Source organism: Talpa europaea, assembly GCF_964194135.1.
Source record: "Talpa europaea genome assembly, chromosome: 12".
NCBI lineage: Eukaryota > Metazoa > Chordata > Mammalia > Eulipotyphla > Talpidae > Talpa > Talpa europaea.
In genome coordinates, this window is record NC_140079.1 from 39,785,148 (window position 1) to 39,904,391 (window position 119,244).

The following is a 119,244-nucleotide window of genomic DNA, read 5'->3' on the forward strand; positions in this document are numbered from 1 at the left end:
CCGCTCTGGCTCTGGTGAATTCTCTCACCCTCCCGCGCTTCTGACTGTACCCAGTGCTTGTATGTATGTATGTATCAATCAATCAATCAATCAATAAATCTTTAAAAAAAAAATGGGCAGAAGAGCTAAAAAGAAACTTCTCCAAAGAGGAAATGCAAATGGCCAACAGGCATATGAAAAAATGTTCAACATCACTTGTAATCAGAGAAATGCAAATCAAATCTACAATGAGATACCATCTTACACCAGTGAGAATGGCACATATTAAAAAAACTAGCAACAACAAATGTTGGCGAGGGTGTGGAGCAAAAGGAACTCTCCTACACTGCTGGTGGAAGTGCAAACTGGTCCAACCACTATGGACAGCTGTGTGGAGATAGTTCAACCTACTAAAGATAGAGCTTCCATATGATCCAGCAATTCCACTCCTACGTATTTACTCAAAGGACACAGAAGCATTAATTCCAAAGAGCACCTGCACCCCTGTATTTATAGCAGCACTATTTACAATAGCTAAGCTTTGGAAACAACCCAAAGGCCCCAAAACAGATGACTGGATCAAGAAGATGTGGTGCAGGGGCCTCCCCGGTGTCGCAGCGGTTGAGCGCTGGGTTGCGAAGCTGCCTGAAGCCTCCGCAGCGCCGGTTCGATCCCCGGCTGCTCCCCGGCCACCAGAGGCGGGTCCCACATGGCGTGCAGACCTCTCCTGCCGCCCGCTGCTCCCCTCAGCAGTGTACTTCGGTCCTTCTGCCTGCTCTGCTCCCCGCTCTGGCTCTGGTGAATTCTCTCACCCTCCTGCGCTTCTGACTGTACCCAGTGCTTGTATAAATAAATAAATAAATAAATAAATCTTTAAAAAAAAAAAAAAAGGATGCCTAATGATGACAATAGAATCTTCGGAAGGAAAGCAGACTATATTGTGGGGTGTGTGTGTGTGTGTGTGTGAGAGAGAGAGAGAGATTCAAGTTAATAGTTTTCAAAACCAGTACTTTTTTAAATTTAAATTTTATTTTTATATTCCCCATACAATTACAACCCCCTTATTTTGACTCCAATCCCTCCTTTCCCTGCCTCCTACCCCCCATAGAGTGTCTCTGGTTCATAGTTGTTTGTTGATTTTGATATTTTCTTTCTTACAGTTATTCTTTTTCCTGGTCCCTTATTTAAGTTTTCTAGATTCCTGCTATGAGTGAGACCATCCAGTATTTTTCTTTTTCTTTCTGGCTTATTTCGCTGAACATGATCCCTTCCAGCTCCATCCATGTTGCTGCAAATTGCATGTGTTTATCTTTTTTGAATGCTGAGTAATATTCCATGGTGTATATGTACCACATCTTCTTGATCCAGTCATCTATTTTTGGGCATTTGGGTTGTTTCCAAAGCTTAGCTATTGTAAACAGTGCTGCTATAGGGGTGCAGGTGCTCTTTGGAATGGATGTTTCTGTGTCCTTTGGGTAAATACCTAGGAGTGGAATTGCTGGATCATATGGAAGCTCTATGTTTTGTAGTTCAAGAAATCTCCACACAGCTCTCCATAGTAGTTGGACCAGTTTGCACTCCCACCAGCAGTGCAGAAGAGTTCCTTTTGCTCCACACCCTCGCCAACATTTGTTGTTGCTAGTTTTTTTAATATGTGCCATTCTCACTGGTGTAAGATGGTATCTTATTGCAGATTTGATTTGCATTTCTCTGATTACAAGTGATGTTGAACATTTTTTCATATGCCTGTTGGCCATTTGCATTTCCTCTTTGGAGAAGTTTCTTTTTAGCTCTTCTGCCCATTTTTGGACTTGATTATTTTCTTTGTTGTTGTTGAGTCTCATCAGCTCTTTGTAGATTTTTGTTATCAGTCCTTTATCGTTAGTGTTGGGTGCAAAAATGTTCTCCCAGTCGGTGGGGTTTCTCTTTGTTTTGGTTATTGTCTCTTTTGCTGTGCAGAAGCTCTTTAATTTGATATAGTCCCAGCTGTTTATCTTTGCCTTCACTATCACTGCTTTGGGTGATGTGTCTGTAAAGATGTCTTTGATATGCAAATCACGTAGTGTTTCGCCTATATTTCCTTTTATGTATTTTATGGTTTCAGCTCTTATGTCTAGCTCTTTAATCCATTTTGAGTTGGTTTTTGTGTATGGTGTGAGGTAGTGGTCAAGCTTCATTCTTTTGCATGTAACGACCCAGTTTTCCCAGCACCCAAAATCAGTACTTTTTATTTTTTTTTTAAGATTAATTTTTATTTATTTATACAAGCACTGGGTACAGTCAGAAGCGCGGGAGGGTGAGAGAATTCACCAGAGCCAGAGCAGGGAGCAGAGCTGGCAGAAGGACCGAAGTACACTGCTGAGGGGAGCAGCGGGTGGCAGGAGAGGTCTGCGTGGGACCCGCCTCTGGTGGCCGGGGAGCAGCCGGGGATCGAACCGGCGCCGCAGAGGCCGCGGGCAGCTTCGCAACCCAGTGCTCAACCGCTGCGCCAGCGGGGAGGCCCAAAATCAGTACTTTTTAAATGGAAAAAACTTGTTCAAAAACCTGTCACAAAATTTTGAGACCCATTAAAACAACACATTTTTTTCTTTTAAAAAAATTTTTTACATTGCTGTTCATGTTTTTTATTTATCCCTCAGGTGTAGTTCCCGTAAATATCCCACCACCACATCACTTATGAAACATCACCGTGGTCCCTTGTGCTCTTCACTCCCCTGTTTTGATCCCTTTTTCTCCCCTGCTTTATATCTCAGATCTGTAGTTGCCTACAAGTTTTGTCTTTTTTTTTTTTTTGACCCTATGTTTGGTTTCCCTATATTCCTCCTATGAGCAGTATCATTCAATCTTTTTCTTTTTCCTTTTGACTTCTTTTTAAAAAAGATTTATCTATTTATGCATATAAGAACTGGGGTGTAGGCCAGAGATGTGGGGGGTGAGAGGATTCACCAGAGTCAGAGTGGGGAGGAGAACAGATGGATCTACTGAAATACACTGCTGAGAGGAGCAGTGGGCAAGTCAGGAGGGGTCTGCTGAGCCATGTGGGTTAGCTCCCTGGTTGGGGTTCGAACTGAGGTTGCAGTGGCTGCCAATAGCTTCATAGTGCTGAGACTTAACCCCTTGCACTACCAAGTGGGTCCCTTCTGACTTATTTTACTGGGCATAATCCCTTCCAGCTCTATCCATGTTGCTGCAAATGGCATGAGTTTATCTTTTTTGATTGCTGAGTAGTACCCCATTGTGTATATGTACCACATCTTCTTGATCCAGTCATCTGTTTTGGGCATTTAGATTGTTTCCATGTCTTAGCTATTATAAATAGTGCTTCAGTAAACATAGTGTAGGTTTCCTTTCAAATTAATATTTTTGTGTTCTTTGGGTAGATTCCTAGGAGTGGAATTGCTGGGTCATATGGTAGTGCCATTTTTAGTAATTTGAGACTCTTCCACATGACTTTCCATAGTAGTTGAACTAGTTTGCACTCTCATCAGCAATGTAAAAGGGTTCATTTTTCTCTACATCCTTGCCAGCATTTGTTGTTGTTAGTTTTTTCAATGTGGGCCATTCTTACTGGTGTGACGTAATATCTCATTGTGATTTTGATTTGCATTTCCCTGATTATAAGTGATGTAGAGCATTTTTTCATGTGCCTGTTGGACATCTGAATTTCCTCTTTGGAGAAGTGTCTTTTTAGCTTTTTTACTGGATTCTTTATTTTGTTTTTGTTGAGTTGTGCGAGTTTTATATAGATCTTTGATATAAGACCCTTATCAGGTGTGTATAATGCAAATATTTTCTCCCAATCTGTGGGTTATCTCTTTGTCTTGGTTACTGTCTCCTTTGCTATACAGAAGTTTTTCAGTTTGATGTAATCCTAGCTGTTTATCTTTTCCTTCATCTTCTTTGCTTTGGGGGATGAGTCTTTAACGGTGTCTCTGAGATGTATGTCATGGAGTGTTTTGCCTGTGTTTTCTTCTATATATTGTATGGTTTCAGGTCTTACCTTCAGGTCATCCATTTTGAGTTGGTCTTTGTGCATGGTGAGAGGTAGTGGTCCAGTTTCATTTTTTTGCATGTAGTGGTCTAGTTTTCCCAGCACCATTTATTGAAAAGAAAATACTATCCTTGTTCCGGTGCATATTCTCATTAAAATAAAGCTAAATAAAAAGACTTACCAAGAACAAGGCATCCTTGATAAGAATAATAGCTGATCTCTCTTCAGAAAACTTGAAGACTAAAAGCAGTTGGATGACATATTCAGAGACTGCAAGAAACACCTGCCAGCTAAGAATTCTATACCCAGAAAGTTCTTACACAAACTAAGAAGAAATTATGACACTCCCAGATAAACAAATATCAAGATAATTAATCATGAGCAGACACATAAGGCCTACTAGAAATACTAAAGGGAATCCTTCAGATTCCAACGAAAGAACAAACTGATTCCGTAATTTCAGGTTTTCAGGCCTAGTCTCCCAGCCAGGACCAGATCCCAGGCTGCAGTGGTAGCGCTGATACCAGCCACTGGACCACTGCGGGTTGGAGTCTCACGAAGCCGTAAAAAGGATTTGCAGATGTTTTAGATTAAATAAACAGAAAGAGACAAATTTCGTTAAGAAAGTAAAGTTTATTTAAAGGAAGAAAGTAAGGACTCCCAAGTATGCTGTACTTGGGAGGGACAAGGAAGCCATTGTGGGCTCATGTCTATGGGTACTTAAACCTTTGTTTCCCTCTATTTTAAAATCTCCTCATTTTATTTTGTGATGGGCTCTTTCTCCTAGTGGCCATACTTGTCTGGGCAGATGTGCCCATTTTCTCAGCTCTTAGAGTTTTACCTCCCCTGTCCAAGGTCTTATTCTTTTAAGTTTTACTGTCTTTGTTTAGTCCTCCTGGACTTCTTTTACCTCATCTCTGGTGTCTATTTTGGTTAGCACTTCTTAGAATTTATTGTCCTTATCTCAGAAGCCTGTATAACTCTCCTGAAGTTCCTGCCTATACTGTCCCTGAAGCTGTCTACTTAACCCTAACTTGTCTTGGAATTCAAAATGACATCACCTTGAATACACATGAAGAAATAAAAAGCACTGCAAAAGATAACTACATATATAAGTTAAGACAGTGCAGTAAGTCCTCACAACATCAATAATAGACTGTTAGAAATTGTGACTTTGAGTGAAGTAACAGATAACAAAAACAGGTCCATGAATAACATTGTTTTTTCAGCTTTAGCCAAGATCGTTTTTTTCTCATCAATGTTACAATAAAATGACATTGAACAAAAGAAGTTTCCTCAGGGAACTGCAGTATAAATATAATTTTTATTAAAACTTTTCTGCTCCTACCTCATTTAAAAGATAACTGCCTAAGGCAAAACTATATATATCTTGTTGATAGACTTATATTAAGATGTAATTCGCATGACAATAACAGCACAAAGGAAGGTGTAGAGACAGTTATACAGGAACAAAGTCTTAGTATGCTCCTAAAATTAATATAATATTAATCCAAACTAGGTTTCACAAGGTTTAGATGTATTGTAACCTCCAGGACAATCACTAAGAAAATAACTTTAAAATATTGTCGGGACCTCCCTGATGGTGCAAGGAGTTAAAAGCACAGCAATGTGAAGCAATCCACAGCCTCTGCAGGATGAGTTCGATCCCAGGTCAGCCAGGGAGCAACCCACATGGCACAGCAGACCTCTCCTGATTTACCCGCTGCTCCCCTCAGCAGTGTACTTCAGTTAATCTGCCTGTTCTGTTCCCCACTCTGTCTCTGGTGAATCCTCTCACTCTCTACATCTCTGGCCTGTACCCCAGCTCTTGTATTCATAAATAAATAAATTTTTAAAAATAAATAAAATAGGGCCTCCCCTGGTGGCGCAGTGGTTGAGCGCTGGGATGCAAGGCTGCCCGCAGCCTCTGCAGCGCCGGTTCGATCCCAGGCCACCGGAGAGGGTCCCACATGGCGTGCAGATCTCTCCTGCCACCTGCTGTTCCCCTCAGCAGTGTACTTTGATCCTTCTGCCTGTTCTGCTCTCCGCTCTGGCACTGGTGAATTCTCTCACCCTCCTGTGCTTCTGACTGTACCCAGTGCATGTATCAGTAAATAGATAGATAGATAGATAGATAGATAGATAGATAGATAGATAGATAGATAGATAGATAAAATATTGTCAAAGAAACAAGACAGTTAGTTCTCCCTAGTGGCGCAGAGGGTTAAGCACAGCACTACGAAGCCTCTGCAGCACGAGTTCTTCCATGCATAAATAAATAAATCTTAAAAAAAAAACACACTGGGATTTAAAAAAATTTTCTATTCCTCTGGGCCCCTAAGTTTTCCTTATGTGCTTCCCTCCAGTTGATTTTTAATATGTAGTAGTAACTTTCTGTAGATCACCACAAGATGAGTCATGGATTCATCTCATCGGTCTGATTTTTTTTTTTAAGATTGATTTATTTACGCATACAAGAACTGGGGTATAAGCCAGAGGTGCAGGGGAAGCAGCGGGTGGGACAGGAGATGTCTGCTGTGCCATGTGTGTTGCTCCCTAACCGAGTGGGGATGGAATTTGCGCTGTAGAAGCTGGTGATAGCTTGATAGCCCTGTCTTTAATCCCTGCACCACCAGGGAGGCCCTGATTGTATTTTAAAAATCGGCATATTTTTCCATTGTACTAATGTAAACTTTTGAATGTGTTAGCAAAGTGTACCACACTGTCTTCACCAAAGGTGTTGCAGCAGTGGGATTCTAGAAAATCATCCCCCAAGTTGTCCATTTAAGAAGCTCCCAGGGGTCTCCTTACAGGTGAGTGGACAGGGTTAAGAAAACGAGGAGGCTATTCCCCTAGGCCTGATAGGGGTAGCAAAGCAAGAGCCAAGGAGGAGGGGCCATTTGTCCACAGACATGGTCATGGAGAGATCATTATGGGCAGAAGAAAATAGGGAGTGAGAAAGAAATAGTACAAACTTTCCTCCTGCCCCACTCTCCTGCTGGTGCTTCCTACTGTCCTAACCTAACAGGAAGTGAGGGGGCAGGGGATTCTGGGAAACAGTCTACAGAACTCAGGTGCAGGCAGGAGGGTAGAGACAAGAAGCAAAAGGAGAAGAGCTGGCAAGCACCATGAAAATCCTTCACCTTCTACCTACCGCTGAGATCAACCATGTTGACTGTCAAATTGGTTCCAACTTGACCCTGAGGAATCTTCAGCCATCTTTAAAACCCTGCCTTCACCTTTCTGGAACAGGATGCTACCCCCCTGTTTGATTTGATTTGGGTATGGAGGTCTCTCGAGTTGGTTCAGTGCTTCTTTCTTCTCCCATTTTAGCTGTTGGGAACCTTCACCACCTTGCTGCTGTTTGTCAAGTTAAGATGACAGATCTCTGGAGGACAAACACCTAAGCCCACCTGGCTGCTGAGGACATGGTCTTGTTTTGATTTCTCTGTGGCATTCACTGATTTGGGGAGGGAGATTTATTGATAATAAAAGATTCAGAAACCCCTATCATACTGACTGTTTTTTCTTCCTTTTTTATTTTAATTTCCATATCAGCTGGTGATGATTTTAGTTCTAAGGACCTAAATGGAATGACCCAGTCTTTGCTGTCATGCCACTGTTTGTTTTGTAAATTATTTTGTGAAAAAAATCTAAAATGTTTACACTCACCAAGAGTTTGACATATTATTTTATGATCCCTTTTTTCCCTTTGATGAAGGACTTCAAAAGTAATCACAATGTCGTTCTTCCCCCCATTTACCTCATTTTACACATCTAAAAATGTACACATTTGGGGGGCCTCCCTGGTGGCGCAAGGGACTCAACCTATGAGGCAGTCTGCAGCCACTGCAACACGCGTTCGATCCCCCCAGCCAGCCAGGGAGCAACCCACGTGGCACAGCAGACCTCTCCTGGCTTGCCCACTGCTCCCCTCAGCAGTGTATTTCAGTCAGTCTGCCTGTTCTGTTCTCACCTCTGTCTCTGGTGAATCCTCTCACCATCCACACCTGTGGCCTGTATCACAGTTCTTGTATGCATAAATAAATAAATCTTTAAAAAAATAAAAATGTACATATTTGTGTCCCTAACCCTAATGCCATTAGCACACCTGACTCACTGTGTATCTCCCCCTCCTTCTCCCAACCCCATGCACATATTGAAACCCCCATGGTGATGGACTCAGGACAGGCGGCCTTCGAGAGGTGATCAGGTTATAGGGTGGAGCTCTCATGAGTGGAATTAATATCTTAAAAAAGACAGACCCCAGAGAGTTCCCTCATCCCTTCTGCCATATGAGGATGTGGCAAATAGATGGCCATCTATGAACCAGGAAATGGTTGTCACTGGACACTGAATCTACTGATGCCTTGATCTTGGACTTTCCAACCTCCAGAGCTGTGAGAAATAAATGTTTATAAACTCCCCAGCCTATGACATTCAGTTACAGCAACCTGAACAACCTGAGCCAACACATAAGGCAATTAATAGATATTTCCTTGGCATCACCCAATACCCAGGCCATCACTGAATTTTTCCTATTGGCTCAAAAATGCTTATGTTTCATTTCTTTGTTTTTTTTTAAAGCTATAATTGGCTCATAATATCATATTAGTTTCAGATGTACAGCACACTGCTTCAATATTTGCACATACTGCAAAATGGTCATTATAGTGAGTACAGTTAATATTTGTCAGCATACATAGATACAAAAGTTTTGTGTGTGTGTCATGAGAACTTTTTTTAAAGATTTATTTTTTTATGTGTACGAGAACTGGGGTACTAGCCAGAGGTGCAGGGGGTTAAAGGATTCACCAGAGACAGTGTGGGGAACAGAATAGGTGGGTTTACTGAAATACACTGCTGAGAGACGCAGCGGGCAAGTCAGGGGAGGTCTGCTGCGCCATGTGGGTAGCTCCATGGCTGGGGGTTGAACTCATGTTGCAGTGGCTGCAGACTGCTTCACAGTGCTGAAGCTTAACCCTTTGCGCCACCAGAGAGGCCCCAATGAGAATTTTTAAAATCTACTCTCTCAGCAGCTTTCAAATATGCAACATAGCATTATTAATGATAGTCTCCATGCATCCCCAGGCCTTACTCACTTTTACACCACCTTCTGGATTTGCTTTTTGCTTTTCTATGGTAACTCTACCTTGTTCCTCTCTCCCCTATATTTCCTGTAACTCACTCTTCTCAGCCCTGCCTGTGGAGAAGTGTTAACAAAATAACCTAAATCTGGATCCCATCTCTCCATCTTCTGATTGAATTGTACTGGTCTGTGTCCAGGGCATGGATACTTTTTACACACATCCAGGTGATTCTAACTGATGGTTATGTCTGAGAATCAGTAAACCAAGGACTTGATCAATGACCACTCCTGCCTGAATCAATTCTTTTGTTGATGATTGCGGAAACAGTGCCTCGTCAATTCTTCCTCTTTCTTTGCAGGGGAGGTTGGGGGACGGCTTCTTGAAGAGGAGAAAATGGGCATATCATATTTGCTGTCACTGCAATCATCTCCCACTTTTTTTAAAAAAAAAGATTTATTTATGCATACAAGAACTGGGTTACAGGTCAGAAGTGGGGGGGGGGGTGAGAGGATTCACCGAAGACAGAGTGGGGAACAGAACAGGCAGATCGACTAAATACATGCTGAGGGGAGCAGCAGCTGAGTCAGGAGAGGTCTCCTGAGCCACGTGGGTAGCTGCCTGGGCAGAGATCAAACTCACGCCACAGTGGCTGCGGACAGCTTCATAGGTTGTGTCCTAAACCCTTACACCACAGGGAGACCACATCTCCCACTTTTGACAAGAACACCCTAGGTTTTCTTTGAAACCAGCCCACCTCTAAGATTTCCATCAATTAAGGAGGGGAGGCCATGTAATCCCTGCTGGTCAATCAAAATGTTTTGTGTATCTAATGGTGGTTGTTTTAGGCATGCAAGTGGGACCCAAACTGAGAGGCTAGGTTTGGGAACTTATAATATACGACCAGGAGAGAGGAGCTTTTACCAAAGATTGTCTGGTTCAGAAGAAGCCACCTCAAAGAGGAAGGTTGAGAATACTGGGGCAGTATGTAATACCTGGATATAACACAGTCTAGCACTCTGCAGTTAGTGCATTCATTCAACAAACATCTGTGGAGCTCCTGCTGAACTGTTTTTATATAAAACACTTCTGACACCAAATGTGGGGGGTTTTCTCCACACCAACTAATTCTCTGCAGGCACTAAACAAGTGTCCTACAATTCTACTCTGACGCATCCCAGATTTTGCAACAGACACCACAGGTTTAAGGGCTCAATCCCACAATAATGTCTGCATTTCAGATGTTTGTTGGAAATACTGGGTTCCCAAGTGACCCACACTTATGTATGACTGAGCTACAAAGTCGGGGGACCCTATACCCCCCCTTTCAGGTTTGATAATTATTGATAACTCAAAAAAAGCAATAGTACAGAACAGGTTAGCATGGCTCTTTGTGCAAGGATGACATGAATTTCATGAATCCTATCATTTAAAAAGAAAGGCTACAACTCAGGAACAGCCAGTGGAAGAAATGCACAGGGCAAAGCATGAGGAAGGGCACAGAGCTTCCATGCCGTCTCATGCCCTCCAGCACCTTTATGTGCTCACCAACTGAACACTTAACCCTGTTGTTCAGGAGTTTTTTACAAGAGGTTTTCATAGGTAGATATGCTTAATAAAACCACTGACCACTGGTGATTAACTCAATCTCTAGCCCCTCTTCCTAAATGTGGAGAATGGATGGGACAGAAAGTTCCAATCATGTAATCCAGCCTTGGTCTTTCTGGTTCCCATTTTAAAACTATCCAGAAGGGGCCTCCCCGGTGGCGCAGCGGTTGAGCGCTGGGTTGCGAAGCTGCCCGCAGCCTCTGCAGCGCCGGTTCGATTCCCGGCTGCTCCCTGGCCACCATAGGAGGGTCCCACATGGCGCGCAGACCTCTCCTGCCGCCCGCTGCTCCCCTCAGCAGTGTACTTCGGTCCTTCTGCCTGCTCTGCTCCCCGCTCTGGCTCTGGTGAATTCTCTCACCCTCCCGCGCTTCTGACTGTACCCAGTGCATGTATAAACGAAACAAATGAACAAACAAACAAATAAATAAAAACATGCCTCTATAAAAGAAAAAAAAAATAAAAAAAAAAATAAAACTATCCAGAAATCCCCACCCACAAGTCCTCTTTAGCATGCAAAAGACACATCACTAGGATGACCCAAGGGTTTTAGGAGCTGTGTGCCAGAAACCAAAGACCAAATATTTCGTTTCTGTTATGTCACAGAGAGGACCCTGGGTAAGTTAATTTAAAAAAAAAATTTTAAATCCCTGCATTTGAGATATTCATTATGCATTACTTAATGACATTTAGATCAATGACAGAACACAGATACAATGGTTGTCTCCATGGACAATGCCATCGCACTTAGGGGAGTACACACAATTCATTCCTCAGTGTTGCCCTGCCATGACTGTTTAGTGAAAGGGACACTTATTTAAGTTATATCAATAAATATAAATAGTATTTTAGATTCTAGGGGCCGTGGGGAGCATAGGAAAAGCGACATCAGAAATACTGAGGGGTTGTGGCACTAAACGGGGGTCAATGAGGTGAGATTGCTTTGAAAGAGGAGGTGAGGGAAGTCATATTACCTAGGTTGAGAGCCTTGCAGGCTGAGGGAATAGCCAGTGCAAAAGCCCTCAGGCAGGGGTCTAGCATACCTAAATAGAGTCAAGGAGGCCAATGTGACTGGAGCAGGGAAAGTGGGAAGAGTTGAGGGTAGGGAGGTGACAGGTCGGAGTGAGCAGGTAAAGACTTTGGATTTTACCCCAGGTAAAGTGGGAACCATGGAAGGTTTGAACAATGGAGGGATTTGAGTCAACTCAAGTGCTCACAGGTATCCTCTGGATGCTGAGGGTAAGTCAGACCTCACTAGGATTAATTGGGGAATTTTCCAGAAGCAAGACAGTGACTATGTGGCTTGGTTTGAGGCAGCCCCAGAGCAGAGCTTCCATGGCCTGATCCAGGTTCTGCTGCATGGCCCTCAATCAACCATCTATTTGGCTGTGAATCAGCCCATCTCTTCCTGAAAACATTTCACTAATGGAAATAAGTCACCACATTTGGGCATAATGGCTTTAATTTAATTTTCCTTGTGGAGAAAAGTGCATGTTTTTCTAAATGGACATCAAAGAATCACTTACACAGAACCACACCCAGGATACAAATGACCAGGTCAAAAGCTCTCACCATAGTGTTTCAGGATCATCAGGGAGAAGTCAGCCAGTGGAACTAGTGCTTGACACTGAGAACAAGCTTTACCCCATATTTTTTTAATGAGGAGAGAAAGACACAAGAAAATTATGCCTGGAGAAGCCAAAAGAAGAAAGAAAAAAAAGCAGAACACTTAACCAGACATGGTAAATCACTGAAACTGCCTTTAGAAAGACAAATTGCTAAAAGTGAATGGTAAGAAGGGATGGCACTGGTGCAGAACCACCTCAAGGGCTGCTACAGCCTTAGTCTCCGGGGAGGTGGGAAGTCACACAGCCTTTGGTTTAATTGTTGTTTGTAAACTTAACAAACTTCTATCTCCACAGTGATCTTTGAAGACATCAGTTTCAGCTTCCTAAAGCCCATCAGGAGTCAAACATTGCCCCCAAACATCATAAAATAAAAACTTGTACTATTTTTACAACAAAAAAAGTTAACCTACTTTATTCCCAGAGGCAGTTGTCTCAGTTGCTACTTGAAGCCAAACTGTTAAAAAATCATGTGTAAACAGGAAGCTTAGGCCAAGTCAGGTACACGAAGCAGCCAAAGCTGTATTTTATCATATAGGTGGTGCCAAGTCAGTTTGTCCCTCATATAACGACCCTGTTCCACCACATCTTCCTGGCAGCAGCTTAAGTAAAATGCACTAGACATTAGACTCCCGGTAGACTGTGGTGCATACACTTTTTAGCTGCTTTAATTTCACTTTTATATTAAAACTAGAATACTTGACTTCCACCTGAAACATTCAGATACTCACTTTATGTTTTCAGCAACTTACTCACTTCACAGTGAGAAATCTAATTTGTTGGCATACAAAGATATCCTCACTTTCAAGCTCTACGGATAGCTAGCCCTTGGTATGAGGCGAATAGGATCTTTTAGGAAGAAATTTAATCTAGAGTAATATTAAACTTAAACTTGAACCTAACCTGAGAAGGAAGAGGTTTAAGGCTACAGTGTTGGTCAACTGGCACTTCTGTTGGTGTTCTGAGGCAGATGGTGTTATGCCATCAGTTTTGACTTTGTGGGGCTGCTGAGCCAGGGAAAAGGGGACAAAGGAGTGTCTGCAATGTAGATCCCCAAGTTGCACATAACTTCCCAGCAGGAGCCTCAGAAGCTGGAGATTTTAGCCTCATGAGTTCCCCAGCTGTGCTGTGCCCCAACCAGGGGGACTTAGCCCAGCCCATCCCTTCATCAAGCTGCCAATCCCAACCTGTGGCTGCTGATGTGCAAGAAATAGCAGTTATACAATTCTGCTTCCTCATCCCTCTGGTCCAAGCACAAAGCATTCCTTTGAGTGACACCTACCTTAGCAGAAAATGTCACATCACTGGGGCTCACTGATGACATGACTTAGGAAACAAACCAGGTGTTCAAGGGTCCTCAAGCGGGAGGAGCCAAGTCCTCACTTTGGAAAGTCTCCAGCAAGGGCAGATTCTAAACATTGCTCAATTTCCTTTTCTAGCAGGATATAAGATGTGGAAAGGCATTGCTTAAAGCACTACCAGTCAAAAAGCCCCAAACACTTCCAGCCAACAGGGGTGTGGGGGTAGGAAGGGAACCTGGCCGGGAGGCTCATGGCTCTGAGGTTAACTACTGGTAAAAAGCCCCATGCAGGAATGCCAGCGGTTGAGAGATTCTCTGCTCCATCTGACACAGCCTATTGGTAGTTCCAGAATTCAATTTTGGATCAGAGATTCAGTGGATAAGCCAGAACAGTGAAAAGGGTGATGGATGATGGGTGATGTAGAATTCTGGGTAAGCTCGGAAGGCACTTTTTGGGGTCCCTGAAAGCAAGGCGGAGGGGGGCTGACTCCCTATCCCATTACAATGGGAAAAGCTGCTGTAATACTGTTTTCACAGGCGGAGGATCTGCAGGCCAGAAGGGAGGAGTCTACAGAGGCCAAATCACCTCCCACCTCAGCACACTGAGGTCTTAAAAGAGGTTCACAGACAGGCTTGGGGAACAGATTGGGGGACCTGAGAAAGAGGAGCTGCCTTCCATATCTCCAGAGATTAATTCTGAGAACCCACACTACATGAGGGAGAAAACAAACCATCTTGCCTGTGAACATCAAGCAAGGTCCAACACATACCCAACAACAGAATGGCCCTGGACAATGGTCCTAATGCAGAAGGCACTGGATACCCTCCACCAGGCAGGGGTGACCATGCCGCCCACACCACTGCCATGAAAACCCCTGAAAAGCAGCAAGTTCAGGCATGTCAATGTCCCCAGTCCCTGCCTTCACTGTGGAGTCCCCAGGGCCTCAGGCCTATGACAGGGACTGTTGGTGGCCATGGTGAGGGAACAGGCCATGCAGGAGTAAGGGGCAGCTGATGGGAGGCAAGGGCGGCAGTGCCCTGAGTTTAGAAACAGCCCTTGTGCTCATGGCTCCATCACAGCCCCTGCTGAGGCCGTAGGGAGTGGGTGGGGGTTAGGGACCATTTCTAGCAGCTGCAGCCACTTGGCTGGGGGGGTGGAGTGTCCCCCAGGGCTGGGCCTTTCCCATTGCTGCCCAAGCTGGAGCTGGGTTCCAAGGATTCATTCATCTTCTCACAGATGATGTCCACCAGGCGCTCGAAGACCTGTTTCACGTTGATGTTTTCCTTGGCACTGGCCTCAAAGAACTCGAAACCTGAAAGGACACAAGAAGGGACACCCATAAGATAGCCCCCACCACAGACAGAGCCTGGGCTGTGGTGCCACCCAAACCTGAGTCTCAAGCCTGGTCCTGGATTGAGTACTTTGGTCTTTCCAACCTCAGCTTGCTCATCTGTGCAGTGGGAACAATAATATTGATGATGATAAAGAGCTGCAGAAGCAGCCTGGTATGGCTACTGTTAAAAATCTCTAGTTAACAAGGCAGTGGCTGCAAGACTCCAGGTACTAGCATCTATGGGGTGTCCTGGTGTCCAGCAAGCACTGGGGTGCCCGTGGATGACTGGTTTTTGTCCAATTGGTGCTGCACAGAGAGGGCAAGTCACTCATCTAAATTCACACAAGTAACTGGTGGCACAGCTGGGATTCAAACCCAGCTGCCTGGCTGAAATAATCATTCCGTGAATAATCCAGCTATACCACCTTGGGCCTCAGGAGGGAGGACAGGTTGGTTGATACCTCAGGATGGGGGACACAAAGTGGCTTTGAATATTCTCAGGCCATCATAATTTGTATGTCATTTTTCACATTTCCAAAGTGGTGCAAAGACTTTGGGGATCTGCCCGAGGCCCCTCGGCTACAAAATGTGGCCCAATGACATGAAAGTAAGAGGGTAGATGATAGTACTTTCTATTCCTCTGAAAGGTTGGTTCAGGCTCTACCTGCAGGTAACTGTCCCTGAATTGCCCCTAATGGGTCCTCACCTGTAACCCCCACTAAAGTGGGTGAGAAATCCAGATAAACATCTACCATATTACCCATAGCACAGCATAAACAGGGCTCTATGCCAGCACTTGTCAGACTGTAAAATGTTATAATATAAAAATATAAATAGTTAAATAGTAGTGTGTGTAGTTATCTATTTACTATCCATCCCGACTACTAGAATCCCAGGATTTCTGTCCGCCTTGTTGTAGGGTAAATGGTTTTCAGGCTTTTCTGCCCTCTGACCATTAGGTTTGCCCTGCCAGATGGGGCACCTGCAGTTGTTACATCGTTGCAAACTGTCTTGTTTACTTCTGTGGGCCATGGGAGGAGTACTGAGGCAGCCATCAAGAGAAGCAGAAGAGAAGCAGCAGCAGGAGAACCAGGAGCAGGAGAGGCAGGAGAGAGAAGCCCAGAGTGAAGACTTGGGGGGGGGGGGAAGCTAGGAGGCCTGCAGGCCTCCTGGCCCCCTGGCACCCCTGCCTGCCGTGTACCTGGTTGCTGCAATGCATGAGAAAGCCACCGAGGGCTCCAAGACTCTCCTTTACCTGGTCTGCTCGGATCATAGGAAACCTGCTCAGTGGCCCATCCTACCCCTACACTTGTCCACTACTTCTCCAGTCTGGTGCTTGGCAAAGAGATGGTGCTCAGTTACTATTTGCTTATAATTCAATGAATGAATGACAGAGGCAAAGCCTGAATTAGATCTACTATAAGCCGTCATCATCAATGTCACTATATTGTCTTCTGGGGAAAGTCTGGCATACCTTCTCTGGTGGTTTTTTTTTTACTTTTTTTCCTGATTATAAATATTCACTGGAAATTTACTGCAGAAGCTAGATACTACATCCTGAAAAATATCAAGACAGATAAGAAATATATGTAATCTTATCACCCAAAAATAATTATTACTGGTTTTTGATATTTAGCTTTCCAGTGTTTTTAAAATAAATACACAATGGTTAGGGTTGGATTTTAAGGAGTATGTGTGTGCGTCTGGTCTTTTTCCTATAAAATTGGGATCAAATTTTATCTTCTACTTTGTACTCCAATATTTTAAATTTAATGACCTAGTAGGAGCCCCCTCACTCCCAGTTACTAGATGTTCCCTGCAAGAAGGTATGGGCAAGAATCCCAGTCCAGGGCTGGGTCATGGCTGATTTCACCAGTTCAAGGCAAATTGATGGCCCAGGGTCTGACCATATGAGCTGACTCCACAGCATACCAGGCTGGATTCCCAGAAACCAAAGGGGACAGAGGAGCAGGTTACATGACACCACAAGGGAACAAAGAGCCAAACTTAAATGGAAGACAGTCCATAGAACAAAGACCTAGTTTCTCCAAAAAGTCAATGGCAACGGAAACAAAAAAGACAGAGGACCATTTTAGCATAGAGTCCTTGAACTTTCTCTTTAAAGGGCCAGATATAAATATTTTTGGCTTTGAGAGCCACATGGTACTGAGAGTTTCACAAGCATCAACAATAGTGCACAGGAATAAAAAAAAAAAACCACATACAAAAAAACCAATAGCTCATAGTCATGTTCACCCTTATATGCAACCCACACACAGCTCTGTTATTACTGCCTCATACATTAGAACTCATTTATTTACTCCTCGTGACAACTCAATGAAGTAGAGCTGTTATCATCTCTGTTGCACAAACAAGGAAGTGCAGGCACAGAGAGCTGAAGTCACTGGTAGTACAAGATCACGAAGCTATCGAGAAATAATGCTGAGTTAATGTTCAACCAGGGCCAGAATTAGCTTATTTAATCTTTCTAACAGCTCTATGCAGTAAACACAGTTTTCAACTCTGTTTTCTAGATGGAGAATTGGAAGCACAGAGAGGAGGGGCGATGTGATTGAGGTCCCACAGCTGATGGGTTGCAGACTGGGATTCTAACTCCAAGTCTGGGTCCTTAACGTGCCCTCTCCCAGCAGTGATTATGCCATCTCCCAAAATGAAAGTCCTGGGATAGCCTAGAATACTAGAATACTCCAGGATAAGATTATCATGTAGCTTTAATTTTGAAAATATCATCCTTTTGCTTGACTCCAAAAAGGTAAACTGAAAATCCCCCTCCCATATCTGGTGCCCTAGCTTCCTAGTTCTCAGACACATATAGGTCATATGTGTCTGCTACCAGATTTCTGTTATCTTTCCACATTTTCTTTAGGCAAACATAACTCTTTATTCTTTTCTTGTCCTTTTTATACACTAACGCAGGGGTGAACAAACTCTAAGCTGTAGACCAAATCTGGCCCATTGCTTGCTTTTGTAAATAAGTTTATGGACAAATGGCCACACTCATTCATTAGTTTATTGTCTTTAGCTACTTTCAGGCAGAGTTGAGTGGTTGCAACTGAGACTCTATGGCTGAAAATTCTTATCTGGTCTTTTAAGAAACTGTTTGCTGAGCCCTGGACTAAAGGAAGAAGTAATAACCATTACTCTGCAGTTTACTTTTACCACATTAGTATATATCCCATAGATCTTGCCATAGTGAAACATGAAGAACAGCCTGATCCATTTTTATGGCTGTGTAGTATTCTACTGTATAAATATACAGTCATATGCCACTTAATGATGGGGATATTCTGCGAAACGAATCATTAAGTGATTTCATGTTGTGCAAACATCATAAAATGGTATAAATGGTATACCCTGTTACACCTAAGCTACGTGGTATGGCTTGTCAGGGATACCATCTTCTATGTGGTCCATCACTGACCAAAATGTTATTAAGCAAAGCATAACTGTATACTTTATGTTTAGCTGTTTCCCTCACTGTGAGGTTGTCTAGGTTTTCCTCCTACTAACACTGCTTCAGTTTGATAAATAAACCATTTCCCACTTGGGTGTGGATTCTGTAGAATAAACTTCCAGAAATGGTTTTGCTGAGTCTGGGTTTACAGGGTAGTGAGGGGATCAGGATTTAACTGTGGGTGAATCTCCTGAAATTAACTGGAGAAGGTGGCATGTTTGTGGATATTTTTCTGGGCAGATCCTCAGAGGGCAAATTGTTGGTGACTGCTATTGGACCAAGAACCTGAGGGTAGGGATAAGAGTTAGGTGTGGGAGGCCCAGGGCCCATGTCCCAGGCTTTGTACTAACCAAGGTCATCAGCAAGCCTCCGGCCATCCTCAGCAGCCACAACACGCTCGTCTTCCAGGTCACACTTGTTCCCCACAAGGATGACCTGGGCATTATCCCAGGAATAAGTCTTGATCTGTGTGGCCCTGTGGAATTTGAGAGCAAATAGAACTGGAATTAGGGATGGGGGTGGGAAGGGCAAAAGTGAGGGTGTCAGTGGTCAACAAGCACTCACCAGTCCTGCACAGCAGCAAAAGACTCCTGGTTTGCGACATCATACATCAGCAGGAAGCCCATGGCACCACGGTAGTAGGCTGTGGTGATCGTACGGTAGCGCTCCTGGCCCGCAGTGTCCTGGGCAAACAGTGGAGTCAGGTGGCTGGAAGTCACTCTGTTCACTACCCCACCCCTGGAGAGCCTTTTTTGAGGGAGCACTGCTCTGTGCTTAGTCCCAGTTTGATGGGTGAGACATGCACCTGTCAATATAATGTCCAGTCAAGGCAGGAGACATGGGCCTGTCCTCAAAACCTCTAGACTCATGGCAGAAACACAGGCCAGCCCACATAATTGTAGTCTAATTAGACCATCATAGGGGCTGCCTGCACAGCTTCTGGTCTTAAGGGACAAACCTGGCTTGTCCACATAGTCTCCTGGATGAGGGGAGAGACATGGCTCTGGCCTTAAAGGGTTCCCAGTCTGAGGGAATCTGTGGCCTCTGAGAGACTTATAAGCCCCTTTGTTGTTTTTTTTTTTTTTTTTTAAGATTTATTTATATAAGCACTGGGTACAGTCAGAAGCGCGGGAGGGTGAGAGAATTCACCAGAGCCAGAGCGGGAGTAGAGCAGGCAGAAGGACCGAGGTACACTGCTGAGGGGAGCAGCGGGCGGCAGGAGAGGTCTGTGCGCCATGTGGGACCCTCCTCTGGTGGCCGGGAGCAGCCGGGGATCGAAACGGCGCTGCAGAGGCTGCGGGCAGCTTCGCAACCCAGCGCTCAACCGCTGCGCCACTGGGGAGGCCCTTATAAGTCCCTTTGACCTCACCTCTAAAGAACCAACTTAGTGACCACAAACAAGAGCCACCTGAGCCAGAGAGTGCCCTATTACAGGCACCCTAGTGTGGTGCTCATTACCATGGTGATTGTTAACAGCAGACACCAGCTCTGACTGGCAGGCAGGCTCATTCATGGCCCCTAGGGTTTCCTGAGATGGTAGCCAAACCTCTTCCTCAATGGTTGCCAGGACTTCTTACCCACTATCTCCCTTTCAGACTCCACAGGACAGGGCACATCCCCCCATCTGATGATCACATAGGTAATGATCTTCATCACATAGATAATGCTCCCCTACTCATCATACCTACCCCACACCCCCTCCCTAACTCTGGGGGGGGGCTCATTTCACAGCCCTGTCCCCTCATATAACATCACAGGAGGAACTCCAGCCCCTCCCAAACAAAGACCCAAGGACATCTGCTGGCCCACCCAGATCTGCAGTTTGATCCTCTTGTCATGCCTGTAGACCGTCTTGACCTTGAAATCGATGCCCACGGTACTGACAAAGGCAGGTGTGAAGGAGTCGTCGGCATAGCGGAACAAGAAAGATGTCTTGCCCACACTGCTGTTGCCGATGAGGAGCAGCTTGAACATATAGTCAAAGTTCTGGTCTGCAGCATCCCGAGGGCTGGTGGGGGGGTCTCCTGCTGATGCCATCTTGGCAGGGAGCCTCCTGGGGGTAAGGGGAAGCCTAAAATCCTCAGATGGGGAGGACTGGGGTCCTGCAGGGAAATCAAACACCAGAGTAAGGGCTCCAGTGCACATGTCAGGCCTGGGTTCAAGTCCTGGACCCTGAACACATCACTGTTTCTCTCTGGGCTTCAGTATCCTCCTCTGGAAAATGGGGATTTTGACCAAATGTAAGGGCCCAGGTTGGGGGGACACTTGGGGTACCTCCTCTGGCCAGTGAGGAAACAGATCTTTAAGAAGGTATAGGTGTGGACTTTGCCCCAGGCTGAGCAGCTGGCATGGCCCAGGTATGAACTGGGGGGAGGGAGGCCTTGCCACCTGGGGACCCCCCACTTATAGCCTGGTGTTCACTTTAACAGGTATCAGCCACTGGAGGGCCACCTCTTTGCTGACCTCCACAGGGAGAGGAGTTTCGGGGGGATACAGCCTAGGTTAAAAGGCCAGGTACCCAAATAGGTACCTTCCAACTTCTGTTTGTCAAAGGGGCTGGGCAGTCTCCCTAGGGCAGGGCTGACTCACCTCAGCCCCAGCCCACATTGGCTTGGTGAGAGTGACAATCCCCAAGTCTAAGGAAACCACCCCAGTCACATAATAATCAAGACACCCAGACCATCACCCCTCTCCAGACCTAGTACTTCCTTTTCTGCCAGTCTGTCTTCATAGTTGGGCTGCTTCATCTTGGTCCAGGGCATCCCCCAGCCCTTATTCCCTCCCTATGCCTCAGTCTCCCCAGCGGCTCCCTGAGCTGCACAGGGAGGCTCCAGAAGGCCTGGGTGAGTAGGGGGAACACTGGCAGGAGAATCCCAGGCATAACTATTTCAAAACGGCCTGTGGGGCTTTTTTCCATTTTAAAAAGAACCCAAGTGGCCCCCCTTTCCTGCCCTGCCCGCAGGGCCCCACCCCATGTTCCGGGAGAACTAGTTTGAGGAGGGCAAGAGAAGAGACAGGAAATCTTTCCCCATGCTGGGCCTGGCCTCCAGGCTGGAACCCTCACTTCCCCTCCCCCGCACACCTGTCGGTCAGTCTCACCTCTTTCTGATCACCTGCCCACCCTCCCTCACTCCTGACAGGTGAGGGTCCCTGGAGGGTTTGGCCCTGATTCCCTTCACTGGATGTGGGGCAACCCAGCCGGTGCGAGGCAGCTCAAGCGCTCCCTCCCATCACCATATGGTCCCAGCCTAAGTGCCCAGCTGGGCTCTCCGCTCCGCCCGCGCCCGGTTAACGCTCCCCGAAGAGCCCAGCTGGGTGGGGGCGAGGGAAGAGGCTTCCCACGCCGCCCGCCTTTGTTCCCCAGGTCCCTGGGCCCTTTCCTATCCCCCCTGTACCCCCAGACCTATTAAGAAGCAAAGGTGCAGGGCTCCCTAACGGGAGGGAGTGTCACCTCTCGTGGGGGGCGATGCCCGCGGGCGTTCTGCCTTCGAACTCGCTGCGCCTTGGTCTTGGCCGCGACCCCGACCCCGCGCCGCCGCCGCAGCCACCCGGATCCCGCGCCGGCTCCGCCCAGGCAGGGGAGGAGGGACCGCTCCCCGCGGGGGCCGGGCGGGGCAGAGTGGGGGCGGGGCTTGAGGAAAGCTGAGGGGTGGGGGTGGGGTTGGGCGCAGACCGAGCCTGCAGGGGTCTAGCGTCTGCCTGACAACAATAAGCTTTTCCTTTTCCCCAAGTATACGTAGAGCTTCTGCTATGTGCACAGCGGACTCTGGAGCTGGGTTCGAATCCCAGCTCAACCTCTTTCCAGCTCTGTGACTTTGGGCCTGTCACTTACCCTCTCTAGGTCTGTTTCATAAAGTGAGCAGTAAGTCCCCACCTCAGAGTTTTGTGAAGCTTGTGACCTGAGTTAGTGTTTGCAAAGTGCAGTGCATGACTCCTGTGAAATACTTTTACGGGCCCCTAGAATTAAACTTCCGCTTTATGAATAAGGAAACAGAAGCTCAGAGAGCAGCAACCCCTTGTCTGGAGCCACATAGTAAGGACATTTGGCTTCCAGCACCACCTGAGAGACTGCAGTTGTAACAGTTCATGCTTTGCTGTTCAAATCCCAGCAATTCCATCTGTCCACTTCAAAGCTGACCCTCTATTGCTTCTGGGGAACAACAGTAGCCGCCTCCAGGGACTGCCTTAAGGGCATGATGACATGAACCGGTCAGAAAGGGCCCGCATATGCTCAGTAACAACCAGTCCCAAAGCTTCCAGGGTACACCAGACTTGCTTCTCCCCCTGGTCATTGTGGTGAAAGCAGCAGGTGGCAAATCATGCACTGGTTCATATATTTCCCTCTGGAAGTGACTCAGGCTACCTCTGCTCATATTGCAGTGGTCAAAAGCAAGGCACAGTCATTCCTCCCCCTCCAGTGTCAATGGAGCGGGAAATAGGATTATTCACTAGGGATCAGAACTAGCTTTTGTTATAATAAAAAATGGCATGTCCAGTGGTGTGGTGGTTCATGCCCTGCCTGGCATACAGCATGGGCACAATTATAGTAAGAGCTTAGGGGCTACCATAGCTGATGCTCCAAATCATGCCGTATGAATGAGGAAAGCATCAGCTCAATCCTTGCCCACTCCTCCCCCTGTTTTTGGAGAAAAACAATAGCAGCCATTTCGAAAAAAAAAGTGTTTATTGACATTTGGGCTGCCAGAAAGGCAGTGGGAGCTAGAGGCTCCTGAGGCCCAGGGCAAGGCCTGTGAGACAGAACCCATTGCTCAGGAGGCAGCCCAAGTTGCAAAGGGAGGATAGGCCATGGTAGTGGAAGAAGGTCTGGCGGAGAGCACTGTACTTGGGGTCCTGCCCCCGCAGCTGGCGGTAGGGGTCAGGGCCCTGGTGACTGCCCGGCACTTCCTGGCCCAGGCCCCGCTCCTTCTCCACCATTTGCAGGGCCCACATGGCAGCTGTGGTTCGATGTCCCAGATAGCGGGCATTGATGGTGGCCAGTGTGAGGTTCAGGAGCAGCAAGCACAGCTGGCAGGGGCAGTGGGAAGACAAGATTATCAGAGCATGAGAGCCAGAAGGGGCCCCAGGAAAGGTCTTTCTGCATCCTCATTTCCCAGAAAGCAAAGGGGGACAGTAATGGGTTAAAGACAGGCCTTCCCCTTCCCCAAACCCAGACTAGGGGTCCGAACTTGCAGCCCCTAAGGAAAGTCTTTATCACCCATCTCCTCTGTCCCGCAAAAACCTTTATCCTCCTGTCCTTAGATGCCCATTCTGGAAGTCTCCATAACACAGTCTTGTCTCCTCCCCCCTTCTGCTTCCCCTTACTGAAGTTATCTAAGAATGTATTTTTTTCTTCCTCAAATTAGGACAGAGCACCATGACTATCCCCTCACTCCCTCAAAACAGCAAGCCTGTCTCCTCTGTGGCCCTAGCCCAGTCCCCAGAAGCTAACACTGGGCCCACAGGGAGTAAATAAAAAGTCCTTGGAGTTCCAGTTACCCATTATCCTCTCCTGTCTCTGTGGGATTATTCTTAAAACACCTTGTAGGCCTTACCTGCCCAAATCTGAGGAACAGAATGGGGACATGGGGAGGGCAGGATAGAGAAATACGAGACATACAAATGGTTTCTTGCCTTGTGGCTCAATGTGTGGATGGGGGTAGGAGACTAAATTCCCAGTCAGGCTGGTTTTTAAACAATGAGCTGGGGTCAATGCTCCAGTCCAGCTGAGTCACCACAGCTTGGAGGCAGGCCCAGCAAGGAGGAGCAGGAGCAGCAGCCAGCAGACACACACTGGGGGACAGAGTTGCTAAGGACAGTTGTGCAGCCTGCGCACTGCTCAAGGGTATTTAAAGCCCAGTTTCGTATCCACCAGGAAGAGCGGAACTTTTTAATTCTCACAAAGATATAGCCATAGGTGCTCAGTGGGGTTCTAGGAATAAGTCTCCAGAGGGTGGTGGGGCCTAAGTCGGCATACCTGGCTGGCTTCCCAGTATGTGAGTTGAGCCCAGGAATGCTGTGAAGCCAAAATGCAGAGGTTGACGAAGGCACAGCCCATGGAGATGTGAAAGTAGAAAGGGAAGAGTTTGCTCTGCACAAGACCAAAAGTATGTCTGGGAAGCCCTCGGAAAAGCAGGAAGCCTGTGGGATGCAGGAAGCCACGTACCTGTTAGACTCTTCTGAGTCCGCACTCATTCCTGTCCCCACCCGATACCGAGCACATCCAGGCCGAAGATCCCTACCTGAGGCGAAGGTCACCCACATTTGCATGCCCCAGGCCCCTGACAACACCAGTAGATGGACCACTTTTGTCAGGTTCCCCAGGTTCCCACCGTCCTCCATCTTGCAGGTCTGGGAAGGAGGCACCATGCATCAGAGCTTTACCTCTACCTGGAGGCGGTCAGACTCAGTGTGTCTGCTCAAGGCCTGGGTCATGGCCAATCCAGCAGAGAGCCAGGGAAAGCAAACCAGAAATGGAGGTGGGGGAGAACAAGAGCAGTCCTGTGGCAATCCCAACTCCATTACTGCAAACATCGGCCCTCAAGATCTCAAGGCCTCTGGACCCCAATGTCTATGTGACTTCTGCAACCCCTAAATTTGACTCAGCAGCTCAAACTTGCACGCAGCCCTTAAGTCTTCAAAGATCATCCCAGGAAGCCAGTTCTAACTACAACGACCCCTGCTCTCAAAATTCCATTGTGAAGATTCCCCAAAAGCCTTCAGACACCACCTATGCTTGGGAAACCCCAAATCTCATCCGGAGGATATCGACACCACCACTAGGAACTCCGACCTCAACTCGCAGCTCCCAGGAATCCAGGACCAGAGGCGCTAGGGCCGAATCTCTGGGGCCAGGCGGGCAGGGCTCAGTACTCACTCCAGCGTCCCCGGTGGCCGGTGGCCCTCTTCAGCCACCTCCCCTAGTAGAACCAAGAGCTCGTCCCGCCTCTAGCTAAAGCTGAAGCCAATCAGATCGTAGATCTGGGGCCTCCTCGTCGGCCCTCTTAGATCTTTACTAACTGATTCGCAGAAACCGTCCTGAAATCCCGCCCCCTCGCCAGACTTTTATCCAATTATACCGTGACTCTAGAGACCTGCGGAAGGGGGAAGGAGCCAATGAGGCCTCCGGGGGGCGGGGCTAAAATAATAGCCACACCCCTCTCTGTGACTCTACCTTTAGGCTCCGCGCGTTTTAATGCGATGGTATCCCCACGGGATCAAATTTCAGCGTCACAGCTGGGGACTGGCTTCGCGGTCCCTGATGGGAGAGCATGAACAGGTGGTATGTGGTAGGTGGGTGCGGAAAGGGGTCGGAAGCCTGGCGGATACAGGATTCACGGCCCGAGGGGCGGGGCTCATGATGATGGCCCCGCCCCCTTCCCCAAGACTTCTCCCGTGTTGAGCAGTGGGATTAACAGCGATGGGGTAAAGGATGGGGACTAGGCCTGGGATTTGTCTGCATTTGGCACTCAGCAATACCTCTTCCCTTCTCCCCTCCAAGCCTCTCTGTGCTCTTTTGTTCCCCAAGTCCCAAGATCTTTGCCTGACGTTCAAAGACAAACACACTGTGTTTGTGCCACTACTGTGTCAGGCTCTGGCATGAATATCTTAACCACAGCAACCCAGTAAGATGGAGAGTATGTCATTACATTTTTATAATTGGGGACAATGAAACATGGACAGACTCAGTAGCACTTCCAGAATCACACAACTGGGAAGGGATAAAGCCAGGATTTGAACCCCGGCCATACAACTGGAGGGTCTCCTTAATCATCATACTGTTCTGCTTCTGGAAGTGAGGGCCTCAATGAAGTGATGATTCTTGAAGGGATAGTCTAGAACATTTCAGACAGAAGAATAACTCCTTTATCACAGGGTGGGTGTGAGAAATCCAATGAATTCTTAAGGTGGTGACAGCCTTCAGTGAGATGCTCAGAAAATAAGAGCTTACAAAAGGATTGAGGGAGATTTTTTTAAGATTTATTTTTCTGCATACAAGAACTAGGGTGTAAGTTAGAGGTGCAGGGGGCAGGGTGAGTGGGTTCACCAGAGAGTAGTGAGCTGAACAGGCAGGTGTACTGAAATACACTGCTGAGGGAGCAGAGGGCGAGACAGGAGAAGTCTGCTGCACGATGTGGGGTAGCTCCCTGGCTGGCCAAGGGATCGAACTTATGCTGCAGTGGCTGGCAGTAGCTTGATAGCACTGTCTTTAACCCCTGCACCACCAGGAAGGCCCTGAGGGAGATTTTTATAGGGGAAATTCTAAGTAGGGTTTTGAAGAGTGCATAGGAGTCCAGGAAGACTGAGACAGGGGAAGGACACCTGGCAGAGAGCCTAGCAAGGGCAGAAGAGAAAGGCCTGGAAGGTTTGAGGAACTGGCTGAGTGTGACTCAAGGCAAGGTATCCTTCACCCGAAGTTTTATCTGACCTAAGCTTCTCCATGTATATACTAGCCCCAACTACACTGGAACAGGGAGGGGGGTGTGAAGGTGAGACCCATAGCTGAGTTCTTTCTTATTGTTGGTCTCACCTAGCACAGGCCTGAGCCCCAATTCAGCTAACAATTATTGAATAGATGTGCCCTGTCTCTCCTGCTCATGTTCTATGGCTCCCATTTACCTGGAAGCCTGGTCCCAACTCCCCTGTTTTACTTTCAATACCTTACTTAAGCTGTCCTGCTAACCTCCTGCTGCTTCCTCTTCAACCCTGCCTCTAGCACAGAGCATGTGGTTCTTCACCTCTAAACTTTTGCATATGCTGTTTTCTGCCAGAAATTCCCTTCCTATAGGGTTCAGTATCAGTATCAAGATCTTTTTTTTTAAGGCTCTTCTGAGGGCTTACTACCTCCTGTGGGGCTTTGGGGGTCCTTCTCTCTGCCCTGCCCAACTTGTAGGGCTGAGATCGTCTTCCGTGCAACCTCTAGCAGCTTCTGCTCCTACCATAACTTAGAGACTCTATGTTTAAGGCTGAGGCCTCTGTGGGTTGTCAGGGAGGGTCTGGGAGTGTCGGGACAAGGGGACTGGTCTCAGAGCAGTCTTTTGTCCCCTATACTTGAAGCGATCCTCTTCTGGCTGGCCTACCCCAGGACCCTGACAACTCTGTGCCCTGCCTCTGCTCATCTCCATCACCTTCCAACTTGTGTTTGCCTGATAACGGGAAGTGTGACAAGTACTGGGGGTCGTCAATGGGCAACCCTGGGACTGGGGAGCCAAGAGGGGCTAGAGTGCTCCTGGCTGGCCCTCAAGAAGCCATCACCTCCCCAGCCTCTTCCTCAGACAAGATCTTGGACTATACAATTCACTGGTCCCGAGGCCCTGAGCCAGAGATGTTGGCACCAGCTACTTCTGAGAACAAAGTGCTGACTGTAGACTGGAGGCCAGGGAAGGGCTCAGGGTCTGGGTCACATGGGTCTCCCTCGTTCCCCAACGTAGAGTCACAGGAATGCTGTAATGACCAGGAGCTTCTGAAGAGGATTCACAGCATTACTAAGGTCACCCCCACCAGGGAAACCCCTTCCTGCCTCATCACAATCTACCACTGTGGGGCTTAGGGTGGGGGCAGTGGGGGTAGGATGGTTCTCCTCAAGAACCTTCACACCATGTGTCCTCAACACCTAGGACAATGTCCAGTGCAGTCAGGAGGCCTGTACTAAAAATGTCTTAAATGAAAGGGCGAAGAAGGAAGGAATGGAATGGATGTACAATTGTGTGTCTTGGGGGGGGGGTGTCTTATGTGTGATAGTCTCTGAGTGACTGCCTGCATGTCTGCCTGTGGTAGTAGTTATACATCTGACAGGTGTATGAGTGGAAGCCCTTGGGCTTACAACTTAGCATGCATAGTTGTGTCTGAGGTTGTATGTCTGTGTGACTGCTTGTGTTTCAACAACCAAGTGAGGTTGTGCATCAGGTCTTATTAGTGCCCACTCCAGACACCTCAATGTAATTTGTCCTGAAGGAGGAAGGCCATTGCCTGAGCCCAAGACAGAGATAGGGTTCACAGCCCTGTGCTCTTGAGCAGCCCACAGACCTGCAATGTAGGGAACCAGTCACAGTGTACCCCAAGAATGTGCAGGCCAGGGCAGGATATGAACATGCACCTGCAGGTAGCTTTGCCTGCACCTGGGGTTTGGGACACCAAGAATTCAGCAGACCCAACTAATGTCCAACCCCTCAGACTGGGTTGGGGTAAGTAGGAGGGTAGCCCAAGGATGGATTTCCACTGCCTTCTTGTCCCCTCCCCAGAAACCCTTGGAGATCAACTCTTCCAAAGTCAAAGGTGAGACCCCTCCTTCCCAATAAGACTGAACTGAACCTGCCAGTTTCTGCCTCTACCCTCTGCCCCAGCCTCAACCCACCCACAACTGCTGCCCACTCATCCCTGCCCTAGCCTTACCTGAATTTAGCCTCTGACCTTGCCTTCCATCCCTGCCTCTACCTCAATCCCTGCCTCTAGTCTGGGGATTCTGCCTCTTGCGCCTGCCTTTACCCTGCCCCTGAGCTTCTGCTGACTTCTGCCCTGACCTTGATGTTACTCTGCCCTCCCCCCAGCCTCTGCTAATCCTCTGCTCATAGCTAATAAGTCCACTATGGTGATTCCTGACTCCCAGAAACACCTGCGATGTGAACTGGAGTCAGTCAAGAGCCAGCTACAGGCCCAGACCAAAGTGAGCAGCCTCAGTCCTAACTCCAGCAACTTCTGCCCTGGTCCACCATCTTTTCTCCCACCTAGGTCTGACCTTTGACCTTTTCCCCCAGGCTTTTGAGTTCCTCAACCATTCAGTGACCATGTTGGAGAAGGAGAGCTGCCTGCAACAAATCAAGCTCCAACAGCTTGAAGGTGAGGTCTGGCAAGGTCAAGTAAAGGCTGGACACCAGCCCTGTTGGAGTCAGCTAAGGCCATGGTGAGAGGAGGTAAGTGAGTCTGGGTTCAGGGTGTGGTCCAAGTTCAGTCATGGTTCTACTGTTTCGGCAGAGGTGCTGGGCCCCACAAGCCACCAGACAGAGAAGGAAGGACACAAGTGGGGCATGGAGCAGGGACACCAGGAACTATATGGGGCTCTGGCACAAGGCCTTCAGGGGCTGCAAAAGACCCTGCGGGACAGTGAGGAGGTGCAGCGGGCCCGCACCACCCGCTGCCTGCAGCTGCTGGCCCAGGAGATCCGGGACAGGTGGGCATGCCTGAGGGCTTTGGTAGGGAGGGGAGGCCAAGGAAAGGAAATCAGAAGCATAATGAAAGGTACTGGGAAGAAGCCTAGGTAAGAGGGACTAAGAGGTCAGAGAAGACTTAGGAAACAAAAGGAGAGGATAGGGGAGAGACAGCTGGCTGGTAGGGGGAAGGAGGGTATGTGTGGGAGATTAGGAGGCCAGAAGGCAGGGAAGACAGGAAACTGGAGGTGGCATGGGAAGGGAGGCCAGGGGATCTGGAAGCCGAGGGGTGGTATGGGAAGCTAGAGGGAGGGGAAGAGGCTAGAAGGTGGGGGAACGGGTGGTTGAACACATTAGTACATGTGAAGTTGGGGAGGCTTGGGGAGGCAGGTGGGCAGAGGGGGTCAGGGTCTAGGCAGGGAGGAGTGGTTTAGGCTCTACTTTCCCTCAGCAAGAAGTTCCTTTGGGAGGAGCTGGAGCTGGTGCGGGAAGAGGTCACCTTCATCTATCAGAAGCTCCGTGAGTACCTGCAGCCCACAGCCAAGAGGGTGGTTGTTCTGCAGCCTGGGCCCCCCTGAGTGCCCTCCCCCCACAGAGGCCCAGGAGGAGGAGATCACAGAAAACCTGATGAACATCCAGAAGATGCAGAAAACCCAGGTGAAGTGCCGAAAGGTGAGCAGAGAGATCGGGGACCTTGCAGAGAGGTAGGGGGATCTCTGCCAGCCTTCACCACTGGTCTGGAGTCAGAAGGCCTGGGTTCAAGATTCAGCTCTGTCACTTATTTCGTTATGTCACTTGTGTCATGGTGGCAAGTCATGTCCCCTCTCTAGGCCTGCATTTCCCCATCTGTGTAATAGGCATAATGGCACAGTCTTACCTGAAGGGGTAGCCATGATAACTGAGTGCTAAGCATTTTGAAGGCAGCCTGGCATGTACTAAGTCCTGTAGAATGGTCGTCTTTCACCATCATCGTTGTAATTACTATTGTTGTTCTCTCATCTCACTCCCTTTGCCCCAGGTCCTGACCAAGATGAAGCAGCACGGGTATGACACATCCAACCGGCCAGAGACTGAGGAAATGCCATCAGGAGGCACTGGCTCCTGGAAGGATGACCTCCAGAAGGAACTGAGTGACATATGGTGATGCCCAGCTCACTCTCTAACCTCTGACTCCTGACCTTATCTCCCTGCCCCCACCATCACATCAAGCAGTGGCCACCAGGACCTGGAGCCCCCATGAATCTAGTCCTCCTTCTCCTCTCAGAACTCACCTCTGCCCCTGACCTCACCAAGTTCCCTGCCCCAGGCCTGAGTAGTGCAGAGTCTCCCAGGGCCCCCAGCTCCCCATCTCCCCACAGGTCTGCTGTGCATGTGCTTCAGAACTCATTTGATGGCCTTACCATGCCTTCAGGGGGCCACCACAGGACCATGAACCTCAGGGGTAAGGGGAACTGAACATTGCTCTGGGGTGGGGGGGGGGTCATTCTTAAGCTTCTCACATGGAAGCCAATATTTGGGGGCTATATTTATCAGGGCTTATTCTGGGGTCACATTAAGTAATGTTCATTAAGGAGTCCTTGACATTTCATTCACTCAGAATTCACTGGCATCTTTCTTAAGGCATAAGATTCAAGGATCATTCTCATCACACTTTCTGATCATGTTGGGTCCCATTAAAGGGATATGATTGAGGACCACTAAGTTATAATATCAAGGAACACCGGGCTCCTAATCAGAGGTCACTAAAGGGTCACATTCAGGATTCATGCATAAAGGGCCAGAAGGTTTCTCTCCCTCCCGCAGGCTACAAGGGGCACCGGTGCTTGAGCCCTCCACTCCCATCCTGGGACTCAGACTCAGACTCAGACCAGGACCCTTCCCAGGCATCATTCAGCAAGAACCGCTCCTTCCCACTTGGTGTGGATATTCCCCTGCCCCATCTAAACCTTCCCCTCCTGGCCTGCCCTGGAATCCCACCCTATGAACCCTCCCATCTCCCAAACTAGGCGTCTTCCCCCTGACCTCTGACCCTGAGTTTCCCTGGACCCAGGCCAGGCCCTGACGGCCCCCTCTCTTTCCACAGCCTGAGCAGCAGGGACTGCTCTCCCCGAAGAGCCCTCCAGAGAAAAAATAAACTAGCCAAGACCCTCCTTCACCTGTAGACTGTTGCTTCTGCGGCTGCGTGCGCATGGAAATGCACCCTCCCCCGACCAATCTACTTCTCTGTGTTAGGGTGGCTGAAGAGACTCCAGGGGCTGTTTGGGATGGGTGGGCTAAAGGTCAGGGGACATTGTGAGACAGACAGACTCACGGGAAGTCTGCAGATTCGAGTGGTCAGAGAGGTTCTTCAGCACTGGTGGCCAGCCTTCTTTTCTGGGGAGCCGCGGCGATCTGGCCTGCTGCTTCTACTACCCAAAAGGGAACCCGGGAGATTGTGACCCTGGACCACGCTCTGGGACCCAGCACTTCTGTTTCCTTAAGCACCCCCTCTCGCAGGTTCTTGCGCTGAAGCCCCAGCTTCCATTCCCTCCCGAATCTGTTCTAAGACGCTCCACCCCTAGGAGCAACCGAGGCCCCGCCCTACTGTTTTATGCAAATAAGGGCCCTGAGGCCCCGCCCCTCGCCCAGAGTCTCGAGGAGTCTGCGCGAGGCTGCCGAGCCGGGTCCACAGCGTCTCCATTCCTGCGTCCGCCGCGGGGCCCAGCAGTCCGTCTGTCCGTCTCGCCGCGCCAGGGTCGTCTAGGCGGATCGGGGACTCAGGCGGCGGCATCCTCGACTCGGTGAGGGGAGGGGTTTGGGACGTCCCCTGCGCTCCCGCCCGCGGGCTTCGGACCATCAGTCTGTCTGTCCCGCCGGTTCGGTTCCAGCAGGTCGAGTCCCCTGCGGGTCCAACGGCAGGAGGGGGAGGGGAGGCGACTAGCTGGGGCTTCCGAACCGGGCTGGGGGAAGGGAGTGTGGAGAGGGAACCCCAGGCTTGAGAAGCCAAGCGGCGGTGGTGAGGGTGACTGCGATTGTGTGTTTGTCGTTATTAAGTGTCAGTGTGTGGTTGTGTAACTATCATTCTGTGTGGCTTGTATGGTTTGGGGGGGTGTCAATATGGTGTGTGTGTGTGTGTGACTGTGTCTGCCATGGCTGTCACTGTGTAGCTGTCCTACTGATCAGTCTGACGGTGTGTGTGGTGGCTGTTGTTGTAACTGCTATCACTGTGATAGTGTGACTGTCTTGGTGGTTGTGTGCATATGACTGTCGCTGCTATTGTGTGTTCTTTCTGATGGTGTGTGAGGAGCTGTTTTGTGTCCCAGTGTGTGGCCATGATTGTGACCCTGTTTTGTGTGGCTCTGTGTGTGAGTTTGTGTCATGGGCCATGTATTTGTCCTTGCAGAACCATGTGGCTGTGGTTGTGAATGGCACCGTGTCTCTCCTATGACTGTTAATGTGGATAAGAGACTGCTAATGTGTGTGACTGTCACAGAGTATCTTGTAATTGGGGATGTGATGTTGTGACCAGTTCTGTGACCCCCACTGTGTTCGCTCTTTTAGATGTGATTCTTAGATGTGATTCTTGATTCTTTTAGATGTGATTCTTTTAGATGTGATTCTTGGCAGCCCTGAGTCTACATCCCTGATAATGGTGGGGAAAGGGCTTGTGTGGGGCTGTGAGGTGTGTGGAGGTCCTCCAATGTGTTGCTGTGACTGTGCGTGTGTCACAGGAATTGTCTGATCTGTGTGGGTGTTTGTGGCAGGCCATGTGGTACTGTACTCTGTGTGTGTGTGTATGTGTGCAGTTATGTATGGTGGGTGTTGGGCACCTGTCTGAATGAACAACCCTATAATCTTTCATCACAAGACTGGCACTCAGCTCAATCCCAACAGGCACTCAGTCCTTGTTGGTGGATGGACAAATGCTCTGCCATGGTGTGTGGGTATGTGTGTGGTGGTTGGGGTGGAGGCTCTGGCTGTGTTGTATATTCTGGGGGTGCCAGAGTGGGTGATTGTGTCTCTGGAAAGTGAGGGAGCAATGGAAGCTGGGCATGTGGGATCTCTGGCAACTCTTACTCCATGTCACACCACAGCACAGAGCAAGTTATGTGGATGGGGCACTGGACCCAAAGTGCCTTTCCTCATCTCCCCAGGCCTCAATTTCCACTCCTGTGCCATGGGGGTGACCATGCCTGCCCTGCTGGCCACTAGGAGCAGCTGTGAGTCTGTGGGCCTGGCAGCCACCTGTGGGAAACCATAGGGCCCTTCCACAGGTGAGGTGAGGCTGGAAGATTAGGTCAAACAGGTGTGACTGTGTTGGCCTCTGTAGTACTGGGGACTGAAGTTTAATTGGGAGAAGGGAGGGATATGTAAGAGTGGGGTTAATAACCCCCTCCTGATACTGGGAGGCAGACTGGCTAGGAGGAGGAGGGGGAAGGAGGGAGAGAAGGAGAGGCAGCTGGGAGAAAAGGAGGGTTTGGCTAGGAGCCCACACCAGTCAGGCAGCGCCCAAAGGGACTGGAGAGAGAGGGCCCTATGGGCCATGGGAGAAAAAGATGAGGGAAAGGGCCTGACTAGGGTTGGTGACAAAGAGCATGAGGTCTCCTCTATGAGACATGTTGGGAAAGAGGATGGGATTCCCTAAAAAATGATGGAATTGAGGACCCTTTTAAATGCCATGGGGGAGGAGTCCCCATTAAGATGAAGTCTCTTCTAAGGTGTGAGGTCAGGGAATCCTGCTCAGTAAGGAAAGGCCCTCCTAAAAGGCATGAGACTGGAATCTCCTAATAGAGGGGAAACCTCTATAGAATCTCTGGGTTCCCTTTTAGCACCTGAGGTGAAAGGGTTGTGTCAGGGAAGGCCCTTTTTCTAATGAGTGAAATCAGAGACCAATTGGGGGCAGGATTTGAATTTGCAGAGGTGTGGCCAAAAGACTCAGGGGGCAGATCCAAGGCTTCCAAACCTTAGTCTGTGGGGCCAAGGGTAGGGTCAGAGAACTTAATTCCTGCTGGTGACCTCTCCCAGGCCCCACCCTGGCGGCCCTACTCGCTCCCCACCTCTGCAGGCCTGTCCTTCACCATGGCAGGAGGGAGACCTCAGCTGAAGAGGAGCTTCTCCATTATTCCCTGTTTTGTCTTTGTGGAGGTGAGGAGCCCTGTAACTCCCCAGACCCTCGGCTGGGAGGGAGTGCACCTGTCATCTTGTCTCCCATCTCCTTGCCAGGTCCCCACCTGTACCCATTTTTCCATCTCCCTGACTCCTGCCCTGCCACACATCTCCCTGATCTCTCACTTCACATCTCTCTGGGAAGTGAAAGTGTGGTTCCCTTCCTATTAATGTGCTTAGGCGCTTGGACTCAGAAGTGGCATTCCCTGCGAGCCAGTCCCCTTACTGCAGGACTCTGGGCACCTCGCATACCTCCCAGCCTCTGTTTCCTCATCTGTCAAATGGGTGTAATTAGAGTGCCTCTCACGTAGGCCTGTTATGAAGGTAAAATGTATTAATTTGTAGAAGGAATTTGTTAGGACCCCACCTAAAGTAGGGGTTATACTTCTCATAGCTGCAGGTACTTCCACCAGTAATATTATCCCTCCCTGTTGGCCTGTCCCTCCACCAGCCACTGTCTGTCTCTCACTGATCCAATCCCTGGTCCTGTCCTCACTCCCTGTCCCCAGTCCTTTCTTTTTCTCTGGATTCTATTTGATTCCCTTCTCCTTCTTTGTCTCTCCTCTGGCTCCTCTCTTCTTGTTTCTATCTCCATCTCTTTTCTCCATGTCTTTTTGTTTCTCCCAGGTCCTGACCCTTCTTCACCCCTCCTCCACTTCCCTCTGTCTCTCTCACTCTTTATCCCCCTCAGTCTTGATCTCTCTCTATGCGTCACTCTCCTTTCCTCTGTCTAGCTCCATCTCTGTGTCTCTGTCTCCCAGCTAGGGACTGACCCTCTCTCTTCTCTCTATATGTCTCTCTTCCCACCCTGCCTGGGTGGCAGTCAGTGCTACTGGGAGTTGTGGTCCTCCTTGCTTACCGCCTGGAGTTCACAGACACCTTCCCTGTGCACACCCAAGGATTCTTCTGCTATGACAGCACCTATGCCAAGCCCTACCCAGGACCTGAGGCTGCCAGCCGAGCACCCCCTGCACTCATCTATGCCCTAGTCACTGCTGGACCCACCCTCACGGTGAGACGGGAGGGAGCCTTGGTCAGAAGGTGGGAGGTCCTCCCAGAAGGCAGAAGGGCTGAGGAGGTGGGCAGAGGGCTGGGCTAGAAGGCCAGGAAGACCCTGCCTTGGTCTTGCCCTCAGATTCTGCTGGCCGAGCTGGCGCGTGCCTTTTTCCCTGCACCACCCTCAGCCATCCCCACTATCCGGGAGAGCACTATCGTGTCTGGGGCCTGCTGCCGCTTCAGCCCCCCACTCCGGAGGCTAGTTCGCTTCCTAGGTGAGTGATGCTGCCCCAGGGGTCAGCTTTGCAAAGGGATATGGGCCAGGCTCAACCCTGATAAACATTCCAGGGGGAGGAGGGCCGTGAACTGTCATGATGGTGATTTCAGAGGGCAAAGAAGGTTATGGGCTCAGGCTCAAGGAGATTAAGGACATGGGTGGGGCCTGAACCAACCATGATGGCAAATACAAGAGGAGGACACAAAAATGCCTTTAGGAGAGGTTAAAGAAAAAAAGGGGACATAGGCTCAAGCCAAACACCAAGGGAACCTAGGACAGAGAGATGAGATCCTGGCCATAACTGATGGCCATAGGGCAAGGAAGGGTGCAGTGGTCATGTGTCATGGTCCCCATGAAACTAGAGTGGATATCCAGCTTCAGCCGATTAGTGACCCAGGGGAAAGTGATCAACTCAGGAATCTCAAGTCCAGGACAGGTAGAGAAAGGCTCTGAAGTACCATCAGAGTTACCCTAGGAGGCCCTGGGCATGGTCTTAATCTTGATATCATGCTGGTGAGGGGTCTCAGCCTAGCTAGAAAGAGTTCTGAGGATGGTCCACTCCTGACATAGTGATAATCCCAGGGGACAGAGGCCAGCTGTATGGAGTGTCCCAGGAGCAAGAAGCACAAAAGTACCGTCACAGTGGTCCCAAGGGAGCAGGACCTTGATGGAACTGTTATGGGGCACAGCATTTTGGGTGAGTTGAGGTATGAATCAATGGCAGTCACAGGAAATGGAGAATAGGGACCCAGATGAGCCATAGGAGACTCACAAGAGGAGAGCGACATGGGGCATGAGAACTCTGGGCATCAACTTCCTCTCCCATCCGCCTGGCAGGGGTCTACTCCTTTGGCCTCTTCACCACGACCATCTTCGCCAATGCGGGGCAGGTGGTGACCGGCAACCCCACGCCGCACTTCCTGTCCGTGTGCCGCCCCAACTACACAGCGCTGGGCTGCCTGCCGCCCTCACCTGACCGGCTGGGTCCTGACCACTTCGTCACTGACCAGGGTGCCTGCGCTGGCAGCCCCAGCCTGGTGGCCGCTGCGCGCCGCGCCTTCCCCTGCAAGGATGCGGCCCTTTGTGCCTACGCAGTTACCTACACAGCGGTGAGCCCCGTTGTGGGAGTGCAGTAGTGGGGGGCTGCCAGCTGGCTGCAGGTCACCTAGGTGGCTGCTACCTCCAGTTCCCACCCTGGTGAGGCCACGCCCAGCGCTGCGACACCTCCCTTAGGGAGGAGTCTAACTGCGGAGGCACTGACCTCTTCCCTATATTTGGGTCGCACCCCTCAGAGTCTCTGTCTATTGCTGTTTCTAACTGCGCGCCTTGGTATTTGACCCCATGCCTTCTGACCCAGTAATGCCAAGCTCTCAAGAGACTGTTGCCTCTGCCCTGTGGATGCATGCTGTTGTCACTGGATACCTGACTTTCTCCCTTGGAGCCTAGGCCTGCTTGCCCCAGGTCCTGGATATTGGCTGGGAGATGGCCCCACAGCCTTTCAACTCTGCCCCCTGCGGCCTTGCCCCATTGTTGATTTTGTTGCCTGCTTTAGCCATGTTGTTTTGACTCCTTTTTCTAGCTTCTTGGGCTAGCTTCTAACCCTGTCTGTGGTCCCCTAGTGTTTGAACTCCTCCATCTCCTGGAGCTCCTCAACTTTCTTCTTGGGCCTACACTCCATACCCTCTGCTTCTGTGGCCTGGCCTTAACAGAGCAGGCATCTGTCCCCATTTGAGACTGCTCCCCAGAGATATGGGCCCAGACCCTGTCTATGGCTCTTTGGTGCCTTAGCCATGCACTCATAATCAAGAACCCACCTTGAGTCCATGACTCCACCCCTGAACTTCATCCAGCCCCACTCAGTTACTTCCCCTGGCCATAGCCTCCCTCCCTAAAAATTCTGAGAATTCTGGTCACTTCCCATCCGAGAACATTGTGCACACTTGAGTTTGGCAACTGCACTGCCATGTGTATCCTGACAAGTCTGACTCCCTCAGATGTACGTGACACTCGTATTCCGCGTGAAGGGCTCCCGCCTGGTCAAACCATCACTCTGTCTGGCCCTGCTGTGCCCCGCCTTCCTGGTGGGTGTGGTCCGTGTGGCTGAGTATCGGAATCACTGGTCAGATGTACTGGCTGGTTTCCTGACTGGGTCTGCCATCGCTACCTTTCTGGTAAGCGCAAGAGTTGGGGCCACATGGTAGTGAAAGATGGGTTATGTGTGACTTGACTTTGGCTAAGTCCCTTAACCTTATCCTGTCTCGATGTCCTCATCAGTGAAATGGGATCACAGGACCAGGATGAGCCATGTGCTTTGAGTATTAAACATTCAGTAATATTTTTTAAAAAGATTTATTTATTTACACAAAACTGGGGTTCAGGTCAGAGGTGCGGGAGGGTGAGAGAATTCACCAGAGACAGAGCAGGGAGCTGTACAGGCAGACAGACAAAGACACTGCTGAGGGGAGCAGCGGGCGAGGCAGGAGAGATCTGCTGTACCATTGGGTTTCTCCCTGACCAGCCAGGAATCAAACCCGTGCTACAGAGGCTGCAGACAGCTTCACAGTATGGCACTCAACCCACTGCACCTCCAGGGAGGCCCTCAGTAATATTTTTTTAAAGTCAAAGTTAATACTGTATAGAAACAAGTAAAAAAAAATTAATTTAAAAGACCCATAGTATACAAAGAATAAAAACTTGAAAGGCAGGATCAGATCCTGTGCTTGCACAACTCAGCCTTACCTCCCTTTTCCTAGTACCACCCTGTGTAATAAATAATGGTAGTACTTACCTCTTAGTAAAATGGAAAGCACAAAGCTTGGAACATAGTGAGCACCATAAAAAGTAAGCTTTTTTTTTTTTTTTAAAGATTTATTTATGCATACAAGAACTGGGGCACAGGCCAGATGTGTGTGGGATGAGAGGATTCACCAGAGACAGAGTAGGGAGGAGAACAGGCAGATCTACTGAGATACACTGCTGAGGGGAGCAGCGGGCGAGACAGGAGAGGTCTGCTGTGCCATGTGGGTAGCTCCCTGGCCGGCCAGGGATTGAACTCATGCTGCAGAGGCTGCGGATTGCTTCACAGTGCTGTGCTTAACTCCTTGTGCCACCAGGGAGGCCCAAAATTAAGCTGTTTTTGTAAACTTAAACCTCAGTTTTCTTATCTGAATGACAGGGATGATATTTACTCAACTACTTTATTAGCCTCGGGCCTTAACACCCTCCTCTCACCCTATCCTAGGTCACCTGTGTCGTGCATAACTTCCAGAGCCGGCCACCTTCTGGTCGAAGGCTCTCCCCCTGGGAGGATCTGGGCCAAGCCCCCCCCATGGATAGCCCCCTCGAAAAGTTAAGTGTGGCCCAGGTAAGGGGGGCCGGGGGCCACTCCCGGCTGGAGAGGGTGGTGGGTGGAGGGCTACGAAGGAGGCAAGAAGTCAGACAAGAGGTGGGGGGCTCAGGGTAATGGGGAGTGATCACTGGTCTCTGTGGCCATGGGTCCTGGGGGGACAGTCCCATAGAATATAAGGGTTAGCCCTTCTCTCTTCCTGTTATGGGTATGTGATTATGCTTGAGAACTCTGGTTGTCTTTTCCATTGGGCTCTCTACCTGATGAGTCTTTCGTGGCTTTGGTCAGTGGGGCCTGGGGGGCCGCTAGCCCCTTCCTTCTACCTCTTTGTCTCAGGAACCCGAGGCCTGCAGGCCGCATTCGACACCGGCACGGCTCACCCCATCCAGTGAGTGTTAGGGGAGTGGGGGGACAAATAGGGGAACTTCCAGATGGCAGTAACTGCCATGGAGGTCTCGCCTATGCTCTCATGGCTCCCTCCAAAACATTCTCATCACCTGACCTCTGCTCCTTAACCCCCAGAGCCGCAGAACTGCGCCCGCCGTGGCCACCTGATTCCCAGCTGTGTATCCTCCAGGGCTCCAGCCATGTGTTCGTCACCCCGTGTGCCCCGCCCTCGACTGAGGTCTGAGCCGACGCCCCTGCCACTGCCCGTGCCCCTGCCTGCACCGACCCCCAGTCAGGGCCCCTCGCCCTCCTCCCCTGGACCTGGGGGGCCAGGCGGGGGAGGTGGTGGGCGTGGCCGGAAGTTGCTGCTGCCCACACCCCTGCTGCGGGACCTATACACCCTTAGTGGACTCTACCCCTCTCCATTCCACCGGGACAACTTCAGCCCTTACCTGTTTGCCAGTCGTGACCACCTGCTGTGAGACCTACCCACCCACCCAGAAGCTACCCTGTCCCCATTTCTTCCCTGCCACACGTGTGTGCACTTACCATGTGAGTGCCAAAGCTCCCTGTCCCCAAACCAGCCAGGCTCAGACATCAGAAGATGGCTGGAAGGACAGTTGGGGCACCCCCTGCCTCACTTGCCCTCTGGGACATCCAAGTGTGCATAAATGGGAGATGGACCCTTGCCCCTAGGAGTCCCCTTTGAAGGGCCACATCCTGACCCCATTGGTCATTGCCCATCCAACGGGAGCCCCCATCCGAATTCCGACCTGAAGGAGTTTAGCCAGTTGGTGTCTCCCCTCACTTCTTAGAATCCTGAAGCAAGTGGGCAACTTCAGCCACTATTTAGTGTTTGAATAACCAATAAGAGCCTTGGTTTTCAGAATTTCTAGGGTGGGTGGGTATGATTCCAGTCAATGGGGGACCACCCATGTCTAAGCATGTGCAAAGGAGAGGAGGGGAATCAGGTCATCCTTTGTCATTAGGTCCTCTCTCCTCATATTCAAAGAGTCTATCTAGAGTGTGGGGGGTAGGCTCCCCTGTGGCAAGGTCATTATAGACACCCCTACACTTCTCACTCCCTCCCCTATGTACAACCTATCATCGACTCCTTAACTCCCTGCTTAATGCAGGACTTGTCCCAGTTCAGAGGTTTTGGGGTTTAGGGTGCTGTGTCCCCTTGCCTGTACCCAGGTTAACCCAAATCCTTATTTATTAGGGCTGTGAAAAAGGACTTTTTTTCTCAGAACCCACCCCTGTTCTTCACACTGCCCCCCCATGCCTCATGCAGATGTGCCATCATGGGGAGCATGGGTGGAGCAAAGAGGGCTCTCCCATCCTGGGCAGACAAAGGCAGTGGGCAGAGGAGACACTGCCCTCCTTCCCTGCCCCCTCCTCATCTTTAATAAAGACCTGTTTGTAACAGAAGTTTGGCCACCAGCCTCCCTCCCCCTGGTGGCGATATGTGTGGGACTTCAATCACAGATCTAGGTATTGGTAAGACTGAGTATGGGTATATTGTCACTGTGTGTCTGAGGGTGATTGTGGACAGCCAGCGTGGGGTTAGGGGGCTAGTAGTTTGGGCTTAAATACTGGCTTATAACTCCTGGCTTAACTACTGGCTGTGTGGCCTCAGAAAAGTTAATTAACCTTTCCAAGCCCTTGTTTCTTCATCATCAAATGTGGACAGACCCACAAGTCCCATGTAAGAAACATAGTGAGGGGCCTCATAGTGAGGGGCCTATTTTCTCTGGACATCTAGCCTTGTTTCTGACCACAGCCAGGGCACAAAGAATAGGATGAAGGGTCCTAGTAGCAAAAGGGGATGCTGAGAACACTAAAATAACCCGTGGTTGCTTGGATGAGAGCAGGATTTCTGATTGTGAGAGTGTGTTGTGTCTAGACCACTGAAGACCTAACAGAAACCAGACACGATAGGAGGGTCAGGGAGCCACATACCCCATCACCACCACTGTGGCTCTGAGAGGGCTTCAGACAGGCCATTTGGGCAGAGTCATCCAAGAACCAGAAAAGGGTAGTCTACTTCTTTACCCATTCATTCATTCAACATACACTATGGAACGCCGTCTGTGAGCTAGAACCTGTTTAGTTAGGCACAGGGGCTGAAGCAGTGGAGCCCTGTGGAGCTCACATGCTAATATATGAAACAGACAATAAACAAGATAAATAAGCTATATACAGAGCCACAATTCACGATTTGAGAAAGCTTTGAAAACCAAAAAATTTTTTTCACAACTCACTTGTAGCAAAACCTGACCTGAACTGACATGACATTATATATAGTTTTTATTTCACTCAATGAATATATTCTTATGTTTCACTGAAGGTAAGGCATTTGATTTTAAGATGTTATTCCAGGGTTGTTATGCAATACATAATATAACATTATGCCTTTTGAAAATCTGAAAAATTTTGAATTCCAAATTGTAGGATTGAGGATTTAGGGTTGGGATCTCTGATATTTTAAATACTGATCAGTGATAATATCTAGCCTGAAGACTCAGGCTAGAGGAGACAATGGGACAACTGTGGGATGAGGACATGGTTTGCAATTTAAAGAGGATGGTCAGGAAAATTTTCTGTAAGTAGATGGCACTGGAGATGAGGTGTGAAGGAGGGAGGGAGGAAACCATGCAAACCTCAGGGGTGGGGCAAGGACTGTTGCAAGTGGGAAAGTCCTGAGATGGAAACATGCCTGCTGTGTGCAGGGAATAGTGAGGAGACCTGTGGGTGGAGTGACACATATGGTTGTGGGTCACAGGGTATGAAATGGGATCATGAGAGGGCTGAAAGCAGAGGAGGGACAGAACAATGGAGCGCCCTGATTCACTGACCAGAGCTGCTGTTTCCAGGGCTCAAACTCTGGGGCCTGTGGTCCCTTCTGTCTGGTTGGTGTCACAACTGCCTCCACACAGGCTAGGAAGGAAGCATGATTTCAGCACAGCGGACAGTACCTTGGCCACCACCTACTTGGTGCTGTCCATGGTCTGGCCAAGAAAGATTAAAGGGTAGAGAGGAGTGTTTGGGCCTGCTAGAGTGGTGACATGAGCCCTACCTAGCCTTGCCCATACCCCCATCTCAGGATGGATAATCTTAGGCAGAAAAATCAGACTAAGGTGCGCTTTCTTATTCAAAAAAGCCCTCTCAGTGTGCCTCCATTGGTCTTACAACATTTTATTTTTATTTATTTATTTATTTATTTATTTATGCATACAAGAGCTGGGATACAGGCCTGAAGTGTGGGGGTGAGAGGATTCACCAGAGAAATTGGGGATCAGAACAGGCAGAGCTACTGAAATACACTGCTGAGGGGAGCAGTGGGCTGCCAGTAGCTTGATAGCCCTGTCTTTAACCTCTGTGCCACCAGGGAGGCCCTCTTACAGCATTTTAAACTCAAAGCAGAGCTCCAGCTTAGAATGTAAGGCAAACCATGGCCCTCTTTTGTTCAAACACTCTTATGGCTCCCCATGGCACTTTTAGTGAAAGTCAAAGTTTTCTCAATGCCTCAGGACCTTTGCAAGTGCCTCTACCAGATGTGTACTTTCCCCCAATATCTGCATTGTGTGTATTGTCACAGAGGCCCCCTCCCTCCCTTGTTACAAGCCTTTTCTCAAATATCACTTTCTCAGAGGTCTGTCCCTACTCCCCTATTCAAAATTTCAAAAGACCACCAACTGACACTTCAACTTCCTTTTATTATTCAAATTTTTTTTTGTGCACACCTTTTTCTGTTCATAAACTACTTAAACTCTTTTTCATGTTTAGCTGTCATCTCCTCATTCACTAGGATGTCAGCCCTACCAGGACTGAGACTTTGTTATCTGAGTTTAAATAGTTTAAAATGCTGAGTCCCCAGTACCTAGAATAGGACTTGGCACACAATAAGTGCTCAAGAAATGTTTGTTAAATAAATGAACTAATCAATTACAGATGGTGAATTAGTCATTTCAGGGAGAAAAACTGTGAACCATCTACTTCCCCATCCCCTCACCCATCAGCCTTCACTCCTCCAGGGAGTCCTCTATGGCAAGTGTCCTTCTCTCAGAACATTAAGACAGGAATCTGAGAACTGAGAGAAGTACTCTGTGCATGAGAGAGATGAAAAACATCCACATCTCTGCCAATGCACTCACTCAGCCTATATTTATGAGTATCTTCTTGTGCTGGCCCCTGTTCTAGGCACTCAAGACCCAGCAGTGAAAAAAAAAAACAGACCCTATACCAGTGAAAATGACGTCCCAGGTGTGAGAGAGAGGCAATGAACAGAAACAAAGATGAATAAACAGTTAAAGAGTGAAGGGTGTGTGATTTTACACAGATGGTCAGGAAAAGCCTCTCTGAGTGATATGTGAGCAGAGACTTGAATGGTGTGGGGGAAATGAGCCACAAAGATATCTGTGAGCTGAGTGCTCTGGCAAGAGAAAAGGAAGTGCAAAGGACCTGTAGTGGGCTGTGTTCACATGTTCCTGTGTATGTAACTGTGTGGGATTCTGTGATATAGGTGTCACTACTGGGTGCCTATACTTTTGGAGTGTTGCATATGAGGTGATTCATGGGTTGCATCTCTTTCACAGAGTTGAGGTAGGGTGTTTGCAGTGTGCGTGTGTGTGTGCAAGGCAATGGTATGGTATCAGAGTGTGGTTTGTGCAAGGGAAAGGGTGTAGGAGCAAATGTGGGAGAGGGAAATGCTTTGTGTCAGGATAGGATAGGGCTGTGAGCATGTGAATGACGGGGAGTCTAGATGTAGAATATATATATAGTGACGCTGTGGGGTGTGTGTGTGTGTGTGTGTGTGTGTGTGTGTAGCATGTGGGGGCACCCAGCTGTGTGAGTGGGTGTATTGGGGAGTGTTATGGAGCTGTGTTCTGGTCCCAGAGGAAGAGAGGTAGCCGAAGAAGTCTGTTCTGCCCTGCCCCCAGGTCTCCTGGCAACAGCACACTTTGAAGTTACCAAGAAACAGAGTTACCAGGGCAACAGGAGCATGAGTGGCAGCTCTGGGGCAAAGCCTGGATGAGGAGACCCAGCCAGCGATCATTTGATCACTAACCTTGTTCCACCTTCTCTCCCAGTTTCTCATTAATTCTACCTTCCTTTCTTCATTCGTTTAACATTGAAAAGCCTATGAGTTAGTCACCATTTGGGGTACTGGAGACTCAGAAGTGAACAAAGACAAACAAGGTCCTCGCAATAATGTTCCCTCAGTCTCCCAACCCCTATTTCTGACTCTCCTTGCCTTGTTTGGCCTGTGGCCTGCCTTCCCCTGTACCCAAGGAGCCCCCGGGTCAGTTGAGCCTCCTTACAGAGCTTCGGAGATGTCTGCTGATGTACCAGTACTCAGACACAGAAAAACAAGCACACAGTCCATCCATCTTTCCACTTCTCAATTGCCACTGGGTGACATCAGCAGAAACACACACGACAGCCATCACAGTCCTCATTTTCCAGGTGAGCAAACTGAATCTAGGATTTTGTGTGTCAGGGTTTGGGGCCTGCTCCCTCCAACACTCAATCCTCCAGCTGATTAGCTCACAATAATAGCATCTGTGTTGCCTCCCCCTGCCAACTCACCGAGGAAAGGGTCTTATTTCTCTAAATTACCCATATTTCTCATTCAACGTCGGTTATTCGCCCCTTCCCCGGGGGAGGAGCTACAAAGGCCTACCTAACTTTGATGGACAAGCCTGTAGACCAATGGAGAAGCCAGGTGTACTGTAGCCAATGAGGATTCGGCTTGGGCAGGGTTAAGGACAAAACTAGGCCACCGATTGGGCCCAAATACGCTGCGAATGGCGGAGATACTGAGGCGGGCGCTAAGCTGGGGGAGCTCGGCTGGGCCCGGGCCGGAGAGCGCTGCTGAGGTCGGGCCCCCCTTGCTGTTGCTCGGAGGTCCAGGCTCTGGAAAGACAGCGCTGCTCTTCGCAGCGGCGCTGGAGGCGGCAGGGGAGGACCGCGGCTCCGTCCTCTTCCTGACCCGGGCGCCGCTGCAAAGCCTGCCCCGCGGGACCGGAGCCCGGCTGGACCATCTGCGGCTGCAGGTGACCGAGGGGCGAGACCGCAGGCGGGTCAGTCTGTGTCGGGCGGGTCAAGGGTTGAGCGACGCGTAGATAGACCAGTGGCTGGGGAAAGAGAGGACGAGCCGGAGCCGCCATCGTGAGGGAAAGAAGAGCGAGCGAGCAGCGGCCCGGGCGAGGCTGGTCAAGATTGTTTGAGGCCATCCGGTGATGGACTTAGCGAAAGGCCAGGCCCTAAGGCCGGGGTCTGGGGCAAGTAAAGGACTGACCGTGGGTCCTCTCGGGACTCCCGCTGCTTCCAGTGAAGCCGAAGTAGGTGAAAATGGTTCGAGACTGAGGACCGCTAGGGGCGGGTTTTCCGTTTCGAGACTGCCCTAGAGATTTGGCAAAAAGACACACCTTGTTCGCATTTAATATGGGGCCGTGGATTTAAAAAGTGTTGAGGGAGGGGCGAATATAATATTCGGCCACTCTGAGCTTACTCTGCAATCAGAGTAAACCACCCAGCTCTTTAGTCTGAGAATGAAAGCTTCGTCCAGGAAAGTATGCAGGGAAGCAGGGCTGCCATAGCTGGAAGTCTGGTTCCCGCTCCTGAATCTTTTTCCTTTTCCTACCTCTAGAAGATCCGTTTTCAATACCCACGCTCAACCCGTGAGCTTCATCGTCTCCTGTGCTCAGCCCATGAAACCCCGGGGCCAGCACCCTCACTTCTGCTACTGGATGGCCTGGAGAAGTACCTGATGGAAGACCTGGGGACTCAAGGAACTGCCCACCTGGCTGCCCTGCTTCTAGACACAGCTGCCCACTTCAGCCACCGGGCTGGGCCTGGCCGGGGCTGTGGGCTCATTGTGACCCTGCAGACCCAGGAGGAAGGATACAGTGGGGATGTCCTGCAGCTGTTGTTGCTCCAGAGATATTTCCCTGCCCAGTGCTGGCTTCATCTGGAGGGACCAGGCCCAGGACCCCAACGCCTTCAAATCTGCCTGGAACCTGGGGGACTGGGCTCTAGAGCAGAGTGGTGGATGTCTTTCCAACAAGATGGAGAGATGACAATCACTTCGTGTGCCACCCAGACTTGTAATCCCAGCTCAGAGAATAGCTCAAGCTCTGGAGGCCAGTCTTGAGCTTTTGACCACCTCTCTATTCCTCAAGGCTGGAATATTAATCTCAGGGACATGTGCCCACTCAAAGACCTAAAGAATGTAAAGTGATTTTTAAATGCAGTAATGTTATATTGTGTACATATTATGCCTAAGCAATATATTGTTTAGTTTTGCTCTTTGTAACTGTATTAAATGAGCTTCATGAAAAATTTAATCTGAGAGTCCTTCTCCCACTCAACATTGTTTCTGAGATTAGCCATATTTTTAATTAAAAAAAATTTTTTTTCAGCCGTATTTTTTAGATGATTCCTTTTTCTTCATATAATTCCATGGGAGGCTATACCCCAATTTATTAATCAGATTTACTTCTTTATTGCTATGAACATCCTTTCACATATATGCCCTTGTGCACGGGGATGTGAGTTTTTAGGGCATACACCTAGAAGTGGAATTGCTGGAGCAAAAGGTACACATTTGTTCAGCTTTTCTAGGTTATATCAAACTTTTAAATAAAAGTGATTAAAACTCCCATTGAACAGCTTAGGACTAAAGCCCTATGAATTAATGTTATTATTACTGTTACTAGTGGTGGAGACTCATTAAATAGTAGTCCTCTCCCTGGGGTCATAGCCTTGCTACGTTTCCCACCTGTCCGTGGTTCTAGCTCGGATCATGTGACTTTCTGGCCAATGGGACTTGTGAAAAAGATGACAGGCACTTCTAGATCAAAACAGTCCGTATAATAGTCCAAAAACTCCATATAATCTTCTGCTTTTCTCTCTGCTTGTTGGTTAACAGGGTGTAGATGATGCAACTGAAGTTTCCAGGGTGGCCTTGTGGGATAGTGAATCTATAGCCTGGAAGAGCCTGGGCTTCTGACTCATCCCAGGGAAGACTACCCACCTATTTGAATTGAGGTATGAGAAGAGAAACTATTTAATGTGTTAAGGCACTCAGATTTAGGAGTTGTTTATTATGGCAACTAGTGTAACTTACTGAATACCTATTTTTATTCAAATCACCAGGTCCAGAATTTCACAATGAGCTCAAGGCCTATTTCTATAGCCTGGGCCCAGGGAAAGATGGAGCTTACAGAATGTAAGAGTGTATATAGGGGTGTGTGTGTGTGTGTGCGTGTGTGCGTGTTTGTGTGTGTGTGTATACACAAAAGATTATACATTTTGCAATATTACCTAGTTGTCACTTCTGGAGCAGGACAGATTGGGCACACAGCCAAGTCAGCAATGCCCCTGGTCCTGAGGGAGACCTGCCTGAAGTTTTAGGCCTGGACTGGAACTTGAGGTCAAGCTGGATCCTAAAGTATTGGAAGCCTGGAGTCCTAGGAACATACCATGTAGCTGGGAGGTGAAGTCTCAGAAGCTGGGACAAGGCTGTTCTCATAAGGGTTTGAATAAGGGCCATTGGAGGAGCTCCCCTGGGCACCCTGGGAGCCACCAGAACTGTAGTCATTTGAAATGCCAGAGTCAGATACCATGAGATACAAGTACTTCAGGTGGGGTGGGGTGGGGGGCAGTTCAGGGGGCAGTGCTCGTGGGCACAGGAGCTGAGAGCTGGGATCCAGGATGGTGTACTCAAAGCTGGCAGCCAAGACCCCTTTTGGTTCAGGCTTCAGGGACAAGGTGAATGAGCAGGAGGATGTGTCTGAACCTTCATCCATGGTTACTATGTCCAAACTGCCACCAGGCCTTGGGAGGTCCTCACCAGATGGACTTCGAGGCAGCAACCACTTGTCCAGCACCAGGTAGGAGTCCTGGGCATGCTCACTGCTTACTGACTCCAACAGGGACCCCTCATCATCTGCTCCTGGCTCTACCGCCTGTGTCACACCCCAGCAGCGCTCAGAAAGGACTTCCAATGGGGCAGGTGGGTCCTCTGTGAAGGGGGTGCAGGGGCTCCACCACAGACATGCATCATTCTGGTACAGCCACAGCTGGAGAAATAGCACCAACCAAATCAGAGATCTGCAGTTTGGCCACAGGAACAGAGAAACCCCAGGCCCTGAGGGGACAGTCAGGCCACCTACCTGGAAGTTACCCTTGTGGGTGGTAAAAAGACCCTCAAACTCACTCTCAGGGCTTGGTATGCCAGGCCAGATCTTCTGCTTCAGAGCCCTGGTGAAGCCAAAAGAAACAAAAGTATGTCACTGAACACTCACCATATCCCAACAGCATTCTCAGGGACACAAATATTCCTGGCATCTGGTGATCATGATGGGAGACAGAGGATTGTATAGGGGCTGGGAGCAGGGGGTTTGGCTTAAGCATCTGCAAGGTCCTGCAAAAGAATAGGGTTTTGAAAAATGCATAGGAGCTCAATATACATGATTTTATGCTCCCTTTAGACCTGACCCAGGCTTGCTTGGAAGATCATTACGCTATTTCCCTCCTCACTCCTTTCCATGGCTCTCCAGAGCATTAATAAAATCTTTATAATGCATGATCTGACCGGTCACCTCCCTCATATCACCCCCCACCCATCCCTCGTCACATACTCTGCTCTAGTCAGACAGCTCTTCTTATGACTGCTTTAGTGTTTCAAACTCATTCCTACCACAGAGCCTTTGCACTTGCTGTTTCTTTTCCCGATTTGTCACATAACTACTTGCTACTACACTTTTGACTTCTGCTTTGAAGTCACCTCTCAGAGGCCTTCCCCCATCATCCTGTATGTTACCATACCCTGTTAATTTTATCACAATTTATAATCAAATATCTGTTGGCTCTCTTGTTTGTTGTCTGACAGCTATGAGAGCCCCAGGGTCAGGGATATGTCTGATTTGTTCTCAATTTTCTCCCCAGTGCATATCACGTGGTTGGCAGTCACTGTGTATTTTTGAGCCAAGTGAATGAATGGGACCTTGAAAGACAACAAGATTACTTGGTGGACAAGGGAGGAATGGTGTTCCAGTGGAAGGAACAGCATGGACCAAATCTTGAGGGTGTGAAACCCCATGCTATGTACTTAGAACTACAAAAACCTCAGGGTGGCTGGTCTATAAAGAGAAGACAAGGCAAGGAGAGGCACTCAGGGGGTTAAATCTTTACATTAAACCCATCAGGTAGACTTCACACAGTTAACGAAACTGGGAAAAGGAACTAGCAAAAGAATCCAAGGAGGGGCATCCACGGAGAAAGAACCAGATGAAATGTCCCCAAGAGCAGAGAATTTTAGCTAAGTCTGGATCTGGTCTGGTTTGCATCCAGTCCTGCACTGACTCCTGTGTGCCACTGGGCAAGGGGCTGCTTGTCTCTGAGCCTAGGTTCCCCAGAGAAAGTGGACGTTGGAGAGGAGGAGTCTGAGCCAGGTGTCCGAATGGGGCGCTCACCGGCGGTGGGAGAGCAGGGCGAGCACGGCCAGCAGCAGCAGGATGAGCACGAGGATGAGGGAGAGGGTCAGGATGAGGGGGTCCAGGTCTGGGAAACAAAGGGAAAGTCAGGGTGGTGGGCTCATCCCATGCTCCGCCCCAGGCCCACTTATACCCCTGCCGGGGGCATCACCACTAGTCGTCAGCAGCCACGCTGGCTCCGACCAGGCGCTCCAGAAGCCACCAAAGCTCGGTTCAGCCATACGTGCGCGTACAGTGAAGGTGTAGTGCGTCCCACCGCGCAGATTGCTCAGCACGCACTCGGTGCGCCCATCAGTGATCTCCACCTGGGGGACAAGGCCCAGGAGAGGCGTAGTCAATAAGGTAGGGACAGGCGGTGAAGTACACTTGGGGGCGGGCTCTGGAAGTGCCGAACCAACCGAAGAAAGGAAGGGCAGCACCCAGCCAATGCGGTGAGGAGGGGGTGAGGGGAAAGGCGATGAAGGCAGGAGGCGGTGCCCAGAAAAGACTCAGGACCAGTCAGGGCCGGGATTCCACCGTGGCAGAAGGCGTGGCCAGGGCGTAGAGGAGGCGGAACCCTGAGGGGCTGGGGGTTTGGGACGAAGGGGTTAAAGGGCTTGGGCAGACATTAAGAGGACAATCGGTGGCCGTAGAGCTGTCTTGGGGTCAGAGCAATAGGATATCGGGCGTCTGGAGCGGGGTCTGGAGGGATGAGGCCACGGGGGCGGGGCCGTGGTGACTGCCAGGATCTAAAGGAGCAAGGCCGGGTGGATCGTGGGGCCTCACCCTCTGAGTGCCTCCTGTAGAGCCGCCTGCAGAGATGTTCACCTCATAACGGATAAGGCTCGTCATGGGTGCCCCTGGAGGAGGAAGCCAGCGCAGAACCACGTGGCCACCGTCGTCGGCCTGCCGCGCTAGCAATGCAGCCGGGGGATCCAGGAACACTGCAGAGAGAGGTGGATCAGGTGGGCGGAGACCGTGGCCCTCTCCCGACACTCTCCCGTTCCCAGTGCACTGACCCACTTCGTTGACGTGGATTATTCGGCTGTAGAGTAGAGCTCCTGAGGAGTCCGCTGTGACCCGTAACTCTAAGGGAACGAAGCTTGACGTGTCGGCTGTAGGCAGCGAGCACCAAAAACGCACCAGGCCGCGAGACGTGGGCGCCTGGTGCAAGGGGCAGGGCTTCCATGGTTCACCCCTGTGAACCAAGGAACCGGGAGGGAAGGGAGAAGTTGGTAGCGGGGACGCGGTAATTTTTTTTAATATATATTTTTAAAGATTTATTTATTTTTATACAAAAGCTGGGATACAGGCCAGAGGCACGGGAGGGTGAGAGAATTCACCAGAGACAGAGCGGGGAGCAGAACAGACAGACTGACGAAATACAGTGCTGGAGGGGAGCAGAGGAGAGGTCTGCCGCGCCATGTGGGACTCTCCCTGGCCGGCCGGGAATCGAACCGGCGCAGCAGAGGCTGCGCCCAGCTTCACAGCTCTGCGTTCAACCCGCTGCGCCACCGGGTAGGCCCGACCCGGGAATTTTGTATTGCCCGGACCAAGGCCGTATTTGGACACTATCACTGATAGTAGTTGATCGTCATCAGCTCCGACGTAGGTCTGGGTCCTGACTTGGAGGGGTATTGATTGTCCTAGCCCTGACGCTGCGAACGATCACAGGAGTGTTCCAGTCCTGGCCACTAGAGGGCGAGTCAGCCGTGCCCCCGCGAGCTTCCCACCAGTGAACTAAGGGAGGTGTCATCCGGTCCCGGGCACCAGGAGACGTCCCAAACCGCACGCTCGGAAAGCTCTGCCCCTTCCCCTCCACCTGTGGGGGTGCTCCACCTCCCTGGTCAGACTCACTCGAGCTGGTACGAGAAGCTGTAGTTCTGAGGGCCGACCCCCATGCTTGCCGCTTCCTCCCAAAAACACACTAAGTCCTCCAATCGCTCAGTGAAGCACAGAAAGTCTTTGGGACCGCGGGTCGCCAGCAAGGCCACTGAGGGTGTGGTGCAAAGAGGGGTGTCAAGGAAACCGAGCCCTGTCCTCAGGCCTCAGCACCCTCCCCCCTACTTTCCGCTGCCTGGGCAGACCGATAAGAAAAATGTCCCGCCCCACTCTACCCAAACGGGCCCCCTAGAGGGGTCCGCAGAGGTGGTGCCTCCCACACTCCCAAGGGCAGGCTACTACCCCTCTCCGCAACGCAGCGCACGCCGGCCCACTGCGCGATTGACTGAGCTGCCTGCAGCGGTCACGTCCCGCCCCAGCCAGGACTCGCGTACCGGTGAAAGGGTGTGTGGAGGAGGCGGGGCCCCCTATCGGCTCCCGCAGACTCCCAGCTACCCGATAGCGCCAACCGTGTCCCCACTCCCCTCCCTGTACCTGGCAGAGCAAGGGATCCGGCTCGCGCACGCGAACGGTGTTTACAGTCGCCTGCAGCTCTGAGACCAGGGCTTTAATTCTCCCAACTGGAGAATTCGCTGGATCCCCTCTCCTCAGGGACTCACACTTCAGAGTCTAGACCCAGCACCATTCCTGCCCCATTAAAATTTGCATCTCTAGCCTCTCCCCAGGACCCAGTCTAGGGATTTAGGCAACCCCACGCCCCCACCCGCTCCCCGCAAGCCCCACCTGGACCCACTAGGTTGGGTCCCAGGACACAGACTGAAAGCTCAGGCCCAGCATTACCCTCCAGGACCATTCAGAAGTCTACAAACACTTACATCCTTACCTTTGCTTTCAAACTTGGGGTCCGTGGTTTTGGTTGGAGGAGCCCAGGCGACCCCAACTAGCAGTAGACAAAGGGAGCCAACTCCTGGCCAGAGTGGTGTGTTGAGGTGGTCCATGATACAGCTCCAGCCAAACCCCCCTGCCCTCCCCTCCTCGGGGCTCCTCCCCGGCTTCCGCCTCTGGCACAGTCCAGAGCTGGGTCAGCTGCAGCTGCCTCCGCAGGACACAGCTGACCAGGCCTTTCCCGGCAAGACGCCTAGAGTGGCAGCTCCCTCGAGGGGGTGGGACCAGCACACTGCCTGGTTTGAGATAAGAGGGAGGCACGCCAGGCAGGAGGGGGCAGGGACCTCCCAGACACAGTCTTGCGGGGGGCTGAAAGCTATGGTTTTGGCTACAGACACACTTTCTTGTTGTGTTGCCGTAGACAAGTTGACTTAACCTTATCTGGGCTTTGACCTTCTCATCTGTGAACTCCAGCCTGGCACATAGCAAACATTCAAAAAATGTACGCTACTGATATTATCGTGTTAATCAACATTTCTTCCTAGTACTGGTAAGAATAAATAAAATCTTATAATAACTAACTGGTGAGTGTTTGCCCAGCTAGCGCTAGGCAGAGCCACCAAACAGAATGTACAATATGAAACTGTGTTTGTAAAATTATATAGTTCTGGAGCTGGAGATATCATTTGTGAGTTTTTTCTTGGGGGGGGGGATTTTCACTGCCTCCATGTTGATACTCTTGGGATTTTGTTTTACAAGGAGTGTTCAGTTCTTTCAAAAATCTTGAAAGTAATTATAGAATAGTCCATAAAAGCTATTCCTTTGGGCTGAGGTTCTCCTCACTTAGATACTTGCCTGGGGGAGGAGTGGTTATATACTTCATTATTCCTGTGCTCCCCAAACTAATCAGTCAGCACTGATTCTCTGGAACACAGTGATTGGAGCTCAGGCCACCCTAGCACTAGTGACCCAAAAGGATCCAATGAGCTTCCATTTTGGGACTTTACCTGGAGTTAGGAGAAAGGGGTACCTCTCTATTGGTTGATAGGTAGGCAGATGGAGTAGTGGAAGACATCTTGCCACTAAAAAGGAAGATATTGCTTGATGGCAAAGTTAATATGGGTTTCTGTACAATCTGTTCCCACTACCTGGAAGGCTCTTCCTCTGTCTGTTAAGGGGAAAGGATGTCCTGAGCAAACTCCATAGAGGCTTTGTGGACTCTACCACCACTCCATCAATTCACTGGGAACTACAAATCCCATGATCCCCAAAGGGAGAGTTGCAAGGACCTGAGGGCAGAGTTAAGCAACCATGTTTTCTGTTTGAGAATATAACCAGCCATATAAGTAGGGGTCACTCTCTTGGCCAGGCAGCGCTTGGTCTCCGCGGGTCATTTGGGATTCCAGGTCAGTGGAATGGGTAGGACGCATTTAAGAATTTATTTCCCTCTTTTTCTCCCTGAGTTATTCATTTCCTCATTTCCCCTTTCCTTGTAGATAAACCTTTGATTAACCTTTTGTTTGTGCCTGCAGTTTAAGTCCCCTTTAAGCGCATGGGTGAGGACTCACAGTCAGACAACCCATTTTATATCAGGGTTGCCCTGCAACAGGTCCACAGAGCTCACTCCTCTTTATCAGGCCTCTATCTAAATGTCACCTCAATGAAAACTTCCCTGATCATTCTATTTAAGAGAGTAACCCTCCCCACCCCATAATCCCCCATTGTCCTTAAACTAATCATCATCATTATCATTTGCATTCCTTGTGTTTATTATTTGATGTGTTGTTGTTGATTCACTGCCCTCCCCAGTTCATATTGTTCACTGCTCTATCCTCAGCACCCAGAACAGGGGCTGGCACACAGTAGCAACTCAAGAAATATTTGTGAAGTAAAACATTAGAGCTAAGAGATGTAGAGAAACTGTTGATCTTGTGTTAACCACTGGATACAGCTGTTCATTAATATCTCTGTACTTAAAAAAAAAAAAAAACACCCAAAAGTCAGTAAGAATCCTTTCCTCAGGAAACTGGAATTTGGATGTGTGTACAAGAGAATGGGAAAAACTCTAAATTGTGATTATGAGAGGCAAATTAGGTCTTGTCACTTGTTATGCTATATTAAGTTATTGAGCCTTTGCTAGTTTCGGTTCTTCATATATATTTGAAATAGTCATAATAGTGCAGTGCCTACTATATTATGAGAATGAAATGAGATAAATGATATGAAGTTCTTCAAACATACCTGGCCTGTAGTAAGCATGCTACTTACAACATGCTACTTCAAGAAGGATGCTGTTACTTGTATTCAATTGGTCTTAAGGTCTTAATGCTTTGGGGAGGGGATCCTTAAAAAGTAGCATGTTGTGTACTACAATCTGTCCTTCATCAGGCCCTACATGATGCTTGGATTCTTCTATCCCCTCTCCCACCTGAGACAATACCTGGTAATAACATGCAAACACTCAGACTCCATTCCCAATTTGAAGTTTCTTTGCCAGCTTAAATGATGGGTACAGGACCCAGGTCTGGCCTATCAGAATATAAATTCCTCTGAACACAGTGATTAGTTCAGGAATGGCCACATGACACAAATTGGTCTGATAGGCATCTGCTCTAGGGCTTTCGTTGGAACTGTTGGAAAGGAGAGGTTCTCCTTACATAGGAAGATGGAACTTGTGGGAAAGCCTGGCACTGCTCCCAGGAGGTGTGAGCCATCCTCAGTGCTACATAAAACACAGTATTCTTGGACCTCCCCGGTGACGCAGCGGTTGAGCGCTGGGTTGCGAAGCTGCCCGCAGCCTCTGCGGTGCCAGTTCGATCCCCGGCTGCTCCCCAACCACCGGAGGAGGGTCCCACATGGCGCGCAGACCTCTCCTGCCGCCCGCTGCTCCCCTCAGCAGTGTACTTTGGTCCTTCTGCCTGCTCTGCTCCCCGCTCTGGCTCTGGTGAATTCTCTCACCCTCCCGCGCTTCTGACTGTACCCAGTGCTTGTATAAACAAAACAAACAAACAAACAAATAAATAAATAAAACATGCCTCTATTAAAAAAAATAAAATAAAAAATAAAACACAGTATTCTTTTTTAAAGATTTATTTATTTATGCATACAAGAACTAGGGCACAGGCCAGAGGTGTGGAGGGTGAGAGGATTCACCAGAGACAGAGCGGGGGACATAACAGGCAGACTGACTGAAATACACTGCTGAGGGGAGCAGAGGACGAGTCAGGAGAGGTCTGCTGTGCCATGTGGGTAGCTTCCTGGCTGGCCAGGGATTGAACTGGTGCTGCAGTGGCTGCGGATAGCTTCATAGGTTGCGTCTTTTTTTTTTTTTATAGGCATGTTTTTATTTATTTGTTTGTTTGTTTTGTTTATACAAGCACTGGGTACAGTCAGAAGCGCGGGAGGGTGAGAGAATTCACCAGAGCCAGAGCGGGGAGCAGAGCAGGCAGAAGAACCGAAGCACACTGCTGAGGGGAGCAGCGAGCGGCAGGAGAGGTCTGCGCACCATGTGGGACCCTCCTCTTGTGGCCGGGGAGCAGCCAGGGATCGAACCGGCACTGCAGAGGCTGCGGGCAGCTTCGCAACCCAGGGCTCAACCTCTGCAGCACCGGGGAGGCCCCATAGGTTGCGTCTTAACCTCTCATGCCACCAGGGAGGCCCCACAATATTCTTTTGGCTACTGCAATAAAGTCTTGAATAATAGTGACTTCAGTAATATATGTATTTATATTCTTACGGGCAATTCAAGTAGCAGCAATACAACTACCTGTGAAACTGCAAGGCTGGGGGGCAACTGTCATGGTTGGTGGGTCCTCACTAGTGCACACACAACTGCATTTGCAGGACACAACTCAGGCACAGGGTGCAACAACAACAGAGTTTATTTACAAAGGGGAGAGAGAGAGATTAAAGAAGTTGACACAGAGGAAAGAGTTAGAGGCCGGGCCGGAAGCAGTAGTAATGGTCAGGTGGTGATTTGAAGCAGAGATCAGATGTGAAGGTCTTGAAGGCCTATGAAGATCTATAAAGTTCTCTGTGAAGGTCCAAGATTTCAAAGGTTTCTCCAAGAGTAGCACTGCAGCAGTCAGCAACAGCAACCTGAAGGCTGGTCAGGACAGCACCGGACACCAGACCGGTCCGTGTCAGAGGCAACAGCACAGGGCATGGTGCCAGTGTTTCAGCTCTTAGAGATTTTGAGCATAATCTAACAATAAACAGCTCTTTCAAAGACAGTAAGCACACGACCAACGGTGTCATTCAGCATGCAATGTATGATGCAGGGTTGGAAGTCTGCAAAGGAGTAGTGCCAGAGGACAGAGATTAGTGTTACAGCTCTACAAAGGTCTTTCCAAGAGAGAGTTTGGACAGGTCTAACTATTCTTACTTTTTATACCCTTAGTTTTAAGGGTTTAAAAACGATCCTTTTATACCCTTCAGCGTACCCGCCTTTCAGAACTAATTGGCCCATTGTACATGATTAGCACCTGTGGGAGATTTAATCAAATTGGCCCATTTACAATCCCAGCTGTTTGGTGCTGGTCAAGGTCCAACCAAGTTGGTCCATTTTCAGTTACATGCTGGCTTCATAACTGTCTGAAACTAGGTCCAGCCTTACCTATAACACCAGAAGCCCCTTTGGCTTAGATGCAAGCTTAAACCTGATTGGTCTATTTTCTTTCTTTTTTGTTAAGACTTATTTTATTTATTTATGCATACAAGATCTGGGGTATAGGCTAGAAGTGTGTGAGGTGAGAGGATTCACCAGAGTGGGGAGCAGAACAGGCAGATATACTGAAACACACTCCTGAGGGGAGCAGTGGGAGAGGCAGGAGAGGTCTGCTGTGCCATGTGGGTTAGCTCCCTGGCTGGGGATTGAACTCATGCTGCAGTAGCTTCCAATAGCTTCATAGTGCTGAGACTTAAACCCTTATGCCACCAAGGAGGCCCCTGATTGGTCTATTTTCAATCCCACATTGGTTGTTTCAAAACTGAAACTGCACCAGCACATCCAAACTGACCTACACTGAAGTTGGGCTTCAAAATTGGGGAGCTTCTCTGACACCTGCTCCCAAAATCTCATGTTTCTCTCAGTATGTTGCTCAATTATTCAGAAGGTGTGAATCACCCAATTCAAGATGATCCACTCCACATCTTCATACTAGCCATCAGAAGGTAGAAAGGGGGGCCTCCCTGGCGGCACAAGGGGTTGAGATGCAGCCTATGAAGCTGTCCATAGCCGCTGCAGGCTGAGTTTGATCCCTGGGCAGGGAGCTACCCACATGGCACAGCAGACCTCTTCTGACTCACCTGCTGCTCCCCTCAGCAGTGTATTTCAGTACATCTCCCTGTTCTGTTCCCTACTCTGTCTCTGGCGAATCCTCTCACCCCCTACACCTCTGGCCTGTACCCCAGTTCTTGTATGCATAAATAGATAAATCTTAAAAAAAAAAAAAAAAGGAAGAAAGGGGGTGTAAGAGCAACAGTGCAGAGCAACCTGTGAGCCAATGGGTGGTGCTCATAACCAATGAGCTATGGCGGCTCTACCATCTTCAATGATATATGAGGTAGCTTTCCAGACTCTACCTGCCCCCCTACTGAAGGATGATGGGAAAAAGGGCAGAGCTGGGACTTTTGGCAGTTAAACCACCATGGTTTGGGGCAGTTAAAACAGTCGGCACTTATGGCAGTTAAAGTGCTGAGGCTTCAGCAGTTAAACTGCTGGTCAGGAGGGGTGTCTGTGGAGAAGCCGCCAGCTTGCCATGTGTGGCTTTGGTTTGCACCTTGGTCTCTGCTCAGCAGATGCTAACTGATATAGGACAGGTGGCATCTGCTCATGTGCCAGCCTATAAATTTTGTGTGTGTGTGTGTGTGGGGGTGGGTGTATGTTGATTAAGAAGGTTCAATTTGTAGTTTAAACAGTACTGAGGGCCTCCCCGGTGGCGCAGCGGTTGAGTGCTGGGCTGCGAAGCTGCCCGTGGCCTCTGCAGTGCCGGTTCGATCCCGGGCTGCTCCCCGGCCACCAGAGGAGGGTCCCACATGGCGCGCAGACCTCTCCTGCCGCCCGCTGCTCCCCTCAGCAGTGTACTTCGGTCCTTCTGCCTGCTCTGCTCCCCGCTCTGGCTCTGGTGAATTCTCTCACCCTCCCGCGCTTCTGACTGTACCCAGTGCTTGTATAAATAAATTAATAAATTAATAAGCAAATAAATAAATAAATAAATCTTAAAAAAAAAAAAAAACTAAACAGTACTGCTTCCCCTCCACCTTCTTCTTCTCTTCTTCCTCCTTCCTCTGCATCTTCTTTCTCTTTTCTAAGATTTGGTTTGGGAAATCTGATAAGGTCTGGTGTATGGAAGCTGCTTTTTGTTTTATGGGAGATTCTGTGGGCATATATCTGGGGATTGTTTCAAATCTCTAGCTTAGAACTTGTGTTTCTTGAATTCTTCTTGGTGTGTGTTAACGTGCTTTATACAATGTTATGTTTGGCTTAAGTAGGGGAGATCTTCTACTTTGGCCAAGAGTCAAATTGGATAAATTCTGGTGACTGGGACAAGCTCAGTTGTCACTTGGAGGAATTTTGTACTTTTATGTGCCTACATAAATTAGACTTAGAAAAGCTGGAGGCCCACTTGATGGTAAAAATAGGAGGGGATCAACTTTACCCTTACCTTAATAGTCATACAATAAAAGGACAAGAAGTGGAGGACTATCACTTACTGGAAACTTTGAATTCATCAGTGGAGAATCCCTTTCAAGAGGCCAGTGCCCCTCCCAGGGAGGCTGCAGAGGCTCTGCAGGCTTTGCTATCTGCAAACTAAAGAATGGACTAGAATGGATTCTCCTCATACCAGCTGGGACAACCAATTTGGCCAAAGGAGCTACCCTAGAGTAAGACAGTTCCAGTTCCGTCTTTACCAGTTCCCGGTAGGTGGATTAAGTGAACAGAGACAACCTACAGGATACTAATGGTCACTCTCCCCCTTTTCCATTAGGGACTTACTGAATTGGAGAAATTCTGTCCCTCCATACCAGCAGAATCATAAAAGGAGGCCTAATTTGTTTGCCTCTATTTTTCTCTCCCATCAGCCTGCCTTTATGGACAAATACCCACGATACATATACTATTTTTTTAAAGATTTATTTATTTATGCATCCAAGAGCTGGGGTACAGGCCAGAGATGCAGGGGGTGAGAGGATTCACCAGAGACAGAGTGGGGAAGAACAGAACAGGCAGACTGACTGAAACACACTGCTGAGGGGAGTAGTGGGCGAGTCAGGAGAGGTCTGCTGCGCCATGTGCATTGCTATTTGGCTGGCTGGGGATCAAACTCGTGTCTCAAGTAGGAAGCAAGAAAGGGAGAAGACATGAGAAAATGAGAAGAAAGGAATGAAAGCACAAATTGAAGATTTAGACAAAGGTCACAGAAAGGAATACAGGTACAGCAAGAGAAGTAAAGGCGCAAAGGAGAAAAGGAGACAAATGCTAGTCCAGGATGGAGTCTCAGATGAAGCATAGGGAGACCCAGGGACTCCACTCAATCTGAAAAAGCCTACTATGATAACCCCTTTATAGCCTCTGGTAACTCTCACTGTGGGGGATCATTTGATTGATTTTTTTGGTAGACACTAAAAGAACCTATTTACTTTTACATTTTAAGTTACCTAGGGCCAGCAAGAGGATTGTTCTCATTAGACAGACTCAAAGTGTTCCTTCATGGTTTTACATGCACATGGTGCTATATGGAAGGAAAGGGACCTCCTTATAATCGGCAATGAAGACATTAAGCATCTACTAGACGCACCTACTTGATGTTGCTAAAAGCAGTAGCTGTGTCATCTGCCATAGCAGTGATGCATTGCCCCAGTCACCATGGGATAGATCTGAAATTGCAAAAGGAAACAGAGCAGTTTAAAGTGTGTCTAAGGCAACTGCTCATTCTGCTCTCCAGGGCCATGCTTCTGTCTCATGCACTTAACTCATTTCCAAATACGCTGATCCAGATGAAAGAAGGACCTGCAATTGGGGATTTAAAACTTCAACCCCCAGCTCCACTGTGAGAATGAGCTCACTTGGATTGCTACTTCTCCCAGAGGCTCTAGTCTACCTGGTATTGATACATCCACAATCCCAGTGTGCTATAAATCCCCAAAGCATATACAACAATGTAAACTTACTTTTCCTCAATAAACATAATTAAAAAAGATAAAATAAAATGAAACTTGCAGGCATAAAAACTAGGGAGTATTATTCCAGAGTGATGAAAACCCCAAAAGGTGATGACTTGAAGACCAAAACCTATTGGTCTGTGAACCTGTCAAGACCTGAGATAGGGCCTCCCTGGTGGTGCAAGAGGTTAAGTCTCAGCACCATCACATTATCAGCAGCCGCTGCAGCATGAGTTCCATCCCTGGCCAGGGAGCTACCCACATGGTACAACAGGCTCAGCAGGCTCACCAACTCCCCTCAGCAGTGCATTTCAGTGGATCCACCTGTTTTGCTCCCCACTCTGTCTCTGGTGAATCCTCTCACCACCCCCCTGCTCCTCTGGCCTACACCTCAGGTCTTGTATGCATAAATAAAATAAATCTTAAAAAAAAGACATGAGATATTTAAGGAGAGGACAAAATAAAAGTATTTTTTTCTTTCAGCTTCTGTTGCAAGTTATGGCAGGATTAACTTCTCATTGAACACTTGAAACCCTGAGATGATGGATAAAGCTATTCATCCTTGGTAACTGCTCTAACTGAACCTTTTCTCCTTCTAGAGTCTAAGGCATGTGCATGGCATCTGAAGCCATGTTACCTCTGCTGACAACAGCAAATTCCCTGCTTTGGAATTTGATTTTGTCGCCATGGGGAAAACTTGGTTTTGATTTGATTTTGGCTTTTAATTTTTTGTTTTCCAATGTTGATTTTTGTGATTTTTTTTATATGGACTATGTTTGATTTTTACCTTTTGTCTCTTTGCAAACTTTTTTTTGAAGGTATGCGTGTGATTCAGGTGAATAAACAGTCTTCCTACATCAATATAAGTAAAACTGCCTTTCCATCAGACATTGGTGAAAAGGATCTAGCATCAGAAAACTAAGGTTTGTCCTCATAAAGAAGCAGAAAGAAAGCTCTGTGTCTTTGTAGATATGAGTAAAAATGCAGTTTCATATGATATTCCACATGGGTTAAATGAAAAAATGAAGGGGCTCCCTGTGTCCATATGTTATATGTTTGTATATCTTCTCCTTTGAGTCTGTCCTGGCCTCTGGAGGATCTGTAAAATGGTGCAGATGACACCTGTAGAAATTATGAGCTGGAAATAAATCAGGAACTTGTACACATGCTTCCAGGAAGTATGATCTGGGATAATGTGTGGTTAACGAAAACTAATTTAGATTTCACTTTGGTTAATGAAAACTGATTTGAAATTTAATGGCTTGGTTTGAAGCGTTTATCTTTGAATTTGTGTTATTGAATGTAACTTTTCCCCCTTCCCTGTGTCATTTGTGTTGGGCACATGCTGTACAGACGAGGTAGCCTGAGGTGAATTGCTCAAGTCTTTAAACATTAGATTAAATGGGAGTTGGGAAATTAAAGTTTTTTGAAGGTTAAGAATTCCAATCATAGAACAGAAATGATAAAGTAAGGTTTAGTGGAGGAAAAATTGTTACATTTGGAAGGAGATCTAAGAAGATGGGAAGGTTCTAATTCTGTTGGCATTGTGCTGGTAGATTCTAGTTGGAACTCTGATATCTTAAATTGTCACTGTTAGGTAATTAAATGGTGTTTTCTCGAATACTTATGATAAAACTTTCCAGGAATCTAAGCTTTAAAGTTGGGAGTGGGCCTTTCTGGTGGCGCAAGGGGTTAAATCTCAGCACTATGAACTGCAGCATGAGTTCTATCCCTGGCCAGGGAGCTACCCACATGGCGCAGCAAACCTCTCCTGTCTCACCTGCTGCTCCCCTCAGCAGTGTATTTCAGTCAGTCTGCCTGTTCTGTTCCCCACTCTGTCTCTGGTGAATCCTCTCACCCCCTACACCTCTGCTCTTGTATGCATAAATAAAGTAAATTAAAAAGAAAAAAGTTGGTAGTTTTTTCCTTGATTGACCAGAGGAAATCTTATGGCAACTCAGTAGAGACACTCTGTAACATTTCCACCCTTTCTTGTGGGAAAGACATTAAATGAATTCAATCTATTTGGTATTTATTGGGAACTTAATGGGAAGAACTGTTGATTGAGACAAATGTTCCACTTTAGCATATACATGAATATGAATATTGTTCTAAAAAATATGTGAAACTCCTTAAGTCTCTGATATGTTCTGAAATAATATTGTTTGTCAATTCTGGTTGTTGTTCTGGAATGTTGTAAGTTATCATGTTGACCAAATTTCCTTATCAACTATGTTATTATCAGAACTTAATTTTGATTATTTCAGAGTTTTAACATTTTCAGAAGTTGTTTCTGGAGAAATTAACAGGAGGCAGACTTCAACAATATTTTAAGATGAAACTCATGATTGAGAGTTTTCCGTATAGGACTAATTGAACTTAAGTTTTTGTTTTAAATTCAAGGGCAAAAAGATCCTTAAAAAGAGGATTGGAAATATTAGTTTGGATTGGAATGTCACAGTTGAGACCTTCTGAAAGTTGAAATTGAGCAAAGAAAAAAGCCTGTAACCTTGCCTGAAGGGTTGCAGAAGAGTAAGTAAGCTTATCTCTCAAGATGCCTGAAGACCCCAGAGAGAAAAACCCTGGGAAACTCAAGAGCAGGAAATTTACCCAAAGGTCCAAATGTTGCAGGTAAAGCCTTGTGAGATCATTCCATGGCATGGCTCCCAAGGTCTAGAGAGTTCGAATGTTGACAACTCAATCTTAGATCTCTTATAGAAAGTTTTGATGAGGCCAATCAAAATTCTATTTGGTTATTCTGTCCTGTGAGCTAATGCAAAAATAGATCAAATAGATTGGAATTAGATTTAGCTTACAAATGCATTTTGCTGTACTACTTATAGAATTAGAATGAAGGCTGAGAGAAAATAATTTTAATAGTCTTTCAACCATTTTTGAGATTTTTCCTCTTTGGTTTGCATTGTCATTGGGGCATACTTTGTTGCTGTTGCTATGACTGGGCTGTGGCTGGCTCTGGAGCCCACTTCCTTTCTCCCTTCTCTGTTTTATCCTACTCTCATGCTCTGAGACAGCCCACCCCTCTCCTTTCATCCTCAAAGCCTTATTGACCCATGGGTAATGATATTATTTGTCTCTGATTTGATGAAACTTCTTCACTCGTCCATATACATGTCAGAAAAAAAGCATATCACCCCAATAATGTTGGGGGATGGAGTTCTGTACCTTCTGTGTGTAACAGCGATCTGCCCCCAGCATCCAGCCATGCCTCCCCTAACCCCTTTTAAAATTAAAAAAAAAAAACAGTGCCTCCCCTGGTGGCACAGTGGTTGAGCGCTGGGCTGCAAAGCTGCCCGCTGCTGCGCCGGTTCGATCCCCGGCCACTGGCGAGGGTCCCACATGGCGCGCAGACCTCTCCTGCCACACCTGCTGCTCCCCTCAGCAGTGTATTTCGTCAGTCTGCCTGTTCTGTTGCCCGCTCTGGCTCTGGTGAATTCTCTCACCCTCCCGCGCTTCTGACTGTACTCAGTGCTTGTATAAATAAATAAATCTTTTTTAAAAATTAAATTAAATTAAAAAAAAAACCTTTTTTTCCTTTTGTTTTGTTTGGCTTTTCTGTTTATTCTTTTTTCAGTTTGGGGGGTTTATTTAAATTCTTTTTTTTTAAAGATTTATTTATGCATATAAGAACTGGGGTACAGGCTAGAGGTGTGGAGGGTGAGAGGATTCACCAGGGACAGAGTAGGGAACAGAACAGGCAGATTGACTGAAGTACACTGCTGAGGGGAGCAGTGGGCGAGTCAGGAGAGGTCTGCTGCGTCATGTGGGTAGTTCCCTGGCCAGGGATCAAACTTGTGCTGCAGTAGCTACGGATAGCTCCATAAGTTGTGTCTTAACCCCTTGCGCCACCAGGGAGGCCCCTATTTAAATTCTTTTTGGTGTTTCTTTTCTTTCCTTTTTCCCCAACTCATTTCTGAGGTTCTTATTTTTTTTTAAATGGCTTTATCTTCATAGGGAATGAACGTGGGGTACAGGCACAGAACAGACAAGATTAATTACAATTTCTTAACTTTTGTCACTATTTTCTACTTCTGTCAGTTCTGATGTATCTTTAAGAGTTACAAGATTTCTCTGGGAAAGGGTCTGATCTCCCAGTGTCCAACCCCATTCACTGTTTATGGGATGAAACTCTCCATTGCCACTGTGTCTTTGGAATAGGCATCTGGTCCCAAGGTCAGAAGGATGGGATCCAATGGGATAAAGTTGGGGGAGGGCCACAGGGTACAAATCACAGTGGTCTCTATCAGGAAATGAGAGCTTAGTGGAGAGAAGTCTCCTCCCTGCCCCAAGATTGACAGAAGCCAGGTCTCAAACTTCCCAACTGTGTCCTGGAGGGAGGCGAGGACTCTCTCAGGTTGGGGAGATCGAGGTAGTGTGCCTAGCTCCCTCCTTCTGCCGCAGCATGAAGTCTCCAGGAGCAGCTGGACTCATTGCATAGAAGACATTGGCATTGTCAGGAATCAGGAGCTCTGGTCAGGGGTAAAGACAACAGTGAAAGTCCAACACAATCTCATATTTCTCCCACAAAGGACCTAGGTAACTTTCTGCCGTTCACCCTGGGTCCCTTCAGTTATTGTTGAGCCAACTTCATTCTCCTGTCATTGGGGAATCTGCATGACTTCCCATTCAAAGTTTGCATAACCTCATGCTTCCCCTTCCCATGAGACTGGGCAACCTCCTCTTATTCCCCCCCGCTCCAAGTTTAGATAACAACATACACTATAAACTTGTACAAACTCAGGTCACTCATCCCAAACAACTTCCTGCCCACCCCACTTTCCAGCCAAGTTCCCGTGTTTCTCACCATGAGCAATTTCTGGTCACTGGTCACTTGGAGAACTTTTGACTTCCCACTTTGAGCCTGCACAACCTCAGCTCTCATATATGACACATGAAAACCTCAAGTATTTCTTCCTAGTGTCTAGCTGATTTTCTAGCATATCCTCTTATATCTCCTTCTCAAAAACTGTACAATCTCCTACTACTTCCTTGCTGAATAATCTCATGTTCCCCCTACCCTGAGTTTTAATACCATATAGCTCTCTCCCATGTCAAGTTTGATAACTTGAGTGTCCCTCATTTCCCCTTAAATCCAAGCCCAGGCCCTCCTAAGATTCCTGCTCTACAAAATTCAGCTTAAACAACCTCATGATCTCATAAATTGAAATCCATAGAGAGCCTCCTACACATCCTCTCCCGTTTGACTCTGGCCAATCTCACTTCCCTATAAATCCTAGGAAGATGCTTTCAGTGTCCTCTTCCCTCACACTGAGCCAGGACAACTTCATGACCACATATAACTAAGACGCAGATATTTTATTGCCTCTTATCCCTACTCTGCTTTACATTATCCCTACTCCATGCTAGAACTATCTCATGACCCTGTTAGGGCCATCCTTGACCCTACTGAATCTGTTGCCCTCCCAGCTATCCCATCTCACCCTTGTCCCCAGGAAGGAGTTGAAATAGCTGGTAGTCTCGGGCCCAGGGCTGGGCTACATTGTGCTTTTGTAAGGCTCGTTGTATCACACTGGGGGCCTTGTCCTGGCTAGTGAGCTGGGAAGAGAGGATGTAAGGTGAAGTATGCTGGCCCAAGCTCCCAGGGTAGGCCTGCCCTTAGTAGGTCTGTCTCAGTGCTCACCAAGATGCTCCGATACAGGTTCCCATGGTCATTGTCGATGCTGACTCGGATGACTCGGGCCTCTGAGTCCTGCAGTGCAGGGAGTGGAGTTGAAAGCCACGTAGGGGTGAGGTCAGGGGTTGGGGACCTGGCAGGTCTGAGTTTAGGAGTAACTATAGGCAGCAAAGGGCATGGGCTGAGCAGTGGAAGAGGTCAGAGTGGGGTCCCTCCCTGATTTATTCAACAAGTCCTCCTACACACCTGGAGCCTGGGAACATGCAATTAGGGTACACGCAGCAACCCACAGCTATGCAATCCCATCACATACAGACCTTCATTCCCTGTTACTTACACAAACACACACATGACTAAGAAACATGTTCACACATAAGAAATCGTGTGTATATAAAGAGCATCGAGGACACACAAATGCTCACAGTGGTTGTGCACACGCAAGCCCACGCCATGAGCAGCCCTGCACATTGTCTTGGACATGGTGGATGCCCACACTTCCCCTTTAGAGATGTCATTCCTGGGGACATTTGCATCCTTACAAGAATGTGTGATCATATCCTGGAGTGCCCTCGAGTAAAAGGATCAGTCCAGATCTGAGCAAAATTGATGGACAATCCCTCAAATCCCTCAAAGACACCCAAAGGGTTGAGTCAACCACATGCACATCTTCCCATGTATGCACCGGGACCCGAAATCCTGTGTGTATGCACACACACACACACACAAACACACACATGCACATTTCTGGTACCTTGGTGTTGGGGTGCTGGAGTCCTGGAGAGGCCGGGGGACTGCCAGGAGGGTCCCTCATTCTAGGACTAGATGGGGGAGAGCCTGGGGACAGACTGGCAGAGACACAGAGCCAGAGGTGGGGTGGCTGCTCCAATCTCTGCCCCTACCATCTTCAGTCCCTTTAACAAGTGGAATGCTCACCTGGAGGTGGGAGATGAGGGGTCCCCGGCACTCCCACAAGGGGATGAGCCTCGTTCTCGGGACAGTTTTCTGAAGATAGGAACAGGTGATGAGACTGAGGTCTGACTCACTTCCAGGAACAGCCCCTATTTATAACCATATCACACCCTGCCCCACCCCTGAGACTCACGCACTGAGGCGCTTGGTAAGGCTGATACGTCGCTGGACATGTGGGGAGCTGGGGCAAGAGGCAGCTGGAGGCTCAATGACACGAGAGACTCGGTAGCTGAGGGGTCAAGACACAGAGCAGAAGTGGGTTTGGGGCAGGAAGCAGTAGGGGTGAAGACATGAGAGAATCACTTGGGAGCTGGATTTTGGGGAGAAGCCAGGGATTAGGCACTGAGTCGGGGTCTGGGTATAAGTGGATCATTTCAGCAGCAGGGTCTTTTTGTGGGTGAGATGGCTGGTGGGTCACATAGAGATTCACAGGATGAGCTGAGGGGTCAAATTAGGTCAAGGACAGAATTTAGGGTCAGGAAATCATAGGAGTCAATGGTAAGGGTAATGGATTCAATTGGATGAAAGGAAACCATTGGAATAGTTGAATAGTCAAATATATGTCAAAGTTGGAGTCAGTTGTTCGAAGTGGGGGTCAATGGCTGGGTTCAGAGAGTCAGATAAAGGATTTCTAAGGGAGTCAGATAGGGTAAGAAGGTGAGGAAGAAAACATGGATGGTGAGTTGAATGGCAAGCTACAAAGTAAGGGTTGAAGTCACGAAGTCAGGCGGAGTGAAAGTTTGTGATTAGAGTCCTTGATTGGACTGGAGATAAGGCAAAGTCACAGGTTGAGGGTGAGTGCTCAAGAGGGGGTTTTAGGAGGAGCTGGAGCATGCACGGGGTAAGTATATCCACCGTGTAACCAGAGTTAGCTGGGATGGGGCTGGTGTAGGGCTGGTGTGGACCAGGCCACTGGGTGGTCACCTTTGCTCCTCACTTAGTTGACGCTGGGCACGCAGTGCAGCCAGGATGGGTGGGCAGGGGCTCAGGCAGTAGCTCTGACAGCGCTTCTGTAGCTGCTGGATGTGGGCCAGGATCTCCCACTCCTAATTGGACAGGCTCTGAGTCTCATTCCAGCTTCTGTGCTACCCCCCAACTCCTCCAAGCCCACCCCAGTGCCCTCTCACCTTCCTCCTCTTCTCAAAGTTGATGAGATCCCCCTAGGGGCAAGCTTTGTTAGAACTGGAGCCTCCAGGGTCAAGGATCAAGGGTCAAGGTCAGAGGCTGGGATGTAGGAACCCCACTGAGCTAAGGAGTTGGGGTCAAGAATGTAGGCAGGGCCAAGGATCAGGAAGGCCCTCTGCGCTGAGGGCCAGTGGTATTAGGACCAGGGGTCAAGGGTCAGGGGTCAGACCTCCAACATATCCGGCAGTGCTGTGTCCAACATAATCAGGTCCGTGAGAAAGGTGCCAAGGTAGGGCACGGGGCCTGGTGGCAGTTTCTGCAGCCCCCCAGAGTTATAGTCACTCTTAGCCATCACCAATCCTGTCATGATCCACCCTCCTCTCTGAGGACTCCATTTTGTTCCCCATCCCAAAACATATTACTCACAGAAGGCAAGCTTCCTGGGTGCCTGTCCTCTTCTTGGGGTCCCTCAGTGGCCTCCTCCTAGGGAGCAGAGAAGAACTGAGCAGTCCTGGGGTCTCCTTGACCCTCTCAAGGAGAATGCCCCCAAACCACCGTATCTACCCAAATGGCATTCAACAATCACAAGCCAGATGTAAAAGCCAAAGGCAAGGGAAGTTGAATAGTGGGACAGGGAGGAAGCAGATAAATAACTGGGAGCAGGCCCTACTGGAGATGATGGGAAGTGGGGTTTGTGGGGCCCATGGTCTCCAAGGCCAGTTTTACACAGGTGAGAACACCTGTCCCCAGCCTGGTATCATGAATAGTGTCTTCGCAGAATTGCTCTGCCTGGTAATTAATTACATATTTGCCGAGGCAGTTATGATTACACTGTGTATCTCCCAGTTGGGGCCTGAGTTTCTCCAGGGCAGGAAAATGTTGCTTAGCACATATAGGTGCTTATGCAGATTTCCATGTGCCTTGAACTTTTATCCTTACTTGAGACATTGGTTCACTCATAGATATTTATTGAGCACCTACTTTGGGGTCAGGCACTGTTTTGAATGCAGGGGAGGCAGCAGAGAACAAAATACCAAAATCCTGGTCTCCTGGAGCAGACATTAGCAAAGATGATGACAAAACCAAGTTCAAGATGTAATGTAAGGACAGGCAGAGATAAGAGGGGGAGGCAGAAATGCTGAGGCGCTCAGGGAGTAACATTTGGGCACAGACCTGCAGGATGTCAATGAGAACAATGTTCCAGATGGAAGGAACAGGCTTAAGGCTCCATCTAATCTGAACTTACCATAAGAACTGGCACTTAATCATCTATATTGTCCACCCCTAAATCTTGCCTGCAATTAGTCAGACCTGTTGGTACACATATTTTAGTTTTGTTTATCAAAGTCAAGTCCCTAGCACAAATTCCGCCCCCCCTCCTTTGTTATGACTCTGGCCTTAAGGACACTTTCCCTTGTAACTTCTGGTATTTGTTGAAGGAATAAATAAAACGGTCACCCAGCTATAGCAACAGAGGCAGGAAAAAAGGTGAAACCACCCACAAACAAGGGGGAGATCATTCTTGGAGTGTAGTGAAAGGACAGTGAATGTTGTGACAATGAAAAACTATGCCCTGCCTGGCTCCAAGTCCCCTTCCTTAGACTGAAATCCACAGGACCCGCACCCATCTATACCTGGAAGAGAATCTCTCTGCTGCTAAGATGGTTGTTTTCATCGGAAAAAATCTGCGAGAGTTTCCTGAAAATGGATAACGGTTCCCTGGGGGCGGTAAGGGGGGTGGGGACAGGAGAGGGATCAGAGCTGATGACTGGGATAGTCAGAAGTGGGGATGGGATGGGGCGGGGTCCCGCGCAGCAGGCTCCCACACCATGCCAGGCTCACCGACTCACAGCCCCCCAGCAGTGCTTGAGCCGGTATAAGGGGTTAGACTGCAGGGCGGACAGGATGGCCCTCAGGGAAGAGAAGTTCCGGAGTTCCCGGCAGCGCTGGGGAGAGATGGGGGTGATGATCAGACCCCAGGGTATGATCCGCCTTAGATCCCGTGATTTCCGACCCCTGTGTTCCCCACATATGACAGACTACCAGCCTCCTCCTACACTCAGCCTCCTCCTCCACGAGCCCAACCCACGCCTCCCCGTCTAGTCCCAGCCCCTCCCCCAACTGCCTCCACCCCCCCCCCACCTCTGACTTTGCCTTCTGGCCCCTCCCCATTCCTTATTTTTTCCAGGTCTTAGACGTGCCCACAACATCTCTCCTCGACGCAGATCCCTCCATCTGGAACTCAAATCTCAGCCAGGTGACAACCTTCATCCTCTTCCCCTCCCCCTTTACACTGACCCGTTCTTCTCCACAGCTCCCACATCTTTCTACTCCTCTCAGTTCTGTGGCTCCTGCAAGCCCGTACTTAGTCTCCTTCCGGAATCCAGCCCCTTTCTCTGGCTTTTGGCTCTTCCTTCAATCCTGACTCCTCCCACCACCCCCTTTTCAGCACCCCCTCAGCAGTTCCAGGCCCCAGGCCGGTCCAGGAACCTACTAGACCTTGCCTTTGGCACATCTCAGCCCCAGCCTTAGGCTCATTCCCAGACCACTTTCCTCTGCTTCTGCCCTCCCCATGACTTTCTTCGGAATCCCAGCCCTCTCCCTGCTCAATTCTCTCTCCACTAGGGTCCCCACCATGCACCTGGGCAATGCGGATCCACTTCTCTATCCGCTGCGCCCTCTGCGGGGTGGCCAGGCCGGGCTCCCCAAGCACCGAACCGAGTACACAGCCTGTGACCATGTTGAATTGGGTCACTGTGGCACGCACAGAAGGGGCGGTGCCTAAGGCTCCCGGCCGGTCCCGCTGTGACCACACGGAGCCCAGGCACTCGCAGGGTCGCACTCTGGAAAAGAGCTCCTGGATGAAAGGAGTATGGTGGTAGGAACTGTAGTGAAACCGGGAACCTCCCTCCCCCCATCAGCCTGCCTGGGTTCTCACCACATCCGTCAGGGTCAGTTGCTCAGCCACTTCATCCAGGCTGAAATCTAGGAGCTCCAGACCTTCCTGCACCTCTTCCAGGCAATTTTCTGGAGGGTCTGAACCAGGGATCTGGGCAGCTCCCATAAGTCCTGAGAGAGCATTACATGGGGTTAAAAATACTCAAGTTTGAATCTAGGACTAGTTGTATGACCTTGGGCAAGTGTCTTGGTGTCTCTGAGCCTCACTTACCACTCATCTTTAAAATGGGGAGCTCCCTGGATATTTTTAAGGACTAAAAAGCAACAATAACTTTCATTGAGCACCTAGGTAGATTAACTCAATAATTTAGCACACTAACCCGGTGAGGAAAGTACTATTATTCACCTTCTCAAGGTGGGGAAACTGAGGCACGGCAGGGATTCAAAGCCAGAAACTCAAAGATCGGAGCAGAAAATAGAACTTTATGACTTTCAATCTGTTAGGACATGACCCATCTGTCATTTTATTTTAATGAGAAATTATATCACTTTGTGGTTAAGAGAAAGCTGTGTGAATTAAAGCTAGCCTTTATTCTCTGCATGCCTTGATTTCTTCATCTGGAGTTTTAAAAAAATCAAACATGATTATGCACACTAGACGCCATAAAGCTCTCCCATAAATATGATATTTACTATTGTGGGTTTCAATGGTGGCACCTTAAGGGGACATTTTGGAAATTGGACTCTTGCCACAGGAGGATTAGACATGGGCAGTGGAGAATTGTGTCCCTCAGTCTCAAACACTCTATGGGGGGTGAGGGGCAGGGAAAGGAGGGCTTGGGGTCAAAATAAGGGGGTTGTAATTGTAAGGGAAATATAAAAAAAATTAAAAAAAAAAGAATTGAGGCTCTAAACTAACATGAAAGACTTTAATGCTCTGAGACAATGCAGGTCTTTCTTATTCTGAATATTCCTTCTAAATACAATAAATTTAAAACAGTGTTATAACACAACTTTTACCTTTTTTGCATCCCCATTTTAACAGATGCTAAGTAGGTACTTGTTAAAGTTTAATGAATGAATGATTACTTGTATGAATAAACAAATCAGAATGAAAAAAGAAAGATATCTGTTTCTTGAAAAACCTGTTTATAATAATATGCACAGAGAACCCAACTGTCTTGCTCAAAAACACTATTAACTTGGCTCCAGGGATGCAAGGACCATGAATATCTGGATGTTGTTTTGTTTGGAAATTGCAAGTTGGTTCACCATTTTGGAAAATATCACTCTAGGCTACTACACCAGTGCCCTTACCCCCACTAGTTGGTGTTTGTAGTTGTTACATTCACCACAATGCTATCACAGGCAAAGACACTGGACAACTCGGTCATGTCTCCTAGTGAGTCATGAGAAATACTGACACATCAACAAACATAGTTTATTTTTGTGTAAGTTGCTTTCATTTTATTTCTCCTTAGTATTATAGTTACAACATCATATTATTTAAAAATTATCTTTGTAACACTGTTTCATTCTCTGTCTTTCACTTCAAATTAGGATCAATGGCATTGCAAAATGTTAGTTTTTAAAAGTGGGCATCAGGGCCTCCCCTTTGGCACAGTGGGTTGAGCACAGTGCTGTGAAGCTGTCTGCAGCCTCTGCAGCGTGGGTTCGATTCCCGGCTGGCCAGGGAGATTCCCACATGGTGCGGCAGACCTCTCTTGTCTTGCCCACTGCTCCCCTCAGCAGTGTTTTCAGTCCATCTGCCTGTTTGCTCCCCTCTCTGTCTCTGGTGAATCCTTTCACCCTCCTGTGCCTCTGGCCTGTACCCCAGCTCTTGTATAAAAATAAATAAATCTTTTTTAAAAATTAAGAAAAAATAAAAGTGGGCATCAGGGAAAAATTCTAATCAAACCTTTAGATCTTACAGCAAATATGGGGAATAGAAGACTTGAGAAAATCACTCCAGAAAAGCAAATAGGTAAATGGAGAGGAATGTGAGGCAGTCCTCAGGACAAATGACTCATTTTCTGAATTAAAAAGCTCCTATCCATTGCTATATGCCCAGAGCTAGTGGTTCTATATGTGCTGAATGAATGAATTTCCAATAAGGAAATTACTGTTATCGCCCCATTTCACAAAGTTCAGAGAGGTGAAGTGACTTATCTAAGGTCACACTGTCAGCAAATGGTAAAACTGGGGCTTGAACCCAGGTCTCTGTGGCTCCTAGAGCAAGCAGCTAGAAACACACGGCCTCCTCACCCATGCCTCCTCTCCCACGGGTGGAGCACCCGTAGTTAGGAATGGGGGGAGGGCAGAGGTGCTAGACAAACACGAATATGTAAGACAAGAAGTTAGCTCTCATTGAACAGGCGAGGAAACTGAGTGTCAGGTGGTTAAGAACACTGCGCAAGAACACTGCACTGAGGTTCAGACAGGGTTGCCAACACTGCACACGGCGGTCCATGAGGGCAGGCGGCTTCCGGGAGATAGAGCGTGCAGGAAAGGCCCAACGGGAGCACTGTCAGAGCCCCGAACTCCTCACCTGCCCAGACCTGGGGCTGCTCTTCTTCCTGCCTTTGCTCAGCTTCCTCCAAGAAATCTCCCAGCAGCTTTTCTGCCTCTCTGGCCTCAACCCCCGCCGGGGCTGCCCAGCCTAGAAAGGTGCGGACGCTCCCGAGGTCCGGGTGGGCGGGAGGGTCCCAGAAGTCCTGAGGGTGGTCCCGGAGCCAGCAGCCCAGCACGGACACCACAGCCCTGGCGGAGAGAGGGACCCTCGGAGACCAGCCTGGACTTCTGCATGCTGGAGCCCCTGCGCCTCCAACATGCCCTTTGACCTCTAGGCCTCCCACCACTCTCCTACCCACAGGCCAGTTAGATGGGCGACCAACCTCAGGTTCTTGTTGAAGCTTAGATCTCTTCCCTCTGTCTTCTTGATCTCTACCCTGGAAACAGCCCCCACCTCCAGTCAGGTGACGAAGGGGGACTGGAAGGGAGCTTAGGAGAAGGGCTCTGGGGTTGGGTTTTTTCCTGGTTCCAAACCTGAGGCAATGGAGTAAGTGCCCTGTATGGGGGTTAGCAACGTGGAGGTTTCCCCTTGGTACTGACCCCTGCGGTAGGGGAGGGGGCGGTGGTGGTAGGAGAAGGCCCAGTACTCGGGCGGTGGGCGCAAAGGCCCGGTGGGTGGCCAGGAAGGCAGGCACGAAGCTTGGGTCCTGCTCCCTGTCTCCAAACACCAACTCCCGCACCAGCCGCTCCAGCGGTGCCGCCCTGAGTGCCCGAACCTTGCTGGTGCGGTAGTAGAGGAAAGCGTCGGCAGCGGGGTTGTGGACCTGTGGGCAGGGGCGGCAGTGAGGCACTGAGGCGTGGGCCCCATCCCCAGCAACCCTTTTCCAATCAAGTCTACCGCTAGCACCTCCCTTGCATCCGATCTTATCTATTCCTCTGGGAACGGCACCCTGGATTCATTATTTCAACCCATGTACAAACGACTTCCCATAACCAACCTAGCCGCGCTCAGACTCCCAGGCCCTGACCTCAGCCCCCACTCACCTGGCCACCCAAGGCTGCTCTCGGCTCTCTAGTAGCGCCTTTAAGGCCGTTCCAGATTTCTGCTCCCCGCCCCACCCTACTCTCTAAACCAGACTTACCTAGACTCAATCGTCCAGTTCGATCTCCAGGTTCTGCTCCCGCCCCCGCCTCTGAATCTAGCCCCCTCCCCCAGCCGCCCCCAGGCCAGGCTGTCTCTAAGTCCCGCCCTCGGGCTCGAACTCCCCCCTCCCCAGCTCCGTCCTCCTCCTCCACCTCTAGGCCCCTCCACTCAGCCCCCGCCTCCACTTGGTCGCTCCCGCCCGGGTCTTCCGACTCGTTCCTCACCTGGCGGCCCCCAGACCCTTTCCCCGGGCTCAAGCGCTGGCTGCGCTGCCGCCGCAGGGAGACACTGTACACCGCGCCGTCCTCGGTCTCCTCGCCCCATTCCTGAAGCGGCGCCTGGACACGGAGGCGGGCTCAGGGCGCGCAGGGGAGACGGGTCCCCAGACCGCGGCTGCTCCCTCGCTAGCGGACGCAGGCTGGGTCCTGCAGTTCCAAGCCCCTCCCTTGTGGGAGTCGGCGAAACTCGGGGTAGGGTCCCGGCCTAAGAAGATCCCTACGGCGCGTGGGTACCCTCCTCCCACGTCGCGGGATGGTGTGGCATTTGGGGACATCTCAGGGTCCAGATTCACGGAGTCTATCACTGGCCCTTCTGGCTCGGAGACAAGCCCCTGTCTCGAGGATATATGAGCCGCTTCACTGGGAGGCTCGAGGTAAGGAATCCCGTTCTGGTTAGAAGGGTCCGATTTGCCCGTGCATATGGCTCAAAAGCCCAGGACCTACAGTTTCTAGACCCACGGATCGCCAGGCCCCCTTACCAGGGCGAGCTCCTTGCCCGCTGTCCGCTCCATGGCCCACGCTCGTCCCGCTCCACGGCTAGGCCGAGTGAGGCGGAAGGGCCTGCGGGCAGCGGGCAGCAGGCGAGTGCAGGGGCCGGCGGGGCGGGGCGGGGCGGAAGGGCCACGCGGGGGCGGAGCCCGGCGGGACGAGGTGGGCCGAACCCACCGCTCTTGGCTGCCCCCAGCCAGACCCCCGCGCCCAGCCCCTGCCCAGGAAGACAGGCTCTCCTGACAGGTGTCTCAGTCTGTGCCCGGGAGAACATGTTTCCCAAGGGAGGGCTCTTCTTGTGTGTGGAGGAGCTAGAGCCTATAGCTAAGTGGGGTCCGGTCTGTGTTGTCATGCAGAGTCCCTGTCCTCAGGCGGGGCTGCTGGTCTCTCCCACTTCTCTGGAGGAGTGAGAGGGACCACAGTCCGTGTCCCCAGCTGATGGGAGTCACTCCCTCGGAGACTGGGGCTGTCTGCGTTCCCGGGTTTTAAGGGGAGCTGTCCTTTGGGCGGTACAGGGTCAAGGAGAGACAAATACCCAAGGGGCTGATTGTTGACCTTTATTGCCCGGTTCTGAGGCCAGCGCAGACAGCAGATTTACTGTGGGAAGGTCTGCCGCCCGGCCCCTTCTCTACTCCAGGCGTAGCCCGCGGCTCTCTCTTCTCTGGGCCCCGTTCAGCCCTTCAAGGGGGCCCATGGGCCCAAAATTGGGCCCAGAGGGGTGGAGTGCTCGACAGGGTCCTGCAAGCGCCAGGTGGTTGCCAGGGCTAGTCTAGGATCTCCGGGAGCGACTGCGCTTCCTGCTGCGGGATTCTATCAACTTCTGAGAACGGATCTTGAGAGCAGCCCGGGTCACCACATCGTTGTCTTCGTCCTCACTCTCCTCCTCGTCTGCAGAAGTGAAGAAAGTGAAGAAAGTGAAGTAGGTCCCCTCCCTGGCTCAGGTTTCCCGTGCCAGCCTTCATCACCCCACCCCCACCTTGGCTCTGCCACCTCTGGCAGCTGCACTTAGGGCCCCAATCCCGCCCCCTTTTCCTGTCCTTACCGAAGAACTTGTCCTTGGTAGTAGTGGCAAGGGGCAAGGCGATGCGGGTGTTGTACAAGGGCAGCCTTCCCTCTAGGCTGGTGTAGAACTGTTTGGGGGAGGGAGGGGTTAGTGTGTGTGTGGGGAAGTGGCTGCAAGGAAGTCTGGTTCTACATCCTCCCCATCCCATATAGAAATATACCGATTCCATACAGGACCACTGTCCACTCCTATTTTCTCCGATCCAGCAGTGTAGTGTGTTCTCAGCAGGCACTGTCCCCCAGGCAGTGTCCCCCTGTTTGTCCCCAGACCTGCCCCTGATCTCTAGGCCCCACCCTTTTGCCTGTGGTGGCCAGAGCTCTGGATCCCCTTAATTCTGCCCTCTCTCAGACCTTCCTGCGGCTCTCCTGATTCACTCTTGGCTCTTCAAACCTCACCCATTGTCCCTAAAGCCCATTCCTAGCCCAACAGCCTCCTCCCTGGTCCTCAGAGGGTTGTCTCCCCTCCTCCCTGGTTTTTCACCCCAGCCCCTAAACCCTCAGCCCCACATTTGGACTGTAAGGGCACCTCACGGTCGGAGAGGTGGTGCAGCATCTCCTTCACGTCATGGCCATAGAGTTGTGCCTGCAGCTTCAGCAGCTTTTCCTCCACGAATCCCAGCAGATTGGGCAGATAGTCACCTGAGTTGGGATCCAGATCCTTTTCCGAGAGGCGGCCGCCCTCCTGTGCCCCAAAGCAGAGCTGGGTCAGACAGGAGGGGCAAGGGTTGGGGTGCAGGGTGGCCAGGTTCTACCCCAGGGGTGGGGCTCTTCATTTCAGAGGTGTGGCCTTTGAGGTGAGGGGTCACCAACAGCGGTGGTGCAGTGGTGTAGGTCCTCTGCAGTCAAGGGCCAAGCCTGTGAGGGCAGAGCCTCTGAACTCCAGAAACACAAGGATGGGGTATGCAGGTTGGGGGAGGAGATCTCTTAGTAATGAGGTCAGCAACAACTTGAGAAAGGCCACTTGGGGGATCACCTTCTGAAGAGATGGGAATCTGCTGTGGGCAGGGTGGAGCTTCCAGGATTGGAGGGGGGTCTCTGCGATTTCTTGGGGGAGGGGAGCAAGGTGGGATGGTACTGGGGGGACAAGGGTCTCTGAAGTTCTGGGCCTCTTAAATAAGTAGGTTTTTCCAGGGACTGGGGTGGGAATTCTAAGGAATGGGGCGAGGTTCCTCCTGTGGATCTCTCCAGGTGGATCTCTGATATCCCGGACTAGTTTTCAGGTAGGTTCCCTTGAGTGTGTGGCTTTGACTTTTTAGGCTCTGGGAGGTTCCAGTTGGGGTTTTCTCCATGTGGGCTTGAGGGGCTGAGGGTGGGGGTGGGAGCTGGACCTACCACTGTGATGTTGTTCAGCTTGCCTGCTAGGTGCTCCAGGCCCTCCTTGGCCACCTGCAACGCCCGCATGGAGCGCTCCAGCTGATCCTGTGCCTCAGCACGTCGCTGCTCCTCCACTTTGACTCGCTCCTGCAGCTGGGTGTTCAGCTTCTGCTCGCTGAAGGGAGCAGGGAAGCAGAAGCAGTCATTAGAGTGATACAGAGCCAGAAGCCCCCACTTTCTCCCTCAGTCACCAGAAACTCACCTCACCAGCATGGTCTCTCCCGAGTACTTGAGGTCTTCCAGCTCCCGCTGCAGTTGTTTCTTTTCTTGTTTCAGCGTCAGTAGTGTCTGTTCATTTTCGCTCTTGAGCATCTCCAACTGAGAGAAAGTGTCGCCCTGGGCCAGGAACCTGCGCACCACCGCCTGTGGGCCACCCAGCCCCAGTCAGAACAAGGGCATGGGGAGGCACCGATGTACCTTTCCTTCCCACTGGATGCTTCCTCCTTCCTCCCCCATCCCCACAGGACAAGTGAGTGAAGCAGGTGGCTTCTGCACAACTGAATCCCCCAGACTCACTCAGTTGGACTCAGGGATGCTTCGAGAGTGTGAAGTTTCATACAAATAATTTTTGCAGGGTCCTTTCTCTATATAAAGAATTTGACTCAGCCCAAATCAGTGTGTGAGCAAAATCAACATGCCAGCAACATTCTGGTGGTCAATCTTGCCCAATCTTTTAAGGAAATAAAGTGGGCAGCTGGAGCAATCTGCCCACTAGGCTGATTTCCGAAAAGGTGCCTGGCACAATGCCCCGGATGAACCCATAGGTGAGAGTGGTGGAACTCCTGGAGTCACCCTATGAGAACAGTAGCAGGATGGAGAGTCCCAAGGGGGAGAAACTTAATTGGGTTCAGTGGGATCACTGTTGGCTAGAGGAGAATGTAAGGGTCTTAAAAAATTTCAAGAAAATGCTGCAAAGTGTGGGATCCAGGGTAGGGGTTCCATTTGCCCTAGTCTAAAAGTGACACTGGGCCACTCACAGGTGCTGGAGACATAAGATGAGACACAGAATTCCCAGTTCCCACAGAGCTGCCTTGCCAAATAAGTTAGCAACCACACAAAAGTGAAAAGAACATAAGGGCAGCCAAGACAGCTCATGTGGGTTTTGCTGTAAGGGGCATCAGAGAAAGGGGGTGGTAGCTGGAGGTGGTAGCTGGTGTCTTTTAAGAGAACAGATTTGTGTGCTGAGGAACGGCAGGCAGAAAGGTAAAGCTTCAGGGGAGGGAGGGCCATGGGCAGCACTCACGTGAGTTTCTGCCACACCGGTGGCATCCTTCACCTTGCCAAAGAGCATCTCCATCTGGTACCTGCCCCAGCGTTTCCTCAGTTCCTCTTCCTTGGCACGCAGGTTGTCCTGGATGGTATCGTCTGACTGCAGCAGCAAGTGCTCCCGCTGGGTCTGCTTGTAGGTTGAGGTGGGTAGTTAGGGGGGATAAAGGAGAGGGGGTGAGTTTAGGGCAGATTAGGGGGGAGGGATATCCACAGAGGAGTCAGGGAGGAGGCAGGCCAGGGCTGGGGGGTCAGGGCAAAGGCTTGAGGTCAGGTAAGGGATCACAGGCAGGGCTCAGGAGTAGGGAACAGAGCATAGCACTTGATGGTCTCTGGGCAACATCAGAGACAGTGCAGAGACTTGGGGCCTGTAGCTGAAGGGCTGGCTAAAGTCTGTATCAGATTTAGGGCTGGTGCCCAGAGATGTGGGCTGGGATGGGTACTATCCAGTAAGCAAGGGGAGGGCTGAAAGCTAGGTCAGAACCAAAAAGGGACTGTCAGGTGGCCAGAAAGGTAGGGTCAAAGACGTGGGAGGAGTCCTAGTAGCAAATGGAGGTGGGGGTGGAGTCAGGAGAAAAGTCTGGAGTGAGAGGAAGGGTGAGGGGCAATGTAGGGGCATAACCGGGACTGACTGGGATCTGAACCCACATCTCTGGATGCTCCCACCTTACGTTCCATGCGTTCATTCTGCAGCTTCCTCTCCTCCTCACGCTTCTTGCACTCGCTTATGTAGCGCTCACGCTTCTTTCGCTCTCGGAACACAGTCTCCTCCAAATACTGCAGCTGATTCTAAAAGGAAGGCAGGGGGACAGGGCATCCAGCTGGCAACCTACCATCGGTTTTGCAGGGACAGTGGGCCCAGTTCTGAACAGCTAGGCCAGGCCACAGGGGCCTGGAACACAGATGGGAGGGGCTCAAGTATAGTGGCAGTTCAGATTCTGAGATACTGAGACCCTGGTAGCTGGGCAGGACCCCCAGGTTCTGGTGGGATCGCACCTTGGCAATGTCCCGGGCGTTGAGTGCCTCCCGGTTCACCACATGCAGTTCCTCTAGCTCATGTTTTGTCTTCACCACTTCAGCTTCCATGGAGTCCAATCTGTTCTCTAAGTTAAGGCTCTCCTCCTGGGCGTAGGTGATTGGCAGACTTGTCACCACTGTTCCTGCCCAGGAAGGTCCCCTCTCACTTGCCTCTCTGCCCCCAGGGTAGGCCTGCCTACCTGTAGGTAGGCCTTGAGCTGCAGGTACACACTGGTAATGTGTTCCGCCTCCTCTGCCTTCATCCGGGCCTTCTCCAGGCGGTTTTCCAGGTTCCGCATGGTCTAGATGGAAGTAAAACTGAGCTGAGTTCTCTCCACTCTCAATTTCTCTCCCAGGATCAACCCTTCCCCCATCTTACTGGCCCCACCTTCGCCACCTCTGAGTTGCCATTTTGTGCCTCGGCCATTTCCAGCTCCCGAAGGTTGTACTGCAGTTGGAGTTCCTCCAGGCGCTTCTGCCGCAAGCTCACTTGGTGCCGCAGAGCATTCAGTTGCTTCACCTTCTCACTCAGCCGGTGGTCCAGGTGCTCCAGGGCTTGCTGGAGAAGGGGTAGTAGGGCAGAGGGACTGAACCCCCATTTAGTCCTTTGTCCCTTCTTTCTTCCAGATCTTGGCTCTCATCTCTTCTCTTAGCAGCATCTGACCTGGTAGGCCCTTCTCCTGCAGATTCTCTTCTTTGGTGGCTCCTAGAACCCTCACTACTTGATTTTCCAGCTACCTCCCTGACTTCCTCTTCTTTCCAACCCCTTTATTTCAGCTTTTTCTCTCCCTGGCCACACCCCTGGAGATCCTAAGTCTCCATGCTGTTAAGGCTGCCTATACAATAGAAATGCCCAAGTTTGATACACTGCATATACATATCCTTCCAGGTATCTCCACAGGCATCAAAGTCATCATGTCCAAAATCCAGCAAACTTGCCTTTCTCACATCTTCCCCATCTCAGCTCATGCTAGCTCCATCCTCTGGATGCTCAAGTCGAAAATCTTCATGTCCTCTCACTTTTTCTTTTTCTCTCCCACCTGTGTCCCAATTTGTCAGCAATACTTTGTTCAATTTCAAAAGCTCCCACAGAGATCTCTCTTTCTAATTTCACCATTTTTGTCCTAGTCCAGCCAACATCATCTTCCACCTGACTGATCTCCTGAGATCCACTTGTGTTTCCTTAGAGCCCATTTACTACTTCTTTGATTATTAGTATAAAATCAGCCCTTTGGAACCCTTTTACACTGCTGGTGGGAACGCAAACTGGTCCAACCACTATGGAAAGTTGTGTGGAGGTTCCTCAAACTACTAAAAATGGAGCTACCATATGACCCAGCAGTTCCACTCCTAGGAATTACCCAAAGGAAACAAAAACATTAATTTGAAAGGAAACTTGCATGCCTATGCTTATTGCAGCATTATTTACAATAGCTAAGATATGGAAACAACCCAAATACCCAAAAACAGATGACTGGATCAAGATGTGGTATATATACACAATGGACTATTACTCAGCAATCAAAAAAGATAAACTCATGGGCCTCCCCGGTGGCGCAGCGGTTGAGCGCTGGGTTGCGAAGCTGCCTGCGGCCTCTGCGGCGCCGGTTCGATCCCCGGCTGCTCCCCGGCCACCGGAGGAGGGTCCCACATGGCGCGCAGACCTCTCCTGCCGCCCGCTGCTCCCCTCAGCAGTGTACTTCGGTCCTTCTGCCTGCTCTGCTCCCCGCTCTGGCTCTGGTGAATTCTCTCACCCTCCCAGGCTTCTGACTGTACCCAGTGCATGTATAAACAAAACAAACAAACAAACCAGCAAACAAATAAATAAAGCATGCCTCTATAAAAAAAAAAAAAAACAACTCTCTAAAAAAAAAAAAAAGATAAACTCATGGCATTTGCAGCAACACGGATGGAATCAGAAGGGATTATGCTCAGTAAAATAAGTCAGAAGGAGGGGCCTCCCTAGTGGTGCAAGGAGTTAACCGTCAGCACTACAAAGCAATCCGCAGCTACTATAGCACGAGTTCAATCCCAGCGAGGGAGGTGACCCACATGGCGCAGCAGACCTCTCCTGTCTTGTCTGCTGCTCCCCTCAGTAGTATATTTCAATAGATCTGCCTGTTCTGCTCCCCACTCTGTCTCTGGTGAATCTTTTCACATAATCCCCCATGCATAAATAAATAAATATTAAAAAAAAATAAGTCCGAAAAAGAAAGATAAAATATTGGATGGTTTCACTTGCAGGGGGAATATAGGGAATCTGAACAAGCAGTCAAAAGAAAGAGAGACAAAATTTGCAGATAAACTATAGATCCGAGGAATAGAGTAGGGGAGGGGGAGGGAGATGGGTCAAAATGGGGAGGGAAGAGCACAAGGGCCTATGGTAATGGTTCATGGGTGATGTGATGGGAGCTTTACAGGAACTACACATGAGTGGAGACATCAACTATTGTACAAAAATAAACAACAATGTAAGAAAAAGAAATCTGCCCTCTTCATCTTCACTAGTGTGAACTCCCTGAGGTCAGAAAGCCCCAGCATGACCTGCGTGACCTGCCTGATTTCCTACAGAGACCCCTCACTTACTCTCATCTGGCCAACAATCTCCCCCATGTCTCCAATACTCTATTGCTAGTTTCTACTCCAGGACTTTGCACTTATTGTTCCCTTTGCCTGGAGTACAATTCCTCAGATCATTTCCTGCCTATCCCATTCTCTACTCAAACATTACCTTCTTCGGAGGGATCTTTGCTAACCCTGCCTCCTATCTTAACTGCCCCCACTCTAGCTCTAGTAAGTCACTCTGTCATTAATGGGAACGACTTTATTTCCATATTTGTTGTTTAGGGATTTCGTTATGTTTCCCCAAGAGGATATGAGCTTTTTGGTTTGCTATTTTTTCACTGCAGTTACCAACACTTAGTACCATGCCAGGCACATGGTTGGTGCATGATAGAGATTAATCAAACGAGGGCCTCCCTGGTGGCACAAGGGGTTAAGCACAGCGCTATAAAGCTATCTGCAGCCTCTACAGCATGAGTTCGATCCCCAGCCAGCCAGGGAGATACCCACATGGCAAAGCAGACCTCTCCTGACTCGCCTGCTGCTCCCCTCAGCAGCGTATTTCAGTCAGTCTGCCTGTTCTGTTCCCCATGTCTCTGGTGAATCCTCTCACCCCTGCACTCTGGTTCTTGTATGCATAAACAAATAAATCTTAAAAAAAAGATTAATCAAGTGAAAAAACAAGTGGCATCTAGTGTGGAGAAAGTACTGTAGAGGGTGAGATGGAAGGCAGGGAGTCTACTGGGAAGGGGATCCAGATTGGAAATGAAGGGAGAGGGTCAGTGGAATGGGGGTGGCACAAACCTGGCTGGTTCTGTTCTTCAGGTATGGTGTCTCTGACTTCCATTCCTTAATCACTGCCTGGATCACTTTCCCATCTCCCTACAAGGAGAGGAATTCAGTCACTGCTAATCCAAGCCACCTCCACCTAAGGTAGTGGAGTGACTCTGGGGGTGCTGTCGTTGGCCCTCTGGAAACTTTTCACACACTTATGTACACTCACCTGGAGCAGGTCTGTCAGCTGTATTTGCAGCATCCTGATCTCCTCTTGGAGTTGGCTGATGGTCTCCTGATTCTTCTTGATGTTCCATTGGGCATTCTCATAAAAAGCCTTCCGGTCACCCTCTGGGATCATGTGAGGTAGGCAGACACAAGCACATGATCACAGAGGGGCTACTTCTCAAAGGGAAAACCTTTCTGTAATCATCAACTTACTATTAGAACAGTGCTTCACTTTGTGTGCTTATTATGTATTGCAAACTTACCTAAAACTTCCCAGGTATCAAATAATATATGCCAATAGGTGCACATTCATACCCAAAGAATACTCATTTTACAATGAGAAGACTGAGGCTTGATCTTATTAGACTGTTCAAGGTCACAAGCAGTCTGACTTGCAAGTCCAATACCTTCAACCTCTATGCAAGATTACCTACTCATCATAAGAAAATAGTGGTTTACACCAGCATTTCCCAACCTCAACACGACTGATATTTAGGAGGTATAATTATTTTCTGTGGTGATTTGTCCTGTGCATTGTCAGATGGTAAGCAACAAATTTGGCCTCTACTAACTAGATGCTGGTAGTATCTACTCTCCCATAAACAACAATGTGACAACCAAAAAATGTCTCCAGGCACTACAAAATGCTGGAGAGGCAAAATAGTCTTCCCCCATTTAGAAAAACTAGTTTATACTTTATAGTGTTTTGCTATGTGCCAGGTACTGTTTTAAGTACTTTACACATTGCAACTATCCGTGGCGTCCTACTATTGCTATCCCTATTTTACAGATTGAGAAACAGGGCAATTAGTTCACTCTTAGACCTCCAAGTTCAAACAACTAGTCAACTAGTAAATGCTGAGCCAGCTTTAAACCCAGAAAATCTGGCTTTAGAGTCCATGTTTTTCACCCTCTGTTCATGATAGAAAAAAAAAAAAATTACACACAAATATGAAAAAAATCCAAGTAGTTCTGAGTCCAAGAAAAGTTTTGAGATGCGAAAAACCATAAACAAGTATGAGTTTTTGCCCCCAGAAACTGGCTGTCTAGATGAATGCCTGTGAGATGCTGTTGTCACACCATGTCTAGTCAGAAGGCTGGATGGACACTGTTCACCCCTGACCCTTCTGTGCCCTCTGTAGCCATCTTACCTAAAAGTTGTATCTTCTTTTGTAACTCAGTCACCTGCATGTGCACTGCGGATTTCCCCCCACTGCCTTGTAAGGGCCCTGCCTTGGAATGGCGTGGGGGCCAGGCCTGTGCAGTGCCTTTGCTTCTGATGGGGCGATGCTTGACTTGAGCTTGACTGCCTTTGACCTTGGAGGAAGCTGAAGCCTGGTCCTGAGCAGGTTGGGCATTGCCGGAGGCCGCCCAGCACAGAGGAGACGTCATGACTGGGTCGGAGCCGAGGGCCCCTAGGTATTAGAGTGGCGACTGGGAATCGCTTCTGTTCGGGATCCGTCAGTACCGGTTCTGGGAATGCACTTCCCGACTGCTTGGCCTCCGGACCTCGCAGCATCTCCCGGTTGCTAGGTAATTTCCTCCCCCGCCTCTCTCCCCCGCTCCCTTGGAAGCCGCCCGCGTTCCACACCACAGCTCTCATTGGCTGACGCTCAGGCGGGGGCGGGGGGGGCGATCCTTACGGGGGAGGGGGCAGAGCAGCGCCGCTGGATGGTGTCGGAGGGTACTTTGGAGTCACGTGCTAAATTCTATGTCCTCACCCCCACCCCTGCGGTGGGTTGGCCGGCATTTTTCGGGAACTTTCTTTTTCGGCTGCAGAACTCGCCACTCCCAAGATGGAAGTACCTTGCGCCGCCATTAAGCGTGAACCTTCAGAACTATTCCCTGTAAAGCTTCAGAGTCCTATCCAAGATGGCCGTCTGGGTTCCGGGCTCCCCTACGCCTCCGTCCGCTTGCCACATCCAACATGGCGGCCCTGCGCCGCCCTTCCCAGTGTGCAGCGTGCGCCGGAAGTGACGGGTCACACACATTTCCTCTCTTTCTGCAGGAGGAACGGTGGATTGCTGGACTAAGGGGGCGCGGTGGATATTGACCTTTGCCCCGACCTCGTGTAGGTGATGTACTAGCAGGGCACCCCAGTTCCTATTTGGGGCAGCTGGATAGAGGGGTAGAGGGGAAGACTGTTAGCCCCTTCGGCCTATGGCGGGAATTGGGTAGCTTCCCTCCCCTACACAGGGAGTGAGGATTTTGAGATTCCCACCATTGATTTGAACAAAGTGAGACTATCCTCCACTGGGCACGATTAGGGAGACCTACCGCCAATCCGGGAGCAAAGTGAACTCTCATTGCTCGGAAACAAGGGAGGAATCTAATTGACTGGAGGAAGAAATGCCTGCCTTTGGCCTGAAGTAGTTCTCTGGCACAGACTGATCGCCCGTTTCTTGCCGCAGCCTCGGAACACAGCATCACCCCGCAGCCTGCTTCCTCCCGTACAGCTCGTTGCCGGCGAGATGTTACTATTGGTGCTGCTGCTTCCCCTGTGCTGGGCGGTGGAGGTCAAACGGCCCAGAGGGGTCTCCCTCACCAGTGAGTAGGGCCGCTGGAGGTGGGGGTGGGGTGTCAGAGGGGCCGCATTGGTTCTTGGGCTAGGCATTCCAATCTTTTGCTTGGTTTCCTGACTTCAGTTTCGGGAAAGTGACAGTACTCTGCTGGTGGGTGGGGACAGAGGTGCCATGCTGGTGAGAAAGTCTCTTTCCCTGAGCTTAGCCACTTGCTCTCCCCACAGATCATCACTTCTATGAGGAATCCAAACCTTTCACTTGCCTGGATGGCTCAGCCACAGTCCCTTTTGATCAGGTCAATGATGACTACTGTGACTGCAAGGATGGCTCAGATGAGCCAGGTGAGCTTTCTCCATTCATTCATTCATCATACATCTGTTGACTTCTTAGTGAAAGTCAGGCCTTGTGTGGTGACCAATGGGATGAAGTCTCACATGGCTAACTATTGATCGGGGTGGGGGAAGTGAGAACAGAAAAGTGTGGATGAGAAGCCCTACCCAACTTGGGGGTCAGGAGGTCTCACCTGACTTCTGAAGGGTGCTGTGTACAGAGGAACCAGATGCAAAAATACCCAGAGGTGGGAGGGATGAGGGGGACCTGAAGAGCAGACACATGGAACTGAAGATGCAGGAGTGAGGATTTGCTGGTGTTCTGAGGTACACAGTGAGAGAAGCAGGAGGGAGTGCTGGAGATTTTTGTTCCAGGCGCTGAGTTTGCGGTCACCTTTCCTTTGGTTGACATAAGTTCTCATGTTTCTTGTGAGCTTGTGTGCATGTGTGTGGGGCTCTGTCTCTGTGTGGATGGATTTGCTGGGCCCTGAGCACACTGTACAAAGCCCCCTCCCTTCTTCCCCACAGGCACAGCTGCTTGTCCTAATGGCAGTTTCCACTGCACCAACACTGGCTACAAGCCCCTGTACATCCCCTCCAGATGGGTCAACGATGGAGTTTGTGGTGAATGAGACTGCACCCGGGTTAGGGAAAGAGGTGGTGGGTAGAGGGAGGAAGGAGGTCCAGGCAGGGCTGATTGTGCCCCTGCCTCTGCCCTCAGACTGCTGTGACGGCACAGATGAGTACAACAGCGGAATCATCTGTGAGAACACCTGCAAGTACGTGGGTGATACCCTCCACCTCCCTTGCCTTGCCCAGTGAATCTGGCCTTCTCTTTTTACTGCTTCTTTGTAGTAAGTGTGCACTCTGTGCTGGGTACCTGGTGAATGCAACATCACCAGTTTTCCCTCTGGCCTGGAAGCAGGTACAATTGTTTGCCTGTTCAACAGATGAGAAAACTCAAGTTTAGAAAGGAAAATGTCTTCCTCAGGAAGTTACATAGCTAGGAGATAGCAGAGCTGGGACTCGAACCCAGGTCGGTCTTACTTGAGACTCCATGCTTTTAACTGTTACACTCTGCAGCAGGACCTGAAAACTGAAATGCCCACAGGCAGGTAATCAAAACAACAGAAGCAGCTGAGTATGAGGCAGTAGGGAGTGGTGGGAAATATATGCATGTAAAGGAATAGATGCATTTGATTTCTATTAGTTGATGAGGGGGCAGGGCTGGATTCACCTTGAAAGTAGTGGAAAGTTCTGATACTTATGTATTCTCTCCTGGTCAGAGATCTTTTAAGTAGATGGTAGATGGAGCACAACACACTGTTAGGATTGCCTTTTTAGGTGGGGGTGTGCTTTCTCTCCTGGGATCTGATCCAGTTCTCTAGTCCCTCCCCTAACCCCAAGGGTGGGTGAACCCTGCCCACTGTCTCTTCTCAGGGACAGTGAGGCCAGAGAACCTTGGTAGGTGGGGAGCGATCTCTTATTTTCTCAACATGGGGGTATAAGGATGGGTGGATGCCTTTTGTAAGAGGACAGACTTGATGGGCACTAAGTCCTGCACCCTCCCTTCCCTACTTCCCTACTTCAGAGAGAAAGGCCGGAAGGAGAGAGAGACTTTGCAGCAGATGGCAGAGGTCACCCGCGAGGGGTTCCGCCTGAAGAAGATCCTTATTGAGGATTGGAAAAAGGCCCGGGAGGAGAAGCAGGTGAGGGGCGCTGGGGTGCTGGCCCTGGACATTCTGCACTCTGAGTCATGGAGGTATAGTCTGGCAAGCTCAAGTAAGGTTGATACCTGCCTCTAGCTAGTGGTGTCTGGGGCTGGCTGGTTACTGTCTGTCTGGGCATTTATTGTGCAATTAAGCCATTACCTGGGGTGGGGCTGGGAGGGAGACAAGGGGGCAGGCAGTTGGCACAGGTCTCAATTAAGTAAGTTAATTAGTTCTATTGGGTGGGTACTGGGGGCCTGGAGAGGGCGTGTCTTTCCCTGCCCTCCACTCTCTTGACTTTGGCTCTTAGATGGGTCAGAGTCCTCAACACCACTCCTGGGCTCCTGCCCCAATTCTGCTTCTTGACCCAGAGAAGATTCTAGGTCTTTTCCACCCCTATGGCCTGTCAAGTAAGTTTCTCCTGAGTTAAGGGGGTGGTGAGAGCCTTCCTGCGTTCAGGAGGTAGTTGGGGAGCCTTGAAGTAAGGTTGACTCCAGGTAACCTTTGCCCTCCTAGGGAGGTTGGAGGATGCTGACAGCAGGCCCACCTGAGGTGTCAGCCAAGATCTCAGAAAGAAAGTGATCCCGTGGGGAAGTTTGTGCTAAGACCCTACAGCTTAGGGTCCTATCCCTAGGCAGGATGCCACCTAGTACACTCATTCCTTCTTGAAATATTCACAGCCACCTAGGGAGTGCCCTGCTCTGAGCATGAGGCAGGCCTGAAACTGTCTCAAGGGCTCAGTGTCCAGTGGGAGGGACAGACAGACAAAATGATGTCCAGGGCTGCTGGAGAAAGGGAAATTTGGGAGCAGCAAGGCATAAAGGAGACTCTTGCCTTGTCTCCCTCTTCCCCTCACCAGTCTTGATAGCAGGGAACACTTCCTGGAGGAGGAGGCTGCCTGTAGGATAATTTAGAGCTAGCCAGGTAGAGTGTTCCAGATAGAAGGAAAGCATGTGCAAAGAACTTGAGGCTGAAGTGCTTAGAAGTCTAAATGTTGTCAGGGCAGTTGGATACTAGAGTTTGAGATAGCAGCTGGGCAAGTGGGACTGGAGTGGTGGCCAGAGACGTGGTCACACGGCCTTGGGGACACATTGAGGTGTTTGGGTTTCTCTCCAGTGGGCTATGGGGAACAACAAAGGGGAGACCCAGGGGTGTGGAAGGAGCCCACAGCCACCCTGTGGAGTGGAGGCAGGATAGGGACAGTCCCATGAGCTGGACAGCAGAACAATAGGAGAGCTGGCCTCTTGCCTTCTGCCCACTCAGAAAAAGCTCATTGAGCTACAGACTGGTAAAAAGTCCCTGGAGGACCAGGTGGAGATGCTGCGGTTGGTGAAGGAGGAGGCTGAGAAGCCGGAGAAGGAAGCCAAAGACCAGCATCGGAAGCTGTGGGAAGGTATGGCGTGGGGTGGCCGTGACACCCTTGACCGGGCCCCGGGGACTCTTGCTCATTGTCTGTCCATTGTTTCTGCTGGTTTTCCACTGGGGATGCCTCCTTTCCCAGCCTGTCTGGTTATCTTTGTGTGTTACTCATCATGTTTGAATAATACCATTTACAGGAATAATTGGTCATCATTGTTGTGAACATAAGGTTTTTCTCTAGAGAATGACCAACCCAGGGGCCCCTAAATTCAACGCTGGAGGTTCCTCCAATCTTTCTGGCAGTGTGGACTAAGATCCTAGCACAGGATAGGTGGTTACTGGTTCAACCTATCCCTGAGGGGATAAACTTCTGGGATCATACTTGAATTAGTGAGGAGGGTCTTCTGTTTTTTCCCCCATCTTGTTTTTTTTAAAGATTTATTTATTTATTTATACAAGCACTGGGTACAGTCAGAAGCGCGGGAGGGTGAGAGAATTCACCAGAGCCAGAGCAGGGAGCAGAACAGGCAGAAGGACCGAAGTACACTGCTGAGGGGAGCAGCAGAGCAGCAGGAGAGGTCTGCGCGCCATGGGGGACCCTCGCCCGGCAATTGGGGATTGAACTGGCGCTGCAGAGGCTGCGGGCAGCTTCGCAACCCAGCGCTCAACCCAGCGCTCAACCACTGCGCCACCGGGGAGGCCCTCCCCCATCTTTGACTTTGGTTCCATTTCCCCCTAAATTCCTATCCTTTGACTTTGAGTTCCATTTTCCCCTAAATTCCTACCGTAGCAGACATCCAAATTTCTCAGGTGCTTCTACGCTCTCCTAGCTTCGTGAGTATCTCTTTGCCCTGGCAGATCCTACTGCTTCATTGGTTTTATGATTTTTCTTATACTTCATCTAACATTTTTTTTGCTGGTGGCAGGGTGTACTGCTATTATGGGAAATCTGAAGCCTTTGGTCCTTGTTTTCAGGTTGCTATAAAACAGGCCACAGAAGCGGGGTAGAAGGGGCAGATGAGGCAGAAACGCACTCTGAACTAGTTAAAGGACAAAGTATTGCTGGGAGAATTTGGAGGCATGGCCTGGGTGATGCAGGGCAAATAACCAGGAACTAGGCAGCCCTCCCTCTCAAGCCATATTTTTGGTCTCCATTTCTTTAGGCATCTGTTGCATTCTTCTCTCTGGCTGGCTCTCCCTGACTTCTCATCACCAGCCCCATTTCACACATAAGGATCTGAGGGCAGAGAGGCCGCTGGCATGTCCAGAGTCACATCACAGAGCCAGACTGACCCCACACATCTCCCAATTGCGACCTTGTCCCTTAACTACAGGCTTGAGTCATCTGTCTCTCTCCATTGCTCAGAGCCCTGCATTACCCAACTAACCTCCACCAGGCTATTCTTCTGCTTAGTGGCCTTCTTGAGCTTGAAAGGATTGACACCTCTAGCACCTGGTTACAACCCCCCCCTGCCAGCTAAGTGCCTCTTTGGCCCTCTCCTTTGCCATGTCAGTCTGATAGCCACTGCCCCTGAGCAGGCTGCCCTCAAGCCTCTGCTCTACCTTGTCCCACTGCAAATACAGAGATGTCTAGTGGGTGTCTCACTGGTGACACATGAGACCCCATCCTTCCTCCTTGTGCTTACCATTAAATGGGATCAGCAGATCAGTGAGTCCATCCATCTCACTGTACTCCAACTATCCGTCCAACCATCTCCACAAAAACTTTACTGCTCCTTTCTCGAAGTTTGGGCCCTTCTGAATACATGACAAAAACCCAACCCGAGCCCACTTAATAAAAAGTGGAAATTTTAGGCTCACTGGGACCCAGGGTACCCTGAATGGCAGAGTCTTCCTTCCACCTCTGGACTCTGCCTCCCTCTCTGCTTTCTTACCACCCATGCCAGCAGGGCTGTGGATAGCACCATGTTTATCTCCTAGCTCAGCAGTCCCAGCAAATAGACTGTACCCCTTTGTACAAGCTCCAGCAAATCCGACAGGCTTCCATTAGGCCATTCCAGGTCACATGACTATCCATGAACCAGTCTCTGGGAACAGGGGTACAGTGCAGGCACTGATTGGCCAGATCTGTGTCATGTGCTCCCACTCCTAGAGGCAGGAAATGGTATGGGCTCTGCCAGAACCCAAGGAAATTTGAGCAGGGATATTGTGAACAGCTGGCTGTGTGCCAGCCTGAGGGGTAGCGCTCTCTTTCCCCCAGTCTTGTCTCCTATTCTCTGCCCCCATTGGGTTTCAGAGTAGCTGATGACTAGGTCAGGCCTGTCCAGGGCCAGGTCCAAGGGGTCGTCCAGCCAAGACCCAGGGGTGGTATGAATTCCAAGGTTGATCACTGTGGAGTATGAGAGATGTGGGGTGGGACTAGATCTCAGAAGACTGGCAGTTTCTTGCTCTATTTCATACTGGTTTCCATCTGATTGAAAAGAAATCCATATTCTCTGTTAAACAGAATTGTGGGGAAACAATCCAAATAATAAAGTGGGAAAGGAAAGAGTCTTCCTTCAGGAAATCTTGCCAGTGGAAACCTTCTGTGAAGTCCAGTAACTTGAAGCCATATTTCAGATGCCCTGTGGCCATGTGCAGCTGGCAGCAGTCATGTTGGACAGCATGGGTGTAGGCCCTGTCATTGCAGACAGTCCTGCTGGGCATGAGTGGTGGCATGCTGTGTCATTCTGTGTCAGATCCCGTTTTTCTTAATTCTTCACTCTTATTGTGGCAAATGACATACAGTTTTCTATTGATATTTTAACTATTTTAAAGTATACATTTCACTGATGTTAAGTTTACCCACAATGCCATGCACCGATCACCTCTGTGTAGTTCCAGAACATGTCCATTAAGCCATCATTTCCCATTCTCCTGTTCCCTAGTTCCTGGCAAGCAGGACTCTACTTTCTGGATTTGCCCGTTCTATCTAAGTGGATTATATCTAAGTGGATCCATATAATATGTGCCTTTTTGTCTCTCACTTTTTTTGCTTAGCAAAACATTTGTGAGGTTTGTCCAGTCCAGTTTGAGGCAAATGTAGTGCTCTGTTTCCTTTTGACGGTGTGTATTCCATTGACCCTAATGGGATATATTTAATCCAGTTGCCATTATTGATCAGGATATTGGTGCACGTCTTCGTCCTGTGCGTATGTGTTACATGTGAGAGGGTTGGCCCTTTGTGACTTAAGTTGCCACTGATTTTTCCTTTTTATCATTGTCTTTGGTGCCAAGTTCCTGTTGCTTTTTTGCTCTCCGTGTTCAAGAAAGTGAGTTCACTTGTTGTATCACTTGTTCTGTTTCCATTGTTTTCACATCATAAATGATTTCCTTGAGCCCATGTTCTCAGTGTAGTTACTGAGTCAGAGGATAGCACAGCATGTTTGTTTTTTTTTTTTTTTAAGATTTATTTATTTATGTATACAAGAACTGGGGTACAGGCCAGGGGTATGGGGCGGGGTGAGAGGATTCACCAGAGACAGAGTGGGGAACAGAACAGGCAGACTGACTGAAATACACTGCTGAGGGGAGCAGTGGGCAATTCAGGAGAGGTCTCCTGCGCCATGTGGGTTGCTCCCTGGCCAGGGATTGAACTCGTGCTGCAGTGGCTGTGGATAGCTTCATAGATTGTGTCTTAACCCCTTGTGCCACCAGGGAGGCCCAGCACAGCATGTTTTGACCCAGATTCCCAAAGGCTGTCAGGAACAAGCATGGGCCTTGGAGGCAGTCAACTGGCCAGGGCCCCTGGCTCTACCCCTGGTAGCTGGGTGACCATGGCAGATCCCGGCACCTGACTGAGCCTCGGGCCCTCATCTGTGAGAGACACAGTGTCAGCCGGGTCTACTGGGGCTTTGTGAGATCCCCCGGGGTGGCCCACTGCATAGCAGAGCAAACACCACTGTCAGTCTTGTCAGGCGGGAGCCCAGTGTGAGCCGAATAATTAGAATCCAACTATGGCAGCTTTCCCCCTCTGCCCAGAGCATCAGAGCAGACTTGACTGTAGCCCAGGTCCCTTCTTCCCTGTGACTATTCCCCTTCTCCTGAGATGCTCCTCTGAGCCCTTGGAATGTCCCCCTTGCCTGACTGTGGCCCTATCCCAGTCACCATCCCTGGAGAGCGAGTCTGAGCTGGGTGTCTGGATGGCTTCTCGTGGGGGCCTCCCGGACCTGGTGAACCTCAACCACCCCTCTGCCAGCCCCCCTTGCTCAAACCAGGGGTTAGTTCTCCATGCCCTCCTTTCCCCATATCCCACCCATCTACAGATCCCTTCAGCTCCCTCTTCAGAATTTCTCTGCAATATGGCAGGTCTTGTCTTCTCAGGCCCCACCCTGGGCATCTCTTATCTGGCTCCCGCACTGTGGCCCAACTTAGGGCCTAACATCCAGCCTAGGGCTAGGCACACAGTAGGCATTCTGTAGTGATTGACTCCTTGGGGTATTGGGGGAGGGCAGGTTTGGGGTGGCAAGGGTTGGTGGGTGAGTAGAGGGTGACAGCTGACCCCTCCACAGAGCAGCAGGCTGCTTCAAAGGCCCAGCGAGAGCAGGAGTTGGCGGCCAGTGCCTTCCAGGAGCTGGATGACAACATGGATGGGGCGTGAGTGAGCCTGCGCCCTGCCCCCCCAACTCTGGGGTCCTTTCCTCATAGGCCCCAGCTTTAGAAACTGGCCAGAACTTCATCAACTTGCTGCAGGGCCTGAGATGATGATCCCACTTCTCTCTGAGCGAGCATCTACTTCTCATGTGTGAAATAGGTCCAGAACTGGGGCTGGGGGGAATGCGACAAGAACCAGGCAACATGACTGGGGGCCCCTGTACTCTCCCAAGCCTGTCTGGTGGCTGGGACACTCTGGCAAAAGCCAGACCCTTTTGATTTCAGGCTGTGCCCCTGAACAGGCTAGGTGACCTTTGGGAAATGACTCAGTTTAGGGTGAACAGCAGAAGGAAAGAGGGCACAGGGAACCTGGGACCAATATGGGGTAGGCGCCTATGTGAGAAGTGTGTGCTGGCCAGGAGCTGGGGTCTATTTTTTGGTTGGCAGTGTTGATGGGTGGTAGAATAGGACTTGGTGCCCAGGCCATGATGGGTATTAGAGGGCCTTACTGGGTATCAGCAGGGCGCAAGAGCTGGGGTACAGGCCAGAGGTGTGGGGGGTGAGAGGACTCACCAGAGACAGAGTGGGGAACAGAACAAGCAGACTGACTGAAATACACTGCTGAGGGGAGCAGCGGGAGAGACAGGAGAGGTCTGCTGCGCCATGTGGGTACCTCCCTGGCCAGGGATCGAACTCGTGCTCAGAGGCTGCAGACAGCTGAAGCAGTGCTGAAGCTTAGGACCCTTGCTCAACCAGGGAGGCCCCAGGCAGGGGGCATTTTTGACGTGTTGGGTTCTGAGGTGGAAGTCAGGAGAAAGCGTCTTGGGGGACACACATGGAGGAGCCAGCTCTCTCCTAATCCCACTGTCTTCTCCATATCTCCTTTGAGCCTTCAGGGTTGTGGAGATGTCAGGAAGGGGAGTGGATAGGCGGCAGGGGACTGGGTGGCAGGTACCCGTTCCTCCTATGCTTGGGGGCCAGGGAACCGCAACGCCAGCCCTTACCTTCCAGCTTCATGCCACCCTTCCTCTCCTACCTTGAGATCAGAAGCAAGTTCTAGGCAGGGGCCCAGGCTGGCAGGGGCTGGCAGTTGACCAGAAGCTGGTGGGCCTCACCCTTCCATCAACTTCTGCCTGCGTCCCTCTCGCCCTCCCCCCACAGGGTATCCGTAGCTGAGCTGCAGACCCACTCGGAGCTGGACACGGATGGGGATGGAGAACTCTCAGAAGGGGAAGCCCAGGTACCTTTCTCTACCTGCACTGCCCTATCTCCTGCCCTGCTTTGGAGTCCTCTCCTCATAGACTCCATCTTTAGAAACCAGCTAGAACCAGCCTGGGGGACGATTACCCCAGGGTAACCTCAGATGGAGCCGGGGAACAGATGACTGGAAAGCTCCCCACTGGCCTTAGGCCAGGGCTGCTAAGACCCGGCCTCACCCAGATGAACCCGAATGGCAGCCACTAGTATCTCTTCTCCCTGCCCTTTGGGACCTGGTGGGATCACAGGAGAGTGGAATAGGCACCCACATGCTCCCACCTGCTCCCCCAAATATATACCTGATTTACCCTCCTCACGTGAGATACAACACTGTGTTTACCTGTCTGACACCTGATCCTTGGTCCCTGCCTGTCCCACTTCAGCCTGGCCTATCCTCCAAGGGCCTGGCCTTCTCTGATGCTTGTGCACTTGCTTTCTCTGTCTCTGCTTGTCTCTTTTGTCTCTGCACCCTCCAGCCCCACTTTTCCCACAGGCCTGTGCTGCCCCCTTCTGGCTTCTGCCCTCACCCAACCCAGCCATAGGTAATCAGGGCCCAGCCAGGCAGCCTGGCACCAGCTGGCTTGTGCCTGGCACCACAGCCTAAGCTTTCCCCTTTGGGACCCTGGGGCATGGAGGGTAGGTGGATGTCCCAATCCTGACAACACCCCAACACTTCCACACAGGCCCTCCTTGGGGGGGACACCCAGATGGACGCCACTGCCTTCTATGACCGCGTCTGGGCTGCCATCAGAAACAAGTACCGATCTGAATCTGAGGTTGGTTGGGGGTGGAGAATGTGGGCCTGCCCCACCCCCCATTGTCTCACAAAAGAATTGCCTCCAGTTCTGGCACAGGGCCATGCTGGCCAGCTGGGCAACCCAAGCCCCCCCAACCCCAGCTGTCTGCCCCGCCCCCTCCAGGCCCCTCTGAAGGGGTGGAGACACTGATGCTGCCCCTTAAGTGATGTGAATGTGGACCTGAGCCTGGGAGGATGGGGGTCAATGGTCCTCAAGTCCATAGCCCCATGTGCCCACCAGGTGCTGCCCACTGATGTGCCGGTGCCTTCTGATCCCCATCTGACAAAGCCCAAGGAGGAGCAGCCCCTGGTTCCCTCACCAGCAGCAGAAGAGGAGGAGGAGGAGGAGGAGGAAGTGGATGAGGAGGAGGAGGACGAAGAGGAGGAGGATTCCCAGGTGCAGGGGGAGCAGTCCAAGGTGTGTGTGGGGGAGAAAGGGGTGAATGGTGGGGGCAGGGGTCACCTGCTAATTTGACTCTGCCCCCAGGAGGCCCCACCCCCACTGGTGCCACCACAGCCAGCCAGCCCCACAGAAGAGGACAAAATGCCACCCTATGATGAGCAGACACAGGCCTTCATTGATGGTGAGGGTCAGGCCTGGGATGGGGGCACCCTGCTGAAACCTGGCCCTCCTCATTGTCCGTCCCTTCAGGGGCCTAAAAAGCAGGCCCCTTGTGTTCCCTGAGGAGTTTGGGGGTCTTGGGAAATCCTGGTGGGGGCTTCTGGGAACTGGGGAAGAGAGTGCCACCCGCATAAGCCTCAGGGAACTCCTGCCTCCTCACGGGCTGCAGCTTGTTTGTGCCACCCTGATTGGCTGGGAATCAGCTGGATCCCAGGAGTCCTGGTCCTGCTCCCTTGGGAGCTGACAGTCTGGGCAGCAGGATGGGGTCAGCTCTGTGACCGAGGAGGCTCACGGGACCTCATGGGCTCAGTCCTCAGGCTTCCCCCTTGGGGTGGGGGGCTGGAGGAAGGGAACAGGTCTGTCCATGGCACCTGCTCCCCCCCATCATGGGGGGAGGGTACCTCCAATCTCTTCCACCACACATTCCCTACCGCCCAGCTGCCCAAGAGGCCCGTAACAAGTTTGAAGAGGCCGAGCGGTCCTTGAAGGATGTGGACGAGTCCATCAGGTATGAGAGAGCTTACCTTGCTTCATACGGCCAAGTCTCCACCTGCCCTACAGTTGCCTGCTGTGGGGCTCCCCAGAGGAGGTGGTAATGGGGAGTCACCCAGGCAACTGCTGGCAAGATTGGAGAGGCGGGGTTGTGGCACCGGTGTGGAGGGTCCCCAGGCGGCAGGGAACTGGAGCCCAGCCCCCACATGGCCCTCCGGAGCCCAGCCCCCACATGGCCCTCCGCTCGCTTGATGGGGCCTTCCTGTGTGGTCCGTGCAAGACTGTGGCATCTAACCTTTCGGCTCCCCTTCCAGGAATCTAGAGCAGGAGATTTCCTTTGACTTTGGCCCCAATGGAGAATTCGCCTACCTGTATAGCCAGTGCTATGAGCTCACCACCAATGAGTATGTCTCCTCACCCCCTGTAGACAGGACCAGTGGGTGGACTTGGGGGGCTGAGTAGCGACTTAGTGGGAGGAAATAAAGTGTGTGGGCTTAAGGGCAGTCAGTGGAGTATGAAACTTATGATCTTACCATGTATGGGGGCATCAAGGAGAATGGGGTCCCCCACTCACCTATCATGTCTTGTGACAGGTACATCTACCGCCTCTGCCCCTTCAAGCTCGTCTCCCAGAAACCTAAACTGGGTGGCTCCCCTACTAACCTTGGGTGAGTGGACTCAGGCTAAAACCCCTTTTGCTTAGTCCCCAGTTCCCCTAGCTGGCCTACCCTCAGCACCTCTCTCCTGCAGCACCTGGGGCTCATGGGCTGGCCCTGAACATGACAAGTTTAGCGCCATGAAATACGAGCAGGGCACGGGCTGCTGGCAAGGCCCAAACCGTTCCACCACCGTGAGTGCCTGTTGAGAAGGCAGGGGATAGTATTGAGGGGAACATAGATCCGCCCTAGTACCCCTGATACCCTGCCTACCACCCTTCCCAGGTACGCCTGCTCTGTGGGAAGGAGACAGTAGTGACGAGCACCACAGAGCCCAGTCGTTGTGAATACCTCATGGAGTTGATGACGCCGGCTGCCTGCCCAGAGCCGCCACCTGAGCTGCCCACTGAAGGTGACCATGATGAGCTATAGTCCCACACAGCACAGAGGTAAGTGGGGAGGTGGGGCCTCCATCAGTGGTGTGGAAGGGTCTAAGGAAGAGACCTAAGCCAGCACCGCTGCTCTCCAACTCCCTTCGCCTCCATCCTCCAGAACCTCAAGGCTTGTCAACAGCCCCCAGCGGTGCTGCCACTTGCACCTCAGTCTGTGAACCAAGGCCTGCTCCTCTGGGTCTTCTCTCTCCACCCATGGAGGCAGGAACCAGGTGGGGGCTCTGCCCTGCTGTCAGGGGCCATGCAGAGCAAAGCCAAGTTCCCAGGCCCAGCAGCTTCCAAAGATGGAGTAAAGGGGCTCATCCCTTCAGACCCACCTCCAGGCATCTGCCTCCTTTCATGTGGGGACATGTGACTTGACCTGTGACCTCAAAACAATAAATGTCATTCCTCCCCCCTCTGTGTTTGCCTTGTTTTGCTTGGGTGTGGATCAGGCCAGGGACAGACAGGGTCTGCAGATCCTGCAGGGGCCCCCTCCCTTTCAGGCCGCACCACAGGTGGGGCCTCACCAGTCACACCTGGAATGATTCATATCTGAGATGCTCCAGGACACCAAGTCCAGAGTCAAGGGACAGACAAGACCCTGTGCAAGTCTCCTTCCCCTGACCCCGACCCCATGCCCCCTCTCCCACCCCTCTATTGTCATGCCCGCTTGCAGGCAGGCCTGCCCACAGCTACAAACGCCACACCCTGACCCATCAGCTCACAGATACCCAGCGAGGCTCTAAGATTCTGAACTTTTATTTTCTGGCATGAAAAGTACAAATAATTAAACAATTCCATGTAAAAGTCTGTTACCGCGGCCAGGCCTGTAATCCCGGTAATAAATAGTCTAAACGCAACGCAAAGTGTTCTTGTTGGGTTTTGGGGTTTTTTTTTTTTGTTTTTTTGTTTTTTGTTTTGTTGTTTGTTTTTTGTTTTGTTTTTTTTTTTTTAACAGTTCCTTATCACCTCCAACATGGACTCTGTCATGATTTGAAACCTTCTGAATAAATAACAGAATAAAGGGAGGGCTGGAGGGGCTGAGCCCTATCCCCATTGGCTCTGCGCTGCCTCCTCAGGGATGAGGAAGACCTCAGGCCCCTCCCCTGAGGTGAGGAGCTGGCCTGTGGGAATGGGGCCTATGTGGGCTGAGTTGTGTTTTAGGACAAAAAAAAAGTCCTCTCCCAGTCTTGGGAGTGGGAGAGGCCTAGGCCTCAGTGGGGGTTTTGGGGAGGTGCCCCTCTTCAGAGCCTGGTCCCCCTCCCCCAGGGTGGGGGACAAACCCAGCCCTTATTGCTCACAGACGCCTCCGGCACGCTGCCCACGTGTATACACGTGTCCTCGAGCACGGAGGACTGAGGGGAGAAAAAGCCCCAGGAAACAGCAGAGGGAGAGGGGGGACCCACTGGGGGTGCCTGCCCTGCTGGAGGGGAGCTGGGAGGTCAGGAGGACTTAAAACCACAAGAATAAATAGGTTTGTGTATCAAGAACAAGCTAGGGTTTTCACCAGCTAAATAGGACTGAAAAAATTCTCAAGACGAGCAAAAAATAATCCCATTGAAACCCCAGACGTCGCTGGCGGCGGGGACCGCCTCTCAGAGCACACACTTCCTGGGTGCTGCTCGCTACCATTACTGTTATTAATAATTATTACTTTAATAATTCCACTTCCCCTTTTATAAATAAATTAGGCATAACCACGTCTCGGCAAAACTGAAAGAAACAAAGAGAACGTCATGGTTCCTTTAACTTGCAAACTGGATGAAGTAACAGAAATATACACAAATGTCCTTACAGGGCAACAAGGAGAATAAATAGTTAACATAGCAATAAGTTAAAACTACAAGAAGCTAAATTCGGCAAAAAAGTACAAGAAAGTTAACTGGTGCCAGTTTATGTCTGGTTGTTTTTTTTTTCCTTTTTTTAAAATCTCTTCTGTGAGTGTTTTTTTCTTCCTTTTTTCTGTTTTTTCTTCCTCTTCGGTTTTTTTTTTTTTTTTTTTAATCGCTTTTTTGATTTTTTTCTTTTTGTTCCTTGCAGCAGAAGCTCCACAGACGTTTAATAACAACACCGGGAGGGGCAGGGGGAGAGAGAGCTGGGCAGCCAGATGGGGCCATGGCCAGACACCAAACGCAGGGACACTGGAGGAAGGGCAACTAAAGCTGAAATCGGGGTTTGCAATTCTCAGTTCTGACTGGGCCCTCTGTGGGGGGTGGGGTCTCGGAGGGCTCCCTAGGGCTCTGGCCTTTGGCTTCTGTTGGAATCTCTGTACAAAGAATGAAAACTAGGGGGATGGAAAGTCCATACAGAGGCTGAGACTGGGGCTCAGGATGGGGGCTGCAGCCACTGAACTCGCTCATCTGGAAATATGGAAAAACCCAACAAACTGAAAGGGGCAGGGTGGGGACAAGTGGATAGGAAAGGAATGTAGGGCAGAATCGTCCACCCTGGGTCTGACAGGGACCATCCCTGGAGGTGGGGGCGGGGGCTCCTTGTTTGCATCCCCCTCAGCCTTGTGGGCCAGGGACTCAGCCCATGGACACTCAGCCCCAGGGACAGGGGGACCTTTGGCCTCAACTATTGGGGCTGGGGGCTGCCTCCAGCCTACCGTGATGCCAAAGTGGAACGAGGTATTGTGTGTCTGGGTGCATGTGTTCATGGGCAGCAGTGTGCACGCCTGTGTTCATGGGCAGCAGGGAGACCATTAATGAGCCAGGAGACAGCTCTGCAGAGGACCCAGGTGGGGATGAGTAGGGCCAAATTCTGGGAGGAGGAGCCAGGTGGCCTAGTTGGAGGAAGTGATCTGGGCCAGGGTCTAGGATGTGACCTCTTGCCTGGGCCTGAGGGAAGCTAAGGGCATGTTGATGTGTCCCTGGGTGTTGTGTCTGTGTTTCTCTGCGACTGGGTGTGTAGATTTGTGTGTCTAAGTCCATATCCACTTGCATGTGATCATGTGCATGTGTGGAAGTGTTCACGTCTGTGTGTCCACATGTGCCTTTGTCCAGGTTTATCCCCGTCCACGTTCACCTGTGTTTACATTTACCCTTGGCCACCTCGGCTTGTGGCCATATGCACCCACGACCACATAAACATAACGTAGCCCTGCGTTTCCGTCTCCTTTGTCTACAGATTTGTTTGTGTATCTGAGTTTGGCCAAGAGCTCCGACACATTCGGTAGTGCCTATGTGTCCGTATGTGCTACTGTGTGTCCTGGGGGGTGAGGGGGGTGGATCCCCCTGTGTGGTTTCACATGGCTGCATTTCTCTGTGTGGCCCTGTGGAACCCCAGTCCCCAAGCCTTGCTCCCTATCCCTGCCCCAGTTGGTAAACATAACCTGCCAAAATATTTTCTTTTTTTTTTGTCTTTTTTTTTTTCAAGTTCAAGAATCCCCAGTAAAAATTCTCCACGAGGTCTTTTTTCCCTTTTTACAAAAATAGAGTTTTTCTTCCCCTCCCACCCCCCCTTTTTTTTCATTTTGTTTCTGTTTCCAGCCCCTCCCCCTGCTCCTCACATTCCACCAAGGGGTTCTGGGTCAGGGATGCCCACACCCCTCCTCACGTCTCACTTTTTTGGGGATTTTTAAACCTGTTTCCCTCTCCTGCCTCAGGCAACCTAGGTGTTGGGGAGGCCTGGGCAAGGTGGCCTGGGAGGGCACCCCCAGTGCCCCCCCAAGCCATCTCATGGAGGAGGGTTGAGGGGGTGGGATGGGAGCACATCTCTGCTTTCTTTTTAGCCGAAAAAAGAAACAAAAACCATCACCATGAACAAAACCAAGACGAGAGAGTGAACAGCCTGGCCTAGGGTAGGGGGCAGGAGAATGGGGTGGGGGACCCCCAGGCACCCCTGATTCCTTGCACACCCTCCCACCCCGAGTGCTCACCCTGTGGCTTCCGCAGGGATTCGGGGCCCTCGTGCCGTCCGTGGTCTGCCTGCGCTGTCTCACGGGCCCCTCGTGTCTGTCTCTGTCTCTCTCTGTCTCTCTCTCTCTGCTGCCCAGGGAGGGTGGGAAGGGCAGACAGTGGCTCAGGCCTTGTGCTGTTTGCTGGTCTTGAAGGAGACCTGCAGCACACGCTCGCCCAGGCGGTAGCCGTTGAGACTGGCAATGGCCATGGCTGCCTCATCGTAGTTGGTCATGGTGACGAAGCCGAAGCCCTTGCACTTGTTGGTGGTGAAGTCGCGGATGACCTTGACGTTGGTGACAGCCCCAAAGGGCCCGAACAGCTGCCACAGCACGCTCTCGTCTGCCTCTGGTGACAGGTTGTACACGAAGATGCACCAGCCAGCGCCTGCAGCGCCCCCCGACAGGCCCACGCCTGCTAGACCGCTCATGCCGTCGATGGCGATGGGCGAGAACCTGGCGATGAGCGATAGGGGACTACTTTGGGGGTCACGCGGGCTCTGCCCTGACCCCCGGCATGCCCCTGACCCCTAACTTTGATCTTGTGATCCCTGAGACTGTCACGACCCCTTACTGTGTCCCAACTTTGCCCTGACCCTGCCATGGCTCCATGACCTCCATCTCTGACCCCACCTTCAGCCCCCACACTCTGATGCAATATCAGTCCTGAATCTTCATCCTGTCCTGTGGCCTTTTCTGACCTCTGATCCTCCCTGAATGTGAGGCCTTCACTATGATGCTACTCGGAGCCCCCACCTACACCCTGACCCCATGACATTTGACCCTAATGGTCCTTGATCCTCTTGTCCCTGATGCTTTCTCCACCCCTGACTGCTACTCATCCTTTGGCACACCTTCCCATCTAGCTTCTGCTCCTGCCCCACCCCAACCCTACCCTTCACAATGCTGCCCACTGAGCACAGTGCCACTCCCGCTCCACATGACTGGAGGTTCACCCGGAAGGGCTGCCCTGGGAGCTGGGATGTGAACATAGCTGCCTAAGTTTCTGCTCTCAGCCCGTTATTCAGGTCTCAGCACAGCCATCACCTCTTCAGGGTGCCCTTGTCTGACTGACCCCATAATGTGGTCCATCATTTTCCTTTGACCCTCTCTGGCCTTTTCAAGTTCAAATAATATACAGTAGCCCCCCCCCTTATCTGAGAGGGGATACCTGTGGATGGATGAAACCACAGGAAGTCCTGAGCCCTGTCTATACCTTTGTTTTCCTATACATACATATCTGTGAAAAACTTCAATTTATAAATTATGCACTGCAAGAGGTTAACAACAATAACTTATGATAAAATCAAACAATTACAACAATATGCTGTGATAAAAGTTATGTGAATCTGGTCTCTTTCAAAACATCTTTTTGTATGTAATATTTTCGAGCCGCAGTTAACCACAGGTGACTGAAACAACTGAGAGCAAAACCATAGATAAGGAGGGACGACTGCCTTTATTATCAGCTCCCATCTTCCCTGCAAGGTTTTGTTCCTGGCAGTGCCCCAACCCAGAACAGCTCCTAGTACACGGTAGGCACTTGGAGGTATTTGTCGAGTGAATGAAGGAAATGTCAGGATTGGTTCTACCCATATTCCCCATGGCTCTCTGCCTTCCTGAGGGGATGGGGATGGGGGATGGTTTGACCACTCAAGAGACTCACCGTTAGTCCCTCCTCCCTGCCACTGCCAGGAACTTTGTTCTCTCAGCCAGCTCCCAGATCCCCTCTGGGTCCCCACCACCACTATTCTGCCCCATTTACAGCCTTGCCACTGTTCATCTCTCTCTCTCCTCCATATGACTGACATAATTAACAACAGTAACAAAAATCACAAGAGCGGCTACCTTTAATTGAGTGCTCACTATATGCCCAGCATCGTGCTTTATATCATTTATCTCCACCTGGAAACAAGTCTGGTTGGGCCACGCTGGGTCCTCAGCCCCAAGTCAAGTGCTCAGAACCCAGTGTGCACTCAATAGCTCATGATGTAATAAAACAATAACATGGGGACCTTCACAGAGTCAGGGATGTGGACAAGGTCAACAGGGCCTCCAGATCTGTCCCCGACTACAGGACATTCTGTGACCCTCGACAAAGACAATTAACAAATCACCAGTGGAACTCAGACTTAACATGGGAACCAGGGCACAGCTGTGTCCTGAGCAACATTGCCTGCCCTTCACTGGAGAAGGCCACAGCCAGCACCCCTGCACAAATTTCATAGTAGTTATTGATAGGCATTAACTAGCTCGGATAGACCCAAATGTCTTAATGGCCATACTACTCTCATACAGGGGAGACAAGGCTCAGCTGTCAGTCCTAGGGGTGAGGTGGGGATAAGGGGAGGATGGAGTCCATCAGGGCAAGGGTCCAAGGAGGGACAGCAGAGGCTGGGGACAGCAGGGCGGGGGCACTGTTACCTCTTGACTCCGTAGGCCATGTTGAGCAAATTGTCCAGCCTGTGGAGGCAGAAGTGGTGGTCACCAGTGGCTTCGGGGCATGCCTCTGGCTGTGCCACTGGCCAGTCAGTCATCCCTCCCCGCCCCCACCCAGCAGGCAGCAGCACCAGCCCTGCCCCCGCCCGCCTGCTCCCCACCCAGCTGGACACCGCCTGGCACGGAACCGCGGTCACTCAGGCACCGCCTCTTGCTGGGCCTGCACCAGTATCCTTGTCCTGTCCCTCATGGCTGACTGAACTCCACTCACTTGCCCTGACCCTGCAGAGTTCAGACTTGTCGGGCCCACAGGCCCAGCTTTCTGGGGAAGGTGATAAAAACAAGCATAGCCAACTGATGAGGCAGGCGTAACCCACCATGGCCACATAGGGCCCATGAGAGTCTCCCATGTTTGTCCTCACTAATGCTGGACTCAGGGTCCTGGGTTCTAGTCATTCTTTACTATGCCTGGGCTGGGCAAATGACAATGCCTCTCTGTACCTCAGGGCCCCAGTCTGTAAAATGGGGACCAGCCAAGCTCTGTTGTCACTGGGTTGTGGTGCAGAGTAAATAAGTGCACCTAAAACACAGGAAGCCTTCATGACATGTGGGCAAGGAAACTAAGGCACAGACAACACATGGAATCATGTGCCTGAAAGAGGAGGAAGCCAGAGCTGGATCCCAGTCAGGTCACCTGAAAAACGTTTACACCAATAATGACACTTGCAGTGCTCGGCACACATTGACTATCTGCTGTATATAGGACCTAACCTCAGCACCTAATGGACTTCTACATTTTGTTTCTGCTGCCTTCAGCAGACACTGTTCCATGTCCCTTGTCCCTGTAGGAATGGGTTCAGGGAGGTTGTAAGGCCTGGGGGTCTGGGCGGTGTGTTAGGAGTGGACAGCAGGGGGCTCACCGGAAGCGCTGTGTTTGATGGTGCAGGGGGCCGGCGTAACGCCGGGCAGATGACTGGTAGAGGTGAGTGAGCAGGGCCTGTCCTGTTTTCTGACTCGGGTTGTTGGCAAACTTGACCGTGATGGGCTCGGCCGCACCCAGTGGCTTCTGTCCATTCAGTCCTTTGATGGCCTCCTCAGCCTCAATCCTCTTGTCGAAGCGAATGAATCCCACACCCCGTGAGACACCTACAAGGGCATGAGAGTACTGTGAGGACACTGCCCCTTCCAGCGGCCCCTCATCCCTGACCATATTCTTGTCCCTCTATTCCCAGTTCCTCCATTTTGGTCCCGCTTCGGTGCCTCTGCCCAGGGTCCCCGCCAGGTGCAGCCTGACCTGTGACCTGGTCCACCAGGATGCGAGAAGTGATGATGCGACCATATTGGGAGAAGAGTTGCTCCATTTCTTTCTGGCTCATGGTCTTAGGAAGCCCACTGACATATAGGTTAGCATCCCGGATGGATGCGGAACTGGGTCTGGCGTAGGACACCTGGGGAAGGGGGTCAGGTGGACAGAGGTAAGGGGAAGACCCATTTCACAGATGGGGAGACTGAGGCAACACCCAACCACCACTGAGTTGCAGAAATACCTCATCTGTTTTCTCAACAAATATCTCTCAAGTAGTCACTGTAGGGTCAACCAGGGTTGGGGGAGGGGACAGGACTGTGATCTAGACAACATGGCCATGGCCCTACCTGCATAGAGCAGGGGAGGGGCTGTCTTTAGAGGAGGTCAAAGGACCACATCCCTGGATTACATGTCTGTTTGAGGACCCGGAGACCCGTGAGTGCCCAGCTGGACATTCCAGAAAAGGTGAAGCTTCCTGTTCCTTCGGAGCATGAGCCTGAGACACTGATCCCTTCTTACCGTGATTGTACTGGGCTCCTGAGGGTCACTCAGGTATTTAGTCACCAGCTCAAACTTGGTAACTTTCAAGTTTCCATTTCCAGCTCTGGCCTGGCCCTCAAGCTGCATACCTGGGTAACACCTATCTCTGGACACCCCACAAGGCGGGGGTTCACTCAGCACAGTCACATCTGGCTCCCAGCTGCCCCTGGCTCAGTAACTGCATCTGTCCTTCTGGGTAGTCCGGCCTTAAACTGTTCTTGCTGCTTCTCCATCATACTCACATCTAATCCACCATCAGTCTTGTGGACTCCAACTTCATTGTCCAGTCTACAACCCCACCTTGGCCCAGCTCACAACACTGCTGCTCACCAAGATCCTGGTAGGCCCCTCTACTGCTACTCTGGGTCTCACTCCCACCTTGAGCCCCAGTATGTTCCCACTGTAGTAGCTGAAGGGCACTTATGAGCATCTGAGCTGGGTCACTTCTTTCCTCTGCTCAACTCTCTGTGGCCCCCACCTTTCTTCCCATACCCACAAGGCCCTGCAGGACCTACTCCATCACACCTTTGACCTCATTTCTACCCACTTCCCCCCTCAATGTGGCTCCTCTGTTCCAGACACACCAGCTTCTTCCACAGTTCCCAAACACACCAGGCATACTCCAGCCTCAGGGCCTTTGCACTGATTGTTCCCTCTATGTGGAAGTCTCTTCCTTTATTTTCTTCTCCAGGTCTTGGTTTAAATGTCCTCCCTGTTCTCCCTCATCTGAATCTGGTCCCTCACCCCTACCCCTGTTACTTTCTCTCAAAGCCCTTCTCTCCATTGTGAATCAGACACGTTTTTTAGAACGATCATTGAATTCATGTCATTAATTATAGTCCAGTACAACAATGAAACTCTCTGCAGCTGTTTGAAAAATGCTGGACGTGTATATTTATTTCCCTGAAACAGTGGTGAGTATTGTAAAGTGGGGGAAAGAAAAGTCCATTTACAGAGCAGCGGGTGTTGTGTGACCCCCATCTCATTATGTGTTCATCAAGGTCCTGGAAATGTGGTCTGGAGGGCTCACCCCTAAATATTTAACAGGGTGACTTATAGTAGGGGGGGGAGGAGGGTCATGAGCTCCCCTCACCCTTATTTCTACCAATGTCTATTTCTATTTCTATTCTGAATTAACCTCTAGGTAGAGAGAGGGTCATTGTCAAGGGTCATTGAGGTGGTGAGTTCTGAGAGCATGTTTTTTTCCTTGGTAATAATGAATTAAAAAACTAACAAACTGAATAATGTGGGCTGAGGGTAGATGGGGATGAGGGTGCTCATGGGGTTGGAGGGTGGAGATTTCTAATTAATGCAATTGTGTACACCTGGGAGCCTTCAGAAAAAAAGACAAATACACCAGCTGCTATTATTTCTGTAATAGTGCATTAAAATGGTGATCATGTATTTGACGGTTTTCACTTGTCCTCATGGGGCTGTGAGTTTTGAGTGATGAGGACTTGTTGATGAATAAGGGTTGGGGGTGGGGGAATCCTGAGGCACACCTGAGCTCCTGGGCGGGTGGTTTGGTGTCAAGTATCATCTAAGGGACAGAAAGGATCTTCAGGGACCTTTCCCATTCTTCTATGATGTGGGTAATCCAGGCTCCTCAATTAGGTTTGGGTTCCTGTCATGCTTCCCCTCCCCTCCTCAGTACCAGGCTGGGGCCTGGCATATAGGCAGCAGCTGGAACTCTCTGGGGCAGAATCTGTCAGAGCACCCAGTTGGGAATGACCACGCAACACAGTCACCCAAGCATAAACACACATACACAAGGCCACACAGGACCAACCACAGTGATTACACCAGCAGGAGGGTGACACAAGGTTACTGACACATTGATCGTGACACTGGGAACCTTGGCTATAGTAAGAATTACAGAATCATATACCTGCCACACACTACTGCACAGGCCCCCAGTGTCACACACCCCAAATGGGACACAGATAGACACACCTACACAACTTCATTGTAACACACAAACACCCTGTCACAGCCAGACACCCACTCCATCCTACCAGGTCACAATCAGAGTTGTAGCAAGTCACAAAGCACCTGTCAAAAGTATCTCCCACAGCAACACACCCAAAGTCTGTAATAGCCAGATCCATGTGATGACACTCATATAGTGTCTCCCAAATACCATGTCTCACAGCCTAGAGTCACACACAGTGGCCCTCTGCAGCTAATAGTTTTTTGCTAAAATCTGGTAGCTTCTGGGTCTAGTTGGCCATGAAGTCACCCATCAGGTCACCCCTCAGACCTGGTGGTGCTCCCCAACCCCAATCAGGAAGAGGAAAAGATTCCAGCACCTCTGTTTCCAGGGCTAACTGGAGACCAGATGGGTGTCTCCTAGACCAGTCTCCACAGCACCCCCACCATCCCCCACCCACCAGGGTTCAGGAGCAGATTTTCAGGGTGGAGTCCAGACACCTCCAGGCAAACCAAGAAGGGGGGGTTTCCATGACAATACCCCTAGGGAACTTAAGCATTCAGGGTCCCAGCTGCAGCTGCTGAGAGGGGAGGTAATTGGGGAGGGGCACTGCACAAAGATGGAGGAGGGGCCCACCTTTAATCCTGCCCTCCCAGACCCTAATTAGGCTCCAGATGGCAGATGGGCCCCACCCCTCACCATTTTCATGACAAAAGCAGGAGGGGTAGTCTCCTAGGCCCTGATCACTTCTACTGTGAGGTGGGTGGAGGTGGGGGTGGTCGCCAGGGCCTGGCAGATTCCCTGCACTGCCAGAAAATGGGGGGGGGGGGGTCTGATATTCTTCCCATAGACAAGTGAGGAAATAGGTTCGGGAAGGCTGATCCATTACCCTAGGGGGCCCAGTTAGGAAGCCTTGGGGCGGGGGTCCTGCAAGAGAAGATATTTGAACCCCTCAGGGCATGAAGATGGTATGGGGGGAGGGTAGATGGCTATTCAGGGTTGGGTGACAATGAAGGGCCTGGTCCAAATGGGCGCAAATAATGGGGAAATGGGAACAGCAGGGATGGGCAACAACAGGTGTGGGAGGAGAAAGCCACTCACCTTGATGGTCTTAGTCTGTAGCTTGAGGCCATTGAGAGTGTTGATGGCTTTATCTGCATCGTTGGGGTCAGAGTAGTTCACAAACCCATAGCCAAGGCTCTGTCCTAGGGGCATGATTGGGACGATGACCTCCCAGCACCTCCCACTGTCTACCCAGGCCTGCAAGCTTGACAGCCTGCCCTCCTAAAGATTATGAAAACCAAGATCCCACCCTTTGTGTTCTCCCACAGTCCCATATGTCCCATCACCCCAAAGATCACACCTGCTTCCCCACCCTACCTCAGATCCGCTAGGGTCCCACCTGGCCCATCACCTTCTCTCTGGAGTCACACCCTTTTCTGTCACACCTATACTTCTGAGGCTAGCACCTCTGCCCTTTCCCCACCCCACCCGCCAGCAGCCACACCTGTGATCTTGTCCCGAACCAACTTGCAGGACTCGATGTCACCAATGCTGCCGAAGAGACTCTTAAACTCATCCTGGGTCATATTCTGGGGCAGGTAGTTGACGATGAGGTTGGTTTTGCTGTCATCAGTGGCTCCATTTGTGCCAAGGAGCGGCCCGTTGGGCAGGGCCGGGCCGGCCGGGCCCCCCGCCACCTGAGACTCCATGGCCCCGAGTATCTGCTGGAGACAACAGGCCGCACCCGCTGACGGCCCAGCCCCTATACCAGGGATCAGCAGGAGTGAGGGGGGCTTAGTGGTGACAGATCAGCCATGTCTGAAATGGGCTGAACATGGGAAGCTGAAAGCCTCCCCTTCTTATCTAATAAGCCCTTGCGCTCATTGAGTGCTGGGCAAAGCACTTTATATGAGATTTTACTGTGAAAATTCCATATAAAAATGCTATATAGGGGCCTCCCTGATGGCGCAAGGGGTTGAGACACAACATATGAAGCTATCCGCAGCCACTGTAGCACGAGTTCCATCCTGGGCCACGGAGCTACCCACATGGTGCAGCAGACCTCTCTTGCCTCACCTGCGCCTCCACTCAGCAGTGTGTTTCAGTATAGTCACCTGTTCTGTTCCCCAATCTGTCTCTGGTGAATCCTCTCACCCCCCACACCTCTGGCCTGTACCTCTGCTCTTGTATGTATAAATAAATCTTTTTAAAAAATGCTATATAGTGCCTGTTTTCAAGTTTTCCTACCACCAATCCATACATTTTCAGAAAAATAAAACAAATTTTTGTCTTCAGAATAAGAAATACATTTTTATTAGCTTCGAAGCTCTTGTAAATCTCTCCCTGACCTTGTGCTTCCCTCCTCCCACCAAAGGTAACTCCTATCCCAAATGTGTTCATATTTCTTTTGCTTCATGCATAATTTTCCCACTAGTCATTTATTCCCCCAGTTTGTCCACTGAGCTATTTTGGGTTCTTTATGTATGATATAATATATCTGCAAATAATAAGTTTTATTTCTTTATTTCCAATTTATAACTTTTATTTATTTTTATTGTCTTGTAGGAGCTATACTAATAGTGGCTTCTTTATTCCTGCCATTAAAGGAAATGCTTTAAACATTTCACAGCTAAATATGATTTTGTCTATAAGCTTTTTGTAGATGGTATTTATCAGGCTAAGCATGTTTAATTTTATTCTTAGTATCTGAACAAATATTTGTTTTTAAAAGAATGGATGTTACATTTTATTTAATGTTTTTCTACTTCTATTTAAATCTTTTTCACTTTAATATCATGAATCACAATTTAATAAATATAGTGGCATGGATTACAATAATTGGTTTTCCAATGTGAAGCCAACCTTCTTAAGATAAATTAAACATGGCCATGTTATACTTTTATTTATACACATTGCTTGATTTGATTTGATGAGTTGTTTGGTAATTATTTGTTCAGGATTCTTAACCTCTGTATCTATACTTTATAAATTTTAATTCACACACAGATTCTAAAATGTAGAAATCATTTGTCATGTCAAATGGGGAATCTGATACTCAGATGTTAAGGAACTTGGTTAAGTCACATAGTATTATCAGTGGTGACACTAGAACTCAAATGCCAACCTGTCTAGATTTGAAGATGACTCTAATATTTTCTGACTATGACAGTCAATTAGGCTGCAACCAGTGCTGACAACTACTGGCCGTGTGTCCTTAGATATGTCCCTTAGCCTCTTGGGTGTCTGGTTTGCTTTGTTGAAAACTCAAAAACAATTAGCAATGGCTATCTTAAGGGTCACATAGAAACTCAGAAGGAAGCAGTGCTGGGATTGATTGGTATTTTCTGTCATGGATATGGGAAGGTAAAGTAGCCAGCATTACCTTAGGGTTTCTTCTATGTCATGGTTTGGAAACAGACTGCCTCACTTGAAAACTCAAATTGATTGGAAGGGCCTTCCTACAGGGATGAATTAAGAAGGACCTGAAGTTGAAACATCCAGTTTCAATAGGAAAGAACACTGTGATTAGTCAGCATGTACACATCATCTTGTCCGGGAATCTAATACTATCATTTGCCCAAGTATTAGGTACTACTACGTATCAGACACAGTGAAAAGTCTTTGACAGTCAATTTTTCTTTTCTTAGTTACAATGGCCCTGAAAAGAGTCACAACAACCCTGAAAAGCTAATAAAAATGTTAAAAAAAGTTATGAACTAAATGCTTGTATTCCCTCTGCCCCAATTCATATGTGAAACCCACCACTGAGGATGGTATTTGCAGATGAGGCTTTTGAAAGATAATTTCATCATGAAGGTGGAGTCTTCACGAATGGGAAGAATATAAGAAAGGGCAGGAGAGAGATGATCTCTCTTTCCATCACATTAGGACACAGCAAAAAGAAGGCTGCATACAAACCAGGGAGTGGGCCTTTCGGGAACTAAATCAGCCAACACCTCGATCTTGCCTTTGTCAACCTCCAGAACTATGAGAAATTGTTGTTGGTTAACCCACCATTATATGATATTTTGTTATAGCAGCCCTACAAGTCAGTATATGAGGAAACTGAGATTCAGAGATGCTTAAAAAAATTATCAAAAATCATGTAGTCTGTAAGTGGTAGTATAGGGTTTTGCATGTGGGCTTTTCTGATTCAGAGTCTGTATTTCCAACATCCACTGACAAACAAGACAAGTGCCAATTCTATTATTTCTCAGATGTGTTTCCAGGTATACTCCTTAACCTTTCTGGGGCTGTACTCCACTTTGCTACAAACTCCAAGTTACTGGCGTAGTGGCTGGGGAAGGATCTAAAGCTACATGTGGGTGCAAGTAGAAAGCATTCTGGAGATAGCACTGAGATTTAACCCTTAGGCTGCCAGGGAGGCCCTGGAAAACATTCTGGGATCAATCAGTCATGTCTGCACAGGCACAATCATGGGAAGTGGTAATAGGTTTGTCTGCCTCATAACACTGCTATTAACAACAGCCCTGCTCATGTATCAGGCAGTGTGAAGCACTTGAAGGCATTATTTTACTGATATATCCCAACAGTCTTAAAAAAGCAACAAAGTCTTCATTTTACAAGTGAGGAAATTAGCTCGGAGATACTGAGGTACATAAATGAGGAATTTGATTTCAATTCTGGATGTGTTTGACTTCAGAGCTGTTTTTAATGACTGGGCAATGTGTTAGGAGGAGCTCTGCTACCTTATAGCTGTACGTTCTCAGGAATGATTTTAGCTCTGTTGATCTCTGCTTCTTTTCCATTCATCCTTATTAAAAAGAGGAAACTGAGGATCAGCTCTCGTGTATGTTCAACTCGTTGAGAGTGGCTGCCTGGAAGGTTATTCTGAAACTACATCTAGGCTAAGTTGGAACATGCATTGGGTCAGTTAGCAATTTCTGTCACGGGCAACTGTGGTAAAGCAGTAGGCACAATCCACAGATCAGAAACTGATCTTGTAATATTAATACTTTACTAATAACATGGTCATGCATTGAGGGCCTGCTCTGTACCAGAAAAAAATCTTTATGAGAAAATTTTCAGCAATTCTCCCAACACTGAATGTTATAGAACACTTCTCTATTTAACAGAAGAGGAAACCAGGTATAAATGAAAGAGATAGGAATGTGCACCGAGGTTGGGCAGCATGCAATGGTGGACCAAGAATTCAGATCCAGGCTTTGGATTCTACAGCCCATTCTCTTAATGAGCAGGCAAATGATAATAAAAATAATCACAGCAAAGCACACCTGAGCACCTACTCTATGTCATGTCCCAGGCATTGCTACCTTTTAACCCACTGTGTCAGCCAAGTGCACTCAATCAAAAATATTTACTGGGTGCTACCATGTGCCAGCAGTTGGCTCTATCCTCTTTGCTGTGTGTCCGCCAACATTCAAGTTGCCTCTCTGAGTCTCTGTTCCTCCACTAAAAAAAGGTCCTTATGTATGGAGATGAATTATCAATTCCTATCTGGACTCTGTGAGCAAGAGTTAGAGTTCTGTGATCGATAATGCCTGTTATGGGATCCTGAAACATGCCACTGTTTCAGGATACACTAGACTCCAGCTTTGGAATTCCCTCTCTGTGACAGGCACTGATTATACACTTCCTACAACCACCCAGAGAGCTGGAGATTATATCCATCTTTCAGATGGAGAAACTGAGGATCAGAGGGAACTGGGACTTTCCTAGGGTTATGGGGGAGGGTGTGTGTGGTAGTGATAGAATTAAGGTTTGATCTTTGCCCTGATGACTCCAGAGCATAAGGGTAATTGACCCTCCCCTTCCTCCATCATCTCCCATCACCAATTTGGATGAGTTTAAGAGGTGATGGCAGGGTTCCCATGCAGGATATTTAGGCCCAGCCTATTAATCTCACCACCAGGCCATCTTCCTCCCATCTGTGCCAGAGGTTAGCAGGATCAGTGTCGCATTTCCTCTGGGGCTGAGCCAGCTGAGCCGATAATGGGGATCAGATTGGTGGAGGCCACAACTACCCTGCCCCAGGCTGCAGCATGTGTGTGGCCTGGAATGACATGGAGGATCACAGGGAACTTTGAGAGCTGTCACAGGGCAGGGATGGAAGAGTGAAGTTAGAGAGGAGGAGAGCAGATCAAAGATGGAGAGGCAGAAGCAAACTAGAAGCAAAAGAACCTTCCCTTGCTCTTGCTCCAGCCCTTACTCTTGGTCTATTTCTCACTTTACTCCTGTCTTTCTCTCTCCCCTCTGCTCATCTCTTTCTGAACGTCTCTCTGTCTCACCCTCCCTGTCTCTGTCACTCTTTTTCTAACACCTTTGCACAATTGCATATAACATCAGATAAATGGATCTGGCTGTGAGCACACCTGAGGGTCACTTGCTGAGTGTCTGACCCATTGGCCCCCAGCTGCACTCCCTTGGTTCCAATTACAGCAATAGATGACAGGATACAGGTGACAATAGGACACTGAGCTGCTATGCATGGTAAGGCTGGGCTACCACACGGTGCTAACTGAGGCTCCTGCTTCTGAGTTCTCCCTCCATGCAGGGTCCTCACTATCTCACTATCTGCTCTCATTCCTCCCAGCCTGTCTCCAAGGTGGGCTCTGCCTGAATGTCCTTCATTGGAGCAATCATACCTCCAATGTCTTCAAAGCCCTTCTGTGACCTCTGACCACACCCTCTCCCCTTTGTGCATCAGTTTTGCTTTCAGATGAGGGTACAAATGAAGGGAATGGCAGCTGAACTGTTGTGGGGCTTCTGAAGCTCGTCAGGAGGCCACCTTCACGATCCTGGGCCTGGGTGAGCACTGTGAGGCCCAGAGAGGGAAGGGGAAGGAGCCAGTCTGAAGTCATGCAGTAGGGAATCGTGGCCTCTTGGGCCTAATTTCACTGAGCCAGATGGGTAGGTCCCCGGGTCCAGGAGGGAAGAGGCCCAGGCATGAAGGGAGTGTAGAGCATGTTCCCACCCACAGAGCTCGACACGACTCGGAAAAGAGGGCCGGAACAGACATAGTGTACAAGAAACACGTACAGAGACCCAAGAGACACCAAGAGCGGAAAAAGGAGGCCCTGGCTCCAGGACCAGACAAAGGACGCTCAGCGGCGCGGGGAGAGGAGTAGCGCGATGGGGGCGGGGGTGGAGTTGAAACTGGCCAGCCCCGCCTCCGGGATACGCCCGGGCTGTCGAGTGGAAATCCGAGGGTTCGGGCTAGGCCGGGTCCCCGGGTCCCTAGGGGCGGGGCCTAGATGGGCGGGGAGGGGCGTGGTTAGGCTGGGCGTGGTTGGGTGTGGCCGCGCGCTCGGGAGCTGACCAGCTCGGTAGCTGCTGAAAGCACCGGGCGTGGGGCGAGCGCCGCGGGCGGGCGCGCTCAAGGTCACCCCGCGGCCCAGGCCCTGGCGGGGTGGGGCACCTGGACCAGGCCTAGGGGAGCTACCTCAACCCCTTACCCTCTCTCCTGGGGAGGTGGCCAGGAATGGGGAAGCCCCCCTCTCCCTCCACCACGCTCTGGGCCCACTCCTCCCCTCCCCCTCCTCGCAGCCAGAGGCGCCGCGCTAGGCTACGGCCCGCGAAGAAGCGCCGAGAAACAAAGGGACGCGGCGGCGGGGCCTACGGGCGCGCCCCCTCTTCTCCCCTCCCCGCTTGCCGCAAGGTCGACGGGCTCGAGGACGATGTGCCAGGCTTACCCGTGCGGCCGAGACCCGAGGTGCGCGATCCGACGCCACCCGCTTCCCAGGGGCACTCGGGGGCGCCTTGTCGCCTGGTTCTGGCCCAGCACTAAAGACTGGGGCCCTGCCTTTGCTTGGGTAGCCCGCGGGGCCGGGCCTGGATAGAAGAGGCATCCTCCGCGGCCGCGGCCCCTCCCCCATCAGGCCTGCCGGAGGAGGGGGGAGCAATTCTTCCCCCAGAGCGCCGTAGGATGCCCCCTGAATCGCAGCTCGGCCCATTAAGGCCTCTCAGGCCAGACTAAGTGCCCCCACAACTCTGGGCGCGGTCCTGTCCCCACTCTCAGACTCCGAGACTCGGTCCTACCCCCCCCCACCCCAGCACCCGGGCCTAGCTAGGCCTGGTCCTACCCCCCCCCTTCCATCTCCGTGGAGTCTGTGCCTAGCCCCTCCCCGATCTTGTTCCCTCCCAACGACAGGGGAATACCTACAGTGACCATTCTTGTGTGCCCAGCGGGCGCGGTCCGTGTTGAGGGCGGCTCCGATGGTCGTGCACTCCTGAGGGGCGCTGGATGTACACGCCGGGGTCCTGCCCGGGCAGCCTCTGGTGCGGCCTCTGCAGAGGTGTCCGTGAAGGCGACGGCTCCCTCGAGGGCCGGGAACGGGCCCGAGACGGGCACGCGCGCGAGGAAAACTGGGCCCCGGGGTGGCCTGCGGGCGGCAGGGGATGGAAAGAGGGAGTGGGCGCGAGATTGGGAACGGCCCCTGCGCGGCCCCGCGGGGCCCAGGGAAGTTGGGCTTCCCAACTGAGAGCGGCGCTTTGCTTCTTGCCGCCGCCCCTTGGCCCGGCCTGTCCGGTCCCGGGTGCTCTGTCTTCTCCCCTCACCCTCCCTCCCTCCCTCCCTCTGGCCGGCGCTGCGCGCTCCGCGCTCTGGGCGGCGCAGCCGCCGCCCCCAGCCCTTTATAGCAGCAGCTGCCAGCGCCGGCTTCGCTTATTGGCTGTGGCAACAGAGCCCCGCCTCCCTGGGGTGCCCGACGGCGCGGCAGGTGCAACCAAGCGAGCTCTCGCCAATATTCCGCAACCTCAGATATCACTTCCTGGGGGCTCGGATTGCCAGATTTGGGCCCCATTGCCCTCGCTTCTTGCCTTGGAGCTCCCTCTTGGGCAGGCTTTCTGCTCGGGAAATGCGGCAGGTTCCCCCTCCTCTGTCCAACACGGAGAGGACAAGGAGGTACCAGTGGTCCAAAATGTATCATCTTCCAAAGGTGCAGTCCACCCAGAGTTCTGGAAAGGGATGAGGGACCAAGTTTCAATGGGCAGAGGCTAGAGTCCCCTTATTTGGAGGAACCAGGTGTTCCTGGTTCCGCCTCTAAGGCCAAGGGAGGACGGTGGAGGGGGGAGGGGTGTGTGTGTGTCTGTGAGCCTAGTCTGTCTGCAGAAGGAACAGGGACTCCATGGGTTTTGAATGGGTTCTCTTCTAGGATTCAAAAGGTGAGGCTGGCAGGGAATTCCGCACTGCTACCAAAAGGTGAAAAGGTTTGGGGCTTAGGGTTCCAGGTAAACCTTGCTAGCACCCTGCAGTCTGGGGAAACCACTGGACCTTCCCTACTCCGTAAATTTAGGGAGAGCAATTCTGGCATGTAAATGTCTTGGCTTTCCCAGTTTGTGACGGGTTCGCTTGTGGAGTCGGGCTTCCTCTCTGCTGGGATGAGGGTCGAGAGCTGCCTCTATGAAGGCGACAGGGGGGTGGTGCCGCCTCCTCTTTTGCGCCAGTGCACCTGCACGCGACCGCAGGCACAAGTTGCTCCTCGTAGTGAGACTTCAGCACCACAGACAGCGGTCCAACGGCCAGGTCGAGGGAGCTGTGGGCAGTAGAGCTAGGACCCCTAACTGGAGAACTGCAAGCCCCACTCTCTCCTACTTTCTACACGCCCTTTTAGGTTCCAGACTGAGAGTGCCATCAAACCCAGCGAGGAAAGCTAATTTGCCCAATCAGAGACTGTCCTGGAGAAAGCCAATTGCAGGAGATGCCTTAGAGAGTGAGCCAATGAGAGGGCGCGCAGCAGAATGCAGCCACGCTGATGGAGAGGACAGGCCAATCAAAGCAGTCCGCGCAATCTGGGCGGTGGCACTGCTGGTCCCCGGGTGGCCCCTCGTGGTTTGCCGGGGCAACGTGTTTGTCCACCCTGGGGAACCTAAGCGATGGCTTGTTCATCCCGTTCTTCCTTGCAGCTCCCGTTGGATCGGGAACTGCCGGTCCTGGGAGGGAGCTACTCCTGGGCGCAAAGACCCAG

At 50.3% G+C, this 119,244-nt stretch overlaps 10 protein-coding genes across 14 annotated transcripts; 4 read left to right on the plus strand and 6 right to left on the minus strand.

Annotated features, from left to right (window-relative positions):
* Positions 1 to 14,712: 14,712 nt before the first annotated feature.
* Positions 14,713 to 20,433, minus strand: RAB3D (RAB3D, member RAS oncogene family; the record flags this gene model as incomplete). The annotated part of the gene is made up of 4 exons (XM_084250329.1): positions 14,713 to 14,900; positions 18,747 to 18,871; positions 18,961 to 19,079; positions 20,206 to 20,433. 4 exons carry the CDS (start codon positions 20,431 to 20,433, stop codon positions 14,713 to 14,715), a joined length of 660 nt encoding a protein of 219 aa, XP_084106455.1.
* A 2,628-nt stretch (positions 20,434 to 23,061) lies between these two features.
* On the minus strand, positions 23,062 to 25,258 carry TMEM205 (transmembrane protein 205). Its single transcript, XM_084250580.1, has 4 exons — positions 25,187 to 25,258; positions 24,636 to 24,744; positions 24,371 to 24,534; positions 23,062 to 23,421 (listed from the first exon to the last, which is right to left on the minus strand). The coding sequence occupies exons 2-4, from the start codon at positions 24,733 to 24,735 to the stop codon at positions 23,116 to 23,118; spliced, it is 570 nt and encodes a 189-aa protein (XP_084106706.1). The 5' UTR covers positions 24,736 to 24,744; positions 25,187 to 25,258; the 3' UTR covers positions 23,062 to 23,115.
* A 396-nt stretch (positions 25,259 to 25,654) lies between these two features.
* On the plus strand, positions 25,655 to 33,777 carry CCDC159 (coiled-coil domain containing 159; the record flags this gene model as incomplete). Its single annotated transcript, XM_084249968.1, has 11 exons — positions 25,655 to 25,675; positions 28,635 to 28,668; positions 28,965 to 29,056; positions 29,148 to 29,229; positions 29,365 to 29,560; positions 29,989 to 30,056; positions 30,133 to 30,209; positions 30,556 to 30,677; positions 30,896 to 30,978; positions 31,341 to 31,454; positions 33,671 to 33,777. 11 exons carry the CDS (start codon positions 25,655 to 25,657, stop codon positions 33,775 to 33,777), a joined length of 996 nt encoding a protein of 331 aa, XP_084106094.1.
* An 818-nt stretch (positions 33,778 to 34,595) lies between these two features.
* Positions 34,596 to 40,170, plus strand: PLPPR2 (phospholipid phosphatase related 2; the record flags this gene model as incomplete). 4 transcript variants are annotated; one of them, XM_084251283.1, is made up of 8 exons in its annotated part: positions 34,596 to 34,661; positions 35,506 to 35,694; positions 35,818 to 35,953; positions 36,793 to 37,064; positions 37,950 to 38,126; positions 39,197 to 39,319; positions 39,638 to 39,689; positions 39,824 to 40,170. In XM_084251283.1, the coding sequence occupies 8 exons, from the start codon at positions 34,596 to 34,598 to the stop codon at positions 40,168 to 40,170; spliced, it is 1,362 nt and encodes a 453-aa protein (XP_084107409.1). The 4 variants fall into 4 exon arrangements, with proteins under 4 accessions (XP_084107409.1, XP_084107410.1, XP_084107411.1 ...); XM_084251284.1 differs by having other exon boundaries at positions 34,596 to 34,655; positions 35,575 to 35,694; XM_084251285.1 differs by having other exon boundaries at positions 39,197 to 39,303; positions 39,824 to 39,856.
* Positions 40,171 to 45,498: 5,328 nt separating this feature from the next.
* Positions 45,499 to 46,847, plus strand: SWSAP1 (SWIM-type zinc finger 7 associated protein 1; the record flags this gene model as incomplete). Its single annotated transcript, XM_084249969.1, has 2 exons — positions 45,499 to 45,747; positions 46,344 to 46,847. 2 exons carry the CDS (start codon positions 45,499 to 45,501, stop codon positions 46,845 to 46,847), a joined length of 753 nt encoding a protein of 250 aa, XP_084106095.1.
* A 1,318-nt stretch (positions 46,848 to 48,165) lies between these two features.
* Positions 48,166 to 53,012, minus strand: EPOR (erythropoietin receptor; the record flags this gene model as incomplete). The annotated part of the gene is made up of 8 exons (XM_084249970.1): positions 48,166 to 48,777; positions 48,871 to 48,958; positions 50,173 to 50,260; positions 50,345 to 50,498; positions 50,959 to 51,116; positions 51,192 to 51,370; positions 52,030 to 52,165; positions 52,898 to 53,012. 8 exons carry the CDS (start codon positions 53,010 to 53,012, stop codon positions 48,166 to 48,168), a joined length of 1,530 nt encoding a protein of 509 aa, XP_084106096.1.
* Positions 53,013 to 65,430: 12,418 nt separating this feature from the next.
* On the minus strand, positions 65,431 to 76,152 carry RGL3 (ral guanine nucleotide dissociation stimulator like 3; the record flags this gene model as incomplete). Its single annotated transcript, XM_084249971.1, is given in 21 exon segments — positions 65,431 to 65,549; positions 66,522 to 66,636; positions 66,722 to 66,831; positions 66,834 to 66,873; positions 67,467 to 67,560; positions 67,649 to 67,717; positions 67,818 to 67,913; positions 68,609 to 68,730; positions 68,812 to 68,844; positions 69,039 to 69,125; positions 69,236 to 69,292; positions 70,444 to 70,528; positions 70,652 to 70,755; positions 71,451 to 71,666; positions 71,748 to 71,878; positions 74,256 to 74,467; positions 74,602 to 74,646; positions 74,648 to 74,655; positions 74,815 to 75,042; positions 75,587 to 75,700; positions 76,120 to 76,152. Coding segments are annotated over 21 exon segments (2,118 nt in total).
* A 572-nt stretch (positions 76,153 to 76,724) lies between these two features.
* Positions 76,725 to 85,804, minus strand: ODAD3 (outer dynein arm docking complex subunit 3; the record flags this gene model as incomplete). 2 transcript variants are annotated; one of them, XM_084248860.1, is made up of 13 exons in its annotated part: positions 76,725 to 77,017; positions 77,172 to 77,259; positions 77,718 to 77,873; positions 78,524 to 78,680; positions 78,768 to 78,928; positions 79,809 to 79,961; positions 80,498 to 80,620; positions 80,828 to 80,953; positions 81,049 to 81,150; positions 81,237 to 81,407; positions 84,218 to 84,292; positions 84,414 to 84,535; positions 85,564 to 85,804. In XM_084248860.1, 13 exons carry the CDS (start codon positions 85,802 to 85,804, stop codon positions 76,899 to 76,901), a joined length of 1,794 nt encoding a protein of 597 aa, XP_084104986.1. In that variant the 3' UTR covers positions 76,725 to 76,898. The 2 variants fall into 2 exon arrangements, with proteins under 2 accessions (XP_084104986.1, XP_084104987.1); XM_084248861.1 differs by lacking the exons at positions 81,049 to 81,150; positions 84,218 to 84,292 and having other exon boundaries at positions 84,417 to 84,535.
* A 1,079-nt stretch (positions 85,805 to 86,883) lies between these two features.
* PRKCSH (PRKCSH beta subunit of glucosidase II) lies at positions 86,884 to 99,588 on the plus strand (the record flags this gene model as incomplete). The annotated part of the gene is made up of 17 exons (XM_084249309.1): positions 86,884 to 86,959; positions 87,159 to 87,275; positions 87,792 to 87,887; positions 87,985 to 88,042; positions 88,855 to 88,972; positions 90,236 to 90,365; positions 94,843 to 94,927; positions 96,086 to 96,164; positions 96,865 to 96,957; positions 97,219 to 97,395; positions 97,465 to 97,561; positions 98,038 to 98,107; positions 98,406 to 98,495; positions 98,685 to 98,759; positions 98,842 to 98,941; positions 99,033 to 99,196; positions 99,300 to 99,588. The coding sequence occupies 16 exons, from the start codon at positions 86,884 to 86,886 to the stop codon at positions 99,177 to 99,179; spliced, it is 1,608 nt and encodes a 535-aa protein (XP_084105435.1). The 3' UTR covers positions 99,180 to 99,196; positions 99,300 to 99,588.
* Positions 99,589 to 103,204: 3,616 nt separating this feature from the next.
* Positions 103,205 to 111,006, minus strand: ELAVL3 (ELAV like RNA binding protein 3; the record flags this gene model as incomplete). Its single annotated transcript, XM_084251102.1, has 6 exons — positions 103,205 to 103,556; positions 105,504 to 105,542; positions 106,439 to 106,664; positions 106,813 to 106,966; positions 110,396 to 110,499; positions 110,802 to 111,006. The coding sequence occupies 6 exons, from the start codon at positions 111,004 to 111,006 to the stop codon at positions 103,205 to 103,207; spliced, it is 1,080 nt and encodes a 359-aa protein (XP_084107228.1).
* Positions 111,007 to 119,244: the final 8,238 nt, after the last annotated feature.

Excerpts from the sequence above, each read along its gene's own strand:
- TMEM205 (XM_084250580.1), bottom strand. The coding sequence starts at position 24,735 with ATGGAGGACGGTGGGAACCTGGGGAACCTGACAAAAGTGGTCCATCTA. Across the intron at positions 24,535-24,635 it reads GTGGGTGACCTTCGCCTCAG|GCTTCCTGCTTTTCCGAGGG; the intron begins GTAGGGATCTTC and ends TGCATCCCACAG. Across the intron at positions 23,422-24,370 it reads CATACTGGGAAGCCAGCCAG|CTGTGCTTGCTGCTCCTGAA; the intron begins GTATGCCGACTT and ends TGCCCCTGCCAG.